The 144179-nt window shown below is 41.0% G+C and overlaps 3 protein-coding genes, 1 long non-coding RNA gene and 1 pseudogene across 6 annotated transcripts; 2 read left to right on the forward strand and 3 right to left on the reverse strand.

Moving 5' to 3' along the window:
- Nucleotides 1-9315: 9315 nt before the first annotated feature.
- LOC119497827 (choline transporter-like protein 5-A) lies at nucleotides 9316-49940 on the reverse strand. Its single transcript, XM_037786234.1, has 22 exons — nucleotides 49697-49940; nucleotides 32936-32984; nucleotides 30709-30782; nucleotides 23799-23883; nucleotides 22489-22573; nucleotides 21430-21558; nucleotides 20349-20409; nucleotides 20084-20207; nucleotides 18812-18895; nucleotides 16697-16809; nucleotides 16462-16593; nucleotides 15985-16084; nucleotides 15796-15888; nucleotides 15526-15613; nucleotides 14496-14764; nucleotides 14251-14345; nucleotides 14057-14160; nucleotides 13900-13973; nucleotides 12278-12348; nucleotides 12021-12109; nucleotides 11415-11499; nucleotides 9316-10426 (listed from the first exon to the last, which is right to left on the reverse strand). The coding sequence occupies exons 1-22, from the start codon at nucleotides 49785-49787 to the stop codon at nucleotides 10329-10331; spliced, it is 2193 nt and encodes a 730-aa protein (XP_037642162.1). The 5' UTR covers nucleotides 49788-49940; the 3' UTR covers nucleotides 9316-10328.
- On the forward strand, nucleotides 14739-30518 carry LOC119497828. The gene is made up of 3 exons (XR_005208998.1): nucleotides 14739-14750; nucleotides 28787-28794; nucleotides 30010-30518. It is a non-coding gene; the product is annotated as an uncharacterized LOC119497828 (long non-coding RNA).
- A 10372-nt stretch (nucleotides 49941-60312) lies between the features above and the next one.
- Nucleotides 60313-97772, reverse strand: LOC119498726 (epidermal retinol dehydrogenase 2-like). 3 transcript variants are annotated; one of them, XM_037787774.1, is made up of 7 exons: nucleotides 97402-97756; nucleotides 94757-95084; nucleotides 89082-89213; nucleotides 88764-88863; nucleotides 85197-85341; nucleotides 81898-82023; nucleotides 60313-62645 (listed from the first exon to the last, which is right to left on the reverse strand). In XM_037787774.1, exons 2-7 carry the CDS (start codon nucleotides 95075-95077, stop codon nucleotides 62549-62551), a joined length of 921 nt encoding a protein of 306 aa, XP_037643702.1. In that variant the 5' UTR covers nucleotides 95078-95084; nucleotides 97402-97756; the 3' UTR covers nucleotides 60313-62548. The 3 variants fall into 3 exon arrangements, with proteins under 3 accessions (XP_037643702.1, XP_037643701.1, XP_037643700.1); XM_037787773.1 differs by lacking the exon at nucleotides 60313-62645 and adding an exon at nucleotides 76348-76974 and having other exon boundaries at nucleotides 97627-97772; XM_037787772.1 differs by lacking the exon at nucleotides 60313-62645 and adding an exon at nucleotides 76348-76974 and having other exon boundaries at nucleotides 97402-97755.
- An 8723-nt stretch (nucleotides 97773-106495) lies between these two features.
- On the forward strand, nucleotides 106496-111436 carry LOC119498927 (annotated as a pseudogene).
- An 8752-nt stretch (nucleotides 111437-120188) lies between these two features.
- Nucleotides 120189-126648, reverse strand: LOC119497835 (proenkephalin-A-like). The gene is made up of 3 exons (XM_037786243.1): nucleotides 126216-126648; nucleotides 125526-125675; nucleotides 120189-121056 (listed from the first exon to the last, which is right to left on the reverse strand). Exons 2-3 carry the CDS (start codon nucleotides 125670-125672, stop codon nucleotides 120457-120459), a joined length of 747 nt encoding a protein of 248 aa, XP_037642171.1. The 5' UTR covers nucleotides 125673-125675; nucleotides 126216-126648; the 3' UTR covers nucleotides 120189-120456.
- Between the last annotated feature and the right edge of the window lie 17531 nt (nucleotides 126649-144179).

Here is a 144179-nt window from a genome sequence, read left to right on the forward strand (position 1 = left end):
CGGTCGCTTGCCGTAACACTCGGTCAACCATTCCTTCATTAGGCTTTCTACCATCCACCCTTTCGTGTTAACTTTCACGACAATGTCTTTCGGGAGGTTTTCTTTTGGCATAGTAATCCGCTTAAAAATTACCATTGGTGGAAGCTTTAGTCCGGATGCAGTGCAGCCCAAAACACAGGTGAAATGCGTCCTCTCATGGCCGGTTGTTTTCAGTGTGACAGATGCTTCACCTTTCTTGTTAACGGTCCTAGTGAGGGGCAGGTCAAACGTCAGAGGTACTTCATCCATATTTATGATGTCGTCTGGTCCAATGGAATTCTCTGCTATCTTTGTTTGAATGAATTTGTGAAAATTTGCGACTTGTTCCTCGTAGTCGGGAGGGAGTTTCTGACACAGAGTTGTCCGTGTCCTGATGGACAGACCTTTTCGTTTCATAAATCTGAAACACCACGACGGTCCTCCTTTGAAATCCTGAATTTTCTTTTCGGTGGCGATTGTTTTGGCTTTCAGTCGGATCTGCACAGTGGAAACACCTCGGCCATCTGCTCGCTGTGTGTTCACCCAGTCTTCAAGAATGTTTTCCAGTTCGGGCCACCTGCTTTTATTACCTCTGAAAGCTTTTGTCGTCTTTTTACATTGCTCCAGTTCTTCCCGCTGCCGTTTCCAACGTCTCACCATTGATTCATTGATGCCAAGTTTACGTGCAGCAGCTCTGTTTCCTTCTTTATCAGCCAGCTCGATTGCTTTTAACTTAAAAGCTGCGTCATATGCATTTCTTCTAGCATTTTCCATGATGAGGGTCTGTTCATGCTAATTTTATTCATGCACAAAGCACAAAGTTACATTAATAGTCCAAACTAGCGTCTTCCTCGACACATATATTCCACCTGTCTCACTCTTACCTTTTCTGCTCGAGCGCCCCTGGCGGCCGTTAGAAAAATGTATAAATTGGCCGCATCATTGCATAAGCCGCAGGGTTGAAAGCGTGTGACAAAAGTCGCGGCTTATAGTCCGGAAATTACGGTACTTTCCTTTCCATTTACATTCGTTGAGTTCTTGCTTATCCACAGGATATTTTGTTTGTACGCCTCCTGGTGCTTCGGAGAATATTGCTATCATTTAATCTAACTCCGAGACAGTCAACGACACTCCTTTATACGACAACGGCATACCGATACAATACCTCTCTTTATCCTGTTGAAACCCAGGTTTTATAAAATGCAGGGTGGGACACCTGGATTTTGTAGTGGACTTCATTCACTAATATATTCACAACTTGATTAATTTTTTATGAAAAAACATTTTCTTTTTTTTGATCAATGGACCCCTATGGACTGAAGGAATATAAATAATTGAGGAATGGACACATTCTGACTTCATGACCGCTTCAAAGGTAATGGCGTGTCCACACAGGGAACGTCAGGAGCGTGTGGCGGCTGAGGAACCTGTTGTTTTTATTTCGGCGTCCACGTTAAGAGGTTTGAGCAGCCACACAGTCCGCGTGAGACGGCTCGGCTGCGTGTCAACTGCGTCTCTTCTAGACATTCAAGATCTCCCCTATTTTTACCGCGAGCCGCGCGGTTCACAGCAACATCAGACAGTGAAGGTGATCTTCTGACTGTATAATGACATCATACAAGCAACATTACTACATTTTCAATGTCTATATCTGTAGAATATAAAAAAAAAAAGATTTAACAGCGAACCTTATAAATGTAAGTTATAACGTTACACGTCTACTCATTTACTTTTATTTTGCACTAATTGTTGTCGAGCACAAGTCATCAGTCTGTTTATTGGATTACTGTAGGAGTTTGTACAGTCAACGAACCATGAACGATATCGTGAATGCTAACAATGCTAACAAGCTTGCCAACAGTGGTAACGTAGATGTTAACGTTTAACTACATTCAGTCATACATCGACCTTGCAGCTGATTGATGTGTTGTTGTTTTCATGATCCTTTGCAATGTTATCGACCACCAGCCATAACAATATTTGTTGGGTTTTTCACGCGTTGTCGGTCGGATTGTGAACGCTAATGCAAGCAAGCTAACGTTAGCTAACATAACGTTACGCTAAACTATCAGTGACATGTTTGTGGTCATCGATAAGTTACCTTATCAATGTAGATGTGAAGCTACAACGCTACACTCTGCACTACATGTTTATTTTTCACTAACTAAACCGTCATCAGATAGAGACCATCAGGATGTTCATTGTGTTAGTGAAGCGGAGTCAATACCGTGATGCAATAAAGAATAACGATAATCAGAAGCAGCACATAATTGTAATCAGGCATCATATTTCAACATGTGTGTATTTTAATCTGAATTAAACACATATTTTGGTCTTCTAGGGACGGATGAGGACATGAGGTCCATGATAACCTGGCGTGCTGCCAACACCTCGTTTACTGGGAGGCGAAATGCAGCCGTCAGTGGATATGAGTAAGTGCACGTGTTTTATACTCTGTTGTGTTGAATCCCATATTATAGTTTTTCTGATATTTAATCTTTGAGTGTTACGCCTATACCCTTAGAGAAGTTTGAATTTATGACTGCTGTATGACACTGCATTAAGAAGTGTATCAAGTTATTGATACACACAAAGATATATAACGTTTTCTGCATTGTCTTGTTTTACTATTGTATTGTAATCATGACCTACATTGTGGAGAAAGGCCTGGAGGGGAGGTTGACCCGTTTTTTGGAGGGAAAAATATGGGAGAATTTAAAACAGAAATACAAGGTTGGTTGGTTAGTTTGTCTATTTCAATATTCCACATGTCACTATCCTTGTGAGGAAATCAGCTTTATGGATGTGAATTGTAAATTATTGTTTGAGCTGATGAAAAGGTAACTTCTAAATATATCAGTGACTCTTTGACATTACTTACTTACTTTTCAATTGTGCAAACATAACACCAGCAGAAGCATTCATCAGTGATGATTCAAGATTCAAGATGTTTATTGTCACGCCGGTTGTACAGGTACAAACGTGTGAAATACTTTTTGCTGGGAAGCTCCATTAAAATTATAAGTTATATTACATTTACATTACAATTACATTTACATTACAGTTATAAAAGGAAATACTTTGTACACGGGCATATTAAGAACATATACAGGCATGTTAAGAACATATATATTAAGAATATATACAGTAGGCCTATATAAAGTATAAGATATATTTTTGTGTAAGAATGTGTCGAATGAATTATCGATTTAAAAGTCTGATGGCCTGGGAAAAAAACTGTTCCTCAGTCTGCTGGTGTGAGTCCTGGGGGTCCTGTATCTTCTACCAGAGGGCAGGAGGGAGAACAGGCTGATGTGGGGGTGTGTTGTCCTTAATGACCGTCAGGGACTTCCTGAGGCACCGCTGGGTGTAAAGCTCCTGCAGGCTGGGCAGCTCGCACCCGGAGATGTGTTGGGCCGAGCGCACCACCCTTTCCAGCGCCTTACAGTCCACGTTGGTGCAGCTGCCGTACCAGGTGGTGAAGCAGCCTGTCAGGATGCTCTCTATGGTGCCCCGGTAGAAGTCCCTGAGGATTTGTGCTTTCAGTCTAAAAGTCTTGAGTCGCCTCAGAGCGTACAGTCTCTGCTGGGCCTTCCTGACTACAGCGGTGGTGTGGGTGGCCCATGTCAAGTCCTTATTGATGTTGACACCCAGGTATTTAAAGGTGTCCACCCTCTCCACCGCTGTGCCGTTGATGGTGACTGGGGGGTGAGTGCAACCCCCCCTCCTGTAATCCACGATGACCTCCTTGGTCTTTGAGATGTTCAGGGAGAGGTGGTTGTTCTGACACCACTGTTCCAGGGTGGTCACCTCCGCCCTGTAAGCCGTCTCGTCGCCATGGGAGATCAACCCCACAACTGCTGTGTCGTCCGCAAACTTCACCATGGTGTTTGAAGCTCTTGTTGACACACAGTCGTGGGTGTAGAGGGAGTACAGGAGGGGGCTGAGAACACAGCCCTGTGGCGCTCCTGTGCTGAGAGTCAGTGAAGTGGAGGTGAGGTGCTCCATTCTCACCACCTGTGGGCGTTCCGTCAGAAAGTCCAGGATCCAGTCGCACAGTGGTGTGTTCAGGCCCAGATCCTTGAGCTTAGTGACGAGCCTGGAGGGCACTATGGTGTTGAACGCTGAGCTGTAATCCACGAACAGCATCCTCACATAGGTGTCCCTTCCTTCCGGGTGGGAGAGGGCGGTGTGTAGGACGTGGGCGATGGCATCCTCTGTGCCTCTGTTTGGGCGGTATGCAAATTGTAGGGGGTCGAGTGTGGGGGGAAGCTCTCCACTATTAACATTTCAATATAATCTGGAAATTTTCTCCTTTGTTTTTCTATGTTTTTGGCTGTTTTTCCTCCACAGGACCTGAAGTGCCCCAGAACTGGGGTTAGTACAGAGGGGGGTGAGACCACTGCCGCATCATGGAAGTGGTACACTTTGATGGATGAGGCAATTGGGGGCAGGCCGTTGGTGACGCCGCCTTTCCTCATTGCCTTATCCTCCCAGGGTGCAGTGTTGGTCGCATCCCCCTCTGTTGTCAATCCAGAAGGGGACACAGAACAGGAAACAGACTCTACAACATTCACCCCAAAAAGGAAGCTGGTGGATGTTGTGGAGTTTGTGAAAGAGATGCAGGCGAGAGACACGCAGGAGTTCAGGAGGGCGCAGGCGGAGGACAGGGAGAGAGAGGAGACCCGTGAAAGAGAGGCAGCAGAGAAAGAGGAGAGGCGACACCATGAGGCTCTAGAGAGGGAGGAAAGACGGTGCCGTGACACAGCAGAGAGGGAACAGCGTCTCTTCGCAAAGATGAGAGAGAGGGATGAGAGGAGGGACAGGGAGGGTGCTGCTAGGGAGGAGCGTTTCCTAGCAATCCTTGGGAAGTTGCTAAATAAATAAGTTGTGTAAATAATTAAAGAAAATAAATATTATTCAATCTGTTTGTTATTGTTGTAACTCTGATTACTCTGAGGTTTTAAGTCATTCTCAAAGAAATGTTCAGACAATAATTTGTGTTCAAATTAGCCAAATTATTTAATCAACTATATGTAATCATGGTCAGGTGCATCAAATCAATCAATATTTATTTGTATAGCCCTTTACAATAACCACAAGGTACCCAAAGTGCTTTACATTAACATCAAGAAATAGCAGGAATAAAAACATGACATGTCATAAAATCATAAAAAGCATAGGGAAAATGTCACAGCGCTACTAGGTATTAAAAGCCAATCTAAATAAAAAAGTCTTGAGCTTAGATTTAAAAAGTACTAGGTCAGTGATAGTGCGTATATCAGGGGGCAACTTGTTCCATAGTTTAGGAGCAGCGACAGCAAAAGCACCATCACCCCACAGCTCATACCTCGACCTCGGGACTTCTAAAAAAAGTTGACCCGATGACTGCAAAGCTCCGTTATGCTTGCGGAGAGTTAAAATCTCGGACAAATAAGGTTGGGCGAGGCTGGTAATGGCTTTAAAAACAAATATCAAGAGCTTAATAGCGTGGACACACATACAACGTCAGGAGCGCGTGGCGGCTGCGTGCAGTGTTGTTTTTTATTTCGGCGTCCCTGTTAACAGGTTAGAACAGCCACACTGCCCGCGTGAGACGCGTCTCTTTTATAGAATAGAGGTCTCGTCTATTTTTGACGGGAGTCGCGCGCGTCTCAGCTGCGTCTCACAGCAACAACAGACTGAAAGTGATTTATTGACTGTATATTGACATCATACTAGCAAGATTATTACAGTTTCAATGTCTAGACATCTGTAGAATATGTCACAGACAGTGAAGATGATCTAGAGGTATTCTTACAAACCGTCCCTTTAAAGGGACTATATTGTTTATTAACAGCGACACCTGTGGCCGTTAAGTCCACGAAAGTCAGCGTCCTGTTGCTCGCAGCTAACGTGACATTTTAGTTACAAATTCAGTAACCAGTTTAACACTAACAGATTTAGAAAATGAGTGTCACACTTGTAAGATAGAACAACACCTATCAAACATGATGTGATATTCGTTGTTCTACCTTACAAGCTATGTAGGCCTGTGACATCATCAGCCTTCAATCAGCTGACACATCTGGTATTTATTAACTGTTGTACTGGAACGATGCCTCATCATTTGTTATATGTGTTATAAATGAGTGGATTGGATTACAAAATGCAATCCAACACTGCATATTTTTATTGTCACTTATCAGACTTTTTTTTTGTTTTTTTAGTTTGACAAAAGTGCTGAAGACAAAGACATGTTTCATATTTTTTTTAATTAAGATATTAACATTTTATCATATTTGAATCATCTTTACAAATAAAAAACAAACACATTACAAATACAAAATCAATCGTTTTATAAAAATGAACAAGTTGTATACATTGGTTAAACCGTGGCTTTACATAGCAAAAGAAATGCATTCTTAACTCATTGTGAACAGTGTTTTCATCATACTCCTGCTGTGCTAACATTTGGCCACATACAGTAATATTGCAGATCTGAATTGTCCCTGTGTAAATCCATTTCCAGACTTTCATGTAATCCATGTGACATGACAGGTTTGAATATTGGTTTCCACAGAAGTATAGATGAAAATAGAGTGGAAGTAAATAGAATTTAAACAATTGTTTAATGATTTGTGGCTGTGTGGACTTTGCATCTCCCATTCTGCTGTGATGTAGTGAGGAGTCACACTCATGTAGCTTGTGGAGCTCGCTTGCTTAGAGGATGCCTGGGATAATTCATCCACAGTTTTGAACTTTTCCTGTTTATAAAGATCTTCCTAATGAATCAGGAGTGCGTGGGGATTTGGTAGCTGGCTCAAGCACTTTCACCATATTTTGAAATCCTTTGTTTTCCACAACGGAGTATGGCTTCATGTCCGCAGCAATAAACATTCCAAAAGATTTTGTAATAGCTTTAACCCTGTCTGATTCTGCCGCAAAAGGCTGCTTAAATGCCGTGGTGAGTAGCTGTCATATCTCGGCTGAGCTGGCTCCCGTCATCATGTGGAGCCATGCTCGATCTATTGCCGTTGTCACGTGGCTTCCGCGTGGCACAATGCCTACATACCGTAACGGTTTTGTCTACCATCCTTCTTCCGTCGTCATTATATTTTACAGGGAAGCCAAAATGCTCCCATACATGCGACTTCAATGATGCGGGAGGCTTCTCAAGTTCCTCTGCTCGCCATGACTGCCTGTCACTGTCAACTGCTTTTAACATGCGCCGTTCAAGTGCAACTGTGAAGTAAACTGCAATTAATCCGCGGTCCACATGGGGACTGCCCACTGTTCCGACAACCCAATAGTCCGACAAATGCACCACTGGACATAAAGCCCATTAGACCGACAGCCTGTTTTTCCGAACACAAAAACCCATTGTTCCGAAATCCCGTTGTTCTGACAATACACACTCTCCATGCACCGCCGTCTTAAAGGCCGTGTAAAGGAAATTCTGAAAGGAAAGGAAGTTTTGTTTCTAAATACATTATAAATGTTGGAAAATATTAACTGGAAACGTGCAAAGACTGTGAACGTTGTAGTACTGGATTGTGGAGTTAGACCGTTAAACCATTTTTGGCCAGTTTTGTGTTCAGGATTTTTTAGGCGGGGCTGAAATCGTGGCTCGATGACGCAGTGGAGCCATCCTTAACATAACTCCACCCATCTTCACAAACGTGGTTTTTGAAAGGGTACTGTCATAGGTTATGTCGGTTAGCTCAGTTGGTAGGGCATGAGTCTCAAATATTGACATGATCGTGGGTTGATTCCCACTATTGGCATTTTCATCACTGATTTTGTATTGTATTGTATTTTCGTGATCCCACGTCCTATGTATATTTATTCTTTTTCTGAAAACTAACTAAACTAAAAATGAATAGTCAGGCTGTAAAGATAGCGGCCGCGAGCCACCCTCGCCCCGAGCCTTTCCAAACTGACCGACCGCCTCAGATGAAATGCGCCAGGCGGGAGCCAGCCAGCGCCGGGGAGAGGGAAGAGGAGATCCGCGAGGGCTTTCTCTCACACCAAGCGGCCGTCCCTAACCCGCCGAGTTGAATCTCCCGGGGGACTGCGTGACGGGGACTGCGTGACGGGGACTGCGTGACGGGGGCCGCTACCGACCTCACACCGTCCATGGGCTGAGCCTCGTTCAGAAGGACTTAGGCCCCATTTTCCCACTCTGCCCATCGGACGGCGATTCGGCGCTGGGCTCTTCCCTCTTCGCTCACCGCTACTGAGGGAATCCTGACAGGCTGCATCTTCCCCGCTTGTGGGCTTGGTTTCAGCCATGGATGTATTATGAGGGGTTTCAGGTTTCAGCGTCTCAGAGCAGAGAATACTGCTGATTTTTCCATGACTTTGAAAGCTAATTTTATATATTTGCCGATTTTTTTAATCATTCAAATTTGGCTGGGTGGTTAGTAACACATTTTTCTGTGGTGGGACAAACCCAGAATGAATATTTATTTTTGCTTTACACGGATTTTAAATACCTGCCAGCAGTTGCACAGAGAAGGTCCGATGACATCATTCTACATAATAAGTAGCCATGTGCTTCTGTTGATCATAGATCAACTGTGTATTTTGTGTGTATTGTAAGGTTGGAGATGACAGTACATTGGTCTTCAGTATGGTTGGCTGTGAGGATGTTTTGTGTCCTAGATTTTGGTCTCGGATGAACATATTAATGCATGCCACGCTCACTTCCATCTAAACTGATTTTCACACAAATTTTTGCAAAACTGTTTTGTGAAGATTCATCCAAAACATACAACACTAAAAGGTACAATTAAAAGTTGAAAGGAGGCTTTTTCAAACACATACACTGAGGGGCGAATTCACAAAGATTGCGGCCACTGACAGCACCATGAATTGTGCATCACTTGCAATCGCTATCTGTCCCGTCTCAAGGTTCGGTAAAAGATATAGCGCTTACGATATTACAGAGCAAATACAAACGAAGCCATCAAGTTTTATAGCTGAGTTTCATTTGCCCTTTTTTGCGTCTGATTGCAATTACCCATGTGGCAAAGTGCGCTTGAGGTCAGTGCGTCCGGGTCGTATATAAAGCACTCGGGTCGTATTCACGTCTCTGCAGAGCACACATATGCGGGTAGATGAAATAATGTATCATTAATGAGGAAATGTTCAAGGTCTTATTGATAACATTTTTATGTTGACAAATATATAGATTTTTTAAATATCACATCTACAGAGCCTTTAGAAAGGTGCCAAATAGAAGTATGGCTTTTCCTGAAAAAAAATATTATGATTGTGAATTACTTTTTGGTGGGTCCAAAATTCATATTTTGTTTATATATCTGATGTTTACAAATCTGACATTTGGTTCCCACATCTAACAAGGCTTGTGAGCCAATAGTATAATGACGTTGGTATCATGTGGTATCTCTGTGTTGTCAGTGTGGGGAAAAATTGAGAAATGGCTGAGATGACAGTAAGTGCCTGGCAACAACTTGTGAAGTAAATGCAACGGAACAGGGTGAGGGAAAATGTGACATCTCGCGGCTGAATGTTATCAATATTATAAATAGCACCTTTAATTACATTCTCTCGTTTTAAGCGCTTTTTGAGACATAAATGCGTTTGAAAGGATACCTCTTATAAATGTGCTTGTGTTACCACAAACTCTCTGAAGACGCTGTAACTGTGTGGCTATTAGCGCTGATGTTTGGACTGTTTTGGCAATGAGGCAAATTTTTATAGAAAAGGCCCATATTTGCACTCAATGTCTGCATATTACCTAATTTAAATACATGCAAATAGCAAAGGAGCACCAGGACATTGTTTGCTTGGCAGCTCAGTTACGGGTGCATTTCACCCTTTGGGGTGCTTTGAGAATCAATTGCTTTTGTCTTATTTGTGTAGATTTAGTAGCCACAAAAGTCCCGCAATCCTTTTGTGAATTTGCCCCTGAATCAGTGTTCTTCTCACTTACTCATTTGAGGGCTTAAATATTACTTGAGACATCAATGGCACAGCGTTAAAAAACCACAGGCAGTAAGTTACTGCAGTGGTGCAGCAGGGTGCCACTGCAGAGGGCAGTACTTGGTCCGGGTGCTGGCAGCTGCCTCATTTTAAGGTAACTTTCATCTATTTTTGAAGAAAAGTCTTCCGATTCTGATTTTACTATTGGTGTCATTGAGGGTCTCCACAGAGGATCAGACCCAAAATACCATTGTCCTTCTGAAGTCTCACATTTGTTCAGCGGGGACTTTGACACCTCTCGGATTTGGTGGATCAGGCGATACCTGTGCAGGACCGCTGACCAGACTGGCTGCTGATGCGGTGGGTAGGAGGATTGGATATCAACGCGACTGACTGGATTTTCCCAGAATTCTGTGCAGCTCTGGGGACATGAGGAAAGGTTTTTCTGAACTACCATCATGCCTCTCCAAGTCATCACCTGGTTGGACCGATAAATGGATGGATGGATCAACCAATGGGATCATGGGAGAAAAAGCAGGTACGGATGGATGATGGGTAGATGGATTATGATGAATGGGCGGATGAGTGGGTATGACGGAGGTGGAATATGTATGGATGGGAAGTAGAGACAAAAAGACAGAAAGAGGTTAGTTAGTGTTGTTAATTAGCCACATGCAAAAGAGATGAACATCATGTGGCCACAGGATTCACTCAAACCAGTGCAGCCATTAGAATTCTTTTCTAGAATTTGAGACTTGCTGAGACAGAGGAGACTTTCACTTCATGGACCCGGGCCTGGATCTGAGTACCCTTGACACCAACGTCCAGTTCATTTGATAACTTTGAACACTGCGTACCATACTCGGTATGGATCGACGAACCATGCCCAGTTCCACTTGAAAAGGTGGTCTTCAGTACGGTTCACGTGTACTTGGTTACTAACCCTAACCCTATAAGTAATGTTCTTGTAATCATGGCTGTGCAGATAACAATCAGTGGATTACTTTTATTCTAGATGGTGATACCACTGGCGCTGATTCTAGCAGGATGTGTATGACGGCTGTGTGTTCTGATCTGAAGCTATGGCTTTGAGAAGAAGGGCTGATATTTGGTAGACTGCATCAACTCAATTCAAAAGCTTAAATTATATTAATTATATTATAATTATAAATTATACATTCATGATATATGGTTGCTTGTGCACAGTGTAACTATGGACATCACTGCATATCTGAAGATGCTGCCAGATACCTTTTTGAAATCTGAAGTATTTTAACATAAACAAATTATTTCTATAACATATTAATGAACTACTGGTTTTATAAACTTGGTGCCATTGGAGCCTGCTAAACCAGTTTGTTTTCAGTGCATCCCATTCTAAAATCAATCTACTTGGAACTATTTTATTTATGTCTTGCTAAACACCAGCAGGCTACTAAAGAATGGTAATGATAGTGTTTACTTACAGAAGCAGAGAAAGAGCGTGTCAACACACATGGCATAGACGCTGAAGAAACCATGAGCAATCAGGTAGGCACCTATCACCACCGTCTGATGTGAACAACACAGAGGTCAGAAAACTACAGCGGGACTATGAAAGCAGATTTCATTACAGATGAAAAGAAAAACATGATCTGGCCTAAGAAATAATCATTTTGAATTCTTTTTAGTGTTGGGTCAACATGCTTCTAAAAACAGGAAATGGATTGTCAATGCACAGGTATACATTTTATACATGTCTTGTTTTGTATTTCCATGTCCAGTTCATCGTTTGTTAGTATATAATTTAATAGATTATATTATTATTGGCCAGATTGAGGGGGTCTCCCTGTCACAAATTGTACCTGGTATGTTGTTTCCAATTCAATCTTTAGATCCAGGTTTGTGCGATCAGATGCTGTAGCTGCAGCAACCGAACAATGGATGGACTATGTGGTTGAATTATGTTTGGGCAAACTGAACATTAAGGCCAAAAGATTTTCTTTAATCAGACATGTTCGTGTGTGTGTGTGTGTGCGTGTGCGTGTGCGTGTGCGTGTGCGTGTGCGTGTGCGTGTGCGTGTGTGTCTGACCAGCAGGGGGACCCAGTAGTAGTTGAGATTGGGCACTTCCTCCTGGATGACAGGGATCTTCCTCGTGAAGAAGAAGAACGCAACCACACCTGAAACACACACACACACGCAGTGACACACTATCTTGCTGTCTTCTCTGATCTCTATACTCTGCATTATATTTTTCTATAACGTATAATTATATCCAAACAGGAGTAAATTGCAATGTGAAACATTAACATGGCAGTGTAGGCCTTGAGCCATGCGTTGTCACTCACCAACTCCTCCTGCTATCAGCACTTTGCCCAGAAACAACAGAAAGTCTGTCACTCTGTCCAGAACTGCAACCCTGTAGAGACAGAGTCACCACTCATCTCACACATGGCTTCAAAACAGAGTACCGATGTGCTGCTCATACTGTACCTCTTTCAGACCAATGACCAGGTTCAGACAAAAAAATAGCAATATGACCCATGTTTGACCCTTCTTTTGTCATTTCAAACCAAGCCAAGTCAACCCGGGTTAATCCCTGGTCAGGACAGTTCAGATACGACCTGGGTCACAACCCGGGATCAATGCATACCAATTAGCTCAGGTGCTGGAAAATGGGCAGTGGGGGTTAACACCCCTGGAGGATTATAGAGAGAGGGGACGATAGTGACATCATCAGTGTGTGCAAAAATGTAAAATGTCAGCATTTTATCTTTGTAAAATGTTAAACTATGTCATACTGTGTTACGTGGAGCTGTAATGGATGCAAAAACATACAGACAACATTTACATTATCTATCAGTCAACTCTCATGAACCTTTTTTCTTCTGTCTATCTACAGTAACCATTTATCATATATTAGACCACATTATGCTATCTAATATGATAATATAGGCTACATTTACAAAAGGATGAGACACTTCTGAAGACTGAAATGCATATTTTATATATTTAACTCACTCCACCATCCCAGCAAAGATTTGCCTCATATAGTAGGGCTACTAAAGTTGTTCAGCTGGGCATGTGGCAACTGTTGGATAATGCAAGGCCCTGTTCAGACCTGGTATTAACATGCGTCCTCAGTGATCAAATCACAAGTGGACAGCTTTAAGAACGTCTGTTCACACCTGGCTTTAGAATGCGTCTCCACATGCGTCTTGAGTGACCACTTGTGATCCGATCTCACTTCCCCGCTCTATATGCAAATAAACACGCAGTAAACACACGGCTAATACGGCAGACGTCGTGACGTAATATTACATGAATGTCAGTAGTAATATCCTACACATTCGTGAATTCGGGTACATCTTATTAACATTTTTTATATCATAAGCTTCGCGCAAAGCAGCGGGACGTCAGTTGAGTAGGCGGTCCTTCAATGTGGCCCAGGACACATTCACGTACACACTGCTAGATGAATGTGGCCATATGTGGCCCAGACCACCTCTGAATGTCTGAAAGATCTGATCTGAATGCGTCCTTATTTGCTGCTTTAGTGTGTTCACACCTGTACTTAAAGTTGTCCACCTGTGATCCGAAACGCTTTAAAAACAGTTGGCGGTACCGTGAGGTGGTCGATTTACACGGTGTGTTTGTATGTAACGTTACTACGGATGCCTCTCTCATTCAGCAGCCTTGTTATGCTTGTTTTATGTTACACTATGTTGTCGCTCACATATCAGTGTTGTTGCTGGTTCAACCCTGGTTGAGCCCTCGGTGTGAGAGGGGTATCACTGTCACAACCAGAGAGAGTGTTCACAGGGTTTGATTGTCATAAACAGACTTTCTTATAAAGACTATAATAACATCACAAAAAATGTACCCACACAAGAAAAAAAGGCTTTTAAAAGGCCCACAGAGAGAATTAGTGGAGCACTAAATGAATCTAAAAAGCGTTGCTATTCCTCACCTGACCACATTCCTCATCAGCAGGAAGAAGGCTTCTCTGGCTGAGGTACAGAAGCTCTTACCGTAGATCGCCACCTGGTGGACAAGTGTCAAAACACAGCACAGTGAGCAGTGGATAGACACTCTGGTGCTAAAAAGCACAACTTTAATCAACTCACCATGATATAAGCATTACGGTTCATGTAGCGTATGAATTTCTCCAAACACCAGAAACAGCATTTCAGACAGTGCATTATGAACCTGGACAGGCTGTTGTCAACACCTACATGGACACACATATGTACAAGATCAGTATAGTGATGGTGGTCTGCAATTGTAGTAGTAGCGAGGAAGTAAGGAGAAACTGGGTAACCTTTTAGTTTCTGCTCCAGGTATTCCAGGATGATCCGGACCAGTTGGGCAACTGAAAGAATTAGAGATCCGAATGCCAAAGACCCTGTGTGATACCTGAAGATAGACGGAGGAAGAGCTCAATACATCGTTACACACAACGCTGTCTGTTTTGTTTTACTAACTTCAGATAAAAAGAGGACCAATTTTTCATGTTTGCATAGAATTTGACAAATCCCAGACTCGGTCTTCCGAGTGCGTCCTGACCTGATAGCCCTGCTGAATGATGAAAAGAGTGGACATGGTGGGATATCCTGAGGCTTCCTCCTGGCCCAGTAGTAGCTAGCGAACGTCCCAGCCAGGGTGCACTGCTCCAGGGCCAGGCTGAAGTTGACCAGCCAGAGGAAGACCAGTAGGTTGGACAGCTGCAGCAGGAAGAGGTAGCGGTGGTAGGATGTCTCCCCGCCGTAGAAGGCAAACAGACACTGAGAACCCAGACACAACGCTGATTTGGAGATGTTGGTTCTGTTGAAGGTCTGACAGAGAAGTGAGGGGGACAACAGAGGAGAGTTAATATCTCAGCCAGGAGATTATGTATTCAGTTGTGTGTCTGTCTGTCCATGGCTAATCTCTCATACTACTGGACACATCAGCCTAATATTTGTTGTGCTCATTTATGGCTCAAGGACCTCTCATGGTTGTGGTGATTCACACTTTTTGAAAACATATTTTATTGAAGTTTTATACCGTCATCGACTGCTGACTCGTCACTCCTCTTAACCGGCCGGTAGAGGCCGCAAGTGATCAACAACTGCTTCAGTTTGGACTCTTGTTTACTACGGATTACGAATTGTTCCTCTCTTTTTTTGCACGCCTAAGTAAGACAATTGCATGTATGTACGTATAACTAGCGGCTAGCAAATGACAAACTGAACTGAGTGCTGACTACAATGTAGAACGTCTTCTCCTGTCGGTAGGTAGTTGGCTGTTATCAGCCGGTGGGCAGCAGAGTCCTGCGGTGTGTTTGGCTAACCGAGCTAACAGCGAACCGAACTAAACACACAGCAGGACTGACGGTTTCTGTTTAGAGGAAGTTAAACAGTCAACATGAAGCGTTAACACAGTGAACTGCAGTTTTGCAGCACGTAGCGGTGCGGTGTCGTGGCTCAGAGGCAGAGCGTGTCGCCCACCAATCGGAAGGTCGGACTCAACCGTACTACAGTTATACTACTGTGTTACTGTAAGAAGTTCAAAAACAGACAGATAAAGCAATGACATTGAAGAAAACATATCGTACCTCAGGGTTGCAAGTACTGTTGGCATCGGGACAGCTCGCATCAGGAGACATCACTTTGTAGACGGCTTCACCTGAGGATGCTAGGTAACTGTGTTCACAGTGCTGGTTAAAGACACAACTGGTTAGAGAGCTAATGATATCCTCTGGGTACTGGAGAGATTCATAAAATACATATTTTTCACACGTGCACTACTTCTTCAAATTAATCTCGCAGCTCTGAACTACCGGAAGCGAACAACATTCTTCCTGTTGTTGTACTGTGAAGGATACACAGCAGTGACCGCCCAGTAGGAGATGCAAACAGTCAACAAGAGGAAGGTGATGACTGGAAAGAACAGCGTGGACATGATGTGACCGATGGCTCTGCAAACAACAGAGAGACAATAAAACCAGGAACACAACTATCATACCATATATTTATTTTAAATCATGTCCCTTTACTGTCTTTAGAGTTCATACTTGCTGGCCTCTCTGAGCATGGCGATAGCCACTCGCACTCTCCTCCGTAAGAAGATCAACATCAACAAGATGGAAGCTTCCGTCACTCCCAGAGACACCACTGACAAACACACACAACACACAGTTAATGCTTTTTATATTTTCAGGGCCAATGTTTGTTACATTTTTGCTTTTGCTCTAATTCCCCCCAAGATAACTGTTTAGAAAACTCAAAATGATTTGTGATTCCCCTCAAAATAAATCTATGACTTTATTCTCGTAATATTATGACTTTATACTGGAAATCTCCAAATGTTTTTCCCTCAATGTGGCCCTAATACTCCGTAGTACATTTGCACTTTGGCCCTAACTGCATTAGACTTACAGTAAATACTATATACAATACTTAGACGATAAACTGTGTGTAAGCTGTATAAGCTGTATAATGTTTTTATTCTAATGACTTCCGGTGAAATCTCATAAAGCAAACAGACTTACATAGTATGATCCATGTCTGTGTGAGCTGTAGGTAGACCTGCAGGTCAGTCTGCAGGCCCACTTCTACTATGGCAACATCTGAGCCTGGTCTGTGTCTCAGCTGGGACAACTCCATGGAGCAGTACCACATACCTGCACACACATACAGACAGACGGACACCTTCAGTGAGGAATCTGAAGAGGTTACAGAAACGTTTTCACTACTACAAGAGTTGTTCTTGCCCAAAGTACACACCGTATGCCAGCAGCAGGATGACTGTGATGATGGTAGTCCACAACAGCAAGCCAGCTGTGAACCTCAGCAGCAGGATGAAGATCAGACTAACACCCAGGGATATCAGCAGACCTCTGTCAACACATGCACAGATACAAGGGAGAGTTCACCACATAATGTTAACATATAGAAGCTTCTGTATGTCAGCGCAACTTCAACCTGACTCTTGAAAATCATCCTCATCTTGTCACATTGGTTCAGATTTGGAGACTTTCGACAGCCTCCACATGCTTCATCAGTTTTCTAAAACTAAATATTTTCAGGTTTGTCACAGTATTTAAGAGTACAGGGGAAAGAACCATAATGGCGCTTTCACACCAAGAGCAAAGCAAACTTTTTGTGCGGCAATAAATGCAAAGAGGCAAATAGACGCAAATTTGCAAAATATTTCAACTCAAGCGAGAAATTCACGTGACGCTGTCGCGAAAGCCTCTCAGCGTTAAGATTGTCCTCCTGTCGTCACTGACGTCCTGACGTTGTTCAATCAGAAATGGAAGAAATAAATCTTGTATCTGTCTGTGGTCACCCAGAGCTACGATAGTACATCATATCTGTACAGAGAACGGACCAAACTCTGTGTAGAAACCACAGACTGTCTATGGTAGAAACAACAACGTCGCTGCCGTATTTATGCCAAGAAGATGTTAAGTTGTGTGTTGATGGAGCAGCTGCATAGCCTGGCACTGATCAATCTAAACTCCATTCAGAAAACAAGCATTTTAAAAGTTGTCTTCTTGTCATCTTGCAGACAGACCTGACAAAGCATGAATTCAGATTTTTTACAATTATGTAGTTATTTCGGCTTCTTTTTGATCCGTTTATTGCAATTAAATCACAGCACAATCGGTTTATTTAGGTTTCATACCCCAGTGGCGATGTGTGGCGTTTGGTTTTCCAACATATCTGGGACTTCCACAACATGTACAAAGCAGCAACAGTGGTTATTTCTTCCATGGTTGATGGAGGAAATAAAAGTTGCTGGTATCTATGGAGACAAGCTCCTTCTCCTCTCCGGCGCTTCTAGCGCAAATAAACACAAATGATCCCGGCGGTCCAACTCGTAAAGCGAGGCGCTTCACTCTTGGTCTGAACACAACATAATATCATGCACTCAACAGCTATTGTGGCCACAACATAAATGTTAAAATGTAGTGTGATAGTAACATAAAGCAGAGAAGAGTCATAGTCAGTGAACAGACTCAGTAATATCTATCTAAAATATAAGACTATGTTATTATTACAAACAGACTGGATTAAACAAAAGGTAAGGAAAAGGTTTTATTTCTCTGTTGGGTCCTTTCCATAATAATGTCAGACACTTCAAGCCTGTCAGTGGCAAAAACAAGCACTTTAATGGACGTAAAACAAGCCAAAAATGAGCGTGGTTCACATACCCCCGCTCACTGCTTGACCCCTCCTAAAGCAGGGCCAAAGGTTTTGCCCTTTTGGAAAAATACCCAAAAGTTTGGGCACCCTGTCTTCTGACCCCCAAAAGGCACAACTAGACCACCCTGTCAGCTATCATACTAAATCTGAATTTCCTAAGTGAAATAGTTTCCGAGTTCTGCTCCGGAAACGAAAGTGTCACATGCTAACAGACGGACGGACACACGGAGCGCTATATACCCCCGACTACGTTGTTGCGAGGTTATAAAGACGATCAGGAATTGTCCCAATTATATAGGCCTACTTAGATACAAAAACATGGTAAAATAGGGTCCAGGTTGAAAAAAAACAAAGTTGCCTTTTAACTTGTGACAGACTTGTGAGGCACTGTGACAGATCTGTTTAATGGAATAAACTTTAAACATTAATGGACCATCAGATAATAATGAATCAAGTAAATTGACTGTGGATGTTATTCAGAGAGAAAGTGACGGAGAGAACTTAGAAACTACTGATTAGAAACTTTGGAAAGAAAGTGGACATAGGCAGAACAGCTCTGAGGAACAGTGCTGGCTAAATGGTGAGTAAATATCTTTGAGACAGGTTTGTTGTGGGGATGTTGTTGTGTGTGTGTGTGTGTGTGTGTGTGTGTGTGTGTGTGTGTGTGTGTGTGTGTGTGTATATAGTTACATGAGTATCCAGGTCCATGACTTGGCATAATCCTCTACTATCTTCATGCCCAGCTCCTTAGTGTCCACTAGTCCTGTTATGCCCCTGCATTGAGAGAGGGAGGAATTTGACTAGAAATGAAAAAGGGTCCTGAACAGAGACAGAAGACTGGTCCCATCAATGTTACATCAGAGACAAAGACATTACATAGATACAGCCATAATGCCATGTGTTTAGGATCCATGTATATCAGCTGGATGCTAACACTACTACTATACACGTTGCATTCCAGGTCTCGATGAGCTATTTTTCAGCAACATATCTGCACTGGGTTGCACCAGCTATGTGTAACTTCAAACGTATCTTTTCAAACTGAACTCTGAGTTTACAAGCTACTAACATATTTAGGGGTTGCACCAGCTGAAATAGTTCCAGTGTAGGCATTAGTTACAACTAAAGTCTTACACCTAGCCCTTAGTAGGTCCTCCGCAAAGTCTGTGATAGACCCTTTTTGTGTAAAAGCTGCTAACTTGACTGAACTTGACATCAGATTCTTACGTTATAGTGTTGGCAAACAAATACATCAGGTTAGATAACTTTCTAAAAACTACTAATTTATAACAGTTTGCCAGTGTAGGCTGTAAATATGTTTTAACGCCACTAATTTATTTAATGCATTATAGCAACTTGTGATTTTTAATTCATCTGGAGTGAAGATACTATCATATGAAACTAGAAAACTTGAGGAATCCATTGGTACCAACCATGTCATACTAGCTTGTCAAAAAGGAGGTTAAATAACACTCCAAACTTACTTACTTTCTTACTTACTTAAATAACTTGACAAAGACAGTTGGGCATGAGAGACTTGTTTTTGCACACACTTATTGAGCACAGTGAGTGAAAACATCCTTTTCTGCGACATTTTGGTTAGTGCGGACTTTACGCCTGAGTAACTAAGATGAGTCTTACGTCTCCATGGTGCAACCAAATATCGACGCAGCTTTAGTATCAAACTAACTAGTTTCAACCTGTCGTTTAGTGTGGACTTGTGGAATATTTTTTGCAAGATTTGCACAAGATAAAATATGAGCTTGTAGAAATATAATTATGCCAACGAGTCAAATTGTGACAAGAAAGTGAAAGTAAGTCACCCTGCAGGTTCTCATGTGTTTGGGGTAAAAAGTGTTGGTTGGATAAAGCGCAGTTAGTATTGTTAGTGCTGTCGATTAATCTTTGACAAATCGACACAGCAAAAGACACGTAAACAATATGTAATAGAGGTTACAGTACTTGGCAGCATGTTGGAGTTCAGTAACACTGCGTGCCATTTCCAGAGCGTCTTTAAAGCTGGTTCTGTTGGCTACAGTCACAGTCCCGTTCAGAGTGATGAAGTCTGGTAGACATCTCTGGAGAACTGACAGACACACACAGACACATTCTTATAATATTCAATATGAGTGCATTATAGTTCCAAATATCAAGGTGAGTGACCTGACATTAGTTTAATTTTTAATTTTTTTTTAGATTGTTGGGGAGAGAGGCGTCTCATCCTTACATGGTCTACTGGGTACAATCATGGAGGGACAGTCCTCATCTCGTAGAACCTGAGTTACTGGCTGGAAGAAACAGAGGAGAGACAGGAGGATTAGAATAATAGTATGTATGAGTGTTCTGGTTCTTTGTGAAGATATTTTGCCCACACAAACACAAGGAATACAAACAAAAACCAGGAGAACCAAAATGAGGTCGTTTTTGTTGGTTTGAACTTTGAAAAAGGGTGGATTCAGGTTTCCAGCAGGATTACATCAAGATGTATTTGTGAGGTCACAAATACTGGACACTCTCTAATCCTTGGCATGGACTGTATATAAGAAGCGGACGCAGTCACCGTGACGTCACCCATTGGTTTGTGGACTGCCGTTTTAGAGCCTCAAGTTCGGCATTTTGATCGTCGCCATCTTGTGTTTTTTGCAACCAGAGGTGACACGAGAGGTTGGAGCTACAATCGAACGTCCAAGAAGACATTTTTTTGGCGACCAAAATGTTACAATTAACTTTCAGAAACTGAAAACACACTGTGAAAGGGTTAAAGTTGGAAGACGAAAACACGGACAACTTCCAGACCACAATCACAAGGTAGCCACGCCCTTAAGCATCCCCTGCTTTACGGTCTATCTGACTCTAAATGGGACCATAATTTACTAAATGAACATCATGCTGTATTGAAGAATGCTTGAAACTAGTGATTGAAACAATAAACTCATGTTTACAATGTTTACTGAGGTAATAAATCAAGTGAGAAGTAGGCTAATTTTCTCATAGACTTCTATACAATCAGACTTCTTTTTGCAACCAGAGGAGTTGCCCCCTGCTGGCTATTAGAAAGAATGCAAGTTTAAGGCACTTCAGCATTGACTTCACTTTTCAGAGTCAGAGGTAGCCCACTGGCTATACCTTGAGAGTCTGTACATTTAAGTTTTGAACAGGATCAACTTTGATTATCAAAATATTGAATTCATGTACTCCATGCTGTACATTACTGTTTTCATCTAACCACAGCTCATCAAACCACATAAAAGACTCTCAGTAATATCTGCTCTAAAATATAAATGTGTATGATGTATCAGTGTTGGTACCTTGTCAGGGTTATTGAAGCCAGGCTTACAGAACTGTCTGTAATATTCCCAGTAACTCTTGCTGAGTTTGTGTTGCAGCTGCATCTCAGTGTAGGTGGCAAACTTGTCCGGGCACTTTGACACACACATCTGGAAGAAAAATTGACACAGACAGTACTTTTGTGATTTGATTTACTGCTGTTATAGACATATGGATCACACCTTTTTCAATGCCAACGGTATTTTTTTATTGACAACTGCAATCTGGTCTAAGTTAATGAGCACTAGAAAATATGTGCCACTTTTTGGTAGCGTGCGGTGTGACCAACCCGCTCTCCCTCCCAACTCATCAAATACCGACGCCTGGTCAGTGCCCCTGGTTGTCTGGTACCGATGCACTGAGGCACTCAACTAACTCCAATGTAAACCCAACCACGTCAGTCAGCAACTGTTCATGTTCCATGTGAAACCAAGTCAACATTGACTTATTACCTTACAAACTGGCAAACTTAACTAACGTCACATGCGTAAGTTATGTAACAAATGCAGTTATTTTACGTAACAAACATACTTATGTTAACCCAAGCCATGACTTTTCCCTAAACCTAACCAAGCAAATCTAAAAACGAAGTAAAACTATGCTTGAAGTTTATTTTGAAAAGACACTGTATGCATGTAACAAGCAGAAACTGTATGTTTCCTGTGAACACTATAAGTGTTTTTTTTAAAAACACTGTATGCATGTAACAAGCGGAAACTATACGTTTCCTGTGAACGCAGAAGTTTATTTTGAAAAGACACTGTATGCATGTAACAAGCAGAAACTGTACATTTCCTATGCACATGGAAGTTTATTTTGAAAAGACACTATGCATGTAACAGGTGGAAACTGACACACCGTCCCTGACGCATCCAAAACTGACGCAAGAGGGCTATAGTTTGAATTGCAGGGGCACTGACCAAGCTGTAACATCTGACGAGTTGGGAGTGAGAACATGTCGGTTTGACATTCAATATGTGTTTTGCTCTAAACTGACATGATCATCATCAGTAGTAGCAGATGTGAAGTTAATAAAGTACCTGAGTTGTGGGGCACTGTAGGTTGATGAGTATAGCCGGGTTGGCACATTTCAAGATGTTGAAATAGAAAAGGATGGGTTTCTTCCTGCAAAAAAGTGTTAATGTTAAATCAAACACATACAGTATATCATCAATCTGTGACGTCCCACAAGCCATTTCACATTTCTCTAGTCTGCAGTATCTGCTTAGTGGGTTCCAAGATTGCATTTCAGCCAATGCTTTGTGCCTCTTTTACCCTCCACACTGTTTACCTGCATTCAACCAAAGCCTGCTCGAACGTGACTCCTCAATACTACTCGGACTACAAACAGAAACCAGAATGCTTCCGGTACCAAAATATTGTGCCGTTGGCCTACAGATTCTACAGTTTATAGTGATTAGTTAAATTATACTGGCTGCTCACCAACACAGTCAGCAGCTCATGGAGATAGATATACTTTAAAACTCTTAATGCCCAATGAATTGTACTCCTTCTCAGAGTCACAACACACAGACATAATGTGCCTTACAACTCCTGAGAATATCATTTCCTCTGATGTCCATTAGAGGCAAATAAACACGCATAGATTTGCTTAGAAATCATAAAAAGGGGTTCCTTAAAACTCCAGAACTTGACTGAGAATTTTTCTTTATTATCAAAGTAATCCAGTGATAGTATAGTATTGTTGACATCCATGGGTGAGGGGGTGCCCAAAGTGTCAGATCTATAGGATCAAGACAAATCCAGGTTTTAAAAAATTGTCTTTTAATGGCAGTGGGTCACTTATTGTTTGTATGATGTGAATATTTACAGAACACTTCAGCATGTAGCAACAAGGACTCACCAGTAGATGGTAGCACAGACAAGAGAAACATCCTGTATGTTTATGTCTCTCAGTCACACATCTTACTTAATCCTCAGAAACTGACAAATACATCCCTATCAGCCTGCTTTCATTCATCACTATGGTTGCATCAGTTTATTTCGGGACCAGTCACACACATAATCAAATGGTATCAGGGATAATTCAACCAAAATTCAAGAGTATTAAAACTATAAATCGTCTGTGCGTCGGTATCAGACGCCGAGGGGCAAATCATTTTACAACTTTACACAGAATAATTAGGTTCAAACAATAATCCAAAACCAATACAATTCTGTCAACACATTAATAAAATATAATAAGCCAATAACATGGTCATGTTCCAATGTTTTCGGGCAAGTACAGTATACAACATAACTATAAACACAGAACTAAGATCATTAGAGTTACTACATATGAACATGTGGGAAATATTGGAAACTGTTGGGTGTAATATCAGTGACTTACGCATTGGAAGTCCCCTTCTGACCACAGAACTGACCATAGCTGTCTGTTGGATGGAGCACCTTCCTGGGGTCCCCATGTAACCAGGCTGGACACACAGACAGACACACAGACGGACAGATCATTTAGAGAAACAGGATGTAGATAGACTACATCCTATAAGGAGTTTGTGTGTGTGTGTGTGTGTGTGTGTGTGTGTGTGTGTGTGTGTGTGTGTGTGTGTGTGTGTGTGTGTGTGTGTGTGAATAAATGATGAATTTTGCATGTTTGCAACCATCCATCACCCCTCAGTTCCAAAACATTGCTGTGGCATAAAATTAGAAAAATGCACCTCATTACTGTGATTTATGTCATGGGATTTGTGTTCCTGCACTTGGGTTGTCTACATTAATATTACCATTATCTTTAAATATGCTAGTATGTACCTCCTTACTACAGTACATTACCACATGCATTGTGTGTTGTCCCTAAGCCTTACATAAAATCGCTCAAAAGACTAGTAGAGATGTTCAACAGGTCATATTTCTCTCTCTGTTATCTATTTTATATTGCTGTGAAAACATCTCCTTAAAACAACTGGATTTATTCAAGTTTCTCACCAAAAACTACGTTTTACAAGACTGCATTTGAACGCATCATGATAGCCTTATAATTTACCTTCGCCCAATACTCGTTTTCACTGAGTAGAGATTGAACGCATCATAATGTAACTGAATGGAACCTCTGTTAACGGTAGCTGTTAGGTCCGTGTTGTTGGCAGACGAGCCGGTCACTGTCATAGCTCTGAGCAGCATCATGGGGAATTAATTATTATAATAAGTGTCCGATTAAGTTAGTTGTTCCAAACGTTTTTCGGTTGTTCCTCCACGGTTTATTTTGGACTTTCAGTTGTGACAAATTGCAGCTTTATGTCTTCTGAAGAACTTCCACACCGACGACATGTTGTGTGTGTGTGTGTGTGTGTGTGACGTTACTGACTGTGCCGCTGTGTGCTGACATAAAAAAACATCATGTGGCGGCTGCACGCGTGTGTGTATGACCGTCAAAAACTCGGATATACCAGAGGTTAATCTCTAGCTGTTAGTTTAGGAAGCACTCGATTTATGCAGCGGAGTTTTCTATGAGCGGAGCGCGCACCTTACACGTCAATATCGCAGCCGATTATTATGATTTATCATTTAACTGTGGGAAGCCAAAATCGTGACCGTGAGTAATACTCGATGAATTGTACAGCCCTATTAGATACCTTTCTATTTCCTGCTGATACTGGTAGTCATTGCTCCTATATGCTTCACACAAACTGTTTCAAATCCTTTTTTTTTCATATTTCTGGAAAGGAAGATGTATTCTAAAAAATGGACAGATGAATATTGGTTGATGAGCAGGTTTTGTGCTTTTTCTATGCTACTATGGAAGATTGGAGAAATTGTCTATCCTCTCTACACAAAGGAATTAGTGGCTTTTTAATCACCTGCCTTTCCTGACTAGTAAACCTTCTCATCATTGTGACAATCATACATTACCAGTGCAGTAAAATGGTTGATGTAATTAACGACAATGGAAGGAGTGAAGAGAAAGACGGTGTTCATACTGTGTGTGTGTGTGGTGCTGATGAAAGGAAAAAGGGATGAGGAAAAAAAGAGATGGGGGCTAAGTACAAGTTTGCATGAGAGAGAGAGAGAGGGTGATGTCATCAGAAATGATGTCATCAGTGTTTGGTAGTAGCAGAGCTGGAGTGGAGTGATTCTTTGTGGAAGTGTGTGTGTGTGTGTGTGTGTGTGTGTGTGCACCTGTGAGCATGTGTATTTATGTCTTTATTTATTCACCCATACAGTCACTTACAGCACACAGGTGGAAGTGTGTGTGACAGTTGGTGTGGTGAGTGCATGCATGTCTGTGTGTAAAGCAGGATTAGTGAGTTAATGTCCTCTTTTATAGGGTGATGTCACCACAGTAGCCCCCAGTAACACACACACACACACACACTCATCCCTGGATGTGTGATTTAGGAATGAGCTCATACTAAGATATGGGGCAACACACACACACACACGGTAGAGGTACAGTTGTGGTATAGTAACAGCACCATCTATAGAAGCAGGAATAGGAGTAGTAGCTTCAGAAGTAGCATAAATGGATTGCATTAGCAGATAAGAATCACCAGGCGATTCTGGCTCTAGTAGCCATTTAAACATGGCTACTAAAAATCGCAAATTGCATTAATGCATTAAAGAAATTAGTGTCGTTAAAACAAATATGCGTTAATGCGTTATTATCGCGTTTAACTTTGACAGCCCTAATGAAAACATAAGCCATTAGTTCTGTCCGTGACAGTTTAAATCAGCTGTTTCAGATACTTTCCATATTGAGAGGAAGAAAAACTATACAGAAGTATTGAACAGTTTGGGATTTTTTCACATCTAAAATTAAAAAAAGAAAGAAAGAAAGAAAGAAACAAAGAAACAAAGAAAGAAAGAAAGAAAGAAAGAAAGGACGGAAGGAAGGAAGAAAAGAAGGATGTGAAACGAAGCCCCCAGTGCTCTAACCGTTGGGTGATATCATACTAGTAAATGGGATTTAAGGAGTGGCTGTTGGGACACAGATGATGTCATCCTCCTCCACTCTGCCTGCTTTTGTTAGACTGCAGCTCAAGCTTCAGGAGCCTCTTCCACTAAATCTGCCTTCAGGTCAGTGATGATGACAGACACCAAATTTAACACACAAATCAAGTGTTTTTAAAATAATTGAAAACTACGTCGTCAAAGTTGGTGTTGTGTTTTTATGTATAGTCAGATCAGGGCTGTCAAAGTTAATGTGATAATAACGCGTTAACACAAATTAGTATTAACGCCACTAATTTCTTTAATGCATTAACACAACTTGCAACATCGATCATTCGGAGGTCGTAGCGGGCTCAGAAGGAGGTTAAATAACGCTCCAGACTTGCACTTTAATTTTGGCGAGGAAAAGCTGTCATGGCCATTTTTAAAGGGGTCCCTTGACCTCTGACCTCCAGATATGTGAATGTAAATGGGTTCTATGGGTACCCACGAGTCTCCCCTTTACAGACATGCCCACTTTATGATAATCACATGCAGTTTGGGGGCAAGTCATAGTCAAGTCAGCACACTGACACACTGACAGCTGTTTATTCATTTGTGATTAATCGCAATTACCTATGGACAATCATGTGATTAATCACGATTAAATATTTTCATCAATTGACAGCCCTAGGTCAAATACATGCATGCCTCATTATTACCTCCTTGGCCCAAGGATTGTGGTTATGTTTTCACCGGCATTGGTTTGTCTGTCTATTTGTTAGCAGGATTACTCCAAAAGTCCACGATGGATTTGAATGACATTTTTGGGAGGGTGGGGTGTGGCACAATGAAGAATCCATCAGATTTTGGTGGCGATCCTTGTCATGATCCGGATTCAGAAATATTTTGAAGGATCCCGATCAGCCTGAGCATTAAGACCACAGGGTATAACACATGCGCAGTGTAACTGATGACGCGTTGATGACGCATGACCCCACCTTCTTCTGAGAGCAGAGAGATACGTGTGTGGATGTGTGTGCGGAAGCTGCTGGCTGTCCGCGGTGAGAAAGAAAAAAATGGTAGATGACGGGATGAGAGACAACGTAGTGTCACGTTATACAGACATAACAAGGCTGCTGAATGAGAGAGGCATCCGGCGATACGTTACACGGAAACACACCGTGTTAATAATAAGCCGACCACCTCACGGTACCGTCAGCTGCGAGCTGTGATCTGTGATCTGTTTTTAAAGTCACGCACCTTGGCGGAGGTCTGCGCTCTCCGAATGCCATTCTAGTATTATTAATATTTTACTAAAATCAAGCTCAAATGGAGTTAGGAGATAGGTGTTTTGTCCGTCATTGATTAGCACAGCCTCATCTGAGGCATTAAGTGCATCGCATTACGTTAGCTAGCTAGCTACGCTAGTCTCCTCAGCAAACACTTCCCTCTACTGTACAGTATAACCACGATGTTAGCATCAGAGCTAAATGTGATGAACAGGTACACTGCATAGTTTGAACTGAGGTCTCGGGGCGAGGGATGCTGTAAAGTTCACGGCCAAAGCGGGTTGAGGTGCGCCGCCACGGAGGAAATGTTCCCAGCGAGGGGATCCTCCCTCCACCCAGCAGCCGTCCCACAGAGTTGAATCCCCCGGCAGACTGTGCGAACCCCACCGGTTGAAAAGCGTATACATATTTTCGTCTCATTATGAAACGGCGGGAAAACACTGCCTCAGACGAAGTCAGAGGAAATTACCTTGTCACTGTTTACCTTCAGCCCAGACGTAAAGGGTGACAAATGGCATTGATTTATGAAAAAAATAGATACAAGGCAACAATTTCTGTCTATACCAAAGGCCTGGTTAAAAATACTAAATTTTTTCCATGTGGAGATGAAGGCTTTGACTTGTGGAAATGGTGATTTGATCAGCATCTAAGTGAAGCAATTCAGTACGTTGAGCTTTCAAGACCACCGTATTTTCAATATCAAAACCTTGGATAATGTGCCGCTGTAGCTCTTGAAGTGGCTGAACAGCATCAGAGTTTTAGTGTGTCAGCATTAAGCAAAGTCTGCAAAGTCTGTGCTGTGCATGGAGATTGGGCTCCACTGATGGTTTCACATGGAGTTGTAAACTCCAGAACATCAAATGCTTTAATTCAGCTTCCCTCCTCGACTTCCTGCTGTGACTCCAGGAGCCGCTGAACAAATCAATCAGCTTTGGCAACAAAGAGATTTCTGTTGCTCTCTTATTGTCTTCTCCACTGCCTCGCTTTCTCACACCTCTCTCTATCTCTCAGATAAGCCTCCCAGCAGTTGGCTGTCTCTCCCTTCCTTCATCTCTTTCTTTCTTTCTCTCCTCTCTTTTCCCAATCTCTCTCTCTTTTTCCCTCTCCTCACTTACACAATCAATGTGATCGCGGCACAGAAGGAGAGGAAATAAATCAGGGAAACTAGTGTGAACGGTTGAAAGATAGAAAGAGAGAGAAAGAGAGAAAGACAGAAGAAGCATGGCCAGTGGTTGTATTAGGATATTTGCTGTTTTTAATGAATGTTGAATTTGTATATTTTCTCTGTTCTGATACCCAAGAACTAGGGCTGTCAAAGTTAACGCAATAATGATGCGTTGACGAAAATTAGTTTTAGCAAATTTGTTGCCACTAATTTCTTTAACGCATAAGCTCAGTTTTAAACCTAATGAATCCACTGGTACCAACCATGTCTCGCTTGTAGGGAAGGAGGTTAAATAACGCTCCAATTAAAAACAAACGCAAAATTTTGGCAAAAGCAATTTTGGAAGAACTGTCATGGCTATATTCAAAGGGGTCCCTTGACCTCTGACCTCCAGATATGTGAATGTAAATGGGTTCTATGGGTACCCACGAGTCTCCCCTTTACAGACATGCCCACTTTATGATAATCACATGCAGTTTGGGGCAAGTCGCAGTCAAGTCAGCACACTGACACACTGACAGCTGTTGTTGCCTGTTGGGCTGCAGTTTGCCAGGTTGTGATTTGAACATATTTTTTTATGCTAAATGCAGTACCTGTGAGGGTTTCTGGTCAATATTTGTCATTGTTTTGTGTTGTTAATTGATTTACAATAATACATATATACATACATTTGCATAAAGCAGCAGATTTGTCCACTCCCATGTTGATAAGAGTATTAAATACTTGACAGATCTCCCTTTAAGGTACATTTTGAACAGATAAAAAATGTGTGAATAATTTGTGATTAATCACAATTAACTATGGACAATTATGCGAAAAATATGATTTAAAGGGGAGATAGAGCACAAGCCAATGCAAGTTGCATCAGAAAGCTCAGTCATAATTAGTTTGGATAGTTTTATGAGAGACATGAATAATGAGCAACAATCTTGCTTTCAGGTCTCAACATTTAAAGCTGCATCAGTTGATTTTTGACCAGCTGAGGGCAGCAGCACACAACATCTGACAAATTCACCCCCTTATTAAGTTGATGTGGGGAACGTGTTAGCAAACAGTTGTCTATTTACACATCCACAGGGATTTTTCATTAAAAAAAGCTCTTGCTCAGTGATAATTCTCCGTCATCACTACTTTTTCACACATTGTTGATAGAAACATATTACATATTAGTTATACAGGTTCATCCAACTATATGTAGTTATATGACTTTCTGACAGGCATACGGTGACCAGACGTCCCGGTTTGTCCGGGACTGTCCTGGTTTCAAGCTGGGTGTCCCGAGTCCCGACAAATATCTGTAAAACACTAAAATCTTCCCGGTTTTCAACAGTCACTAACAAATTTAGTTTTCTCTACAATTAAAATAATAACAATATTATACTTATTATAATATTATACTTACATGGGAGATTAGAATTCCCTGAGTTATAAGCATTCACTTCAATTACGGGACCCACAAACAATAAAACCTTATTGAGTTGGAGTTTCATGGATGTGGAGCTGATGCTTCTGCTTGAACCAATGAATCCTTGACAGCTGATATGTTAAACCAAGTGATTCTTGGTGTACATGTGTGTCCAGCTACCATGCAGGATTTGTGGTGTGTGTGAAAGTTAATTCCTGTGAGAACTTCCCACCTGTATAGTGGTCAGCACAGCACTACTTTCTTTCCTACAAGACTAAATAAGGAGTTGCACTTTCGGTGCACGCAAACACACACACACACACACACACACAGTATCATGGTGTGTGTGGCTCAGACATTGAGAGATCAAGAGGAAACAACAAAGATTGCATGTGTGTGTATATTCACTGGAGAACACACTGCAAGAAGAGTCTGATCAAAGAGGCTTTTTTCTCCACACTCAGGGCACTGTGTGTGCGTGTGTGTGTGTGTGTGTGTGTGTCTCACTCACCCACTATTCCCAGGGCCACATATGCGAGGATGACAATGATGAAGATCAAACAACATAAGATATCAGTGCAGCTTCTGAAAACACAGAGGAGAAACAAGATGTAAACCACAGCGGCAATATTCATACAACAGTCACTTTATACTTGTCTTGTCACCTTTGGATCCATGATTACTATCCTATATCCTATATGCAGCAGTGGTTCTCAAACGATTGACACCACGTACCACCTCAGAAAATATTTGACACTCCAAGTACCACCAATATGACCACGGGTGGGTAATTATTTTTCCTGGGGGGGGGGGGGCACATGAGAAACCCAGATTGTTGCCGGGGGCCAAACAAATTCTGTCAGACGTAATCTTTATTTTATCACTACATTAATTTATAGAAAACATACTGCACACTTATTTTTCAGCATTTATTATACTGAACATCACTCCAAACAGCATATTATTAAGAAAATTACATTATATGTAGGAGTTTTTGAACCGTACAGGCCTGACTGTTATGGGTAGTAATGTTTCCATTAAAAAAATTAACAAAACAGAGAATCCCCCAGCATGCCAAAATATAAAAACATGCACTGCAGGTCCAAAAAGCCCTATTTTTCGGGGCAGGGAGGGTAGCCTACGGTACACAGTACTGTACTGTACTTTGTTAGTGTCATCTATAGTAGTTGTTTGCATAAAAACACACAATTCAAATGATTATTATTATTTAAATATTTGCTTTGATTAAAAAAATCTTGGCAAGCTGTTTAGAACTAGTGTTAGGAAGTTAAACAGGTCATAATTCTCTGTCTATTATCTATTTTATATTGATATGAAAACATCTCCTTCAAACAACTGTATTTATTCAAGTTTATCACCAAAAACTACATTTTACGAGATTACATTTGAACACATCATGTAACGTTGTAATTTACCTTCTCCCAATAGTCATTTTTCCTGAGCCGACTTTGAACGCCTCATAACAATAATTCAATGGCACCTCCGTTAACGTTAACAGCTAACGTTACTAACTCTCCTCCTGCTGATTTCAACACAGGTTTGTTGTTCACAGTGTCCCTTTATCAGGGAAAAACAGGGTGCACCACTCAGGTTTAGTAGCGCCACGCTGTTGATGTGTAACGGTGGGAAAGCATCAATACAGAGGAAGCGTTAGTCAGAGATTCCTCCGCGTACCACCAGTGGTACGTGTACCATAGTTTGAGAACCACTGCTATATACTATTCTGATACAGATTTTGTATGTTTAGATACAACTTTGACTCTAGTTGGAAATCATCACGAGGCAAACATTGTAGTGTTTAGAGAAGTGATTGTGAAGAGAAAACGTGATACATAATATATACGCTGCTACTGCAAAGAAAGCATTTCTTTAATTTTTTATTAATTGTGCCTCTGGCGCTGGTGAGGGCAAGATAAAGGAATAAAGAGAAAAGAAATGAGAGGAAAGGTTTCCGGGCAGAGCAAGAGAGAGCTCAGAGTTTAATGAAGGAGGGGGAAAGAGGAGTTATTCCTCTTTAGCAATTATAAATGGAAAATGAGAGAATAACTGCAGATTTGCTCACAGTCACACAGCTGAAAAGATGCAATTATAGATCAAAATTATATGTGTTTGTGAAAATGTGTATGTGTGACCAGCTAGCACAGTCTCTGTGTTGTATGTGTGAAGGTTAATTACTGGGAGGACTGAAGTCAGATTTCCAGTTGATGAGTGGAAAACTACTTTCATTCCACTACAGATTCATTCATCAGAAATTAAGACTTCATATAAGACCTCCAAAAACGTTATGTTCCCTCCATAATAGACGTATCAAAAGATTCTGCTGATATCATCGGGGTTATCTCAGTGTGTATCTCAACAGTGTAGAGATTAAAACGTTATAACAGAGAGTCTTACAAACTAGGGGGAAAACAAGTTGCATTATGGGAAGTGTAGGATCCAGCACATTTGGAGCTTAACCAATGCTAGGGACTTAAAATCAGGGTATCACTGCCCCTGTTTTCACATTAATTATTAAAGGAGACATCATGCTCATTTTCAGCTTCATACATGTATTTTGGGTTTCTACTACAACATGTTTACATGCTTTAATGTCTAATAAACACTTTATTTTTCTCACACTGTCAGTCTGAATATCCCTGAATCCCTGAATATCCCTGAATATCCCTGAATAAGGTATCTCTGCTGCTTGGTGTACAAAGAAGGAATTATGGAGTTACCTTCTGCGGACTGGACCTCTGAAGGACGGATCGAACTTGTGTGGTTCTCCTGGAAGAAACAGAAATAAATAAAAAGCTTTAATGGATTTAGGCCAAACCGAATCAAATCAGCACCTGGTGAGAGGAGAGGAAAACAGTTAACGGAGGCTGAGGTGTGCAGCAGATGGCTGCTCAAAGTCTCTGTTGTTTCACATCTCAAGCCTGCATCCGCCGGACCACCTGCAGTAGAACCTGTTTGCTCCCGTTTCACTGAAAATGAAAGAGGCAACACCGCCTGCTGGCCGTCAGCCCACGTAGTGGACTAAGGAGTCGGTCCAAAATCCAGTCATTTGTCGAATGCTCAGACCCTGACAGGAAGCAGGACCAGCAGCGCGTCTAAGAGCACTATGATGACGCAATCATCACACACACTTCACCATGTACCATTCACCAACACATGGGTCATATGGGTCATTGTTCGGCCGATTAAGCTAAGACAGCTTATATGTGCTAACGTCAGTTGTCACTTGTTGCCACGGTAAATATTCACTTATCCTACAGCCTGATGGAGACACCAGTGTCAGTGGGTCCAGGCATGGCAGAGGAAGCCTCCTTTTGAGCACTTGGGATTGGTACCGGAATGTGCCGGGCGCTTACGTCAAACTATTGATCCGTTCTTTACACACTAACTGGCAGCTTGATCGCTGACGAAACAGAGATACATGTGATACCTGTTGGCTCGCAAGCCTTGTTAGAGGCGGGAACCAAACGTCAGATATCTTCCACAGAGATGAAAAAAACATTAATATTGGACCCGTCAAAATGTTTTAAATGATTAATTCACAATAATATTTTTTTTTTTATAAAAAGTGATTTAAAAAGTTTTATTCGGCACCTTTCTCAAAGTTTTTTTAATTATTCGCCAACATAAAAATATCATCAATAAGACCTTTAACATAATAATAATATTTGTAGAAACATTTACATTGGTTGAGGTGAGAAAGTTAGCTTATCGACAGAGAAAATGATCAAAGCTAGTTGAAAAAAGCAAGGCGATTGCCATTTAAAGGTGCCCTGTGGAGTTTAATGTTTATATTCAGTGTTACTTATATAAACAATTTATATTGATGTGCAACATATCCTCATACAACGGTTCGTATGATATGTTTTTTTTGCGTTTCCCTACGAGTGTACCTGCACTAGCCCCTGCAGTGTTTAGGAATCAGAACTACTTGGTTAAGTTTAGGAAAAGATTGGGTTTCGGTAAAAAAAAAACCTACAGCAGCGTTACTTAAGTGCAGAAGTAACGTAACAAATAAGTCAACGTTGACTTACACAGGAAATGTGTGAAAAGTCCGGTGCTTTTTGACCTTCCACCTCCTCCCTGTGCAACTTTGTTGCTCCTTATACTGCGTCACCTATCCTGGCTCATGATTACGTGGATTACATACATATTGATTATGTGAGATATATACGAACTATAGTGCATTACCTTTCATAGGTATAGCTACGCACAGTGTATGAGAACAGCTTGTGGTGTTCAATTCAATTCAATTCAAATCACTTTATTTGTCCCCGAGGGGCAATTGTAGAGGCTCGTAGAGTAGTACAATTAACAACACAAACAGGAAATTTGAAACATCTTTAAAGTTAAAAAAGTGATACTAATATAGTACTAATACTAGTGTGCGTGTATCCTCGAGGTCTAACACACAAGTTGAATGAATTTCCTTCATCATAAAGGATTTGCAAAGCCTATTTTCTTTTGGGGGTCGGGAAGATTTTCACCTTTATTGGATAGTTTTTCTGTTTCTTAAGTTGCTTGTCTTTTCCATGTCTAATTTTTGAATGTGTTCACTTCAAATGTGTGTGATGTTTTGAGTAAACCATTGCAACTATAAACTAACTAAAAAATAAATAAACTAAACTAAAAAAAAGTTGAATTTAAAATGAAAGTTATATACTGTAACTTTACGCATAATGCAGCATAATTGGTGACACTACCAGCTTTTTCGGAAGTGCAAACACCTCGCATAATGTGATGTGTAGTCTATGTGACATTCTTTGCTTTGAGACTTCATCTGGACAGCTGAGGTTTACAGCCGAACATGTAAATGAGACTGTAATTTATTCTTTCTCTTCTCTCTTTCTCTCTTCCTGAATATCTTTCTTTTTCCTCCCTCCTTCACAGAGACGCTGAGTGTTCCTGAAGATATGGAAATGAGACGATGCTTGTCAAGATTCAAACATCGGCTGCATCATACTTCATAGTCACACCCACCACACACAGACACACACAGGCACATACACACATAATGAAAAGAGAAGTGCGTGCGCACACACACTTTCTTTCAAATTTGCATCTCAGGGCTAACAGGAAATATTTAGAGGGAGGACAACACTTCATCCTCTTTCATCCTCCTGCTTCCTGTCAGCCATCAAAGTCATGGTTTGTTATGTAACGTCCAATAAGAGCCCATACAGTCTTCCTCAGCAAAACTGACTTCCTGTCTGGCAGAGCAGTAGTAAGCTATCTGGCAATACTAAGAGGCGGTAGAGAACTTTTTCTTTTTTGAAATTGAGACTCTCTGTAAACGCCCAAATCAAAAACAATCAACTGTCCAATCACAGCTTGGGGGAGGAGCCAATGTCACGGCAGCCAAGACAGACAGCCTTTCACATTTTAAAGGTAAACTATTTTACAATTGTAAATAACACAGCATTCAAAGTTGGCCCCTCCTCCTCAGCTCAAATAGCCGAGAGAGAGAGAGAGCAGCGAAGGTGCAGCGGGCTATAGAGTGAATGAAGAGAGGGAGCGGCTTTAGTGAGAACAAAGCAGAGAATCGGAGAAATAAAACGTTATTTTCTGATTGTTTCACAGCGGTTACATTCTAACTCCGCACAACCCTGCAGGAAGGTGCTGTGTTGAATGCAGCCAAAGGGCAGGCCACTCTGCTCGGCGTGTGCGCCTCGGTCAAACAGACACACCAATAGAGGAGAGAGAGAGAGGAACAGGGAAAAACTGAAGCGCATAAAAACACAGAGCGATGCAACAACCCGTTCTCATCTGTGAAATACGGCAATTTTATATCTGACGGAGCTAAAGGACTAGTGCCTCAGTATCAGACATCGAGGGGCGTGACAAAGCAACGGTGTTTGACGACCTGAACGGGCTGCACACCCAGCGTGCTGTTATTGGCTGAGGGTTACACCCCCTCGTGGGAGTCTAAAGGCTGTTTGCAGACGCCCAGAAGAGTCCCGAGTAAAGCAAAATAAGAAGAAAAAAGAAAATACAAACATCAGTCTGTATCAGTCTATACATTGCTTTTTAGGAAATTCCTGCATATTATACCTTATTATATACCATCTCATATTATGCTCATGACTAATGCTCATGCTGGTTGGAGGAGAAGTGTAACCACGGTAACCCGTGCCAACCTCATGTGACCAAAACGACGGTTTGTGAGAATCAAAATCTGAACTAATTTAAAATTATACCTAGCAAAGTGAAATCTTATTCTGACATTTAAATTGAAGCGTTACAGAACCGTCCATCATTGCTGTTATGAACGTGGACGTCACTATTGCATTCTGGGATATTTATGCCGACGTAGTGTGCAGTTCACATACTATTGGTTTCATACTAAGATTTTGGATATACTAAAAAATCTCACATACTGCTTTAGCGTATTAAATAGCATGCTAGTATGGAATTTCGGACGCAACCGTGGTCTATATATTGTACAGTTGTGACATCACAGTACGGAAATCCCACAGGCTGTGTGTATTTCTGCATGGATTGAGTGTTTGAGCATTTAAAGCTGCTTTATATTCAAAAAGACATGAAAACCTCACATTTTATTACAATATGGGACTTTCAAATATTCCATATATACTAGGGTTGGGTGTTTGGACGAATATATTGGCTATCGGCAATGAGTTCATTGGCGTTTGTTCTGCCTCCAAAGAACGAGAGCCACTCAGCTGCTGCCCAGCAGGCAGAAAGAGAGACAGGGGGGGCGGGGGGGGGGGGGGGGGGGCACAATGTGTAGAGTCGGCATATTTTCAGATGTAACTTGGTGAAATAAGGATTTATTTTGAAAGAATTGTTGGAAAGACTAACGCAGACAGTTTTGGTGAGTTTTATTTTGTTGAAGTGTGTTTTTATGATACTCCTTGTTGGGCTGAGAGTGGCCGGTTGGAAAATTTTAACATATCGCCCAACTAGAGTTGGGCGATATGGAGAAAATCAAACTGTGATATTTTTTAACAATACCTCAATATCGATATTCAACAATATTGTAGGGTAGACCATTCATGCTTGTACAAAATATTTAAACAATGACATTTTCTGATAAATAATCATCAGTAATGTTGATGTAATGACTAAGTGGGTAAATACAAATAATAAAACAGTTAGAATAGTCTGGTAAATTCATCACTTCCCTGTAGTGCTGCCTTTAAAACAAGGCGAAAGTGAGCATGGCTCACATACACCCGCTCACCGCTTGACCCCTTCTAAAGTAGGGCCAAAGGTTTTGCCCTTTTGGAACTAATGGAATTAGTCTATTGAGCACGATGTTGCTTGTTATTAGCTCACCTTCCTAAAACTAGACCACACTGTCAACCATCATACCAAATTTGAAGTTCCTAAGTTAAATAGTTTCCGAGTTCTGCTCCAGAAACAAAAGTGTGATACATGAACGGATGGAAGGACGGATGGACACGCGGAGCGCTACATACCCCCAACTACGTTGTCGCGTCGGTATAATCAGGAAAAGACATTATAGATAGATATAGATATTATATTATGTAAGACAATATGTAGTCTCATATCACAACATCAATATTGATATATTGCCCAGCCCTACACCAAACGCTAATACGTACTCTTGGATCTGTTACTCAAAGTGTGTAATCCTTCCCGGATTATACTTAATCTTTTCACAGGTACCTGAAACAACACGGCCACAGTAACACAGGCTGTTTTTTGGTATGAATGCCTGGTAATAGATACAGAAACTGAGATACAGAGAGAAATGAGTGAGTAAAAGAAGAGGTTTTGATGTACTCCTGTTGGACCTCACACACACTTACTCAGTAGAGTGAGTACTGGTCCACAAAGGAAGCACAAGAGACAGGAGCTGAAACAAAGAGAGCCCAGGAGGTTGCCTGTCAGACAGTCCTTCTGAGAATCACAGAGGACTTTCCAGTGTGTATCTGTGTGTGTGTGTGTGTGTGTGTGTGTGAAGGCCTTTTCCAAGAAGAGAAACAATTGATGAAAAGGCAGAAAGAAAAGAGAGGTGGGGAGTAGTGGAACAGATGAGATGGAGATATATTCAGATTATTCAGCAGTAAAAGAGAGAGGAAATCCGACAGGAATGGAGTTAAATTGGAATGGAAAAAAATTGCGGTTTGGGTTACAATGCCCACTTTATGATAATCACATGCAGTTTGGGGCAAGTTATAGTCAAGTCAGCACACTGACACACTGACAGCTGTTGTTGCCTGTTGGGCTGCAGTTTACCATGTTATGATATGAGCATATTTTTTTATACCAAATGCAGTACCTCTGAGGGTTTCTGGATAATATTTGTCATTGTTTTGTGTTGTTAATTGATTTCCAATAATAGATTTAAACATATATTTACATAAAGCAGCATATTTGTCCACTCCCATGTTGATCAGAGTATTAAATACTTGACAAATCTCCCTTTAAAGTACATTTTAAACAGATAAAAAATGTGTGATTCATTTGCGATTACCTATGGACAATCATATCATCAGCAAATAAATATTTTAATCCACTGACAGCCCCTAGTTATTTTTCAGTTTTAAAGTCACTATTTTCATCATTCAGTTGTGCTATTTATAGACCTCCTCCCACTGAGCTCTCACATTGTGAATTTACACTTTGCTTTGCACCTAAAACTGAAATAGATTTTTTTTATTCCTCTTGTACTTACAGTAAAACATTTGTTGTTCGGACTCAAATGTTGAATAACTGCAATGAATACATGTAATCTTCAGGTTTGTGCAAAGAGTGGTTGTAATGTAGCGTCCGTTCTATGAGACACAGTAGATCAAACTGGAAACTCTCGAGTTGAACTCATACGACTCCATGACTCATCAGCAGAATAATCAGAAAGCTGAACTGTGTGTAGCTGTCTGCTCTTTCCCTTTCTATCACCTTTTTCAATACACACACACACACACACACACACACTGTACAGACAGACACATAGTGCTTACAGCCTTCCGTCTCCAGTGGCAGATCAGTTATGTAACGTATACAGAGAGAAATCTCTGAAATCTGGAATTCAGATCTCTCTCACACACTGCGGAGACCCAGGGGCAGCGCATTACTACTGTGTGCATGTGTTTGTGCGTCAGTTCAGCTTCCTTCAGATCTGATTTCACAGTGAGACCCCACAGACACACGGAGGCCATCTGCTTATGCTTGAAGGAAGAGAGCAGACTGAAAATAATTCAATTATAAATATGACATCATTTCAAACTTTACACCATATTCAAATTATTTATTTATTTACAAAATTGATTTTTTTCATGTCCCAAACTTCTGAGTCCTTACACTGAATAAATGCCATAGTAAAAGTTTTATTCAGAGCCAAACAGCTCTAGTCAGCAGGTTGGGCCGCCCACATAGGTGACCCTCAAGATCCAGAAAAACAAGGTGAAGATCACCTTTTCTTCTCAAGTAAATTGTGTGTCCTTATACCATACAGCTTGAACTGCATTTAAAAAATAACTTAATATTACTGTTGAATTCATGTCTATTAGATGCTAAGAGTCAAAGCTAATGTAGCACACCTTACTAGCTGCCATTTATCTGCAATATTAGCAAAACATTTTGTTTCCTTGGTAAGGACATTAAAATTGCAATATCTATCATTAAAAAAAAAATATTTAATATTTTTTGTGTGTGACATCTGTGGTTACTGTCCACATTTCTCAGGGTGTAGAGAAAAAACCATGAAATCCCATATCTAAAAAAAAAAAAATGTTTTTATATCAATATTTACAACGATGCACAAAGCTTGATGGAAATTAATTTAAATGTCTTAGAAATATTATAGAATTAAAAAAAAGAAAATGTATGTAAAGACATTTAGTAAGAACAAGTGATGAAAAACAAACTTGTTACAGATTAAAATCCACTATAGCCTACATGTCATTTTGTGTTCCTGTTTATATGTATTACATGCTCTGATGGTTAAAATCAAAATGCATAGAGGTTGATTTTTTTTTTATTTGGGAGAGTCAAAAGTGACCATAGTCGCAGAAACACCCTTAAACATGATTTGTTTTTGTTATCATTCCCCCTGAGGCCTGTACTATGAAGCCAGTTCAACACACCCAGGGTATCTTCTCCTTATCTGGCTTCACTAACCCTCACATCCGAGATCCCACTAAGCGGTCCTACGACGCTGGTTATCAACTCGGTAAGTCAACTGAGGGTTTCTCAATCTGGCTACGAGCACGTTCAAATGAAAGGGACGGGGTTTGCAGCATCTGACCAATCACAGACATGGACAAGTCTACTGTCAGCAGAGCGGCACATTTTACAAACCAAGAGCAAACTACAATATCAGACAAATACCAAGTAAATGGTAAATGGATTTGCATTTATATAGCTCCTTTCTAGTCTTCCGACCACTCAAAGCACTTCACACTACATGTCAGCATTCACCCATTCACACAGTGATGGCAAAGGCTGCCATGCAAGGTGCCAACCTGCCCATCAGGATCTAATCTAAATACTCTTGTATGCTGGGGCATTACAGCCACAGATGCCGGCAGAATAGTCAAGCTGTTAAAGAAGGCGGGGTCCGTCCTTGGGAGATACCTGTGTGGATGTGTGGCGAGACTCCGAAGTGCGGTGGGAGCTGCTGGCCGTCCGCGGTGAGAAAGAACAAAGCGGTAGATGACGGATGAGAGACAACGTAGTGTAACGTCATACAGACACAACAAGACTGCTGAATGAGAGAGGCATCCGCCGATACGTTACACGGAAACACACCGTGTTAATAACAAGCCGACCACCTCACGGTACCGCCAGCTGTGATCTGTTTTTAAAGTCAGGCACCTTGGCGGAGGTCTGCGCTCTCCCAGTTTGTTGTGTGCTTGATCTATATCTTGCTGCTGTAACTTAGAAATGTCCCCTCGGGGATTAATGAAGTACCTACCTATCTACCTACTCATTCACACACCGATGTCTCAGCCTTCAGGAGATATTTGGAGTTAAGTGTCTTGCTCAAGGACACTTCGTCATGTGACCGGAGGATCGATCGTATGCACAATTAACCAAGACAATGCTCTACCCTGAACCTTAAATCGTCTCTAATCAATATTTTCTATAATAACAATGTATGAAATGTGAAAGCAATGTGACAGTGTGAAAGTAGGAATTGTAGTGGTGAACCAATTGATTATTATCAGCTGAATCTGCAGCTCTCCTCAGCTTTATTGAGCCTTATAGTGAGTTTCAGCTCATTGTATAGCTCTCCGGCCCACAGCTTGTTTACGTGTATTTAGCTGGCGCATTTATCTAAAACAACTTACAATAAGTACATTCAACCATGTGGATTAGGGCTGCAACCAAACAACTATTTTGATTATCTGTTGATTATTACTTTGATTAATCGATTATTAGTTTGTTGTATTCAAAAAACAAAACTTATTCTTCCTCTTTATATTATAATATTTTCCGACGGCGAACTGAACTGAAAGTGAAACGTATCTATACTGTTTTTTTTTCATCTGAGCCTGCCGGCTTTGGAGAGAGCACAGATAAGTTTCACTTTCACTTCAATTCCCTGTCGGAAAGAAGAAGGAAAGGGTTGTCTGACGGCGAGATAAAGCGGTGAAAATATTCTAAATATAACGGATTTTAGGTGAGCCTTTCTTTTAGGTGGCTAAGATGTGTTTTTCTGCCATCCCCGTCCACAACACTGTACTGCTTTACTCCGGTGTCGGTACTCCCGTCTGTTTCTCGATGCTGGGGTGCACGCCGACCATCATCTATATTGTAGGTAATACACCTACTTCGGATAAGTACCTCATACAACCCCTCATCAAAACACCCAAACTATCCCCTCAAGTTATGACGTTACTCTAGTGTCTCTCCGACTTAATTTCAGCAACATAAGCGTTTGCTAAATCATCCGTCTCCTGCTGATTTGCGTCCGTTTTGACGGCCAAATGCACAATTACAGGTTCATTTAAAAACGTAACAGACAGAATCTTCAAGCTGTTTTCACTCTTTTAAGCAGCGCAATCATTTCTCCGGTTAGTTTCCTCCATTTTACACTCACTTTACTTGTACATCAACTCTTACCTCTGCAATAACTTCTCCCAATTTCTCTCTTCTATATTTTATTTTTTACTCTGCGATAAATCATCTGAAGGGTTTTTACATTCAGGCATCAGGGGGAAGCAGAATACAAAGACACTGTGATGTTCTTATATTCTCAGAGCTGCTCCCGTTGGGAGTGTACTGTGTGTTGTTTATTTTCACTCCGACTCTGTTTGAGTAGAAGTGTTTAAATATTAAATATATAGATGTCTCCACTTGTCTCTGGCGGCAGGAGGGCTGTTGCATGACTCGGAGCGAGCAGCTAGTCCCCAATTTTTTAAACTCACTTCAAACTTTTTTTTTTTTTTTTAGGATCACATCGTTACGGAAACCCCGAGAGGCGAGTGGGGAAGAAAAAAGTCTGCTGATCCATTTTCTAAGTCTGATCTAAATAGTTTTTTCTCCTGTGTTCATGACTTAAGAACAGGTGGAGAAAAGTTTTGCCAGGTGAGTTTTTTTGTTCTTGTCAGGATTGTTTTGTCGTTGTGTTTGTTGTTGTTATACTCATTTTGGCCACAAGAGGCCACTACCCCGTGTTCTAAAAAGGACTAAAAGCATTCATGTTTTCTTCCAGGTGAGTTTTAATTTACATAACTTGCTAACACACAATATATGTACCTTGTGTTCAGTGTGCATGAAGAAATCAAAACTCACTCGGGGGAAAACATGAATGCCTTTATTCCCATTTAGAACATGGGGTAGTGGTAGCCTCTTTTTTTTTTTTTACGATGGCGTATTAGAGCCATTGTAGGTAGAACATTTTAATTAAAATTACGGAGCAGGGGATGGGGGTGATATCCCAAGAAAAAACTCAAACTTTGTGGTATTGTGAAGTCATAAATTTACAAAAAAAAAAAACTAGGAAAAATAGTGGAGTGCAAAACCATGTGAATTTTAATTTGGGTGTTCCTAATTAGTGTTACTATTGTAAGGATGGCCTCTGAGCAAAGGTCCTGAAACATACATATACACGTTTTCTTCTGTGAACATAAGTAATACTAATATTGTAGAAGCTAGGGATGCACCAATACCGACACCGGATCGGACATCGGGCCGATACTGACTCAAATAGCAGGATCAGGTATCGGTCACAATGGAGCTGATCTATTCAATTAAATGGTATGTTTATACACTATACGGTATACATTATGTACTAGAATTTGAATTCCTATTCCATTAAAAAGATTTACACTTGAATTGTAGTTCCTGTTAATTTTACATTTTGCAGCGGGTCCTGCAGTTGCACTTTTTATTATTTTCTAATAAAAGCTGTATGTATTTGCCATTAATCGTTGTTTATTTGTTTATATGCATAAATAATTTATCCCTGATTCCCTTACAAGAAAAGCTTTGAGGAATCCTGACCTGCTCTGTCCAGTATCAGCTATTTATTTCACAGTCACAATGACTGAATTTTTTGGCAATAAGAGTTACTGTATAGATTTCAAATCATTGTATCGTATCGTATCGTATCGTATCGTATCGTATCGTATCACTCTAGATGAGCCAAATATCGACCTTGAATCGTATCGGAACCATGGAAATCGTATCGTATCGTTGTGAAAACGTATCGTTACACCCCTACTCACTGATGTTAAATAATGTTCAGCTGTGATGAAGGTTGAAGACGATCAATAGATCAGCGGTCTTTACAGGTGGATCACTGGTGGCTCTGTCACTCATGTGCTGCTTTTAATTTGAGGTCAACTGACACATGGCATTATGACAAACACATTAATATTAACCTCTTAACATCCATCAGTAACTGCGCCCTACTTAACTTTAAGTCTCCAACAAGCCTTGCTATGCAATTCAGGCATCACGTAATTGGTTTATGACGGACATTGATGTCATACTGTATCACGCTACAATATCATCTCATCCAATTCATCCATTCATCCATCCATTATCTAACTCCTTCTCATTAGAGGATCGTGGGGGGCTGGGGGTACACCCTGGACAGGACGCCAGTCAATCACAGGGCTGATACACTGGAACAGACAACCGTTCACATCAGCGGGGTAGTTGAGAGTCACCAATTAACCTGGATGTCTTTGGTCTGTGGGAGGAAGCCGGTAAACTGACTCGCCAGATGGTTTGTTACACAGAACCATCTGAGAAGCCGTTATTGGAAACTGTTTGGTAAAGGGGGTAACACTTTATAATAACCATCATTTATAAATGGTAAATTGATAGTTAATTAAACTTAGTTAATATTTATTTCACTGTTAACAAACAATGAAATGATAATTAATAATGTTTACTTTTTATTAGTAATGCTATCAGTTACTGTATCATTAATTTGTGTAATATGAAATAATTAGTTTATAAATTATATATTGTATCATAGCTGAGATGATAACAATTACATTCTGATTACATTAGTACACTATTTATTAATGGTTTATTGTTATTATAACATTTTATATACGATATTAAGTATTTGTTAATAATTACCAAATTATTTATAAACCTTTAAAAGATTGTTTGTAAAACATATATAAACATTACATAGATAGATGGACCAGAAACCAATTATTAACTATTTAACAAACTATTAACTATCTATCTAAATAATGTTTATAGAGGCTTTACAAAGTATTTATTAACCATTTTACAAGGTATTATAATCATCAGTTGCACCTTTATAAATAATTTACAAACCAATTATTAACCATTAACAAAGTGTTACAAATATCTGGTCTATCTATCGATGTAATGATTAGAGATGTTTTACAAGGAATTTCTTAAATATTTACAAATAATTTCATAATCATTAACAAATACGTATGTATAGTATATAAAATGTTATAATGTGTGCAACAATAAACTGTTTAAATAACAGGAATTATAGCATTACTAATAAATAGTAAACATTAATTTAATTGTTTGTTAACAGTAAAATAACTATTAACGGTATAAGGTTTAATTAACTATCAATTTACCATTTATAAATGATAGTTATTATAAAGTGTTACCGAAAAGGGCAGTCACTTACAGGACTCTAATTGGTCCGTGCTCTGTGCTCTGGCTCGCCGGACACAAACGCATTACTTAAAGTCTGACAAGAAGGATTTTCCTGCGATATGTGATCCTGCAAATCACGCGTGATCTCGTGAGAATCCAGCTGCCGTGCAATGTAAGGAAGAGGGAGAACCCGGAGAACCCCCTACACTGACAGCGGGAGAACATGCAAGCTCAACACAGAAGAGCCCAAGCCGACCGGTGGTTTAGAACCGTCCTGCCCCGCCAATCTAATTCATCAAGTAGATGAAATGCGAGTGTTCTCCTCCTGCTAACAAGCACTCTATATGAAATATAGCTACAAAATGATTATGAGGATGAATGTATATCTAACAACTAAAACACAGCCAAAAATCTTTGATCCATGTTGTTCATGAACTTTTAACGGTATTAACTTTCTATAACACAATTAAACAAAAACAGAAACCATTTAACTACGTAGCCTACTTACTTAGCCTACTAATGGCAGAAACACAACTATCAAGGAAAAGTTACCAAATCAACAAAATCTACAAGTCAACAAAATTGGGCAGGCAAAACGCTGGGCCTCTGAAACGTAAATACTAGGGCTGTCAAAGTTAACGCGACAACGCGTTACACAAATACGTTTCAGCGCCACTAATTTCTTTAAAGCATTAACACACATTAATTTTAGGTTGTAGCGGGCTCAGTTTTAAAGCTAGAGTGAAGATACTGGTATCATATGAAACTAGAAAACCTAATAAATCCATTGGTACCATCCATGTCATACTAGCTTGCAGGAGGTTAAACAACGCTCCAAAGTTGCGCTAAATTTTGGCGAGGAAAAACTGGCATTGCCATTTTCAAAGGGGTCCCTTGACCTCTGACCTCCAGATATGTGAATGTAAATGGGTTCTGTGGGTATCCACGAGTCTCCCCTTTACAGACATGCCCACTTTATGATAATCACATGCAGTTTGGGGCAAGTCATAGTCAAGTCAGCACACTGACACACTGACACACTGACAGCTGTTGTTGCCTGTTGGGCTGCAGTTTGCCATGTAATGATTTGAGCATATTTTGTTATGCTAAATGCAGTACCTGTGAGGGTTTCTGGACAATACTTGTCATTGTTTTGTGTTGTTAATTGATTTCCAATAATAAATATATATGTACATTTGCATAAAGCAGCATATTTGCACACTCCCACGTTGATAAATACTTGACAAATCTCCCTTTAAGGTACATTTTGAACAGGTGAAAAATGTGTGATTAACTTGTGATTAATCACAATCAACTATTTTAATTAATTGACAGCCCTAGTAATACCAATCATTTTCTGTGTGAAATAAAACGGCTTTATAAATTTATTTATTTCACTGATAGTTATATTATGTATTAAAAATAAAATTATCCTTAACCCTTAAGTTATATTCACTATTTCCTTGCGAGTGTGTTTGTGAAAATGTGGAGTTTAGCCAGGTCTTATTAGAAATGACTTATCTGTTACACACACACACACACACACACACACACACACACACACAAGTGATAAGGCCAAATCTATTCTATTCTTTATCACTCAACATCTTTTGAAATTCTTTTGATAAACCAGTGTACAGTTAATGTACAACAAGACAGGAGGAGGAGTAAGAGGCATCCGTGTTGAAAGAAACAGACCTGAGGTCAGCTGATGGCATTAGTGAACAGTAATACTCAGCTAATCTTTATCCTGCTGCTGACCAAGATAGACAGTCTGCTCAGTACAAAGCACCAACACCTTTGTTTTTGTGGTTGCTTCTATTTTTAAACTTGTCATTAGCCGTCTAGAGTAGGCTTTTAATACATGTTCACACCCTGCGTATCTGAAGACCATCGCCTCCTCTGAGACGGTCATTACAACAGGAATAATAATGTCAGTCAAGGAATGATGTATTTTTGTAGGCCAACCAGGAAGTTAGCATCGCCCTGGATCCCTCGACAAAAGCCAATGGTATTGTTCCATTGGGTTTTGGATTATTGCAAAAAAAAAAGCTCTGTGGCAAACACACGTTTATGATACTTACACGTTTTGTTCAGCAAGATAATCTTCACAAATGAACACCACTTTAATAATTTTTGTATTGTAAATGCAATCAACAGAAGTAAAAAGCTAACGTTAGGCTATAAACGAACTACACCATGCATGCATGCATGAGCGTGAGTAAACACAACGAAGCTGTAAAGGAGGAGGAGTCGGCGTGATGACGTTTAGTAGTCTCATTTAGCCACTTGTTAGCAACAGCCTTTTTTAGGACACATAAATGCTTCGAAATTCACGAGTGGGGTATTTATTGATGTATTTTATGTCTTAAAACAAAACATTAAAATCTCTTCAGCTTGTGTTAACCACAGACCAGTTGCCTGCCATGACCGGCATCTTTAAATAAAAACCTATTGACTTCCAGACGGGGGAACAGGAAGTGCTCAAATGGTTTTACTCCTGTAGCACTCTATAGAGAGGCGAAATCCCTCACCTTCTGGTGGAAGACCATGGGACCTTATTTCGGAAGAGGAGAGAGAAGAGGAGAGAGAAGAGGAGAGGGAAGTGGAGAGGGAAGAGGAGAGAAAAGAGAAGAGGGAATAGGAGAGGGAAGAGGAGAGAGAAGAGGAGAAGGAAGAGGAGAGGGAGGAGGAGAGAGAAGAGGAGAAGGAAGAGGAGAGGGAGGAGGAGAGAGAAGAGGAGAAGGAAGAGGAGAGGGAGGAGGAGAGAGAAGAGGAGAAGGAAGAGGAGAGGGTGGAGGAGAGAGAAGAGGAGAGGGAAGTAGAGAGGGAAGAGGAGAGGGAAGAGGAGAGAGAATAGGCGAGGGAAGAAGAGAGGGAATAGGAGAGGGAAGAGGAGAGGGAGGAGGAGAGAGAAGAGGAGAGGGAAGTAGAGAGGGAATAGGAGAGGGAAGAGGAGAGAGAATAGGAGAGAGAAGAGGAGAGAGAATAGGTGGGGGAAGAGGAGAGAGAAGAGGAGAGAGAAGAGGAGAGGTAAAGAGCAGCCTCTGACGGGTCAGAGAGATTCCTGCTGAGACAACATGACCCTTTTTAACATTCCTCTAATATCTGGAGGGAGATCAGTCCACTGTTTAGTTTCTGTAACTGAAAAAGCAGTTTGAGTAAATGTTTCTCTTTTTATTTTTAAATGCTAGAAATTAAACTTTACACTGAAAGTATAATAAAGGAGAATGTACTGCATCCAGTGAGAGAAGAGTTACACACACTGACGCACACGTAGCTGTGCATAGCTTACATTTCAATAGGAACATAATAACACTTTGTACTAACCATCATTTATAAATGGTAAATTGATAGTTAATTAAACTTAGTTCATAGTTATTTTACTGTTAACAAACAATGAATTGATAATTAACTATGTTTACTTATTATTAGTAATGCTATCATTTCATTATTTTATCATTAGTTTGTGTAATATGATAGAATTAGTTTATAAATTATATATTGCATCATAGCTGATAAGAGACAATAACAAATACATTCTGATTACATTAGTAAAGTATTTATTAATGGTTTATTTTTGAGCACATTATAACATTTCATATACCATATTAAGTATTTATTAATGATTACCAATTGATTTGTAAACTTTTAAGAAATCATTTGTAAAACATATATAAACATAGATAGATGGACCAGAAACCAATTATTAACCATTGACAAAGTGTTAACTATCTATCTAAATAATGTTTATAGATGCTTTACAAAGTACTTATTAACCATTTAACAAAGTATTATAATCATCAGTTAAAACTTTATAATAATCATCCAAATTAGGGTTAGGCTATAGATGGCTTATAAACCATTTATTTAAGGTTTTTAAATATTTTACTCATTATCAAAATACTATTTATACTATATACTATTGTATACTTATATACAATTTTATAATATGTGCAACAATAAACTGTTAAAATAACATACAGTATAGCATTTCTATTAATTAGTCAACATTATCAATTATTGTTTCTTTGATTGTTAACATTAAAACAACTTAAGTTAACTATCAATTAACCATTACTAAATGATGTTTATTATAATGGGCTCACAGTGTGTCTGCAGGAGAACTATAAGGTAGTAGAGAGAGCAGCTTCCAGCCAGGACTCTTTCTAATGATAATAATCTCATTAGTCAGTCAGAGGTGATCTGGAGAATGTTCCAACCAGCCCGTCTCTCTACACAACTACAACTTTACTGCTTTCTCTTTTCATTATAATGAGCTAACATTCTCATTAAACTACTAATTATAATGCTCTACTATATGATGTTGCTATACTTTATGGTCATCGTGACACTGACAGAGCCTAAAATAGTTCTATCCTAGCGGTAGAAGTCCCTTATGATAAACCGTCCCCGGTGCAGCCTGGTCCGGTACTCACCGTAGTAGTAGGGACCGGCCGCTGCAGCTCGAGCGGCCGTCTCGCTCCGCACGGCGGCGGAGCCGTTGGGGGAGTACCGATGAGGCGACATGGAGGCGGTGCTGCCGCCAGACAAAGAGCGGAGGAATGAAGGAGCAGCTGGCTGCCTGGCTGGCTGGCTGGGGAAGTACTTTATAGAGCTCCTCTCCTCCTCTCCTCTCCTCTCCTCTCCTCTCCTCTCCTCTCCTCGAGACCTCCTCCGATACGCTCGCGCGCTCTTTGTAGAGACGTCACGCCTGCTGCTCCTGGACTGGACTGCACCTGCACACCCTGGAGACTCACAAAACATGTCCCACATTAGGCTAATTCACCATATATATATATATATATGTATATATATATATATATATATATATATATACATATATATAATTATTTTATCAGATATATATAATATTATTAATATATATTATATAATATACAAATATAATATTATAATATTATATTATATTAAATATATTTAAAAAAAATTGTTGTTTGACAAAAATTGTAACTTGCACACTTTGCTATTGAGTATGTTATTGTTATTCTATGTTCATATTTTCTAAGCTAGTTGTAGTGGTCTTATAGTGCATTCTAATATATTCTTTATACTGTGTATACTAGTGTTGATATGTATATTTACTGTGTATTTACCATTCCTGTACATTGCCTGGATAACCTGCTGCTGTAACACAAGAATTTCCCAATTTTGGAACAATAAAGAACATCTATCTATCTATCTGTATATCTATCTATCTATCTATCTATCTATCTATCTATCTGTATATCTATCTATCTATCTATCTATCTATCTATCTGTATATCTATCTATCTATCTATCTATCTATCTATCTATCTATCTATCTATTTATCTGTATATCTATCTATCTATCTAACTTGTGGAATATATTGCTATATGAAGCCAATACATTAAATACAAACCCAGTACCAATCTGAAACCTCCAGGATGTGTCCTAATCGAACCTAAAATTAAAATGCAGATATCATTCTCATAAAAGAAATGGTAGACATGTCATTACTTTTAGTGCCAAGTTGTCTCAGACAAATCTTTATTTCCTAATGTGGGACACTGAGACGTCTGTTAAAAGGCTTAAATCACCTTAATTAATGTAAGAAACACTCACAAGGATAAATGTGCAATCCCATGTTCAGTAATTTTACCACTTACAATGTTATTGCTGTTATAAAATCTAGGCTTGTAAGTGTGAAACTATACAAATTGACTGATTCATTCAGCACTATATGTTTGCAAACAGCTACTTTGGCATTTATAGCATGTAGCTGGATGGATGGATCATCATTATCATCATCATCATCACCATCATCATCATCATCATCATCATCATCATCATCATCATCATCCTGCCTTATCATGATGATACAGCTACAATAAAGTCACAGACACAGAGACACACAAACCGATCAGCCATAACATTAAGACCACTGACAGGTGAAGTGAATAACATTGATTATCTCGTTACCATGGCACCTGGCAGTGGGGGGGATATATTAGACAGCAAGTGAACATTTTGAACTTTGTGTTGGAAGCAGAAAAAATGGGCCAGCGTAAAGATGTGAGCGACTTTGACGAGGGACAAATAGTGCTGGCTAGTCGACTGGGTCAGAGCATCTCCAGAACTAGGGCTCTTGTGAAATGTTCCCAGTCTGCAGGGGTCAGGATCTACCAAAAGTGGTCCAAGGAAGGAAAACCGGTGAATCGGCGACAGGGTCAGACCCGAGGCTCATTGATGCACGTGGGAAGTGAAGGCTGGCCCGTGTTGTCTGATCCAATAGAAGAGCTACTGGAGCTCAAACTGCTGAAAAAGTTAATGCTGGTTCTGATAGAAAGGTGTCAGAACACACAGTGAGGAGCAGTTTGTTGCGTATGGGGCTGAGTAGCCGCAGACCGGTCAGGGTGCCCACGCTGACCCGTGTCCACCGCCAAAAGCGCCTACAATGGGCACATGAGCATCAGAACTGGACCACGGAGCAATGGAAGAAAGTGGCCCGGTCTGATGAATCACGTTTTCTTTTACATCATGTGGACGGCAACGAGTTGGAGGTGTTGACTCGGCCTCCAAATTCTCCAGATCTCAATCTAATGGAGCATCTGTGAGATGTGCTGGACGAACAAGTCTGATCCACGGAGGCCCCACCTCGCAATTTATACAGGACTTAAAGGATCTGCTACTGACGGCTTGGTGCCAGATACCACAGCAGACCTTCAGAGGCCTAGTGGAGTCCATGACTCGACGGGTCAGGGCTGTTTTGGCGGCAAAAGGGGGACCTACTCAATATATGTCATAATGTTATTGCTGATCGGTGTATGACCATCTCACCCGTCCGCTCAGCCTTGAAGCTCGACTATCACTGCGCCGCTGCCCTCTGCAGGCAGAACAGCAATAACACACTCAGTGATGTTCATCCTTCTGCATTCATTTCTCATCCATCCAGTGATGAGAGCAGGAGGGAGGCGGTGACATCTAGGAACAACAACGCTACTCTACGCCTGGCTCCGATGGGAAAGCAGGAAAGAATCGTTTTTGTTTACTCATCCCTCCTTTCCTTCATCTCCCTCCTTCACCTCCTTCACCCTTCCTCTCCTTCATCCTCCTGCTGTGACCTACCTATCCTCACTCTTTCATCTCCTTCCCTTACACATCTAACTGTCCTCTCTATCTTTTACCCATCCTTCCTCTCCTACATCCAACTCCCGTTTCCTATCTATCCTTACTCTTTCATCTCCTTTCCTTACACATCTTACTTTCCTCTCTATCCTTTAACAGTCTACTCTTTTCATCTTTTATCTCCCTGAATCATCCGTCTACCCTCACCTTGCTTCCTCTACCATCCATCCTCCTCCTGTTACCTATCTATCCTAAAACTGTCATCTCCTTCCCTTACACATCTAACTGTCCTCTCTTTCTTTAACCATCCTTCCTCTCCTACGTCCTACTCCTGTTTCCTCTCCATCCTTACTTTCATCTATCCTTACTCTTTCATCTCCTTCCCTTACACATCTCCTTCCACTTAACTTTCCTCTCTATCCTTTAACCATCTACTCTTTTCCTATTTTATCTCCCTAAATCATCCATCTACCCTCACTTCGCTTACTCGACCATCCATCCTTCCTCTCCTGCATCCTCCTCCTGTTACCTATCTATCCTAAAACTGTCATCTCCTTCCCTTATATGTCTAACTTTCTTCTCTTACCATCTACTCTTTTAGTCTTTTATCTCCCTAAACCATCCATTTTATTTTTATTCTACTAAACCCGAGTTTTTATACAGACAAATTACCAAATGCAGAGACGTTCACAGTCATTTCACTAGAACAGCAGGTGATAGCCAAATCATGTTACCTCACCCAAAATCTACTGCCTTAAAAAAGACAGTCATTTATGGTGCCATCAATCACTAGAATAGCTGCCCTCTTTACATCCGTCAATCCTCTAACAAATCCTCATTCAAACACCATCTATGAATACATTACTTAAGCAGCTGATCGATAGTCCAGTGTTGGTCATGTATGCTTTTTCTTGTTCCTTTTCCCTGATGATGGGCCTTGAAGCTAAATGGTTGTGGAAGATTGTGTATGAAGATGAAATTTATATATGTTTGGAAAATTTGAATGTTATTAGTGTAACACAAATATGATGTTGAATATAGCAAGTATGTGATAGATGTAATGTACTTGATTTCGGACCCCAGGAAGACTAGCTGGTGCCATTGGTATCAGCTAATGGCGATCCTTTTTAAATAAATAAATAAATCCATTTATGTTGTTTCCTATCCATCCTTACTCTTTCATCTCCTTTCCTTACATATCTTACTTTCCTCTCTATCCTTTAACCTTCTACTCTTTTCCTATTTTATGTCCCTTAATCATCCATCTACACTCACCTGGCTTTTCACAGCCATCTATTAGTGTTGCACGGTATACCGATACTAGAAACTGGACTTGAGATACTCTGCACATCAGACAGAGACACATCAGGAAAAGACTGATGAAAGTGGACTTGTTAGGTGACCACTGACTCTTCTGAACCCCTCTAAAGGTTTATTATTAGTGCTAGCAACTGTGGTATGGTGGATGCATTGTGACAAGACAGGGCAAGAATGATGAAAAGTACATGAGCCACAGAAGCGGATGAGAATAAATCTCTTCAGTGGACGTTAGAGCTAAAAAAAAAAAAAAGCACAAGCCGCTATAAGTGTTTTCATGATAAGTGGATCCAAAAGGTAAGTTTCAAGCTCGTAGCTGGGCCACGATAAATGAAAACACAATAAAGTGGACTTGTTAGGGTGACCACTGACTCTTCTGAACCCTCTAAAGGTAAAAAGCTGAATAATAATTGTGATTACTGAGTGATGGTGTGAAGTGTTTGTTTTCTGAAGCTTGCTTATAACTTATTACTTATTATAACTTATATTACTATATTTTATTTATTTTATTTATTTTATTTATTTTATTTATTTTATTACTATATACTATATTATAATTATATTATAACTTATACCCATTTGCACAGTTGTACGTCTGTTGTTTTGCTGACTGTATGTTTTAATGTTTTTTTGTCCTGGTGATATGCTGTCTCATGTTTGTATTTATCTTGTATGTACTAGAGAAGCCAAAAACAAATTTTCACTAAGGTGGAAAATAAAGTCAAAGTCAAAGTAAAGTAAAGTAAAGTGTGTGTGTGTGTGTGTGTGTGGGGGGGACAATTGCATCAAAAAACATTGTTGAACAGGAGTAAGAAACAGGTTATTACTGAGTTGTTTTGACATATTTGACATTACTTAGTGTTATAGTACCAGATAAGAAGAAGAAGAAGAAGAAGAAGAAGAAGAAGAAGAAGAAGAAGAAGAAGAAGAAGAAGAAGAAGAAGAAGAAAGTTGAAGTAAAATGAAAATAAATAACCGTTACTCTGGAATCAACTGTTGTCAGCGCTGTTTGAAAAGAGGGGGGGGGGGATATTTTGTCTGTTCCTTATCTTTTTGGTACTGGTCCAGGGCAGCAAGAGGGGGGAGAGAGGAGAAAGACAGGTTACATAAAAAAAATATTTATCTTAAAAGGGCACAAAAAAGGTTTTTTTTCAATAAATAGATAAATAATAATAAGTTTAAATAGTAAGGGGAGCAGGGTCGTTTAAAACAAAAAGTACAATTCCTGAGCCTCCGGCTGCATGACGACTTCACTCAGAGCAGGTGTCCCCCCCCCCTCCATGTTAGCCGATGTGACATGGGTCAAAATAAAAAGTCAAGGTACACCTCAAATACATTTTTATCATCTTTAAAACCCAAAGATGGTTTCTGTCATTTTAGGTAGTTTTTTATCACGCTGATGTTTCTTCAAGTGTTCATTTCTCTGATCAGTTTGGTTTTAATTAGTTATTTGATGCTATAAAAAGGGGCTGAGACGTCATGATTGACAGCTGTGATTGACAGCTGCTCTGAGTGAAGTAATCACGCAGCCCGGAGGCTCTGAATTGTACGTGAGAGAAGATGTAACTTAAAGCTGAAGTAGGTGAGTTTGGAGCAAATATGATTAAAAAAAGTTATTTTTATAAAACGGTCGCTATATCCTGATAGTAGTGCATGAAACATGAAAAAAATCATGTGTCTCTCTGTCCTCAGGTGTCCTCCGGTGCTCCTTACGGCATCTGCAAGATTTCAAAGACTGGAGGAAAACAAGCAGTTAGAGCTGATCTGAGGTCTGCTGTCTATCTGCTGTCTATGAGAGCCGGCTGTCAATCACTCGTGAACTCCGACCAAACGGTCAAACTAGGCAGCGCTGATCAAATATGAATCAATATTATGTTACGTTAATGCCTATTTCTTTCCTCAAATGTTTTCAGAATCATCTTGTAGTGCATGGTTTAGCTGTAAAATGACAAAGTTTGTGACGCTGTCGCCATTGTGAAATCTGGTGAAGGAACGCCAAGTTCCGGTCACATGACCGGAGCACAGCCAATAGGAACGCTCTCTCTCTCTGAAAAGACCTGGCACTGGTCAAAGATTTTTTAAAGCCTGAAAACAGAGCCATGAGGAGCTGCAGAAGTCTAGTTTTCTCTCAGAACACTTGAATTACAATATGCTGAAAGGTTATTATGGGATTTTTGTCCAATGATGCCAAAAATATACTGCCTACTGCCGCTTTAATGTAAGCCACTTAAACCAGCTGGATCAATTCCTCTTGACCAGCCATTCTCCTCATCTGCTCCAGATTCTCCTTCATCTTCACTTTACAGAATAAGTGCAGGGCTTCTTCTGTGCTGGATCCATGACTTGATGCCGGTTTTGAAAAGCAAAAATAAAATAAAAAAGTTGCATAATCAACAGCTGTTCCAGCGTCTCTCCGTGCGTCCCCTGCGCAGCAGCTGCTTTCCTCGTTTTTTCCTTCTCTCTCACTCTCAAGTGCGCCAATGATAATTTACACATCATTGATTAGACTCACTGTAATAACTACTCGTCATTTCGGTTCCTACCAAAACAGCACGGACCTACCAGCTACTACAATGAGGTGAATGCCCTGTTATAACATTAAACGCACGTCCTGCCTGGTTTGGCAACAGCTCCGCAGCCGTGCAGCCAAAACAGAGAGACTGAGACAGAGTATTCTTTCCCAAGGCCATCAGGACTGTGAACTCTGACCTCACCAGGACGGACCACCAAGCGCCACACGCTGCCCCTCTTACCCACACACGTTCATACACACACACACACACACACACACACACGCACACACACACACACACAAACACACACACATACACATACATAGGGCTACATACAGAGAATTTACATACACTTATTATTATTCTACTCACACTTATATTTATATTCCATATTGTATATAGCCTCCTCCTACTGTAAAATAATGCCATTGTCCCTTTAATTTTTGATTACATTTCAAATATACTTGTGTAGTTGTTGTTGTTGTTTTACACAATCTTGTGAGCACTGCAACTTTGAATTTCACTGCACATCCTGTATGAGTACGTGACAAAGAAAACTCTTGAATCTTGAATCTTGAAATCTTGAATCCTCTGAGCTCTCTACTCTTGGCACACATCCAGCACGGCCTCTGCTTCCAATGGAGAAAACATGGTAAAGGTCCCTCTAGGGTGCCCTTCCAGTGGAGAAAACATGATAAAGTGCCCGCAAGGATGCCCTTCCAGTGGAGAAAATGTAATAAAATCCCCTCTAGGATACTCTTGCAGTGGAGAAAACATGATAAAGGTCCGTCTAGGTTGCCCTCCCAGTGGAGAAAACATGATAAAGGTCCGTCTAGGTTGCCCTCCCAGTGGAGAAAACATGATAAAGGTCCGTCTAGGTTGCCCTCCCAGTGGAGAAAACATGATAAAGGTCCGTCTAGGTTGCCCTCCCAGTGGAGAAAACATGATAAAGTGCCCGCAAGGATGCCCTTCCAGTGGAGAAAATGTAATAAATCCCCTCTAGGATACTCTCCCAGTGGAGAAAACATGATAAAGTGCCCTCTAGGTTGCCCTCCCAGTGGAGAAAACATATAAAGTTCCCTGAAAAATGTGATGCAGTGCCATACAGGCTGCCCTGCACGCTGATGCCCCACTGCTTGCCGTTGGTGTTTTTTTTTAACTGTAATTCTGACAATACAAACCGTATTTCAGTCCAAACCACCAAACAAGAGTCCATGATGTATCCAAAAACTGAGTGAGGTAATGAGAGGATTCTTTAGCTGGAGACAAAATCTTCTTTTGTTGCATGTCCCAGATAGTATTCATTCAGTTTGAGTATTAAGTATTAGACAGGCCAGCTCTTCAAGAAGAGCTCGTTTAGAAAACACCGGGCACCAAAAGACCAAGGAGAAATGTTTTAGCAAAAGGTTGTTATTCAGAAAGGTTCCATAGGATGGCAGTAGCAGTCCAGCTGACGGACTATCCACACTAACTGCTCCATCTCCTCATCTGTTGTCAGTCACCAGGGATCACAGTATGTTTTACGTACCTCATGATGAGGAACACTTGAGCTCTGAAATAAAGCTCCGTTCTCCATTACACAGAAGCTACCTACTACAGAGCCGCATTACTAATGGTTTTAATAGTCTCTCATTATCCGTGCATGGTGCCACTCACGAGCCAATTTACCAAATAAACTCTCTTCTGCAGTACCAGGTGGAGTTCTAACACTCCTTTCTTTAACACCGGAACCATCACATATACAAGTTTATCGGCTGCTCCACTTTTGAGCAAATGTCTGTCGGCGTCCAAAACAGTTTGCCATTTTCCTCTCTGGTGTAGCAACAAACCTCCGTATGAAGCATTTGATCTGGAGGACATTGACATTTATTTTTTAAGTTCTTTTTTGAACAGATCAATTTGTGAAATGTCTGCATTGTCCCGCGATGTGATCTCATCCCTATACATGTCATATTTTGCCGCTTGGGAAAATAGTATTGTGATGAGATTAGCATCACGTATAAACAATAAAAACTGTTCATCCATGGAGAAAGAGGAGCCGAGTGGATCAATCTGTCACTTCCAGATTTCACTGAAACAACGGCAGAGTGTTTCTATACTCTTTCTTTTAGTAGTGTGATGGCGTGCAGGATGTCTAAACACAATGGCTGTCAAAAGGATGTTGTGTAACGTTTCAATCATAGAGAGCCTGTGGAGCCTGCAGTGGTGTGTGTGTGTGTCTGATGGAACAGCTCAGTAACTGACTAAGAGCATCTTTCAGTTGAGTGTTGAAGTGCTCACGATTTGCACTGTAAACTCGTGTACCATGAAACTTACCAGAGCGCAGGCCTTTCACTGCTATTAACCATTACCATGCTGTTTGATAGGTCCTTGTGTTAAACCTACAAATACACACACACCTTTATGAGTTAAAGTGGCAGAAGGCAGTATATTTTTGGTATCATTGGGCAAAAATGCCATAATAATCTTTTAGCATATTGTAATTCAAGTGTTGAAAGTGTGAAAACTAGACTTCTGCACCTCCTCATGGCTGTTTTCAGGCTCTAGAAAATCTAGTCTGTGACGGAGAGACTTTGACCCACTGCAGCTTTAATAAGAATGGGCCATTTGTTTTGATCGTTTGTGAGAAAAGGGGGCAGGAAGCTGCGAGGCAAATGTGGTGAACCTCTGCTAGAGCTTCACAGGCCATGTCCTTCTAAGGAAGAAACTCACAACATGAAGACGTGTAGTGCAGATTCACCTTCTAATCTCAACACTGTCCTAAAGGATAACTTTGGTATTTTTCAACCTGGACCCTATGTTCCCATGTTAATGTGTCTAAGTGACTAATGGGGACAACAGTTACTGAAGTTGGTTCAGTATTGAGGGAGAACGCTGTAATCAGCAGCCGCTTAACAAGCTGCGAGGGCAAGTGAGCAGCGTCAAAGTAACGTTACGTCCACTAAAAGTTCTTGTTTTTGCCACTGACAGTCTCAGATTGTTATTATAATCTGTTTGTTATTGTGTCCTAGTCCCGCTCAAGGAGAAGTCTTGTCGTGAAATGTGAATATCCGTATAATAAAGCTCATGAACCTAAAGATGGTAATACACATTTTTGCTTTGTTCAAAAATCACATTCACACTAACTCTGTTTTGACGCATGTTACTTATTCAGTCACTTCATGCTCATCTCCTGAGATTAAAACAAGCCTGTAAACTGCTGTTATGTGTTGCATGGCAGGGTTTGCCTAACCACTTAACGGTTTGTTCTGCAGAACAAACTGACTTTAACAGCCTTAAATATAGTCAGAACCTGTTCTTAATTCTTTATCCAAAAACATCCAGGCTAACTATCTCATTCTATCAGTATATGCTGTAATGTATCGTGTACGATATGATTCAGTTCAGTCATTTTGAGTTAATTTAGCGGAAGATAGAACCAACCTAGTTTCACATCAAAATGTGTATATGGTCCACAGCACGATAGTGGGTTGGATAGAACCCAGGGTCTGTGTAATGCTATATAGTCTTAATAGTTGTATAATAATAGTCTTAACTTTAGTGAAAAAGCTTAGAAAAAGGTCCTATTTATGAGTCATTGTTAGTATTAGCCTACTTGACTATAAAGGAAACTGACCATCAACAGTTATGTGTATGCATGTAGCCTATTCATTTATGTTTTAGCCTATTATTAGGAGAATATTAATGCATTAAAAAATGACCATCCCTTTGCCACCCAAGTTAAAAGTTCCTAGAACTGCCACTGTTCAAGCCCGCGGCTGGGGTTTGTGCCTTTTGTTGTGATCTCGCAGTATGGACTAATGATGATCAAAGGACAACTGAAATTGAATGAGAATCATTTATCATTGAAAACATTCATTAAATGCACCGCTAGGACTTCAAACTCATTTTTATAGAATTACTGTGTAAACGACATCATCAATGTTGACTGTGAAGAGGCAGACTGGAAACAGGAGAGAGAGAGAGAGAGGAGGGATGACGTACTCTGTAACCATTCAGCTACCAAGGCGCTCCGTAAACTCTTATAATTCATATCAGTTAATCAGTTAATTACATTTTGACCATACAAGACTTAGTAAGTATAATTAAGGTAATTCACTTCAGCCGAACACAGAAATAAAACATTTGAAATGTGAATTTATTGATCAGAGAGTTGAAACGGTTTCAGGTAGTTTCCACACTCAAACTGTGAGACAGCTCTGAAAACACAGTCCTGACATTCTTTTCTTTCTTTGGGACTCATTGAACTGTTTGCGTACAACAATTAAGGCAACAGGTGCATACTCTTTAATTACAATCCATTCGATATAGATATATCGGTAGTTAAGATGACTTTTACAGAAGTTGTGTTCAATATAAAAAACATCAACTACAAATGACATACATTCATATAATGGCAATCAGCTGCATATTACATATTAACAATAACACATTGTTCAATTAAAACAAAGTTAGATCTATGACAGATATGTACCCAGATATATGTATTATAATATTTATAATATCACCGTTACAGACTGAAGGTTGCGTGGTAGTAAATGTGCTTAATAAGTGTGACGATGGGACCGTTAATATGGAAATGAAGATATTTTGAGTGCAAAATAAAAGCGTATTACTTCAATGACTTCAAGTTAGGAATTTGCAAGCACAAGCACACGTGTCTGCCTGCTGAACATACCAGCAGCCGTGTTTCCATTCACATATTTCTATGCATATTTTGAAACATTGCGTTAGAAAAGCTGTATGGAAACGGCAAAATTCGATAAAACGTCAATTGTGAACTCGCTTGAGGAGCTTTTTTCCTAAACGGATTATGGAAACTCCTTTGCCGAATAAATTCTGACGTAGAGAAAATTTAACTCACATGACTGATCAGCTGTTTCTGCTGTCGCTGTATCTTCTCGGATATTCCCATAACACGCAAATACTTGTCTTGACCAATACTAGCTGACATGAAAGAACAATTCAAACTAATTCCTGAAGCTATCTCTCCATTTTTCTCTCGTAGATGGTTAGATGGTAAAGCCGACTTGTTTTGTTTCCGGTTCGCAACCAATACTTCTTCTTCTACTCTGTTTACTGGTAGATTACAGCCATGCGTAGCTTATAGCGCCAACTTCTGACCGACTATAGCTGAGCTCCAAACCAGTTGATGGAAACACAAAATTACTTCAAATTCGCTTGACAATTGGATGGAAACACGACTAGCGAGACCTATACTGTAATATAAGAGCTCCCTATGGCTTCTCTAACTACACTGAGACCATACTGTAACATTAAAGCACAGCTGGGGGTGTTGCGAGTAAACCATAGAGTAAATTACTTTGAAGCTTTTCAAATTAGCATTAGCTAGATGACCTGAAGTAACAAGAGGAATAAAAGAGTTAGCGGATGGAGCTGAAGTTCGCCTTACTGTAGATGAAAGGTGTGTTCATGTATTTGTGCTTATCTGGAGGCTTTCTTACTTCACTTCATGAATGTATGTATGGACACAAGGAGAAAAGCAGAGGGGTCCCCACTAGCTGTAGCACGCTAGCTACGCGGCTAGCTAACGTCTTAACAGTCAGTACATTTGTCGTTTGCGAATAAAGACAGACTTCAAAAACATTTCAATCTCAACACGAGGTGAAAAAAAGAGCTTTAAGTGGTCCAACCTTTACAAGGCGTGGGATATCTAAACCGTTTGAGCAGGGTTCACTGTTCCTGAGTAGAAAGACTTGGTTGTTAATGTGAAATGATTTAGACCGATAACACGCAGCAACAACAAAACTAAAAACCCCATCGAGATGATTATTATGGCTACATTCACAGAAGGGGAACGGTCATGTGCTCATTCAGTTCAATTCCTTTAAATCACCAGTTAAAATGTACAATGTACAGAAAGGACATTGACTTAGGGAGATTTGGAAAACATTACATTTGACTTTTGACCCACGCTTCCCAGTTTTTATGCAAGTTAATGTTTGACTTGGCTGTTTGTGGATGCTTAGGACTGATGATACATCATGACATCATCTGGATTGGTCCTCAACAAGTAGCAGTAGGCAAAAACACTGGCTAGCTTATTATTATTATATTCAATTACAAAATATAAGATTACATTTTAAACTTATTTCCATTTAAAAACGAGTACATTAAGGATAACAATGCTTAAAACATGGATTATACAGTGTGAGATATAGAGAGATTAACGGGCGTTCAATGTTTGTATTCAAGCACGAACCATTGAAATGAGTTAAAAGTGCTGCCCTAATCTGTATTATTAAGATTAAATTACGTGTTGATGGGTTAAATATCACCATGTCTTCTCACGTGTCAGTCATCCTTCACTTCTTATTCTCATCGCTCTTCACTCACTCCTGTTTTTTGGAGCGTCCCTTGAATGTGTCCATGAGGTTGAAGGCTCCCAGGTACTGGCCAAGCATAATTCCCTGCTTCATGGGGAGGATGCTGTGGAGAGAAACACAACAAGGAAATCAGATGGCCATTGAGACACTTTTGCCTGGTCCTTATGTCTGCAAAATATCACATTAGTTTAGGTGAGGAGTTGGGTTTAGATTCAAAAACAGCTTTAGATGTGAGAGAAGAAAAGAGAAGAAGCCTAGTCTGGTGTTGGGTTCAATTTATCTATAATATAATAATGCAGTACGGTCAGATCTGGCCTGTACTGTATCTCTCTTTTATCTTAAGGAGTCATTTTTTAAAATATATATTTAAAGTGGTTCCATTGTGCCTAATTATTCAAAACAATAAAATCACTTATAACTATTATGCAGATGACACCCACGTCTACATGTTCATTGAAAAGATCGGATGTGCCCAAACTTTCTGTGTGAAAGTGTGTTGAGACTGGATGCTAAAGAGCCGGTGGGATTGTAAAGTGTTAGCATGTTAGCGCTTACTTTTATACTTACTGTTATTAATTTCAAACTACCTCTTGAAGATGGGAGAAACTAAATATTTCACCTGTAAAAATCGGTTTTGAATTAAAAATTCCCAGTTCGGTAAGTCAGTTTGCTGACTTTGGAAAATGAAAGTGTCCTAACTGCCAGTTACGTTAGCTGGTCACTCAAGTGAGGCAGTGTACAGTACGTAAAAACGTAAACGCAACACTTTTGTTTTCGCTCCCATTTATCACAATAGAAACATCTGTCAGTGCAACACAATACAGTTCAACAGCAGCACGAACTGCAGGTACAGCCTCCAAAACTATCAGACGGTTGAATCAGCACGTCTCTAAAACTTTTTCAACACAAACTGAACAACAGAGGATCCATTACAGGCATGTCGTATTCGACTGTACTAATTTTAGCGAGGTGTACCTAATAAACTGGACACCGAGTGTATGTTCTCCATAGGTTTTAACTGTACCTTAGGCGCTTAGTACTTAGACGTTATCCTCACCATCATTTCGATTCTTTCATCACATATCTTTTTATCACTTCATCCTATGCTGCATTTCTTATTGATTTTATTTGATGTATTAAACTATAAAAAAAGAAATAACACAGCCTTTATGTGGTGGATATATTTCATTAGTAGTTCAATGATGCTCTTAGTCTAGACCATTAGCATCATTTGTTAGAAAGGTACAATTAGCTTCACCACAATAAACAGATATTGCTGTCATTATGCTAAGTTATGTTCCTGCAGAGTGACACATAATGACTGTTTACAGCGCGTAAATCAGCGGTGATAATGTGTCTACCTTTAACATCGTCATCAACGCTCTGACATAGTTTGACATCATTACACATTTGATTTAGTTCATCATACAAACACAGTATGATCATTTTGGTGTTGTCTGCAGGTCTGTGGATATAATGAATAAACCAACAAGTGAGAGAGAGAGAGAGAGAGAGAGAGAGAAAGAGAGAGAGAGAGAGAGAGAGAGAGAGAGAGAGAGAGAGAGAGAGAGAGAGAGAGAGAGAGAGAGAGGTAGATGGAAGGCAGAGGGTCCACATACCTGTCCCTTCCCTCCCTTCACAATTTGCCACAGCAACATTAATTCTAGGGCTGTACCGACTAGTTAGAAGCTTCGAAGCTTCATTCATAACGTTGACATTCAAATTCTAAATGGACATTTGAATGGTCTAATCATTCTGTTTAAAGCCAGTATTTCTGCACAATTGCAGATAAAGATCAGGCTACACTAATATTATTAGTATTTTACTATTTGTAATATTAGATTCTAGGGGTGTGAGGAAATATGGTGCCACGAAATACCGCAATATAAAAACGTGACGACATGCATCATCGAGACGAAAAACTGGATCGCGATATCAGGGAATCATAGTTACATCTAGTCATACAAGCACTGATCTGCTTTTCTCTCGTCTTTTTCAGTGCTTTGTTTGAACAGACGAGGGCGCTCTGAGGTCAGACGCCCCCACCGTCGTCTTGCTTTTTTTTTTACAGAAATAAAAAACCCATTTAGTTAATTTTTGCGGCATGTTATCAATAGATAGTCGGAGGACGGACGCCTCAATCTGAAAGTGAACGCATCTTAAGGAGTCAGCTCAGAGCGGCAGGCGTCATATTTCACACACACACACACACACACACACATGTTGACGAGAGAGAGTTAACAGACCCGAAAGATGGCAGAGGATTTGGTGTCGAAAGCAAACGCGCCTACAATATTACAATACAATACAGTATTTCAGATTTAAACCCAATGATATAAGGGAACCATAACGTTAATGAGGTAGCGTTAATCGCCACGAAGAGGACGGAAAGGTAAACATCAAAGTAAGAAAGCTACACATGTTGACCCGTCATCTTTTCTTGTAAAATGTCTGGTTTAACACTGGTGTTGTCACAAGTTTATTAACCGGTGGGAATATTTCCTCACCGTCACATTCCTAGTGCTGGTGTGGTTAGTGCATTTGCAGCTGATTTGCAGCCAGGCAATAAAGGAGGAGTCAGGTGAAATTACCATAGAAGTTGTGTAATGTTTTGCATTTTGTGACTTTTAAATAAAAGGCTACTTTTTTCAGTCATATATTTTCATTATTCAAGTTGTGTTAAAATGATTGTTATAATATCGCATCGTATCGTGAACCCAATATTGTGTACCGTATCGCATTGTGAGCTGAGTGAATCTTCACACCCCTGTTAGATTCCAGTGGTGGCTGCGTAGGATTCTTTCAGACCAATGTAATCCAAACATTTCCAATAACTCCAGAGTCCAAAAGTGAAGATGAATTGAAAAAAGATAGATGTAATCATTTAAAAAAACTCTCAACATGTTTTTATCTAACGAAATATTCCGCTTCAATCTGTATTTGTTGTCCCCCATTTAAACAGCAATGCACAAGTGCAGGCGCACCTGGCTTTTAAATGGAATGGGAGATGACACTCTTGCGCCCAAAACACACCTATGATTAATTAAGAGACTAAATACAACCCCTTTGCCCCCTTGTGCCTTACTTTGCGTCCAGATTATGCGCCGTTTAACTAGCAAAATTTCTGGAGTACCCCTTTAACAGCAGACAAACAGTCCAGGGGCCGATGGCTTTGTTAGTGTCAACAATCAGAATGAAGCTCCTCGTGGAGCAACGAATTTGTGCTAATGTTAAATCATTTGTTGGAGCTAGAATGATGCTTCCTGCATCTCTTCCTATATGAGCCCGTGCTAGCAGCTCTCAGATGACTAACAATGACTCTTTTGTCTTCGGAGAGGGAGCAGAGACAAGGCTGGATAATGCAACAACACATTATTAAAAGCTTCAACACAATGGCTTTTATGTAAAATGAACAGAGGTGACAGGCAAGGCACTATCTCCATTTGTGTGAGCTGTGTTCCACAGACGAAAAGCTTTCTAATAGAGAATAATGGCTCCGTCCTCAGACAAATGGACCAGAGAAAGAGAAAGAAAAAGATCAAGGACGGAAGACGTCTCCAGAATGCTCTCTGTTATCAAACGGAATGAAAGGGCAAAACAACTCGGCTGAAGCACCGAGGAGATGAAAGATATTACATGTTTTTAATCATTTGGGTCAAGTGATGGGAGCGGTTCACACTGCCATCCTTCTACTGGAGCCAATGCAGAGTCCGATGTGTTGCTTTATGGGAAATGTAGGCACCACGACTAAGCCTACCTGACTCATAAAAAGGCTGTGTTTATACTGACCTTCAGTCAATGGCGCATTTCTTATAAAATAAGGATGCTAATTTTGAAAAATGTTCTTAACTGATAACCGGTTTATCGCAAACCGATTATTGACCGTTAACCGACAAGATTTTTGTGTACCAGCTGCAGTGTATGAGTACAACAGACAACTGAGTCCCCAGTTCACCCGTCCGGGAGTGTTAACTTAGCAGCCACGGTGCTTCATGTAGTGTCGCGGACATGCAGCCACTTTCCCAGTAAAAGTCTCCACCGCACTTTTAGTTTAGTTTAGCAGGTTGTCAGCTGTGTGTCTGCCCGGCGTAACGACACTCTGTCTGCCCGGATTAACGATAGAGATTGTCCTACAAAACAGTGTGTGTGTTTGTGCTACGTTAGCATCTGTAGCTCTGCTGGTAGCTTTGTGCTCACCATTGTCACACACATACGGTCTGTCAGCGCGGCGTAACTTCAGCAAGTTTCCGACAGACCATGTGTGTGTGTGTGGCGTTCTAGCTGTGAACGTAGGTGTAGCAGACGGTGTGTGTACAGTTTATTTGTCGGTGAATAAATGCTACGAGGCTATGACTCCTCCGCTCAAGCGGGCTATAGATGGGAGCCAACTTCCTATATCTGTAATGCCGGCTAAGACTCTCTTAAAGTGGACCAGCTTTTCCCCTTTAAGTGACGGTTAAGATGCTTAATGTCGGTTAACGGTTAAATGGTTAATTATTACCATCCCTATTATAAAACCTACAATATGTTTACACAATCCCCAAACTGTGACTGATTGATCCGTGATCTGGCTTGCCGGACACAAACGCATTATTTGAAGCCTGAGAAGATGGATTGATCCAGCGATTCTCGCGTGATATTGCGACAGTGAAAGAATCCAGCCGCTATCTTATAATCTTCACGCGTGGCGTTGGCTTATAGTTTACGTTGTAAACTGTCTCAGTGACAAACAAAAATGAAAAGGCTCTGTCAATCAAAGCTTTGGGACAGAAAAAAGACGAGAGGAAGAGCAGGTACTGCCCACTGTGCCGGCAAGTCTGTAATCTTGGCATTGTACAATATCTGTGCTGCACCAAACATGAAGTTATTTTTAGGCAATTATTTCACAACTTTTATTATATACACCTCGGAAAAAAATGCGAAGGACCTCAGTGACTTCAGCGGTGGGTCCGGCCATGAGCACCGAGAGTAACTGACAATCGCTGATCAATCACTGGCATTGAGGTGCTCACGAAGTGGAACGGATGGGACCATTTGTCAGGCAATCAGAAGGCCTTTGTTCACGGTGGGTGTCAGAGGACTAGTAGGACCTGACGCACACATCTGCCGTGGAACTGTACAGGTCTAAAAGCTAAATGCATTCATGTCAGTCTAATGCCAGCACTTTGATGCAGGATGGAGGATGGCTGGACTTGATTGTGTAGTAAGAGTGGTGGGCTTCTTTACAACAAGGAGCCCTGATGTTGTAATAATAATACGCTTTTTTCTTGGAGCCAAATGACTGCAGAGGGGAACAGAAAGAATGAATCCGACCATGCAAATTAAAAACACTAAATCACATCAAACTAACTTGGACCTGGAACCTGGAAGCCACGCCAGCAACACCACAACACAGTAATTGTAGCATGGACATCTAATACCGGCACATCCCTCTAACAGACAGAATATTCAAGTTCAAGTTTCAAGTTTAGTTTATGTGTAGAACACATATAAGACCTTATCCACCATACATCTATTACTTAGCAACTGACCAATACTACAGGTATACAACCAAGTTAGTATATAACCAATACAATCCATTTCCTAAAGATATCAGTGATAGCTTCACATAGTTTCACACTGCACATGTGTTACTCTTCCCCCTCCCAGCTATCTGGCAAAGCTCCAACATCCAGGGAACACAACACCAACATACATGGGAAGATTAGTCCGTGCATTGCTTTCCATCTACAACCCTATTACTGTACATCCTTGCAAGAAGCTCTCTGACTAATCAATAATGCTCTAAAGCTGTCAGGTTCCTTCCACTTGAACTCCATTACTCTACTCTGTAAAACACAAGATAACCTCCTCTGGTCCTAAGTGGAAGAATTGAACCAGTTAAAATGCCTCCTCTTCCTCAGATAATTTTAGTCAAACCAAACCCCACTTGGTTTAAGTCTCTGGACTCAACTATTTCCAAATCTCACTGGAAAAACTACAAACTGAGAATTAAATCAACCACTCTATCAACCTTAAGGAGGACTCCAGGATCCACATTTCTATAACCTACTTTCTTGCACACAAATCTAGTATGTCTTCATATGCATGAACCTGACCCCTCTCTGAACTCCTAATCTAATGTTAATAGTTTTGTCACAATTTCAATTCAAAATAGAAAAATTTGGGACATGGAAAATGTCAGGGCATAAACCAATGATATGTTGATCTTAACAAGTCAAGACTGAATAGTCTAACAATGGCATAGCAGTTAGTGCTAAAAATGAGGAGCTGGGGATCAAACCGCCAACCTTCCGATTGGTGGACGACCCGCTCTACCTCTGAGCCACAGCAGCCCAACATAGTGAGGAGAAGACCGCAAGAGCTGGTACACCCATTGACGGGCTGATGAACACCACCATTCATAAGATTTGTATTATTAAGCTGACGTATACCTGCATAGTATCTTAATTACTCCAAAAATAAAGTGACTAAAAATGGCAACCACATTTTCAGTTTCTGGAACCAAGAGGTGACGCATGGTTCCAGCCTGGCAACCACATTTAAGAGGTAGTGTTGAGCCCTGTTGTGTATCAGACAGATTGATAAACAGACCTGAGACCTGCAGCAATACAACAGGTGCCTTCCACACCCGATTAGAGCGAGATCCAGTTTTGGTTGCCGTGAACTGAGTGGACCTGTGAAGACCTCCAGTCCCCAGTACAGGTAAAGCTCCAAAAACACTGGATCCTTGCATTCCAACACACAGGCTATTCAGGATCCACCAGTGTCATGGCTATGCTGTTGGTACATTTAAAACAAGGGAACCTAAAGCTGTTCTATTGACAGCCTATGTTCAAAAGGGCCATTTTACAGGGATGAACGGGGATAAACACCCCATTTATGCATACGCCTGCACATAAAACAGCAAGGTAGGTGGTGTGTACTTGTAAATGTTGTGTTCAACATCAGCTAGAAACCAGCTCCTGACAGGAACATTATCATGCTTCATAAGTTGTATCTAGCCGGATGCTTGTGCCCACTGCCATAAAGACACCCAGTGTCTCCATAAAACTGACATTCTGTGATGGCTGTATAAACGGCAGCTTGAGGCCTGTGTTTTGTTCGACTGAAGGTCATAAACACTCAGTAGATGTAGAGCAGTCGGCTGATTTACTTCTTATATTATGTTTCTGTTGTTTCTGCTCCCCGTTTGTCCAGTCTGAACCCAGTCGAGCTCTGCATTTGGAGACATTTGAAAATGTATCACCTTAGATGTGCTCTGGGTGTGCAGCAATTTTGCTCCCACATCTCTGAATCCATCCCTTGTTTTATTGAGCCATTTGTCAACTATTCTGGGGGAAACATGCAGGTAGAAAATGTAATGTTTGTCTTCCTGCAATGAGGTGAAACGCTTCAGAGAACTGGCTGTCAGACAACATTGCGATAAGCTGCTGTCAGAACTGCTGGCGTCTGACTGATACTGGCACGGTACCAGCCTGCCTGGACTGTGAAGCTCTTCAGATTTATTTCTTAAATAAATCTTTTAAGTGTTTCACAGGAATGCCACAACTAGGGCAACTAGGGGTGCTACTAACGTTATGACCCAAGCATTGGAGAATCCACACCGTTATTTACAACTCTGTACGGACACAGTTATTACCTCCGCCATGTCCAAAGGCCTAGGAAGGAGGTTATGTTTTCACCGGCGTTGGTTTGTTGGTTTGTTGGTTTGTTTGTCCGTTTGTCCGTTTGGACGATAACTCGATAAGTCTGTGATGGATTTGAATAACTTTTTTTAGAGTGGTGGGGTGTGGCAAAATGAACAATCCATTCAATTTTGGTGGCGATCCGGATCATGATCCGGCTTTGGGAATTTTTTTTAATAACTCCGCTCAGCCTGTGCATTAACACCACAGGCCACCACAGGGGGGCCGGCGACGTACAGGAAACCTGCCTTGGCGGAGGTCTGCGCTCTCCGAGTGCACTTCTAGTTTGAAATGGAATAAGCTCCAAGATATTTTCTTCACCTAATCAGAGTTGGCTGCAAGTTTTGTTAAGTGCTACAGTGTGCGCTGGTTGGCCGGCTCTTTTGCTAGTGTTGAAGTTCAGTGCTCCACTTCAATGTAAACCCTCATATGTTATAGTATTCCTAAAATACTTCACCTTAATCTTACAGCACTGGCCTATTGTATGAGTCCACATAAAGAAAAGACGCCTTAATGTTATTAAAGGGGATGTGCACCAATTTTACACATCAATCGTAAGGTCAGCGGTTCGATGGATAGAATTACCGCCTCGTGGTTGTCTGCCTCCGCCGACCAGTCAAGCTGCAGTTTACATCCATGTCTGTTAAAATTGTCATCACTTTATCCTGTTATAAATGTGTGAGAAATTGTCATAATTAGCATATGAATTCTTGAGTTATGGGCAAAAACGTGTTTGGTGAGGTCACAGTGACCTTTGACCACCAAAATGGAATCACTTCATCCTTGAGTCGAAGTGGACGTTTATCACGTTAATGAGAACGGATGTATTAAAGGACAATCCTGAAAACTTAATTATAATAAAATGTAGTATAAAGCCTTTTGTGTCTCCAAAGGGAGCTGCATGAAATCTGATAAATTGCTTTCAGTGATGTCACCTGAGTCAGCGTCAGTTGGGTCTGAAGACTAAAGTTTAGAAGATTAAAGAAATGTGGAGTTAGAAAGCAGTGATCTTCCAGACCTGTCGCCCGCTGCTCATGTCTGCTGCAGGCTAGAGGCTCCAGGATACATTAGCCACTAAGAGCATAGCACACCCACATCTTCAACCCAACTCTCAGCAGTGTCGAGTTGCATTGTGGGTAATGTAGGCAGCAGGTTTTGACATGGAAGAAAAAAATGCACCAAATGAAAAAGATGCTATCTACGGTACTGTCCATCATGAGTCAGGCAATCTTATAGGAGATCAATGCTAAAACTGTGGAAAACTTTTTTTAATGATGTCAAAGAACCAATTTTGTTAATCTGTGAATCAGTTCAGAGCAGTAGAAGATAAGCCACGGAAAGATCATGTTTGATGGAGAATGAAGGTGAGATCTTGGGGAGCACATTGGGGTCCCATAACAAAATCATATAATGTAGAGATTTTTGTGGACTAGTGTTTTTTTTAACTCTCAAAGCTGGTCTACCAGGGGGGCCAGAAGCCCCAAGTTCACTGTTCCGTCAACATAGCGGGGGCAAACCATAATGTAATTAATAACGCACAAAATCTGTGAATTCACACAAATGCAGAGCCTCTTATTCACAGCGGTTAAGGATGCTGCCGTTACCTTTACAGCCACTGGCACCAGCCCAAAGTTCCACATCCATTCGAGATAAAGTTTCCAGTCCCATATGCTTTCCTTGATTGATCCATTTAAACATATATCAACTGTATTGTTCTGCCCAGCACCCAATGCTTTCCCCTCATGTCTCCCCTCATATAGGGAGTTTTTCCACACATGCCAAGATTGTTCTGTTATTTATATTTTATCCTTAGTTTGGATCTAGGTAGGTTGCTTTTAATTTGTCTCCTTTCTCTGTTTTATGTCCCCTCTATAAAGCCCCTGCTTGTGATGAAATATCTTCAAAATAAATTACACCTAAATGTGTGAAAGGATAATGAGGTAAACAAATGGAGGACATTTAATGAAAAATAGACTAAAGGGAAATGCTTTTAAAGTGAAAATTGAAAAAAAGGGTCCTCCACACTGACCCAACACGCCCAGTGAATCACTACACACCAACAAAGTCAAATTAAAGGTCCTGATATGGCCTCAGGTCACATTTCCTCATTTACCCACACTGCCTACGCGCAGTCGTGCCATAACTGAGCTCGTGGTCGTTTTGAAAGCAGGATGTGGGATTTATCAGTTTTGTAGTGATGCTTGAGAATGTGAGTCAACGTCAGCAGGCAGACACAGTGTCAACAGGCGGATTCACCGCACTGTGAGGAGTGCAAAGCAAAGACTATAGAAACGGAATGGCGCTGGAGAAAGACTTTACTCAGATGATGACCTCAAAAGCCTGTTTTTCTGAACACAACATCCCCTTAATATGTAACTGCAGAGGAATGACTTTGATAACTGTAACCTGTCTATAATATGTTGACATGCTACGAGGCTATATGTGAAATGTGCTATTGATCACTAATGGAGGCAAGTATCTTTGCTCTACTCCTGATGTTTTGTTCACTTTAAAAACTTTAAAGGGAAGGCTGTGAGACCTTTAGTGTGGAAATTCTGCTCTATACTGATGGGAGTGGCGCCGTGGAAACGGACGTTATACTGAATTTATTGAGACAACACGTAAACATGGAGGAATATCCATCACCAAGACAGCGAGACAATGGCTCTTGTTCCTCTGCAGGCTGAGGAGGTTCAACATGGACTCCAGGATACTCTTCAACTTCTACAGGTGCGCCATCGAGAGTATCCGGACCGGCTGCAGGTACGGCAGTTGCACCGCCCTCAAAACTGCACAGCACATCACCAGGACGGAGCTGCCATCCATGGAGGACCTCTACACCCAGAGGTGTAGGAAGAAGGCCAACAGGATTATTAAAGACCCCAACCACCCCAGCCAATCTGGCTGGCTGGCGTTACTGTAGCATCTGGTCCCTCACCACCAGGCTCAGGGACAGCTTCATCCCACTGGCCGTAAGACCATTGTTGGAGGGAGACTGAGACCCAAGATTTGCATTGACAACAACTGCTTCTGTAATAGTTGTGCATACGATAACAAATAACTTGAGAGTGAGATCTCAGTTTGCTTTAACTGGGTCACTAGTATAAGTCTCTCCCAAATAAAGGCTTGCTGTAGTTCTCTCGGCCACTGAGGGAGCACCACTTGATCAACATTTAATTGCACCTTTATGGATATCAAATGATATTGATTTTACATACAGTCTATACATAATGGATAAACGCATGAAGTTTAATAGTTTAAGTGGGCTCCAACAGTCTGTGAAACTCAAGGAGGAGAATATAAAGACAGCTTCACTACTTTCCTCATCAGATCCTCTACTTTCAGGAGAGGAGATCTACAGATCAGGTTCCCAGCTGCTTGCACTTTATATGGACCTTATTTCCAACTCATGTTGGGCCCAAATGTTATGACATCTGACTGCAGCCCCATCTGTATGATTCAGGGACGCTGTCATTAGAGGAAGCTGCAAACAACATCCAAAAAGATTTCAATGTTTTGCTCCCAATGAGGCCAGTGCTCTTACAGGATCATGGGATGATCATCATGGTGGTGGTGGAAGAGGCCAACTTAATGTAATCTTTGTTTAATGTAAGTAATGTAGTGTCTGATATATGTGATGATGGATATGTTTATAATAGGGCTGTCAATCAACTAAAATATGGAATTGCGATTATTCGCATAATTGTCCATAATTAATCCATATTAATCACACATTTTTTTATCTGTTCAAAATGTACCTTAAAGGGAGATTTGTCAAGTATTTAATACTCTTATCAACATGGGAGTGGGCAAATATGCTTGGTTTATGCAAATGTATGTATATATTTATGACTGGAAATCAATGAAGAACACAAAACAATGACAAATATTGTCCAGAAACCCTCACAGGTATGGCATTTAGAATAAAAAAATGCTCAAATCATAACATGTCAAACTGCAGCCCAACAGGCAACAACAGCTGTCAGTGTGTCAGTGTGCTGACTTGACTATGACTTGCCCCAAACTGCATGTGATTATCATAAAGTGGGCATGTCTGTAAAGGGGAGACTCGTGGGTACCCATAGAACCCATTTACATTCACATATCTGGAGGTCAGAGGTCAAGGGACCCCTTTGAAAACGGCCATGCCAGTTTTTCCTCGCCAAAATTTAGCGCAAGTTTGGAGCATTATTTAACCTCCATCCTGAAAAGCTAGTATGACATGGTTGGTACCGATGGATTCATTATGTTTTTTCTACTTTCATATGATGCCAGTATCTACACTCTAGCTTTCAAACAGAGCCCGCTACAACCACCGAAAAATCAATTGCAGTAAAGAAATTTGTGGCGTTAAAACGAATTTGCGTTAACGCGTTATTGCGTTAACTTTGACAGCTGTAATTTATAAATAATATATGTTTGATATTTAGAAATATGTTTTATGTCCTTTTTTCTATGTACTTTATTGAATTGTTAATTGTTTGTGGATGTTTTATCACGCTGAGGTATTGTTTTTTTTTTTTGGATGAACCACACCTGCCATCAGCTTGTTTGCCTATTGGTGTGCATGATGTATAAATATGGGTGTTGTTTCCACTTTTCAAACATTCTGACCTGACAAAGATCCAAGTAGGATTGAAACATAGTCATTATTAAACCTTTGTGGCATGGAGCGAGTGTGCAGGCGTTACATTTCACCTTACTGATGCCGTTTCTCCCCTGCACCTATGTGACATGCGTATAATTAATCTTCAAATAGTGTACGTTATAGAATAATAGAATCATTACAAAGTGAAGTGCACACAATAGTCACTTCAAATTATTCAAATGCTGAACGCACCAACAGAAAGCCTAAGTAACAGAAGTGCTACACCCACTTTATTACAAACACCATTCAGATTCATGACAAAATAAACCATCTTTATTAAACACTTTCAATATCTGCATTTGCAGGGGGACAATTGACCAAGTTACTCAATTGATACTGGATATGAAAAATAACATCCCATTATTCAATTGACACTCAATCAATAAAAAAACAAAACTGTACATAACTGTGTCAAGAACTCGTCTGCCGAGTCCTGATGACACATGACCTGGAGCTACTCTACAGATACTCACAATATGTGTGCTTTTAAATCCCTGAACAACATCATCAGAAACCTGCTGAGCACAAGCAAACAATACAACACCCTCTACATTACAAACCGGTTCACTTTAGTCTCCGGGTAACGGTGAGAGTTGTTTATGTCTCAATGAACACTCAACTGTCTGAGGTCAAAGAAAAAAGCTTGCCGTCAGCTCTGTTCTATAGGGCATTGTCCCCGTAAATCAATAATCCTTCGGAAACACTGTCCTCGGGCTGTGAGAGTGCAGTGTGCTAAAGCCACAACAACCATAATAACAGCAGTGTTCTCCACAGTCAAAGCACAGTAGTGCAAGAGGAAGTGCCCGTACAGTATTTGTGCTTTACCTTTACTTGGTGTATTATGCTTATTTCTTGTTATTTAAAATCTTAAGTCTCTCCATCTGGCAAGGACTGTATTAAATAAAGAAAGGGGAACTGAAAGGTACACACACACACACACAATATGACAAGCCATTTTAACATTTACTCAGTAGTGGTAATAGTAATTGTAGACATCAACAATTGCTTTTTGACTAGTTAGAATTCCAAGCCGACATATCCGTAATGTAATTTTGACTAGTAGCGATTCTAATTAAAGATATCTACCAGTCAAAATGTTAATTAGTCAACTTTTACCATTGACATCTATTCAAATTCAATTACAGATTTCTATAATTAAACTTTGACAATTGCAATTCTAATTAAAGATATCTACAACTCAGTTCTCACTGGTCAAAATGTTAATTCTTGTTATTAAAAATGAATTTCTTAATAGAGGAAATGTTCATTGTAAATATCTGTAACTTAATAACAGCTAATCAACTTTTACCATTTTCTACCACCTTCTATTCAAATTCAATTACAGATATCTATAATTCAAGTTTGACGTGTTATAATTCCAAGCCAACGTATCAATGTAATTTTGACTAGCTGCAATTCTGATTAATGATATCTACAACTCAGTTCTCACTAGAACTGTTCTATTATCTAAAATTGCATTTCTGTAACTAGTGGAAATTATATTCATACTAGTAACAATTATGTATATTTGAGGTATCTATTCATTTTATAGCTAGTCAGAACTTAAGTTTAGACATCAAAAAACTAATTTCCACTTGTCAAAATGATGCAAGTACATATCTGAAATGAACATGGTAATTGGAGCTACATAACCAAAATGGGAAATTAAATTTCCAGTCACAATCCTTTTTTCAGCAATGTGCTAATTCAATTGTAGATATCTGGAATTATTATACTGCATGTGAAAATATATTTGTAGCATGTCAAAAATGTTTTACAGATATGCTATATTAACATTTTAACTCGTCACAATGACATTTTGACATGTGGAAATGGCATTACCACTAGTGAAAACTAAATCGCTACGAGTCGGCCCTACTGATTAAATGTTGAAAGGGCTTGCCATACACACAATCAACCTTTTCCCAATACCCCATTGTAGCCAATGAGGTGGCTGTAATAACCACTCTCAGAGAGGACTTGTGACTGTGTGCTAGTGCAATTTGTAGTGCCGACTGTTGTTAGCGTGGCAGTCTACTTGGACTGACATTCCCAGGTAAGAGCTGAGGCGGTAGGTCAGCTTCCACTGCAGAGCACTGAAGAGGATGATGGAGGGACAGGATGAGAAGATATTCAGCTCGGACTTTGCATTTTGTTCCACAGCTGCAGGCAGTGCATTTGAATTCATCAATACACAGGACCTCTGTCAGACCGACTGATAGCAGCAGACACACCTGGTACCTTCTATGTCCTGCTACTGATATAGCTGTTGATAGTTTTTCCTCAACATTAATTAAAAAAAAAAAAAATCATATTTCTCATACACCTCTAGAGGATTTCGGTTCCTGTTTGGCCTCTCTGTTTCATATCTTTTCACTTCATGATTAATGACCTGCTGATCTTTCCTTCTGGTATTGTTGGAAATTCAGAATATTTTATTTTATTTTGCTCTAAAACCAGAGCTCAGATCATTAATGGCATGCAAGGTGTGCAAACCAGCAGAGGCTGAAAGTGTTTCCAGAGACTACACCTGTAAAATCAGACAATTAGGAGTGTGCAGGGAACTAGAAAAACGCATCATCGACGACATTTATAATGTGTTTTAATTGTCTTATTCTTCAGTCTTGATGGAAACATTGAAACAACCACAGAGTGGATTGCCATGTAAGATACTACAGATATCCATGGTTCCCAGGGTAAGAAGCCTAATAACTAACTTTCCATCAATACCATATGTTTCTCTGAAGGCCCAGACACACTAACCCTGACATCAGAGAACTAGCGGCGATGAAGGCCGACCGTTGCGTCGCCTCACGTCACCTTTGTCTTGGCCGACAAGTTGCGCTTGAACAAAGACTACAGCCAACAGCCAGTTAGGACGTACTTTCTTTGCCTGTGTGAGAGGAAGTAACTCTCCACAACCAGCAGGCGGCGGTAGTCTGTATTCATCATTCAGACCGAGGACGGCGGATATACAAGCCGTCGTTATGATACGTACATGAAACAAAGCGGCGTTTGTCAACCATTTTAACACCACTCTCGCTCACCACTTAGCTTCATTCCAGATGTTCATGTCGCTGTCAAAATAGCCGTGTGTTGGAATGATCAGACGCGATGAAGATGAAAAATGAGAAGAGCCTTCTGTGTGTGTCCTCTTTACCCGTTGGCTTGCGTTCCTCACTTCAGTTTCTCGTGCACTGATTCGTTTAAGCTGAACAGCCAATCGGACCGATTGCTCTCACCGAAGAGCTCCGTCGCCGATTCAACATGCTGAATCTGCCGAAATAACTCTGACAAGGGCAGACTAGAGCCGAGGATGCGGGACACACCGCAAAAACTAGACCGACAGACGCTCACCGACGGCCCCAAACTGTCCGGCGGCCGACCGTCAGCTTGGTGTGTCAGGGCCCTTAACAGTTTAGGTTTCTTTACAGTGAACATTACAGTCTCACTGAGCTGCTAGTACAGCTCTAGACTAAACAAAGAAATTAATAAATCTACTTTTCTTTATGTACCCAGGACTCCTTTAAAAGCAACAGTGATACCGAATAGATTATCCTGGTGTACTAAAGTTGTTGTTCGTGTCTCGGCTGCTCCCGTTAGGGGTCGCCACAGCGGACTCATTGATCCGCACATTGATTTGGCGTAGGTTTTACGCCAGATGCCCTTCCTGACGCAACACCCCCTCAAGGGCATACATGTTTTGGTGGTGGTTGGAAACCGGAGGGACCTGGTGAACTAAAGTAACCCCATTTAAAAGTTGGTCAGAAATTACTGGTAACAAGTAACCAAACCACAATTAGAAATTTAGCTACAAATGTTGTCATACAACGGTGTTTACCAATTAGCAGTATAGTAAGCATCAGTTAGAAAAGAGGTCCAAATATCCACAAATACAATTATTTAATTTGCCAAGAGGACCAATCCCAAACATCATGACAGGATACACCAGATATGGTGGCGGTGTGGCGTATGGTGCATCTACAATAACAAACAGAAGCTTGTTGTTGTAGATAATTAATGCCACAGAGGTAACGGCTGAAATCAGCCCCTCTGTGACCCCTCTCAATAAAATCTGTACGCCGTGCACAGCGAAATGGAGTTCATGGGTAGGGCTGCCATTACAAGGCCAATTGTAACCAATGCCAATGCACAAAAACACATAACCTGGTGTAACCGACCCCTGGTCAATGGAAAAGGTCTGGATGAGTCATCCTCCAACAGGGAACATAGGCTATTGCCCGGTGTGATTTCACAATTTTCCCCTAAAAGAATTTCTCTATTAGCACCCGACAAGTGTTAATTTCATTATAACGAAAACTATGACAAAATATGTTCATCAACGACCTTTTTCCCCCCATGACTAAGACGAGACGATGACGTGGGACGGCAAAAGGTCATTGAACACCAACGGTGACGATATCAAACATGCAATATCCCTGATGAAAAAGATGAGACTAAAATGTAGTTTAAAAATAAAAACTTGACCAAAATCTCTCTTTATTTTCATCACCTTCCACCTTCTCCTCTCCTCTCTCTGTCACTCTTTCTCTCTCAAACACACACAGCGCTCTGTCCGTCTCTATGTCCTCAGTCCTGATAACAGCGCTACTATAATGCCTAAAGTTGCGGTTTGCGGGTTGGGTTTGGGTGGTTGATTAACGCATTATTCTACATGTTGGGCCGTGCGGATCTGGCTCTCCTAACGGGCTGGTGGGTGCGACTGAACCGTGCATCACTAATGAGCGCAGTCAGGAGGACTCAGAGTAGCTGCAGGGCTGCATTCTTCATCATTCAACCCGTGTTTTTCATCCGAAAATGAGAAGATGAAGACTAAAATGACAAAATCATTGTTTTGGCTAGACTAGATTGACGTGAAGTGAACAGCCTGCCTGATTGAGACTCATCCCAACAGTTACTAGTGAGAATGCTAGCGCACCATTTTGGCAGCACCATTTTGGCAGCACCATTTCTTCACCAAGTTTGTCACTAGAGAGGCGTTTTCACATTCTTCTACTGATGTCTGTGCCCTTCCCTAAAATCTGACAATCAAACGTACCCCTGGCGAGCTAGATTTGGTACGCCACAAGTTCGAAAGCCAATCACTGTCTAATACGCAATATCGACACACAGACAGGGAAACAGTCTTGAACACAACACCAGCAAAGAGACCTGAAACCTCCAGCCACAGACCGTATATAAGAAGTGGACGTAGTCACTATGAAGTCACCCATTGGTTTGTGGAGTGCCTCGAGTTCGTCATTTTGTAACCAGAAGTGACACGAGAGGGTGGAGCTAAGTACAACTGATCACTGAATAAGATGTTTTTAGGTGACCAAAAAAGTTCAAATTAACTTCCATGAAGTGAAAACACACGGTGAAAGGGTTAAAGTTCTAACACGAAAACACGGACAACTCCCAGACCGGATAACGCCGTGGTAGCGACCTGTCAATCACAAGGTAGCCCCGCCCTAAAGCATCCCCTGCTTTATGGTCTATCTGACTCTAAATGGGACCATCATTTACTAAATGAACATCATGCTGTATTGAAGAAGACTACAAACTAGCGCTTGAGACCATAAACTCATGTTTACAATGTTTACTGAGGTAATAAATCAAGTAGAGAAGTAGGCTCATTTTCTCATCGACCTCTATTCAATCAGACTTCTTTTTGCAACCAGAGGAGTCGCCCCCTGCTGGATATTAGAAAGAATGCACGTTTAAGACACTTCCATATTGGCTTCACTTTTCAGACCTGCCTGCATTCTACATTGAAGTTGGTAACCTTCACCATCACACCATGTGGTCAGATAGTGGCACTGAATGAGCCACAAGCACAACAGCAGCATTCTGAACACCCATGCAACCAGAGATTACGGTCAAGCCAGCCGTCTCTCCTATCTCCCTGGTCTAACTAGCTCACTTCATTTAAATCATTTTCCAGATGTTGCTTCGCGAGCTACGTTACTACGTCTGCTCTGCCTGTGTCTGTCTCCAACGTTAGCAGCGGCTGGTTTAACCACGGAGATGCGAGTGACAGCTAGCTTGAGCGCAGTAACCAACGATAATTTCTTGTCCTTCACCTCTCAAACAAAAGCATTAGTGACCCATCCAGATCAGATAACTGTAACTTTATACTTTCATATTGGCAACAGTATAAGGGATGGAGTCTCCTAAAGATATAACATCACATAGCTATCGTCGCCAAAGTACAGCTCCGGGGACGTAGCTGAGACAACTTTTCTACTAGCTAGCTATGCAAGCTAACGCTGTCTGGTTATGAACTCCTTGAACAGAATATAGTAAGTTTCAACACTGCTCATTTTAGAAAGGCCACCGCAAGAAAACGTGTTCTTTGTTTAGATTATCAAACGGACAATGGATCATAGACGTTTGTTTCTGGCTGCCAGCGTTATAGCTGATGAGCTAGTGAGCTAGCAAGCCGGTGACAGGCAGAATTGCATAGTGAAAGCGAAGCTTATGGGAAACCAATCTGAACGCACATTACATAAATAAAGAACACGTTTTCTTGCGGTGGCCTTTCTAAGATGAGCAGTGGTGAAAGTCATTATATTCTGTTATGATAAAGGAGCTGATAAGCTAGCGTGCTAGCTAGTTGAGAAATTGTCTACTTCCACCTTAATGATTGAAATACCACAGCAGGTACTGTATACGGGTCACACATGCCTAAGATTGTATGTATATATCTATATAGATAGATATCTATCTATCTATCTATCTATATGTATAGATAGATAGATATTTATATATCTATCTATCTATATATATGTTTTTCGTCATTTGAGAGGTCATCTAAACACTTGTGGGTTGTAAAAAAATAAAGATTTGACAGGCTTGTGCGGCAGCTTTGTGGAGTTCCCAGTGTTAGCCGCCATGATGGAACGTGTTTTCCCATCCAGGCTCTGCGCCAGTCACATGACTGATAATTATAAACAGAGAGGTCTGTGTGTAACTTCAGTGCAGTTATGTGGAAGAGAACAGAAAAGGTAGACACTAACTTCTTGAGAGCAGTGATGAGGTACATGCTCCTTGGCATCAGCAGGAAGACCTGGTCTGTGAGCACAGCATTGATAATCTTCCTGGCTACATAGTCTGGCTCCAGGATTGGCAGCAGCCTTGGCCACCTGATGAACACAAGAACAAGGATTAAGAGAAAAAAAAAAACAGCACTGAACAACTTACCAACAATTATTACGTCCCCGTTTGCCCTCTCTTTGCAATGTAATTTCTGTAAAAGTTCAAAATGACTGAGGATTGTACACTCCGTTGAAGATCCATTGTTATGTGTTTGGTAAGGTATCTAGCTATGGACACCTGTCATTACATGCTGAACACAGGTCAAAGAGTTTTAGGGTGTTTTGTGTTGTTCAAAAGGGTACATGTGTGAGAAGTAGAAAGTGACAGGTCAGGTGTTTGGTGCTGGCGTAAAGCATGTGTCCCGATGGCTTCAGGGGGCTGCTGGACGGGTGAAGGCAGGGAGACAGAAATAAAGATTGACACAAGTCTTCAAACACCTTTAAAACCTGACCCCAGGACATCCGGGAGTGTGTGTGTGTGTGTGTGTTTGTGTGTATGGGCAGGTCAAAAAAGGAAGAAACTGTCAGTCCAATATCTACCAGCCTGGGTGTCACCACAGAGACCTCAGGCAAGTAGCTCCTCTCTTGATAGAGCTAGGTAAAGTTTGTGTTTTGTATTACTGAAAAGTAGGAAGAAATTAGACGTTAGAAGACGCCTCACAAATATGTCACTTCATTTTTAAAAAGGCTCAATTATTTAATAAAACAATTGGTCGCTGTAGTTTTTAACACATGTCGGTTGGTTTGGGTTATTTATTGGATTTCTTGACAATAATAATATAAAAGAAAAATCACCAGACTTATCCTTTAATGTTTAAGACCTACATGTTAGAGGAGATCATTCTCTGAGGGCTCATCATACAAGTGACACATTATGCATAGTCATATGATCCATGTTGTTTATATAAAACATTGATTAATGCAGCTATAAATAGTATTACCAAAATATCCAAAAAACATAAAAGACAAGTCTTCAAAGTCAGTAGCTGTATATTTGCTGTGTATGACACATGCTCTCACGTTGTGCCACCAGTTAATCTTTAGAAACATATGAATGCAGAATCTGGAGGCAACAGGATACGATTTTTGGTACCGGAAGTGTTCTGGTTTACGTTTGTAGTCCGAGCAGTATTGACCAATCACGTTGAAGCAGGCTTTGGTTGAATGCAGGTAAACAGGCGGAAAGCATTGGCCGAAAAGCAATCTCTGAAGAGCATCGGCTATCATCTGACGATGACTTACGCTTGGGCCAGACTGCCCGTGTGAGCAGTGTGTGACTTAGTGCCTCGCTGAACTGCTAAGAATCCCTTGCTAGGGTTGTCCATAATGGCAGCGTTTCTGCTGACGGCCCTTTCTTTCTTTGTCTTTCATAATGGCCATTTCATTTCATTATAAATGTCATATTTATTTTATGACAGAAAAAGGTTAAGAAGCGTGTGGTAATTTGTAAATAATAGTAATAATCCACCATTACAACCCCGTACTATATTCATTCATGGAGCCTTGCAAGTCACTGCATGTTCTACAACACTATCCTGTAACTATTTCAGAATAAAAGCCTCGTGTTAACAAATGATGGAATTCTGTCCACAGAATAAAAAAGCTTTTTCATGTCCGTGACATATTTCACAGATACAGCCATTAAAACTGTAGTAATGTTGCTGTTATGATGTCTTTAGTTGCTGTGAACCGCGCAGGCAGTGTGGCTGCTCTAACCTGTTAACATGGACGCCGAAATAAAAAACAACAGGTTCCGGAGCCGCTAGGCGCTACTGAGGTTCCCTGTGTGGCCCGAGCGTTAGCTTTTTATCAGCTAAAAAATAAAACAGAGCAGCAAATAATGGTAATTTTGACCACAGCTGATGAAACGTTGTTGGTATCTACATGGAGGTAAGCCCCTCCTCCTCTACGGCGCATCTAGCACAAGTGACATGAATAAACACAAATGATCCCGCAGTCATATAATAGTCATAATTTGCTTCTGCCCTCTGGGGAAAGAAATTACAGCGTCAGGATAAACTATTAACAAAGTAAGAGAGGCCTGGTGGAGAATTGCAGAGAGGGAGGTCCCGTCACCTCAGATTCAGTGCTTGGTCCTGTGGATTTGTAACTGTGACCAGTGGAGGTCTCTGAACCCTGGTGAGATGTGGTCTTTGCAGTGGTGCAGTTGAGCAAGCCGCCAGCAGAACCAATGGATGCATTTTAATGTGAACTAGTGGAAGAACTGTTGCATTAATAGCAAACAGGCGGGGGTTCTTACCAATATGAATCACTTAAACAAGGAAAGGTGGAAATGGAGGCTTGTCTTTACTAATGAAGCAAATATTAAATAAAGGCATGGCACTCTCATCTGTCTGTGTATTGTAATCTTACAGCTCCACTTCATGCTCCATAAAAATCCTTCTCTCTGTCCCAATCCATTTATATAATATATTATATATTTCCCTTGGAGGTCCCTAGCTTTCATGGCTGTCATGTTCCTAATTGAAATAAAGGACGTCTTACACCTCCTCTTTATTCCTCTCCTCTACCACGACAAGTCAGTCGATCTCACCGGCTCTCCTTCTGAGTACTGGCCATCACAGCCTGGCTATAAAGGCCCACAGCTAGCACTGCTGAGTGGCTTTCTGTATGGGCTGTTACACCCACACAGAAACACCCACACACATCTCAATAAACTCAGGACAAGGAAATCTATAGGAAGCTATTAACACAGATCGTGTTAGACCAATCATTTGAAGCTATCAGAGCGATCCAAAGAGCACCATCACTACAGTTTATAGTGTGTGATTAGTGCTGGTGGCTGCAGCTCTCTCCACAAATAACACAAGATGTCATTTCCACTGGTGACTACATATTAACTTGCCATTTTGAGGGTGCCAAAACTAACAAAAAACTAAAGCAATAACACTTTAACAATACTCTACCCAAATTACAGTCCTATATTTGCTCCCTTCCTCCACTGGTATCTCTCCAGGCAGATAGCGCATGGTTTTATTTGTCCAGTTTTGGAGATATGCATACTACAAAATGCAAAAAGACTAAAACATGATACCATAGTTTTTTCAGGACTTCATGTGCATGTGTGCCTCTGATCAAGGACTTTTGTCAGGGAGCCATGTAGGCCTCCGGGCCTAACAACCTTTTTGGGGGAAACTGTAGACGTTAAAAAAACAAAACAATGACAGTCAAATCAGTGAAAATCATGTAAAGAGACCTACTTAGTTTGAGCTCCATCAAACATCCCAGTGTTGATGAAGTATGGGCACACAATGGTGGTCTTGACGCCATCTTTCCCAGTTGCCAGCAGCTCCAGACCCACCGACTCTGCGAAACCTACTGCTGCAAACTTACTGGCACAGTAGTCTGCAGGGAGGAGAGAAAAAAAACACATGAGCATTTTAAAAGGCATTCAGTCAGTAAGAAAAGGGCTATGTCCACACTCGGCCACTAAATGTGAAAAGCAGTGGCGGCTGGTGACTCATAATATTTGGGGAAACAGGAAGAAAACCAACCACTGGCTACTTATCTCTACTTTTTTTCTTCTTCTTCTTTTCATTGAACAAAAGAAATAGGAAAATGGCTGATCAAATCCCTATTTGTAACTCTGACAAAATAAACGTATGCAGGTTAATGACATCAGTGGTATTCTAGAGAGTGATTGCAGAGAAAGGTAAAGGTGACTTTAGAACTTTACTCCCTGACTGAGTCTCAGCAGCCTCCGTCATCGTTTTACAAAAGCTCTGTTTTTCACATCCACACTGACACACACAACATGAGGCCAGTCTGTTTGGATTATGGAGAATTATTCTCTCTGTTGTGAATAGCCCCGAGGGTCGGCATGACATCAAGTTCCTCATCTGTCCATCTCCGCGAGGGTCTGCACACTCACATGCAGCGCAACATTACTATACACACCAGTGACGGCTGGTGACTCAAAGAATTGGGGAGGACAGAAGGAAAACCAACCCACGGTGTCATGTTATTTTATTTAGTTATTTCTTGTATTTAGCACTTGCACCGAACGAAGCCATGAAGTCAGCCAACCTAAAGCAACATCTGATTACAAAGCATCCGGAATATCAGGACCAAAAAAATGGTATTAACATGATTCAAACTGAAATGTGTTTCTGTTTATCACTATCAACGGGTCTGAAGTATCGATTGGAAAGTTTTAGAACACAAAATGGTTCCAACGGCATCTAAGAGTACAAATGGTAGTCAGCATCATGCTTAATCTGTGCTACAATAATGAGGGGGTCCTTGGGAAATTTTCTCCCACTTAAGGGGTCCCTGGCCCCAAAAAGTTTGAGAGCCCCTGACCTAAATTATGTGCTGGTGCACCTAAATGAAAAAAGTTAAGTGCACCAGTGCAACCAATTGAAAAATGTCTGGAGCCCTGTCGGTCAGAAGCTGCCTCAATCAGTCACAAGGAAGGAATCATAGTTTGCACTCTGCTCTACTTTTGTCCTCATTGCTCATCATAAAATTTCTTTCCAAATCACTGACATTATTTCCCCTGTGATCAACTGATTGAGAGGTTAACGTCACGTTGCCGTACAGTCATACCAGAGTAGTTTTAAGGTTACGAGTATGAGTATATGAGCACAGTATCAGCTGACACCTGATACTACTATCGGTGCATCCCAGTTGGGACATACACTTATCTATCTGTAGTACAGTAAGATTGGAGCAGAGTTCAGGATGTGCAGTACTTTAATAAAGATAAGAGAAATGACTCAGATCCCTCCTTTTTGAGCTATTGTTATTTTTCAGGACCAATTTTGAGGTACTTCTACTGCATCTCAGAGGGAAATATTGAACTTTTTACTTCAATACATTTATTTGACAATATTAGTTATTAGCTACTTTGCAGATTCTTAATACAAAATATAAATCAACTAATAAACTATGGTGTATTACTAAGTAGTATATATTTATTAAGTACATAAGGTAGTTAAAATTAGCTCTACCTTTACCAGCTGCAACATTAAAGTGATGAACAAGCTGTGAGTACTTCCTCCACCACTGTGCTCTAGTTGTAAACAATTTAATCACAAACACGTTGGTCGGGGTGGATGTCGGGAGGCCCACGGTCTAAGACTTTGGAATGCTCTAAGGTATCCTATAGAAGACCTGTGGAGAAGAGAGGCAGCCTCTCTTCAAAGTTTTAACACAGTTTTGAACAGTAACAGCAGGACTTTAGAGACGTAGTTCATGTCACCAATTCAGAGACAAAAACAGGTTTGTTATTTTGGTGTTTTGCTTGAATCCGTCTCTGACATTCTTGTCAGTGGGAATATTTCATTGAGGATGCTGTCTGCTGTTTGTTTACTGCTGCCCAGAGGTTGAGTCACTCACAACACTGAGTCAGACAACACTTCTACTGATTTACAAGATCTCAAATGAGGACTTTTCTACGAATTGTGTACCCTGCAGCAAAATGAGTTACAATAAACATTCACTGACCAGGGGACAGTATTCGCTACTCTGACAGACCCTTGAAACAGTCACTGGACCCTGAATTCCTCCAGGGATGTTGAACTGGCCGTAATGCATTCTAAATATTCTGAAGAGATATGAATGATTTATATGTACAGTCATGATAACTGCAGAGGAAATGTCAATTCATATACATGATCAAAGAATGCTGCACATGGCCTTCACCCTTAATGATCCCAGGGCTGACACATAGAGGCAGACAGCCATTCACACTCAGATTAAGAAGTCAACAATTAACCCAACAACACCTGTGGGAGGAAGCTGCAGGACCTGGAGAAAACCCACGCTGTCATAAAGAGAACATGCAGACTCCACACAGAGGGGCCCATGGGTTTGAACTCAGAACCCGTGAGGCGACCACCGTGCCGCCAAGAATGGGGACATAGCTAGCCTAAGTCTAAAGCTTGATACCGGCCTTACGCCAAACGATTTCACTGTCGCAGACATATTTCCAATGTCGGAATAAAATCAGGAGAGTTTTGCTGGAGTTGTGGCGGGCTCCCGTGATCTCGATCATTTAGTGTAAGGTGGTCATAAAACTCAGTTTGAGCTGTCTTAAGTCAGTCTTTTTCTGGTCTTGACGTTCCGATAAAATCAAACAACTTTAATATTATCATAAGTTCAATGACGCGATCATTGTCAACAACCAATAGGTGCGCTCTCTCCAGCACCAAACAGGAAGCAGCAGACGGGGTAGAAAGTAAACATGGAGGAACTGGTGGAGTTGTTGAGTGAACAAGAGTGCCTCTTTGACGTGTCCTCCCATTTGTACCACGATAGAGTGGAGAAGGAAAAAAACTGCAGTGAGTATGCTATATGCTACAGCTAGCTAGCTAACCACTGTCCCAAACGGGGCTACTTGCAAGCTAACGTTAGCTGCTGGAATGTTTTCCATTAGCCTACGAGCTAATCGGACGTCTCAGCTGAAGATTGCTGGTTTCAATCATGTAAATCTGGCTACAGTACTCGCTCTCTCTCTTCCTCTCACATATACACGTGTGTGTGTGTGTGTGTGTGTGTGTGTGTGTGTGTGTGTGTGTGTGTCTATATAATTGGACAGATATATAACTTTTTACGGATGGGTCAGGACAAAACTAAACTAAATGACACCCAAACACAAACTGCCTAACATGAACATGATGTCACATTGAATGAAGGAGGTGACATTAAAAACGGTAGTTTGACCATAAGACTACAAATTTTCACCTGGATTTTTCTACGTACAAAAACTTGATGCTGCGACATAACTTACATGCATGACATGATTAGGAGGAGAAAACACACACCTGCCAATCCATTGACTCCTATGAGTCCAGCAGTACTAGCGATGCTGACAAGATGGCCGTGATTGTTGGCAATCATGGCAGGAAGGAAGGCTTTGTAGGTCTGAGCGGAGAGAGACACAGAAAACAACAAACTAAATATAGAAACCTAAACAAGGGTTTCATTGTACAGTTCAGAGGACAACCACTATCAAAGTACACCATTTTAAACACACTGCAAGATGTTTGCATTCATTATCTGGATTATTTTGTACCAAAAACAAACAAAAAAAGGTCAAAGGAAAATGAAGTTAAATGTTTCGAGAGCTTTGACTGACTGACCCAGAAGTGAGCCATGGTGTTGACCTCCATCGTCTTCTCAATCAGGGAATCAGGCGCTTCCGTGAACTTCTTTCCCGTCACGATCCCGGCATTGTTCACCAGAATGCTGACGTCACCCACCTCTCGCTTCACCTGCATGGAGCAAAGGAAAATGTCTGTCATGTATGATAAAACCCCATTTTGTGAAAAGTAGGGCTGTCAAAGTCAAATCCATAATAACACGTTAAAGCACTTTTAACGCCACTAATTTCTTTAACGCATTAGCACAACTTTGGGTTGTGGCGGGCTCAGCTTTAAAGCTAGAGTGAAAATACTGGTATCATATGAAATTAAAAAACCTAATGAATCCATTGGTACCAACCATGTCATACTAGCTTGTCAGGAAGGAGGCTAAATAACGCTCCAAACCTGCGTTCAATTTTGGCGAGGAGAAACTGACATGGCCATTATCAAAGGGGACCCTTGACCTCTGACCTCTAGATATGTGAATGAAAATGGGTTCTATGGGTATCCACGAGTCTCCCCTTTACAGACATGCCCACTTTATGATAATCACATGCAGTTTGGGGCAAGTCATAGACAAGTCAGCACACTGACACACTGACAGCTGTAGTTGCCTGTTGGGCTGCAGTTTGCCATGTTATGATTTGAGCATATTGTTTTATGCTAAATGCAGTACCTGTGAGGGTTTCTGGATAATATTTGTCATTTTTTTGTGTTGTTAATTGATTTCCAATAATACATATACACACACACACATTTGCAAAAAGCAGCATATTTCTCCACTCCCATGTTGATAAGAGTATTAAAAACTTGACAAATGTCCCTTGAAGGTACATTTTGAACAGATAAAAAATGCGTGATTAATTTGTGATTAACTATGGACAATCATGCGATTAATTGCAATTAAATATTTAATCGATTGACAGCCCTAGTAAAAAAGACAGAGCTCCTAAGTATGCACATTTTTACTTGAAACGTTACCAAGCAGAAGAATGTTGAGACCCTGCATCGAGTCACCATTCCAGGAATTAGGCTGTTTACATTGTACATGAAATGTCTCATCACCAGCTATGAATTCCTTCCGATATTGAGCAGACTACGATTGATCTGCTCAATCTTGTTTGGACCAATCAATAACATGTCTGCTGCTCTTTCACCAAGTGCAATCCCCTTTACAAGTTGAAAGGCAATATATATATATATATATATATATATATCATATCATATCATATCCTATCCTGAAAACCCTTTTGGTCTTCACCAACACAAAGAGAGATCAAAGTCCGTGACCTCTGCAGGCAGATAGATCAAAGCAGAGGAAACCCTAGGCATGCGGAAATCACTGTGACCTGAGTCAAAGGTGAACCATCTGTTTTGGTTCCCCATGCACGACAGTCCTCATTATGTCAGGCACAAGAGAGTGTAGATACGTAGGATTTGCTGGAGGGTGACCTGGCTGATGTTTTTTTTGTGCTGTTTTATGTTTTTGTTATTCTGTTGATTGTTTGGAGCATGTGATGCAAAACTAATTTCTGTGTGAACGGACAATAAAGTTTTATCTTATACAAATAAAATGTCAAAAGGTCATGCTATCCCCCCCAAGATGAAATACACTTCCTAAACACATGCGTCTTCGCTAAAACCTTACTATTTAGAACACTTCCGCATAAACAGTCTCATGCTTACGCAGGCACGCTACTCGTCTTTTAAATAGTCAGGTATTAGAGAAGGTGCATGTGTTTGTGAAGTAGTGAGCATACGGCTGGATAAATGAGACTTGGATTATACTGCATGAGTTGTGTGAGAGTTTGTAAACGGATGTTTTGACATAGTTTTGCTGTTGTTAAACGCGGCCCCCCATTTACTTCAATTCATCCAGGATTTACTGAGAGAAAAAGTTTTTTTCAAGGTAACACGGGGTGAGTAGTTGATATACAAATGGTCATTTTGTGGGTGAAGTATTCCTTTAACCCCTTGACACTCCAACAGCCTGCTAGCAGGCTGGCCGCTATTCTATCTTTCGGAGGTTGTTCGGGCTGAGTTTTCAAGCTAGAGTGAAGATGTCAGGAAGATCACTAAATAACGCTACGAAGTTACGCAAAATTTTGGCGAGGAAAAACTGGCATGGCAATATTCAAAGGGGTCCCTTGACCTCTGACCTCAAGATATGTGAATGAAAATGGGTTCTATGGGTACCCACGAGTCTCCCCTTTACAGACATGCACACTTTATGATAATCACATGCAGTTTTTTTGAATGCAGTATAAAAGTGTTATTTTCTCCTATTCTAAAATGTTGTGTTTGAATATTTCTGCATACTGGGGTCCCTAAACAGTCTTGAATTACATAAATTGTGTATCAATGTAAAGCCGAGAATCTTGTGGATCCAATGAGTCCAACTGTATTCCTGTGTGATGATGTTAGTCCCCATAGGAGCCATTTCATTGCAGTGAGACCATTTTTTGAAACTTGACCTCACTGTAAAAAATGACCTGTGGTGACCTCTAGGATCATCACAGCCTCATGAAACTTTACAGCCACAAACTAAAGACCTAGAGCATTCAGAGGATGGATGGTTTTCCTAGCTAGATTGACAATAAGAAGATTTCTGAGCAGTTGACACAACAGAAGTGCTCGCCATCCAATCGCCAAAAAATGCAATTCTAGCAGAAATCTCCAAATGTAAAGACGTTTTTGATCCCAAATCACAGCATGGCCTTTTCTATGGTGTTCCTCAAGGTCTTGGTGTCTTAATGTGGTATTTTGGAGTGATTGTTCATCATTTTTATCAATTCGAGTGGTAATTTTTTTTTTAAATTTAGCACCAAATCCGTGTAACAAATGATATCAACCCAAAAATTGCTGCAACAACTTATGGGCATAATAGAGGAGGGGAATTGCCATCAAAAACTCACATCATCATGTTCTATGCTCTTATACACTTTCACAATTTATTTTAATTGCTTAATCCATGTTTATTTCTTATTAATGACTAGAACAAGTTGAAACACAGTGCTGAGCTGCATCTCAAATTAATCTTCAGGTTCCCAGCTTTCAGATGATGTACACCACTTCTATGTGACATCTACTGCTGACTATTGATCTACCCCTCTAAAAAGAAAGAGGGGTGAATGGTAAGGATTTAACCAGAAAACAGAAGAGGTACAGTTTGGTCGGTCATCAAGTGATTCAATGAATGAACATGAATTAGTGGCAGCTGACATGAGCTGATGGGAGAAGCTGCTACCTGAATGATTTGTACACTGCTCTTCTAAAGACAAGAGAGATCTAGTGTTTGTGTATTCTGTTATGTAAAGTTTGCACTACAGGTTTTTACTGAGGACTCCTGATGGCTCTGTCACACACTTCCAGTCTGATTTAAAATTAGCATTTCTCTTGACCCTAGGGCAAAAAAAACTGCCAGTTGTCAGTTACTAATAAACATAGGTAGGAGACGAGGTGCCTTATTTGACACTGATGAGGTATTTTACACTGATCTCTAGTAGAGATAATGTTGGCTGGAAAGCATCTGTCTGCTGAGCACAGGATCCTATGTTGCCACGTAACAACCACAGTGGTGGTGGCAGTTCAGATCCTGCTCTCTGTATTCACCTGGCCCCACCCACATTTAGTCAATAAAGTGTCTATTTACACAACAGTTATCCCTCCCCTGCCTCAAGGACACACACACATGCACACACATGCACGCACATGCTGCTAGACTCCAATCCAGAAATGTATTTATGCATGTGTGGACTTTCAGCATGCAGCATAAAGCTGCAACATTTGTAGGACTTTAGCACTGAATGTTATCACATCCATGATCCTGAAAGCAGATCCATGGCACACCTTTTAATCTCCCATGGCTAGGTAGGGCTGATAATGCACGGCCTTTTCCTGGAAACTCCCTGATTTACATACTATTAAACATAAACTGGGTTATTTTTAGTCCCGGAACTTTTCATGGAACTAAAAGATTTCTTCAGCCCACTGTTTTCTTTGTTTCCACTGCGGTTAAAGACCTGTGAAGATTAGGCAAATTAGTCCGCTGACGTATGAACAAAGCAACATGACACGAGACGAGGGCTGCTGGTGGTTGCAGCAGTAAACACACTCTGCAGCCTGCAGTCCAGTGTGTCCGCATGTTTCATCTAAAAAACACGCTGGAAAAATATAAACTTTTAAACGTTATATCTCACTGCGACAACATTTACTGCTGCACATTGGCTGTAATGAATGAAATGGAGCAGAGGAAAATGAAACTAAGAGCGTCTGTCTCCACAGTAAATCATCTGTTGAGTGTTTGAGCGTTATTTATTTGAGCTTTAGAACGTCAAAGCCGTGAAACAATCAGACAATAACTTATCTTTTTTTCTCATCCACAGCACCACCGCAACATCTCCCTCTTCTAACGCTACCACTCGCCTTTGTGATCTCCCTCTGTTTTCTCTCTCTCTTTTTTTTCTCAATGAGTCGGGAGGCCGACAGCAAGCCTAACTTTACTTCCAATGTTATCAAACCAAACAAAGAAAAAGTCCCCCCTTCCCTCGTCCTAAAATGAACTCAAATCGATACTAGAGTACTTCCTTGTTTATGAATGATGCTGTACACAAGTTAAAGCAGCGGTGCTGTGTGTTTCACCAATTGCTACAGTCATCCCTGCAAACTCTACCCTGAAAGTTCCACTGCTTTCAGAAAGTATTACCCCCACCAACCCATAAAATGTCCCCAAAACTTAATTTAGACCCTGGTCGCTACGGTCGAGTTTCTTCAAAAGGTTCTTAGTTCCGGGGGGAAATTCTTGCGGTGCAAACGGGGCTATAAACACACAGTTTGCTGTTCATTAGGTCTGACTAGACCCGTTCAAAAAGAGAGTTGCGACACTTCCACAGACTTCTGTTGTAATCAGAAAAGGTGGAAGGAACGAGTGTTGAGGGGCAACCAATGGTTCCAAACACTGCATTTTTTGACATTTTAACACATTAGCTGACCTCTGTTTGCCCACTCCCATGTTGATAATATTATTAAATACCTGATAAATCTCCCTTTAAGGTATATTTTGAACAGGTAAAAAAAATGTGTGATTAATTTGCGATTAAATATTTTAATCGATTGACAGCCCTATATATAATAAAATCTTTTGAATGCAATTGGTTGCCTTGTATATTTTATATGTACGATAAGATTACGTTAGGATGTGAGTAATTATCTTGGTTATAACCCTTCAAAACAAATCTCTAAGGTGTCTGTATCACGATTGTTGATTTTTTAAAAGATTACCGTATCAATGATATCAATATCGCTCGGGCTATAATCAGAACTAGAATTACCACCTTGTGGTTGTATGCCTCCGCCAACCAGTCAAGTTGCAGTTTACAGTCATGTCTATCTAAAATGTTATCACTTCATAATTTTTATCCTGTTAGACATTTGTGTAAAACTGTCATAATTATCATATGACTTCTTGACTTGTTGCCAAAAACATGTTTTGTGAAGTCACAGTGACCTTGACCTTTGACCACCAAAGGCTGTCGCCGGCGCGGAGGTATAATATAAACTGTTGGTTTACAACCCATCTGATGGTCTGACCTCTCCAGCTAGGTAGCCCTGTACAGAAGCTAGTAGTACTTGGTCAGAAGATAGAGTTGTAAATAGTGTAGTGGGAACCTTACCTGGTCAGCCACTCTGTAAACCTCGTTCTTGTCGCTGCAGTCACACACATAGTAGTGGACTCTGCTGGCTCCGCTCTGTTTAGCCAATCTAGCCGTCTCCTTCATCCCGTCCTGGTTAATATCCCACAACACCAGCACGGTGTCAAGAGCTGCAAACTCCTGAGCCATGAGGCGACCGATCCCGCTACCTGCCCCCGAGATCAGCACCACCTCACCAGATATGTTCTTCCTCTTCCTGGGCACAAAGAGGTGGATGAAAGATTCCACATTGTACCAGATGGACAACAGGAGGACTTGCATGGTTTCCATAAAGAAGTTCATGGTGGATCTAGGAAGGAAGGATGGAAGGAAGGGAAAGACAGAGAACACATTAGAGTGAAACATGATGGGACATCAGGGTGAACTCAAGCAATATAATGAAGTTGATTCAAACAAGATGGCTGTGTCCTCCACAATGTGAACAGTAGCGTTACTTTTTGCAATTCTACTATGAACAGGAAGTAAGTACTTTATAACAGATCTTTTGACAGCAGCCCTGTGGGAAATCAGCTGTGGATTGATCTCAACATGGCTGCCGGGTCTCAAACTTTCTCATTTTACAGCTAAACAGTACACTACAAGATGTGTCTGAAAAAATTTGAGCAGAGAAATAGGCATTACATTAACAGAATATTGATTCATATTCTGATCAGCGCTGCCTAGTTTGACCGTTTGATCGGAGTTCGCGAGTGATTGACAGCTGCTCAGAGACGGCAGACCTCAGATCAGCTCTGACTGGTTGTTCTCCTCCGGTCTGTGAAATCTTGCAGATGCCGTTAGGAGCACCAGAGGACACAGAGGCACATGTTTTTTTTCAGACTACCTGTCTCTTGCACTACTGTCAGGATATAGTGACTTACTTTTATACAAATAACTTTTTAAAATCATGTTTGCTCCATTTCTACCCACTGCTGCTTTAATTGACTAATCTAATAATGAGCTTATCATTTCAGAACCAGATTTAACCATCTAGGTCAGTGTATCTTTTGGTCATTCGATTTTCCTTTCACAAACGGATTATTAAAAAACAGAAAATGAGTGTGTGAGAGTGTGTCTCTCCCTGAGAGACACACTCTCTTAATGTTTTAAAAAAAAAACTACGTACTGATCCAGGTCCACCACCTTCAGTTACACAGCAGCACCGTGCTTCTTTTCTCTTTTATATAGCACCGTCCTCATACGCGCTCTTACTTTGTAAATGGCAAATTCAGGTCGCAGAAGATTTTTTTGTTTTTAGAAATAGAAAATGAAAATCAACCTGTTTTTTTAAGTTTAGTTCATCCCTTTTTGACCCTGATGAATAAAAAACGCCTTGTATTTTGATATTATTTTTTTGTATTTTAAAACAAAAAATCAAATAACCACTCATTTTATTGTTTTTTAATATCCTTTTGTGAAAAGATAATCGAATGACCAAAAGATACACTGCCCCCCATCTGCATAGTTTTCTGAAAATATCTTGCATGTAATTTAAGACTAAGTGATATAATACATTCACTTTTAAGGAAAACTAACTGTAACTCGGTCCTCATCTCAGCCAGACTGACCATGTAGGATAATAGTCTACTAACTACATATCAAAAACCTAGAACTGTGTGGGAAGAAGGACAAACAGTTATCCACTACAACATGCTGTAAAGTGTCTGTGAATAGTGGTAATAATGGGCTACAACACGTGGAAACACACATTTAAGTAAACAAACATGTACCGTGTGCTTGTTCTACAGGATCAACCTGGTTAAATACCAGTTATCACTGAGTGATAAACAAGACAAACAACGACCCATGTCCATCACCTTCAGTTACACAGCAAGGCCTAACGTGCTTCTTTTCTCTCTCATAAACAGCACTGTCCTCATACGCACTCTTACTTTGTAAATGGCAACTTCCGGTCGCAGAAGATGAAATAAAACGGGGCGTTTTTTTTTATATCTGGCTTCTAGTGATTTTATTTTTTGGTTTTTAGAAATGGAAAATGAAAATCAACCCGTTTTTTACGTTTAGTTTAACCCCTTTTGATCCTGATGAATAAAAAAAGCTTTTTATTTTGATATATTTTTTTGTATTTTTAAAACTAAAATCAAATAACCACATTCATTTTTTTGTTTTTTAATATCCGTTTATGAACCAAAAGATATACTGACTCCCATCTGCATGGTTTTCTACAAATGTATTGCATGCAATTTAAGACTAAGTCATATAATACATTCACTTTTAAGGATAACTGAAAACTAACTGAAAACTAACTGTAACTCGGTCCTCATCTCAGCCACTAACTACATATAGATAACAGCCTACTACTACATATTAAAAACCAAGAACTGTGTGGGAAGAAGGACAAACAGTTATTCTCTACAACATGCTGTAAAGTGTCTGTGAATAGTGGTAATAATGGGCTACAACACGTGGAAACACAGTCATTTAAGTAAACAAACATGTAACGACTGTGTGTTTGTTCTCAGGATCAACCTGGTTAATACCTTAATCAGTTATCACTGAGCGATAAACAAGACAAACAAAGACTTCTTACAAGATAGCGGTAAATAAGCGACAGATAGGCAGGACTATAAGAGAGACTCTATATACTAATAGAGTTTGTAACTTACCCGGACAGCAGTGCTCCACTGAGCTACAGTAGGAGGATGTTTAGATGTAGAGGAGCCTTAGCCTGCTGGCAGCGAGCCTGACTAACGTTTATCAGCTGGCTTTAACCGAGACCTTTGCTCGCCACACATTCGCTAACGTTACGACACACTGGCTCTGCTCTAAGCAATACCTGCGTTATCGCGTCGAAGTTGATAAAAGAAGCGAGATAAAGGCGGTGACTGTACCGTGGTGTTAGTGTGATAGACCGGAGCTCAGTGCGGTTTCCCGGGAGAAGCTCGGCCGTTTGTTATAGCCGCGGGACAAACAAAGTCTCATCAAACACCAGCTGCAGGATGATGCTCAGCGAGAAGACCCGGATGTTAAACACGTGACTGCAATCAACCACTCACAGACCCGCGCGTCTCCTGGGACACACAAGGCATTGTGGGACTTGGAGTTTCACTTTTGGTAACACTTTTATAACGGGTACATTGATTGTTGGTTAAACTTAGTTGATAGTTATTTTACTGTCAACAAAGAATTAAATTAATTAATAATTATTACTAATGCTGTAATTTATGTTATTGTAACAGTTTATTGTTGCACACATACAATTTTATATACTATATTATATGTATTTGTTAATGATTACGAAATTATTTGTAAACATTTAAGAAATTGTTTGTAAAATATCTATAAACATTACATAGATAGATATTTGTAACACTTTGTTAATGGTTAATAATTGGTTTGTGAACTGTCTATAAACATTATTTGGATGGTTATTATAAAGTTACAACTGATGATTATAATACATTGTTAAATGGTTAATAAATACCTTGTAAAGCATCTATCTATGTTTGTATATGTTTTACAAATGAGGTCTTAAAGGTTTACAAATCATTTGGTAATCACTAACAAATACTTAATATAGTATATAAAATGTTAGAATGTCTGCAACAATAAACTGTTAATAAACACTTACAATATAAAAACTAATTGTTTCATATTACACAAACTAATGATAAAATAACAGAAATTATAGCATTGCTAATCATTAGTAAACATTATTAATGATCCATTCATTGTTTTCATTGTAACAGTGAAATAATTAATCTAATAACTAAAATATCAGATTGAATAACCTTTTAACATTTCATTGCTTTTTAGTAAAATGATCAATGAAATAAAATAAGAAATATAAATTTATTAACTGACTAATTATAGCCAACAAGACAACCAATAGGCGAAAAGTTCTCCCATGACACACTTTGAATGACAGCCCCCTCAAGTATATATCTATATATATATATATATATATTTAATAATATATATTTATTAATTAAAAAAAAAAGTAAATAAGTATGGGGAAATAAATAATGCAAAGGGAAATTAATACATACATAAATTAATACATACATTTAAATCCTTTAAATCCATTTAACCATCCATTTTTGTACATTTAAAAAATAAATAAATAAATAGATGGATAGATAAATAAATGTTAAAATAAATAAATGCATTTAAGAATTAATAAAAACAAATGAAAAGGGAAATGAATGCCTAAATTTAATTTTAATATTATTTTTGGTGCATTTAATGGCATATAAAAGTATTATCGAGTCATTTATTTCTTTATTTCGTCCTATATACAATCAAACGATGAAATCGGAATGTTTTAATACATCCCAAAGTCAAATCTTTAATAGGGAGACGTCTTCTGTTGATGAAGGGTACAAAAATAAACACATCACTGTTTTAATTTACACATCTTTTTTAATTTCTTGTTGCGTTTCATGTCAAATGTACTCAGCGATAATGTAAAGTTTGACACTCATGGTATGGACAAGTGGTAAACAAAAGGAGAAAAGGGAATACTGAATATGTTTATAAATAAATACATAAATACTATGATTCTGGATATACTTATATATTGTTATATAAATGCATAAATCTGCTAATTAGGGGAAACGTTTGTTGAGACATGTGTATAGCAGGGCTGCTGTGTAGTACCATTGAGACCATGTTTGCTAGCATGGGGCATTTTGTGACTTTGCTCATGATCAGGGGCAGGACAGGTCTACTGACAGAAGGGGGGCGAAGGTCTCTGTATCAGCCCCTTTTGTAATTAGCTTTATTGTATTATCAGTAATCTGAAAATAATAATGGGCATTACAAAAAATAAGTCTGCATGTGTCATGTTACACATGGGAAAGTTTTGCCATTCAAGCTACTAACCAAAAATGTACTTTTTTTATTACACGGCTGTGTTGAATACTCGATGCTGATTGGTCAATCGCGACATCTGTACTTTCTTTCTAGCAGACTGTTGCTATGGGCGCAGTTCTGATGTCGGACTCTGGCGGACCATTTTTGTGTCAAAATATTGATTTCTTCAGTAAGTAGCCGTGTAATAAGTAAGCCGGTCATTGTTGTGAAAGAATCCCCTACAGGGCGATGCTGCCTTTCATTGCCCTGTTGGGGTTTCTTTCACAACATGACCGGCTTGCTTAAAATTTCTATTTTTTTTTTTTTTTTTCTTGAGTTTCTCTGTTCTCACACATGCATGTCGTGCATGTGAGTGGGTGAGTGGACTGCACTGGGTATTCAGCCATGTTAAGTACAATCCAGAGGATTGTGGTTTTTGAGTCCGTCATCAAGTTCATTGTTAGGAAATGGGACACAGTAGGATTTGAAAGACACTACTTTGCATGCTGTGTCTCTCCTAGTACTGTCGATGTTGTCGATGTTGACTCCATCGATGGCTACAATCCTCTCCATGCTGTAATCTCACCCAAGGAAGGAGACAAGAATCACTATGTGTCCATGCGCCACCAGTTGTTTCAAATGTCCCCTTTTCAACTTGAATCTCCAGGATCCAGTTTATTTTTCTCAACCTATTAACACACCTGTACATAATGCAGGAGATGTGAGCTCTTCTCTTGAAATAGACTGATAGGAGTAGATGGTTTCATCAGAACTTTGATTGCCAAACTGAAGTAGTGAGAACAAAGGGCACTTTATGCAACACTTTTTGCTTTTGCACGCTCTTTGTAAGTGTATGTAGCAGATGTTATAATAATACACTATTCACAAATTAAGGTCACGTTTAGGCACTATCATACTTGCAGAATATTGAGAGAACTCATCACAGACAGCCGCCACATGATGCTGTGTCTGCACTACAGGCCTTGTTAGTTTTAAGAGAAAGTTTGGATCACAAGAAGAATGACTTTTTGCACTGTTACGTATCATTATTAAATCAATGTACCTTATCCTTAACTATGTTTTGATTGAACAGTTATTATAAAGTTATATTGGTGGTGGCGGCTGATATCATCTATCCTCATCCAGGCTTGATGGCAATATAGGAATTAATATTCATTTTTGATGATGATAATTAATCTCTAGCAGAACCTCCAGATGTTATGAAGAGAGAGTTGGCCGATTGATTTATAAGATACATTCAGATCTTATCAACAGTTGTCAGATGACAAGATGTGTGTGTGTGTGTGTGTGTGTGTGTGTGTGTGTGTGTGTATAGAACATAGAGAGGAAGAGTGTGAGTTATCTAGGTTTTTCACTTTATTATACGATATGAAGATATACTGTACACACCTTTGGTATTATTTCAATGTAGGATTTTCAGCCTGAATAAAATCACAAGGCCTTTAAAGCATAAAGACAAACACAATTTTTGTGTGTGTGTCCAATGGAAATCCAATTATGTGGCACTCAGCACCAAGACCACTAGACATAAATCATTAATAACGGCTCATTAATATATAGATTTATTTTCAAACAAGAATTACAGCTTCCTGGTTGTATACCTCCGCCAACACAGTTAAGTTACAGTTTACATCCATGTCTGTCCAAAATGTCATCATTTCATAATTTTATCCTAGTAGGCATGTCTGAAATTGTCATAATTAGAATATTAATTCTGAATCACATCTTGACTGGATGTCCCAAAGCACTGGGTGAAGGTCGTTACAGGTCGAGGCACGATAAGGTCCTTACAGAAATCGCCAAATGGACGGACCTACAGAGGGTTAAAGCCAACACACACCAGGCATCACCACCGGGAGTCACCTGTTTCCACAGGGAAGGAGATAAGTTACAAGGGGGCGAAACGCTTGTGACCCTGAGATACCTGCTGAAGATGCAGAAGGGTTCCCAACAATGTGAAAGCTTTGACCACCCTGCCACCAATAAATACTATCATGAGGAGGAACTTGCATCACCATGTCCTAAGTTGCTCCTGCAATTTCTGCTTGTAGAAAAACATCTCTGATGTTTATTTCACCTTGAATTATGGCCAAAAAAAAATCTTTTGTGAGGTCACAGTGACCATTTGACTACCAAATTCTTATCAGTTCATCCCAGTCCAAGTGGACGTTTGTGCCAAATTTGAAGATATTCCCTCCAGGCATTTCACTAAGTAATCTCAGTGTACAGAGAGGGAGACAGAAGGAGTGAATGAAGCTGGAGGAAGGGCAGGCACAGGAGACTTGGAGGAGGTGAGTGAATATAATAATAATAATAATAATAATAATAAATTACTGACACAGTTACACTGTGGGAGGAGTAAAGATGACATTTTTACACCTTTTCAACACATGGAATCCATATGTCCATATCATGGATAGAATGTGTCACAAACATCCTCCGTAGGTGGTTTGAGCAATTGGATATTAATCTGGCTTGGCTGCATTTACACTTTCCGATCTGCCCAAGACGCACAAAGAGACTAAATGTGAATGCTCTGTCTAAGCATTTTCTCTTGTGAAACAGGCCCCAGGCTAACGCAGAGACCAGAGCCCAGGTCAATCTAGATTAGGGAAAGTCAAAGCTGAAAGAGGGAAACCAAATTAACCAAATACTGCCATGACACACACACAGTGTGATCAGGGGCCTGTAGTGGTCTATCTGGAGAATTGATTGTGTTGTTGTACAATCTAATAGAAGGAAAATGCTTTTATGTTCCATCCCAACAGGACTGAATGGTCCACCATTTCACAGCTGAAAGCTAAATGAACAGCTGGAGAGATGAAATGGAGGAGAGAGAGAGAGAGAGAGAGAGAGAGAGAGAGAGAGAGAGAGAGCTGGAGAGAGGAGCGAGATGAGGAGCGTGAGACAGAGGAATAATTATGATCTATAATTGGCAGACCTCTGTCTCAACAGTATCAGATGTTCAGAGTGATAACAAAACAGAATCACAGCTTTGTTCTGTTTTTGCCAGCAAACATTGTCATCGGAGCAGCTACATGTACACATTACACCAACCACACCTTTCAAATCACATTGGTTTTGTTGCCAAGAACACCCTGTTGGCAAGATTTTCCATGACTGAATTCCCTGCAGGAAGTATAGACTATGAAGTACTTTGGTGAGGAGGATTTGTTATAGCAGTCAATCACAGCTAGTTTAACCCAGTCCAGTGCGATCTACCCTTTAAATCTTCTGGCAAACGATAATTAGTGTTTGACACCTAAAGTTTGTTTGGATTCATTGGTATTCTTAAGGAGAAGCGTTCAACCAAGTTAAGCTGGTTTACAAAATGGATCTCCGCTCTAATGAACAATTATATTACAGGCATGACAAATGTCCACATTTAAATAAAAAAAGAAGATCCGTTTCATCTTTCGTGACAAGAGCGCCGCCATGTGTCAGTACTCTGTAGCCTGTGACGTCACAAGGTTGGTCGGCTCGGCTGAGTTACACAGATACAACGGTGGAGAACGTGAAAGACGGAGACTGATGAGACATTGGACAGAAGAAAACATGCACCGGGGGCCCACACATGTTGGAGGAGTCCAGTCCACATATTCTGAGGTAAAAAAAAAAGGTTACAAATGTATTGTGAGTAATGAGGTCAGCAAGAAGTGAAACCAGGTTTGCACAAAAACTATTCAACCAGAAGTGTCAGATCTAGATCGATAAATTGCTAAAATACTTGTGGAGGAATTTTTAGAGCAATTAATTGGAGACTGAAAAGTTGACCGGAGACCAGGAATGACTTACACTGGAGGTTTATTTATGTCTTGAATTCAAGGAGAATCGAGTCAGCAAATACAAGTCAACAAATGTGCAGCCAACCCAATGCTGAGGAGCCTCTCCTCAGAGAAGACTTTTTGCTGCAGGCAAACAGGCAAGATAACCCAAACATGGTAATTATCTATAAAACAACACCTGATATCAGTGAATCAGGAATGTGTGCATGTCTGATGTCTGAGATTCTCCCCCCCCCCCCTTTGCACCAACCTTGGAAGGTAGACAAGAAAACAAACTGGCTGATTATCAGAGGCCTTCAACATGTACTGGGGGGGTAGTTAGACACAGCTAGAGACTGACCAGTGATCTGGGGTACCCAGCAAATGGTTTCAATATAGTGTGGCAGCCACCCATTCTCTGGTGCTTGCTGTCGTTTCCCTTTTGACGGGTGTTTTTTTTGGTTGAATTGCTGAGTGATTGGAGAGTTATTCAGTTCACCTGTTGGCTCTTGAATGATAGTTGAGAGCAGCTTGGGGCATTCCCCTTCTTGGCCAATCAGGGTGTGACGACGCACTTTCTTTGGGGCTTAAGAGAGGTGAGAAATTGCACACCCAGGGCCTTTCCCATTTCCAATTTTATACGGCTCGATTCCTCTCCTCGACTCCTCTCCATGTGTCTTAGTCCCGCCCACGGGAGATGCGAGCGGAGGAGGTGAGGAAAAGACACGAGGAGAGAGGAAGAGAGGAAATATGTTTTTAGAGGCATGAGACATCCTTTCCTCTGAAGCGTCACGTGAAGCGACGTCCGTTTCTGATGACAGCAGCAGCTGATCACAGCTGGATCAGCTGCCAGTCAGCTTTAACAGCTGTTTATGTCTGAACTGATCTTATAATACTAATAAAGACAGTTATTATCAGTGGCAGAGCAGCAGTGTTCTCTCTCTGTAGCCTGTTTAACAAACAGCTGCACATGAATAACAGCTGCAGTCTGTATTTCTGCTGTGGACTGAGTCCTGCTTAGAGGACCAGGAATCATCTCTACTGGCACAATAACTTTATATTATTTATTCATTATTAGCGTCCGTATTTATTGATATTCTGACAGTAGAAGTTATGTATTAGGCTAAATGTTTCACAGAAAATTTAAATGATGTAACTCATATCAAACCCCACGCTCAGGAATTATCAGCCTCACTGAATGGAAATGACAATAAATGATGTAAAAGGTGTAAAACACAAACCCTCCTTCTCTCTCTGACTTTAACTGGAACCTTAATAAAAGTTAACGGGGGAAATAACAGATCATGAAAAGGAAAATCTTTTCTAATAAATGAGGAAAGTTGATTGAGGTCCATTCGTTGTCAGGACTTATAAAGCTCCTTCAGTGTCAGACTCCTTCAGTGACGGTGTGTGAAGCAGAGATCCTGCAGGTCCTTCTGCTGCTTGAACACTTTACCATCAACATGGTCCGTCTGTTGTTCACACCTACAGTTAACACAGATTTGAACTAGACGGTGAATCAGAAGACAACTAAACAATAAAACTTTTAATCTGTGATCCGTCTTCACTACGGTATAAAACTGCGGTGATGTTGACGTGTCAGATCAGTCCGATCGGTGCAGCGTCCAATCAATAAAAGATATCCAATAAGGGGGCGTGTTGGTCGGTAAAAAACTTCCGTGAAGGATACACTGGAGGATACACTAGTGTATCCTCGATCCTCGCTCCTCGAGATGCATTTTAGAAATTGGGACGTCCTTCAAGATGGAGTGCTGAGATCGATTTCCGGGTCACAGCTGGAGGATCGAGGAGACGAGGAGGCAAGAAATCGGGAAATGAGATGCAGCTCCATTGTCATTCTGATCCCTCGTTGATGTTACGTGTTTTGATCTTAGATGACCTTTTTTTCCCAGCATTTAGTTTGTGACTTTGTTTTTGGGCTTGAGATCTTTTCGTGCTTTTGGTTTTCACTTTTGAGTTTAGAGGGATGAGCTGGGTGCAACGGCCCACTGCGTGGCTGGCCCAGCGACTTCCCCTTCTTTTGTTCATTTAACCGGGATCTCCAAACTTTGGTTTACTCAGTTACATTTTTGATGGCTGCTTTTGTCCTGATTTAAAATAAATTGATTGTATTATTTTCACAGAACTGTCTCTTGGCGTTCTTTCATATGCTTTGGTCTCTCCAGAGCCTTTGTTTGTTTGAGAAGAATTTAAAAACTGTTTACCAGAGAAGATTGCTATATACATCAATGAGCAGAAGGTATCCAATGTGTGTGACGCATCTGTCCTAGCTGATGAGTACGTCCTCACACACAGGGATACATTTGATAAGTAGTATACATCCTCAGAGCGGAGTGTTCCTGTAGCCAAGTCCTTTGTTTTTCCGGGGAAGCCAAGTTCTGATGAGGTGGAGCCGAGTGTTAAGGACGGTGCAGGGACAATAGACAAGCCAGTTTGTTTCTACTGCAAAAAGCAGGGTCACACCATTAACAACTGTTTTGCCTTGAATAAAAAGAACAAGCACCCCCAAAGCAATTAATCTGTTGAAGTCTGAAAGTATGCCCTGTCAATCCAGTACAGATAATCCTGATTTTGGTATATACTCTCCTTTTATCATGAACGGTTGTGTTTCACTGACAGATGGGGGCCCTAAGGTTCCTGTAGTCATTCTGAGGGAGAGTGCCGCCTCACAGTTGGTCATCTTGGAGGAGGTGTTGCCTTTATCTGAAAAAATTCGGTAAGCTCTGATGCTTTGGTCCGAGGGTTGGTATGCAGTTTGTGGGGGTACCTTTACATGTCATCCACCTTGACTCAGACCTAGTTAAGGACCGTGAGGTGGTAGGAAGAAGGTGTGTCTTTCATTTTGGGAAACGAGTTGGCCGGTGGTAAAGTTTTAATTAATCCTGAGGTGACGGCTGTTCCTTTTTCTGAGTGCCCGGATGAGTTGGAGCGAAAATATCCAGAGGTGTGTTCAATTTGTGCTGGCAAAAACAGGGTTTTCTGATGAAAAGGAGAGAGAGGTAGAATTGGCTGACCAGTTGCTTCTCCTCCACCGGTTGTTTTGCATCTGGGACTGGCCACTCCGGGCCGTAAGCGGCGAAGTGGGCTTTGGCACATCACCATGCTGAAACCGTACCTGGACAGAGAATCGGTCCCGTTGTCTCCTGTCAGAGACGGGGGCCAAACTGTCTTGGCGCTGTCCAGTGCTGAACTTATTGATGAGGCTCAGGCAGCTGTGGTGCTGTCCAGTGCTGATCCCTCTGAGACACCGGCTGCTTCAGCATTGACTGATGTTGAGCTGGTTGAAGATGTTGTTGGTCCGTCCAGAGCTGTCGTCCTGGGCCGACTAAAAAAAGTATGAGTTTGGACAGGCTACGGTGACGTACTTGGGCAAAGTTGTAGGTCGGGGGCAAGTCCCAATTCCTTAACAATACTTACAAAGACGTCTTTGTAATTATCTGCAGTCTTGCAGCAATACCAAAAGTGGCTACATTGCCGCTGTTCTCCAGGATGTTGCCAGGATGGGGGTCAACCAATGCCACAAGGGAAGCCCTTCGTGTGAGAGAGAGCTTCACCTCACAATTTTGCCAAGAGGGTGCTGTTCCATGGCAAGAAAACATGTAGAGCACTACACAACCAAAAGGCTCTTTTAAGAGCCACGTATATAATGCATAAAGAGCAAAGTTTCATAAGGACAACTAACTGTCGGCACAAGCACAATTTATAGGCCGAATCCCAAACCTATTTACTCCCCCTCCGTTTGTGCATTCATGTGGAGGGCTGTCTGCTAGCAGAAAGCAACATCTGCATCTGGAGAATGGAGCGAACACCATTAAGTGTTAATTTACATCTACAGCACCAGTAGCATTATGAAATGTTTTCAGCATCATGAAAACATAACCGAGACACTACATTACCCTCAAATATTAAAAACAATGAATTGGCTTCTGTTACAACAGAGCATTTCCTTTTGCCAATATCACAGCATTGCATAGTGTCCTGTAAGACATCTCAACCTCAAACTGTGGGTGCTGTAGTAAATACTCACAAACTTTCTTTATAAACACTCTGATACTGAAACACTGTAATGAAAGACCCGATGGGTCAGAAATGCTCGTAATGTGTTCATTAAAAAACTTGTGGTGTTGTAACAACAGTGTGCAGAGTTGTCTTTACCAAGTTTGAGAATGCATCTCAACCAGGAAACCAGGCACAGTTGTGGACTGTACTGTTTTACCTGGGGAGCACAAATCATTTCACACACATGTATAGTATACCCCATCTCATTTGCACCTCAAGCACTTCCTACGACAACTTAATTTCATTTTTTACTATAGTGGAGCTTTTATAATGAAAAACTGTAGCATTTTCGATCTACCATTGCACCTATCAGGTAGGTATTAGGAGTATATTTAGACACCGTGCAGAAGTGTTTCTGTGCAGTGTGTAGTTTCTTAGGGGGGGACTTAGTTGTGTTATAAGTGGCGGATTATATAATAACCAATATACAGTTCTAATATTTTGTAAAAGAGATTTATTAATGATCAAGAACTTGGGGTTGGGGGGGAGGGGACTGACTGTGCTGCAGGGAAGGGGGACGGACAGAGGATACAGGTTGTAGCACTGCTGGCTGTTCTGCAGGGAGGGCAGAGTGGCTAGAGGCCGCTGCTGGAGTGGCCGGGACCCTCCTGGCTACGTTGGAGGCAGTTGACCGGTTTTCGACAAATGGCGTGAGGAACTCCATCACAGCCATGAACCGCCATGGCCATTGTGAGGAGGCGCCATCCCCACTCCTGTGTCTCTCCTGTTCTTTATTTCTCTCTTTTTTAAATCGATCCCTGAGGCTCTTCCACCTTGTGCGGAAGAAGAAAGCACATCAATTTACTGTTTCTTTCATCAGTGTTTATGGATAAAATTGTATCATCTAACTTTGTCCTTTTGTTTGATAGTCAGTATTGGGGAGTAACTATAGTTTTTCAATAGATTTGATCAGTCACCTGCCCCTCCCCCAGCCCAGTCCCCACTGCTGCAAACCCCCTCGTCTTCAACCCCATTACACTGTCCCCCCTCCACTTCCACTTCAACAACACTCACCTCACAGCCACCCCCCATTGCTCTTCTGACCAGCCCAACCCCCCCATCCACACCACCACCCTCCAATACACAGCCCCCTTGCTCCAGCCTGTCCCTCACAACACTCCAGGTGAGGAATCAGCTCAGGAAGATGAAGGCGAGGAAGGCTGTTGGTCCTGACGGCATCAGCTCCAGGCTCTTGAAGTCCTGCGCAGACCATTTGAAAACTTTCTTCTCTTATTTCATGAAAATAGTTCATCGAGAAACTGTTGTAATGTTGCTGGTATGATGTCAATATACAGTCAATAGATCACTTTCACTGTTGTTGCTGTGAACCGCGCGCGGCTTGTGTTAAAATGTATTATCACTTATGAGGTTACCCTGCTCGCTCTTTTGTGAAAGTTTTAAAGCTGTGTTTAGCAGGGTGGTGATGTCATATAATAACCAACAGAAATGATGTCAGAAAAATAAATGAAAAATTCAAGTTGCAAGAAAAAAACAAACTCCTTCTTTATCATGAAGTTTGTGTTATCAGATAGATGGAAAGAGATGGAGTCGGATCTGTGTTTCCCAAACATGGCGATTAGACTGACATTTCATCTAATTTAGATTAGAGACAGATTCAGATAATCCTATAAGAGAGATAGAGTGGCTGTGTGGGATGATATGCATAGGGAAACTGAGACGGAAAGAGAATCTCTCATTTGATTAAAAAGTAAACTGACTGAAGGAATGAATATTTCTGATTTGGTATAATTTGTTATCAGGCAAGGATACGCGGGAAATAGACGAGTGCTGGAGACATTATCATCCTTTTCAGGCACCACAGAGGAGGAATTGTTATTTGCAATAGTGCTGCAACAAGGTAGAAGAATCTGATTAAACTTAGTTAATTAGTTAAGTCCTGTTGAAGATGAAGTATGAGAACAGCTTATAGATATACATACAGTCGGCGTCGTGTCAAAGTTGGGGCCGTGGTTTACGGCGGAGTCGCCGTGGGGGGAAACAATCCTTAACCCCAGCCCGGTTATGCTAGGAAAGCAAGTTTTTTAATATCATACATTTATATAAAAAAGTGCCATGTCTTATATAGAGTCCTTCATTAAAGAACATTACGTACAAAAATTAGACAGAATCGGAGTAAATTATTGTCCATATCTTATAAAAGACTGGATAAATGACCCAACTAAATGACCCAAAGTGTCATTCCCAGATATTTTCTGCTATCTGGTGGAATCACCTGGTAAGTGACACTATTACATTTACTCAGTATATGATGAATTAAAAGTACCTTTATAATATCAATACCCTACAGCCATATCATGTTATGATGTAATAGACTTGAATATCTGACAGTAGCAGTGTATTAGTAGTGTAGTATTTGCATATAGAGCGAGGAAGTGAGATCGGATCACAAGTGGTCACTGAAGACGCATTTTAATGCCAGGTGTGAACAGACGTACTTAAAGCTGTCCACTTGTGATCCGATCACTGAGGACGCATGTTAATAACAGGTCTGAACAGGGCCAGAGACAGGCAAGGTCGGCAACGGGAGATCAGTCCAAGAATGAGTGCTGGAGAGTCTTGCTTGAGGGCGAAGAACAATCTGGCAATGAGTGAGTGAAACGGGGACGCTTAAATACTGGCTTGATCACTGATGATTTGCTGCTGTGAGCTCAGGTGAGCTGATGAGGTGGGAGTGGCTGACTGGTGGGGTGAGGTGAGTGCAGGCATGGAAAGGAACAGATTGTGACAGACGTACCTGTTTGAGCACCTTGATCCTTACGTTGCCAGGTGTGACACGTCGCAGCCGTGACTTATCAGTGCCGCGGACAGTATGTATTGCATTGCGCTGTTTTGCTATGGGCACTTTCTTGTATGCTGTGGGTGACGCAAAAAGCCTCATCAAAAATACAGTATGCAGCACAATACGTGCTCTGACAGAGCTGCTAGATGGCTTCATTGTTTTCCCTGGCCACTTGCCCACGCAGACCATAAAAGAGGGCTTTTATAACATGGCAGGTAGGAATTAACCTATGTGACTACTTGATCTATAAATAATGCAGACCCTATGACGTATACTCTTGCAGGCCTATAGTAAATGCAGCCTACTCTTTTCATAGGGTTCCCCAGAGTGCTAGATGCAATAGACTGCACGCACATTCCCATCTCTGCATGTCTGGGTGACAATGAAGCAGATTATGTGAATCGCAAATCGTTCCACAGCCTCAACGTTCAGGTAAGTCTTGCAATTGTAATTTGGATATTAATATAAATATCTATAAAACTTATGGTAAGATAGGTGTCATGGTTTGACTATCGTTCTCTCCACCGTGAAGTCCTTTCCGATGCATATCGATGCTACATTGACTTTGATGCTGTTGTCTTGTGAAAGTATTGTAGACCCCAAATGCTTTTGCAGATGACATATGACCATCAGTGTCTGGTGACAAGCCTTGAGGCAAAGTGGCCTGGGTCAGTTCATGACTCCCGGATCTTCAGGAAGTCTGCACTGTGCCATTGATTTGAGCAGGGTATGGCAAATGTACATTGCATATTATGTTTGTTTTGTTAAATGCATTTTGTGATGGTGATCGTGGCAATATTCCTTTTCATCTTCAGGGCTTTTCAGTGGAGTGCTGCTAGGTGACAGGGGTCACGCCTGCCAGGCATTTCTCATGACCCCCTATCCTGATGCAGGGCCACAAAAAACAGATTCAACGTGGCCCTCACCAAAACCAGGGTCAGGATAGAAATGACATGCTTCAGTTGGCCTGTGTGGGCTCAGAGTGGCACCCGATCGAGCTTGTCGGATCATCACGGCCTGTGTTGTGCTCCACAATATCGCCATTATCAGGAAGGAGAGAGCCCCTCCTGTACACGAACAACCCCCTGATGTTGTGGACCACCGCACATCAACCTCGACTACCTTACCGGCAGAGCTGTGAGACAGGCCATCACACGGCAATTTTTTTTCAGAAACACATAAAACAGACCTTTTTTCTTTTAATTTTCAAGTCTTTATTTTTTATCTTCGGTTCCTGGTAAATAGGAAAATGCATTAGTTTAATTGTTGCCTACATTTGTTTAATTGTTGCCTGGTAAAAAGGAAAATACATTTGTTTAATTGTTTCCCCTGCCTGGAAATAAATTATGTTGAACTGAATTACCTTCTTTTCGTACTCTAATTTCTCTGCCTCCAGTTTTTATGAGGATATGTTTGTAATGTATTTCTAAGGAATTATAGAGAACAATTAATCCAAACGACACACTTCATGTGCACATAATCATGAGCAAAGTCTGATGCCGGTTATACAACATTTAACCAGGTGCACCTATTGAAGTTGCAGAGCATCCTGGAGTCTATGAGGAGAAAGAAGAGCCACTGCCTTGGTGATGTTGTCTGTTTGGAGTCCGTGTTTTAGGTTTTAGTATAAGAGGTGGACCCGGACCAGAGAGACCAGGCAGAAAGGTAAATTAGCTTTAATAGTAAAGCTGTTGGAAAAAACAAATCTAACAGGAATCAAAAACTGAGAACGCAGGCTGAGGAACAAACAAAGTAGAAAGGAAAAAAACATCAAAAACTAAGAACAAACTGGAAGACACGAGGAACACAGGCAGGATTGCAGGATGAACACGAGCACAAAGCAGACGACCTGACGCTGAATGAGGGGAGCACAGGGACTAAATACACCAGGAGAGCAGGGTGATTGAACACAGGTGGAACAAATCTGGGCGGGGCAGACAATCACAAAAGGCGGGAAACAAACAAAGGCCGGAAGTAAAACCAGACATGGCACAAGAGGTGAGTGACCCTCGAGGAACCTGAAGCTGTGGACTCTCTCCTGTAGTCCACTTGAGATTGAGGTTGTTGTCCTGGCAACAAGATGTCAGGGCTCTGACCTCCTCTCTGTAAGGCCGTCTTGTCGCCGTCTGTGATCCGGCCGGCGACGGTCGTGTCGTCAGCTGTGTGTGGCCACGCAGTCATGCGTGAACAGGGAGTAACAGGAGAGGGCTGAACACGCGGCCCTGAGGGGAGCCGGTGTTAAGGGTCAGGGTGGAGGAAGTGGTGGGGTTTTTATCTGCACAGCCTGGGGTCTGCTCATCAGGAAGCTCAGGATCCCATCACAGAGGGCGGTGTTTAATCCCAGGTCTCTGAGTTTTGATGACAAGCTTGGAGGGCGGAATGGTATAGAATGTGAGAGAAACACGTATGTGAGAATGCCGTTCGTAGCATGTCCTCCGTCCCAGCGGAGACACTGGATAGATTTACAGTGTTGGACAGGCTGTGTATTCAGATGGATGGAAGCTAGATTTATTGATTAACTAATTGATTTTCTGATGCCATAGCATTTGGTTGAATAAAGTTTTTTTTTTACAATCAGATGGAGTAGAAGTAGTTTTAGACCTCTCTCCCTTTCAAAATCCTGATATAAACGGTTGTATTGATTTGCCCGGCACTCCTCATTTTACTTTTAACTTGCCTCACATTTTCTACATGAATAGAGATCCACTTTTATTGCTCGCCATATGGATTTTATGTATCCAATTATTTCAGAGGTACATAAGTGGCTCCTTCTGGCTCAAAAAATGGACGGATAATTTAAGACTCAATAGAGGCTGTTGTGGATTGCTGCAATCACTGATTGCCGTAGTCATGGGCCTGTTAGCATTTGATGAGACAATCAACCTCTCGGTTTGATTCAGCTGCTTCAGACGATGATTCAAATAAAGTACATGATTCAAATAAAGTACACCCATCACTGCTTTACTTCAGTGATGGGTGGACAATACAGAGGCTCCAAAGCTGTGAAGCTGACTGATAATGTGCGGGACCCACAGTAATGTTAGGCATATTAATGAACACTGAAATAGTAGTGGACACTGGACACCCCCCATTCTCATGTATCTTTTGTATTATTTTTATTTTAATGTGATATATGTTTATGTGCACTAGCAGCTAATATTTTAGCGAAGCAACACCCTCCCTAATCTTATCTCCTTAGCAGCGGTCTCTCTCTCTCGAGCATCGTTTGATTGGTTAGGCTTATTGTAATATACTGCTCTAACTGGCAAGACATTCTTAATTTTTTACAGTTTGAGCATCGAGATCGGATCTTTCTGACCACATTCAGAGGTGGTCTGGGCCACATATGACCACATTCTTTTAGCAGTGTGACGTGAATGCATCCCGGCCACATTAAGGACCGCCTACTATCTGATGTCCAGCTGGGATCCGCGGGATCACCGCGCCCCTCATGTGAACAGACAGGCAGACACGGGCACTTGTCAGCATGGAAACGGCCTCTGTGCTCTACTGTATCCAGTCGGTACAACTGTATTTTATTAAAATATATCTTGTTTATAGGCTACATATCTACAGACTATCAGAGTAGACACAGGAAGTGCATTATTATCATACTGTCGGAGATGTGTCGGTGTTTTTGTTCCTCTCCTTTGCGCGGACCTGACACCCAACCACCCGTGTTGTTTACGGAACACAAAAGTAATTCAATACAACATGTGGAAATCAGTAATATCAGTGATGTGGAGCAGGTATGGGTGTGTGTGAATGTGTGTGGTGGAAAGAACAAAAGATAAATTGTTTCTGGGAGTATAGCATGTCTATGCTATGTTGCTGACGACCCTCCTTCCTGCAAGACAGAAAAGAGAGCAGCAGCAGCAACAAGCCAAAGGAGAGCTAGAGCCAGGGAGGAGGGGTCGTCACAACCAGAATTCACGAATATGTAGGATATTACTACTGACATTCATGTAATATTACGTCACAACAGCTGCTGTATTAGCCATGAGTTAACTACGTGTTTATTTGCATTTGGAGCGGGGGAGTGAGAACAGATCACAAGTGGCCACTCAAGACGCATGTGGAGACGCATTATAAAGCCAAGTGTGAACAGACGTACTTAAAGCTGTCCACTTGTGATCCGATAACTGAGGACGCATGTTAATACCAGGTCTGAACAGGGCCATAGAGAGTTAGTATACAGTATGTATACAGAGAAACAAAGCAAGCAACAGAATGACCGCTTAGGAGCTGGATGGAGGTGTGATAGGAAATAGTCAAATAAACACCGCATTGTCTTTTCTTTTGCATTTCTCATTTCGAGCTGTTGTTTTACTGTCTCCACTTCCCCTAGTCGTCCTCAGGGACGTAACAACACACACACACACACACACACACACACACACACACACACACACATTTGTGCATTTGACCTCCAGGGGTTCAGAAAGTCTTGATTGGTACTTGAAGATGACAGGGTACATACACATACATACACATACATACATACATACACATACATACATACATACATACATACAAACATACATATATACATACATACATACATACACATACATACATACATACATACATACAAACATACATATATACATACATACATACATACACATACTGTACATAACGTACAGAGAGAGGGGCCCACTGCTCATTGTTGCCCCAAGGCCTCATGCGGTGTCTATCTGGCCATGTTGAAATGATTAGACTTCAGAGGACACTCCGTTTATTTGAGTTGTTTACCCTCTAACCATGAATACATCAAATAAACCTGACTGTAATCATAATCTGAAAACCATGTTAATCATAATCCAGTTATCCGAACCACTGATCTGGAAGGGACAGTGAAGGTGAACTGGACTGTGTATTCAGTGAAGCGTGGTGACAAACACAGGTAGTACTGGTGAAATGATTTGTTTTTAGGTAGAAGTTTTTAGGTAAAGCAACAAATTTGGCACCGATGTAGGTTTGTATGTTATGAAAAGATATAGATATCGGGGCACTGCCAATTTGGCCCCTAAGGGGCCGTGGCAGCCGTTTTCCAAAATGGCTGCCAAATAGGCACTAAATATTCCTAAATGTTGCAGAAAACAGATTTCATGACTCTTGATGATTTCCAAGGTGTGTTCAAGCTGATAAGATCAGATGTCAGAAGATCACAAACATGTTTTTATTACCTCTTTATTTCTACGGTGTTTTTTTAAAAGCTTTTAAACTGCGAAAACAGATAAACATGTAGTGTAAAGCGCTTTGAGTGGTTGGAAGAACAGAAAGGCGCTATAGAAATGCCATTTACTACATGCGACCTCTTTCACATCGTCATAATCATTTACCATTTGATTCATTGTTGTTAAAATAAAAAGGTTTCAAGTTTATTATAAACATATTTATTATAGCAGCTTTAATGTTGGTGGAGTCTTGAAATATGAAAAGCTTTGTTGAGCTGCTATGACATATTGAGAGTAGCAATACAGATGTTGGAGGACTGAGCTCTTTAATTGGGACACTAACGTCTCACAGTGACGAGGAAAGTTTGATGAATTGAGAGGTTGGCTAATGCCTGACACATGAAGTGGTGAAATCAAACCTAAACCAGATGTTTTAGTTCAATTTATGTTTCTCATTTTGAAACTTACTTCCAAGCACATTGGAGTAGGTTTATGTTGTATGTATGATTAGAACCAGTGCTATTTTTTTTCTGTATTACATTCTCTTCATTTGTTCAGTCCCCAGCACCAGTTATTACAAGACCTCATTATGATACTAATTAGATTATAGTTCAAGTTGTGACAGTGTGAGACTGTTGTAAAATGGTAATGTCATCCAGCTCATTAACAGGGTGGCTAAAATTCTTTATGAGGCCAAATGCCATATACTATATAATATTATGTAAGTCCTTAGGTGGCCTTAGATGCAGTCAAATACAGTGTTTTGTCAGTAAGTTAGGAAGACTTCAAGGCTGTTTATGTGATCCATTGCTATTCTGAGTTCTGCTCCTGAAACTAAAGTGTGACACGGGAACGGACGGAAGGACGGACGGGCGGGCACACGGAGCGCTACATACCCCTGTCTTTCGTCGCGGCGGTATAATTAAGCTTACAAGCTGCAATAAGTGCTTTGAAGACACTGCCCTGGGTTTGCCTTTCAGGCTATATACATACTGCTCCAACCAGTGGTGTAAATATCAACGGTGCAACTGCACAGGGGGCCAGAAGCTGTCAGGGGCCCAGACATTGCTTTCCTACACCGTGTCCTATAACAGCAAGCCGACTAGGAGAGGAGATGATAGGATGAACTCTATTAATCCTAAATGGAGAAACTGGTTTGCCACCATAAACAAAGACATGCACAAAAAATCGACAAAGACACATGACAATACGTCAACTACACGATAGATGATACCACGCAGAGTCATTGAAGGGAAGTACATAGTTCCTTTGCAACAACGATAAGGGGTCATTAATAGCTAAGTATACAGTCATAAAGAGCAGAAAGTGCAGAGTGCATAATGAATAAATAGTGAAAGGTAGACTAGGAAGACTAGTTGGTGCCATTTGCATCAGCTAATGGGGATCCTTTTAAATAAAATAAGAAATACTACGCACTTCTGTTATTATGTAAACTAACCACGTAGGTTCCCTATCAGCTGTGTGCTCAAGATCAGACTGGAGACGTAAAGCACTTATCTACCTACGTTTGTTCTCTTTAAACACACGTTTTATATTGTGATATTTCCTGGAAATACATATACAATAAAGCCATCAGCAAGTAGGACACTTCCAGGTGATCTCCCTCCGGCCAGCTGCCACCTTATTTCAGTTTTTGTAGTGAAATGATGAGGTATCGTAAGGACAACTTTTCTCATTGTGACACTTACAAATATACAGCGCGTCTGACAAAAGTTCAGCAGGCCGCAGCGCTGCGTCGATAGAAAAAAGAATGCAATCAAACTGATTTTGTTGCGGACACGTTTCTTGAGCATTAAACCCCCCAAACATGATCAGCGGTATCAGCTCAGAAGCACTACCCTTGGTGTGGCGTGCCACTCAAGTGCTGCACCCAAAGGTCAAATTATTTCAACTTTGACTCTGGCTGCTGCCGACTGTTGTTGTTGTTGATGCCTAAAAACAGTGAACAGTGTTCCTTGCACACTTTTTGATGGCATATTATACCTGCGTTGTGCTGAAAACACCAATGAGTCTGTGCCCTACCTCGCAATGAGCAGAGGGCAAATTTCCAATCTTGTGAAGGCGGCTTTAGGCCACGGTTCTTGAGCAGTGGTTAATGACTTTCGTGAGACCCGTAGGGATGAACTTCTAAGGGGTGAGTACAGGTTTGTCTTTGTTATCACGGAGTGGGTTCAGGGATTAACATTTATAGCGATGTAACTTATTACCTCTCATATGTTGGTAAATATGCACCTACTGTAATCTGTGATAACATTTGGGCTCAAGGGCAGGCTGGTGGTGAATTTGGCGCTCCGGCTGCTGTCTGTGGTGCAACAGGCCCTTTTCACAGCAGCCATTATGACATGTCATAGCAGGTAAACACAGGTGTGTAATTAATAACTTTAAATATGGTGTTGTTCTATTCAGTGTGCTGCAGCCATTCAAGTCAGCCAACATGCACAATACCAGGGCCCCGGCTCACCTAAATGGAACATGGCCTTAATTAATGTTATTAATTACACCAGAGATTACCCTGCAATGATACATCAAAAAGGCTGCTGTGAAATGGGCCTGTTTTATGGAGTGGTTGTCAAAGAACATACTGTATATTGCTAAGAAGTGAAAGCCAATTGATCGCTCCATTGCAACGTCAGCGCCCAGCAGCAGAGCTACGTTTCCACCATTTTGGACTAAAAGCGACTACTGGACGTCAGTAAAACGTCCATCTACAAAGTGCTGTACAAAAGCTGAACAAAATTATTTCTGTTCTATTGTCATAATTTTAATGTCTGTAATGGCTACAATGGCCTGTGTTGAACGATACAAATATTATAAATATGCATACTATTATAACTATTTACTTACTCATTTATTTATTTGTTTAACTTTTTTGCCCGGCTGCTTCCCAGAGGAGCATAAAGTGAGCGATGGACATATAAATGGAAGTTAGAAAAATCCAGCACAGATTTTTGTCAAGGACCTTGAAAACCGCTGTCCAATAGACAACAGACCACGGATGTATGAGAGGTTGTGTCCTGTGTAGGGATGCTACTTTTGAATTATTTTTTATTAACTGATAACCGACCCACGTTAACAAAATATTAACCGTTAACTGACAAGATTAGTGTGTCGCATGCAGCGGTGCTCCAGCTGTTGTATGAGCACAACAGACAACTGAGACACCAATTCACCCGTCCGGGAGTGTTAGCAGCCACGTTGCTGCGTGTATTGTCGAGGACACATGCAGCCACTTTCCCAGTGAGTCTCCACCATTTAGTTTAGCTGCGAGGTTGTCAGCTGTGTGTCTGCACGGCGTAGTGATAGCAAGTGTCTGACAGACCATGTGTGTTTGTGCTACGTTAGCAGCTGTAGCGCTGCTGGTGGCTTCATGCTCGCCGTTGTCACACACATATACTCTGTCAGTGCGACATAACTTTAGCGAGTGTTCGACAGACCGTGTGTGTGTGGCGGCGGTGAGTGTGGGGTTGTCTGTGGCGTTATAACTGTGAACGTAGCTGTAGCAGTGTGTCAACAGTTTATTTGTCGGTGAATAAATGCTGCAACTCCTCAGCTCAAGACCCGAGTCAACTTTCTGTATCCTGCAACTCCGGCTCAGACTCTCTTAAGGTGGTCTGTTAAGGTGGACCAGCTTTTCTCCTTTAAGTGACGAGCCGCTCCTCTGAGTTTTGCTCAGCTTTTTAATTTATCTGTAATATTTATTTTAGCCATTAAACCGATAGTGTTAATCAGTTAAAATTCTTAATGTCGGTTAACGGTTAATTATGCTACTAGCGCTACTAGCTACTGTCCGATAGCCGGTTGTTTGGGAACAGAGACGTTAATACATCCACCACGGTACAGGCTTGCAGCATACAGCCCATGGGTGTATTATAAGATAATAAAAGTGATGAATTACAGCCAATATATCCATTATTACAGCCGCATACAGCTAGCAGGAAGCTGGCAGAACTGGGTGGGTCATATGAGGTCCTGTGGGTCTGATGTGCGTTCATTATGCCGAGGAAAATAACTCTGGATTCAGCTGTTGGTTCATTTTACTACTTTCAGGACATAAAGATTTAAATAAGGGATATTTAAGTGTTCCTACTGGGAAGTTGATTTACCTAAAAAAAAATGATCCTCTGATTTACAGACGTCTCTTTATACATTCATGGACACAGACTCATTGGTGTTTTCAGTCCAAAATGGCGGCAGCGCTGTTGTTAAAAAAAAGCCACCAAAGTTTTGTCTCTTTACTTTTATGCTCTTTGCTATTGTCTGGAGTGGTTTTGTGTGTCCATGAGTGTGTGCGTATGAATATGTTGAGGTGTAAAGTCTCTATTATAACATCAATCCATGATAAGGCAGTAAAGATATGTGTGCACCTCAGTAAAGATGGAAATACAACATGATCTGTCATTAAGGATCAGATCTACTATCAGTTCAGGTCAGGTGTTATGTCCAACTCTAACCCTAATAACTCAATCATTATAACACAAAAATAATGTAACAGGTCTTTGCATCTCTATGAAATTGTATGTATTTACATAACATTTCTATTGCTTTTGTTATAGTAGCAGTTTTATGGAAAGCAACCCCAGTTTCATAATGTTATATGTTGTTTTGATATACTTGCACAGCAAATATCTGCATATTTTATAAGAGCTCTTGACTATTGTTCTGAAATATAGACCCTTTCACACACACAGTTTGAACACGGTAAGTTTTTTTGAAATCACACTCGACCAACACGCCTCGATCAACAGATTGATTTAATAAATAATATCATCGGGAGAACCAAAAACAGAACAAAATATGATTTGTGTACATCTGAACAACATATGTTTATCTTTTTTTATCATTACAGGAGCAGTTGAACCAATGAAGTAGGCAGCAGCACGTTATACAAAGCGAGGGGGTGGGGGGGGGATTCAAACACCAGCAAGTCCAGATTACAAGGTGACTGGTTGAAGAGAGGGGTTTGGAGGGATGGGGGGAGTGAAGGGTCATAACTGTGACGTCCTAGTCCATGAACCCCCCGTACCTCTTCTGTAGCTCGCTGCCGTTCTCCCAGGCCCGTTTCAACACCCCCCCGCTCTTGCTGCTGTCCACCAGCCACTCGGGCCTGCCAACGCGCCTCATGAACCCTCCGTAGCGCTTCTTGAGCCCGCGGCCCAGCACCGCCTCCAGCAGATCGCCCTGCGCCACCCCTCCGTCAGCTCGACGCATGAAGCCCCCGTACCTCTTCACCGCCTCGCCTCCCTGACCGTCCCCTTCGCCACCGTGCTCAGCCGCTTCGTTGAGAATCTTTAGGATCTCCAGGCGTATGGTTTCCTCTTCGTCCTGGTTTCCGGGATCCTCCAGAACCCCCTCTGGTGAGGAGGAGCGGCGAGACATGAAGCCGCCGTAGCGCTTCATGAATCCGCCGTACTTCTTGGCCAGCACGTGTTCAGGTGATGTCGCGTCTTCGTCGTCAGCTGTCATGGCGCCCGCCGCTTCCTGTTCCTGCTGTTGACGGGGGTCGGCATTCAGAGGAATGTGGTTTTCCTCCTCCAACAAGAAGTCCCGGCACAGGCGGAGCTTCTGACTGTCCAACCCGCCCTCGCACTCAAGTGAGCATGTCTGGAAAAAATCAGAATGATCGTTATGACTTTTCATTATCGATCTTATCAATATAATGTTTTAACATGCTGCCATGCTTCCATTGAAATATCAACAGCTGTATCACTGTGATTGTATTAGGGAAAGAATCTGTTTATTTTCTACATTAAGGTAATTAAGGCACCATAGTTCTGTAAAGATGTTAGAAAATATCAGGGCCGTCAAAGTTAACGCGATAACAACGCGTTAACGCAAATTAGTTTTAACGCTACTACTTTCTTTAACGCATTAATGCAACTTTCAATTTTCGGTAGTATCGGGCTCTTACCCAATGAATCCATCGGTAACAACCATGTCATACTATCTTGTCGCCATGGAGGCTAAATAACGCTCCAAACTTACACTAAATTTTGGCGAGGAAAAACTGTCATGGCCATTTTCAAAAGGGTCCCTTGACCTCTGACCTCAAGATATGTGAATGAAAATGGGTTCTATAGGTACCCACGAGTCTCCCCTTTACAGACATGCCCACTTTATGATAATCACATGCAGTTTGGGGCAAGTCATAGTCAAGTCAGCACACTGACACACTGACAGCTGTTGTTGCCTGTTGGGCTGCAGTTTGCCATGTTATGATTTGAGCATATTTTTTATGCTAAATGCAGTACCTGTGAGGGTTTCTGGACAATATCTTTCATTGTTTTGTGTTGTTAATTGATTTACAATAATACATATTGTAAATCAAATATCATAAATTCACAAATTAATCACAAATTTTTTATCTGTTCAAGCATATTTGTCCACTCCCATGTTGATAATTACTTGACAAATCCCCCTTTAAGGTACATTTTGAATGGATAAAAAGTGGGATTATTTTGCGATTAAAAATTTTAATCGATGAGAAGAAGACTGTCTTTCTTATCCATGTGTGTGTTGAGAATGGAGCTGGAGTCAGGATATATTTAATATAAAGGTGGGCATTGCTATTCACTTTCAAATTATTTTATTCAGTTTAATTTGAAGATTCATTATCCCTGAAGATTTACTGTTGTGTTCTTTCTGTCGCTCGTTCAAATCGTTGAGTTCAGTACAAAAGTAGGTCTGAAAAGGGGACTGTGTATCAGGTTAATAGATCAGCAATCACTCATTTGCAAATTATTTATTGCGTGTTGCTAAGCTTTTAACCAGAAAGTAATATAATAAGTATACATCACGGCTGAGCTTTCAGTCATGAGTGAGGGGTGCTCAACGGATTCGGTCAGTGACTATAGTGACTCAGCATAGTCAGTTCAGTGTTAAATATGAATTAATTCATGTACTGAACATGCAGAGTTTTTGGTTTTAGGAGGCACTACATGTTGAGTATTTCCTATTTATGGAAAGAGTGTGGTAGAAACTGAGAGTGTGGAGTTTTAACGTGTGGGCATTTTTCAAGCAAAAAGAGTCTGATGGAGACACACTATTGAGTTAGCTTATGGGAAATGTAGGATGTCTTTTGAATCTCGACCCATATAGGGACTCAAAGTCAGGATGTGTTGGCCTCTGCTGCTTCATATACTATTCTCTTTAAGTTCCCCAGTTTTATGGAAGACTGACACTACGTATCCTAATATCCCTTTAACACACATGAGATTGACATCGATCTTCTCATGGAAAGAAATGAAAAAAGAAATGATTGAGTTATTTTATTCAGAGGGAAACAGATCCTCCGATAGCTAAATCTTATCAAATGGGGGTCCGTGACCTAATGTGTATCAATTTAGGGGTTCTTGACATGAAGAAGGTCAACAACCGCTGGATTAAACCAAGACAATAAAGCTTGATGAAGTGTTAGTGAAAGAATTGAAATGGAGGCAGAAGCACACAGAGAACGCTCTGCCGTCGCTGTACTCCAAGAACGTGTTCCGATAGAGAAGAACAAAGACGACACAAACGGGTGTTAAGTGTGAAAGAGTCAACGAGGAGAGATTCCAACAGTCAGCAGATGCTTCGGAGAACACAACAGCCTATTTAATCTGTGGTATCCCTCACTTAGTCCCTTAACAATTTAGAAAAACACAATTCAATCTCTCTTGAAACCATCTGTCGCAGCCTGTTCCTCACCCACTGACACAGTATCCTATTCATCTAATGGAGGCCTCCCCTATAAAAGCTGCCCCCCCCCCCACCCCCCACACCGCCACCCACTTATCCCAGTCATCCTGGAACTGTGTGAGTCCATATAACCCCGGTGGCAGAAGTGCAATCAGACTGAAGGCATCTGCTGGGCCCTGGGGGACGGGGGGTTCACACTGCCGGGATAACCTGCTCCCAACCTCACATGTGTCATTGGATTCTACTTATTTGATGGCATGGAGGAGGGATTCTTGCTGAGCTTTCAGTGCCGCCGGCTTATGAAGACAGAATTAATGAAGAGGAAAATTGAATTGAGGACTTATTGGCACCTGAGGGGCAGGGAGGGGGGGTGTGGGCAGCAGCCCCCTCTGGTGGCCGTAATGGGAAGTACACAAGTAGTGATTGAAGGAAAAAGGGGACAGCAATATGGACTGATTTAACGGCTAAATATCTATTTAGATTTCAATTAATATCTTTATCTGTCTTTCTTTCCTCCCCACAATCACAGCTTTCTAAGTGCTGTTGAAATATTTGTGTCAAGAAAACAGGGAACTAAATCCACGTTCTCCGTGTCAGAGAATCTCTATTAATTTTTCTAATGTCTTTTTGAGGACGGAAGCCGTCTTCATTGTTGAAGATAATGGAATTATGACCTATCTATAAATGTATAATTTAGTCCTCTGACACACTGCTGTAATTTGAGAGGATTATGTGCTATAAAGTACTACTAAAATCCATTAATAATGTTTATTTATCCCATTTCTCTTGTTTACAGGTCATATTAGAGTAAATGTAGAGGAGTTCTACCTGAATAGGAGATAAAATAAGAGATTATTGATTGAGATTGTTGGATTATTTGTCAGTATGTTATAATGTTTCAATCAATTTCTATTATTATTACTGCTATTATTACTGCTATTTCTATTATCACTCTATTACATCCACTGCTATTGATTATTATCAGTCCTATTTGTATTACTATTAGAGCTGCTGTGCTGTGATTGTGTTTGCTGTGCATCTCTCTGTCTCTCTCTCTCTCTCTCTCTCTCTCTCTCAGATGTCCGCCCACCCAGAGCCCGGTTCTGACCAAGGTTTCTACCCGTTAAAGTGTTTTTTTCTTGCCATTGTCGCACGAGTGCGTGCTCATGGGGGATCTCTTGTTGGGTCTCTAAATTATAGAGTACGGTCTAGACCTGTTCTTGAGATAACTTCTGTTATGATTTGACGCCATATCAAAATAAACTGAATTGAATGGAAGGACGATTATTTTTATCTGCTCATTATAAATGTCTTTGCATCAATTAAGCAAAAATGTTGATTGTCGCAGGAGGACAAAGGAGAACATTAACCCGGTCACACATCATACGGAGAATGTCACAGAAGAAGTCATGAAACTCGACACATTTGACATAACTTCATGTGAATTTGTTTCAAATTTGAGAAAACACTGAAATGGATTTTAGAGAAATGGATCAAATAGAGAACAGGGAAGTACATACAATGAGAAGGGAAGAATGGAGGAAAGGAAATGGGGGGAAAGCCCTACCGGTTATGAGTATTGGCTTGAAGCCTATAGAACAATATTACCGTGATTACAGCCAGAGACGGGCTGAAGGAGGACGGAGGGATCAAATGGGAAAAGATGATGGGTGAAGAAAGGAATTAAAATTAGAGAGGGAGAGGAGAAGGAGGAGGAGGAGGAAGGAATAAAATAGATAAAAATCATCCCTATAATGAAAGGAGAAGACTGACATATTTGTCGAGGCTGTATCGGTTTGAAATCAACAGGACAATATTATCATGATTAAAGTAAATCTAATAACTGAAGACACAAAATGTGAAAAGAGGAGCGGTGTGCGGAAATGAAAGAGGAAAGGAGAGGAGGAAAGAACAGAGGGATGGGAAGGGAAATAAAGGGAAACAGGTTAGGTGAGGGAACTATACATAGAGGAAAGAATGAAAGGAGTGGAGTGAAAAACAGAAATTGAGGGGTGCGTATGAAAAAAAAAAGATTAAATAAATACCTGGAACTAATTAAATGGCCGCTATGTATTTTCAGAATGACTCTATGTATTTTGCTTAATATATTATAATAGTAGACTTTAAAAGGGAGCTGCCAAGTGCTATTATTAGTTGGATATATCAGCTGATTAAATGATACTTTATGAGGAGGAGAAACCACACAGCTGTTACTCACACCGCTTCACTTTATTTCTTTAGTTTATTTCTGATCAGATTGACCACAGGTAACACAGTCTCTGTAACCTCACTGATTTACTCAGCATTCAATTTTTTTTACCTCTACCTTTGTAATATAGAGAATATGAATATGAATCAACTGTAAACAGTAATAGAGTAATAATAGATCCATTTACCAGGGAGGAGAAACCAGACTGCTGTCCCAGCAGACGGTACACGCACAGGGCGCACTCCTTCCCGCACTCCGTGCCGACCACCAGCGACACGCACGCGCCCAGGACCAGCATCCACAAGCAGCTGCTGTGTGCGCGCGGGGCAGCCATGGACTGGAGGACGGAAACAGAAACATTACAAAGTTAGAACATTATTATTCTCCAGAACCAAAGTAACAGACAGTCATTTAGCAACATCTACTACTAAGGCAAGGCAAGTTTATTTATATAGCACATTTCATACACAAAGGCAATTCAAAGTGCTTTACATATATAAAAGCAAGATAAAAGAGCGCAAAGTGCATACGATAAAAACGAATAAAATAATTTGAAAGTGTAAGTTAAAAAATAAAAAATATATAAAAATAAAAATAACAGGCTGCTGCTGCTGCTGTTGCTGTTACTTCAAAGGCTGCTTCTGCCACTACAGATACTCTGTAAAATAATAATCATTTTAACACATTTGTAAATACTTATGTAGAGAATTATAGGCTACCACGGAAGGTCCTTAAAGTTATTGTTATTAGTCTTAATGACAGCAGTAGTGCTCTAGTAGAAAATCTAACTTTAGTAATTATTAGTAGTAGCTGTAGTAGTAATTATAGTAGTAATAGTTGCATCAATAACAAGTACATGAAGAAGTGTATTTCTTACCTCTGTGGTATTTTAAACGAGATTAAAGCTGTTCAATGCTTTCCTAGTCCGCGCGTGCCCTCGGGGGTACCAGCGGAGTGGGGAACTGTTGAGTGGCGCGAGCCTGGTGCACCCGATATATCTGCGCTCGAGCTCCCTGTGCTGCACGCGGCGGGGGTGGGGGTGCAGAGCAGGTTCACGGTTCAGCCAATCAGCAGACACACCTGTCTCTCACTGACTCCGGGTCGGTTGTTCCGTGAAAAAGTGAAGTCCTACTGGACCGGACCGGACCGGGTGGCTCGCTCCGGGTGTTAGAAGAACCGGTTAGAAGGAGAAACACAAAGAGCCGTTAAAGTGTTGCGGGAGTCCGTTCAAAGTGCTCGGTGGAGTGCTGCTGCGGCTCCGTGGCTCTGCGGCGCGGTTAAAGTATAGTTGGTGCGCTTACGTCACCGGGGATAATGGGGAGGGGGTGGAGGTGGAGGGGTTAATGAGCGTGACGATGTGACGTCGTAGACCCCCTCCCCCCCCCCACCTTTACCACACACACCTCTTTTCTGTCACACATTTTATTGCTTCTCAGGAAGTCTGTGACATGTGATATAATAAATGTCAGTCCACCAGGCAGGTTCTGTGTGGGAATAATATTTCATGTAGGAATTTATGTCTGTAATACTTCTCCTTAACAGAGTTGAATGAACACAGCAGCTCTCTGGTGCGGTCGGGCCGGTAGTATAACAGCTCTGCAGGGTTTGGTTCTCATACGACATGTTGCTTCATGGATTGTTCTTTTATTAAAAATCCGATATGCTGCCCTGACCACATCTAGTCGTTAAGTTTTTATCGTTGTGGTTTTCAGGTTTAATGTCCGATTGGAGATTGTGAAATCATTCATGTGCTATATCGTTTCAGATCACAGTGTGTAAAACATGCAGTGAAACCGACCTACTGTGGGAGGTTTCACATGCCTGCATGGGACATGACTGGAACGAGAGGACATGTGCCCGAGAGGGTCGATAATAGAAAATATTTTCAAGTGTTACGTGGTCAGTAAAGGTCTCATTGTTACCTCCGCCAAGGCTGATGGCCTATAGGAAAGAGGTTATGTTTTCACTGGCGTTGGTCTGTTTGTTTGTTTGTCCGTTAGCAGGATAACTCCAAAAGTCTGTGATGGATTTGAATTAACTTTTTTGGAGGGGTGGTGTGTGGCACAATGAACAATCCATTCGATTTTGGTGGCGATTTCTTTCCTTCAGAGAGGGAGGGGGGGGGGGCTGTAGATTCTGCCTTTTTTCACATTAAATTCGGTGAAATTACAATTGAGTTCGACCACAGCACACTTGGTGATTGTTGGAAAGAGTAACGAAGACGGTTTAGGTGAGTTTTATTTTGTTTCTGTCCAGTTTGAATGAAGTGTTTTACGATGCTCCGCTACTTACAGATGATCTCAACATAAACAAAAATACACGTGGATGATGGCACAAGCTGAACAGAGAGGGGGGGGCAATCGTACTCGGGCACCTTGGCGGAGGTCTACGCTCTCCGAGTGCCATTCTAGTTTTTACTGCTATCTATTAGTATAAATTAGGGCTGTCAATCAATTAAAATATTTAATCGTGATTAATCACAAATGAATCGCACATTTGTTATTTGTTCAAAATGTACATAAAGCAGCAGTGGGTAGAAATGGAACAAATATGATTTTAAAAAGTTTTTTTTTTAAAACGGTCACTATTTCCTGACAGTAGTGCATGAGACATCAGGCAACAGGTAATCTGAAAAAAAAAATGTGTCTCTGTGTCCTCCGTTGTCCTCCAATGTCCTCCGGTGTCCTCCGGTGCTCCTAATTGCATCTGCAAGATTTCCCAGACTGGAGGAAAAACAAGCAGTCAAAGCTGATCTGGAGCCTTGCCGTCCCTGAGCAGCTGTCAGTCACCACGAACCTCGACCAAACGGTCAAACTAGGCAGCGCTGATCAAATATGAATCAATATTCTGTTACTGTAATGTCTATTTCTCTCCTCAAATGTTTTCAGAAACATCTTGTAGTGTACTGTTTAGCTGTAAAATAAGAAACGAAATGACCTGTGATTGGCCAAGGCTCCCTTCACCGGCTAGATTTTTTAAAGCCTGAAAACAGAGCCATGAGGAGGTGCAGAAGTCTAGTTTTCTCTCAGAACACTTGAATTACAATATGCTGAAAGGTTATTATGAAAATTTTGCCCAACGATGCCAAAAACATGCTGCCTACTGCAGGTTTACAGGGAGATTTGTCAAGTATTTAATACTCTTATCAACATGGGAGGGGGCAAATATGCTGCTTTATGCAAATATATGTATATATTTATTATTGTAAATCAATTAACAACACAAAACAATGACAAATATTGTCCAGAAACCCTCACAGGTACTCTATTTAGCGTAAAGCTGTCAGTGTGTCAGTGTGCTGACTTGACTATGACTAACCCCAAACTGCATGTGATTATCATAAAGTGTGCATGTCTGTAAAGGGGAGACTCGTGGGTACCCAGAGAACCCATTTACATTCACATATCTGGAGGTCAGAGGTCAAGGGACCCCTTTGAATATAGCCATGACAGTTTTTCCTCGCCAAAATTTGGAGCGTTATTTAGCCATCCTGTGTGTGAATGGATGAATGCTGACAGTGATAGTGTTAAGCGCTTTGAGTGATCAGAAGACTACAAGTCTATATAAATACAAGTCCATTTACCATTTAACCAGTAACTACAAAAAGTTTCCTCCATTGAGGGAGGCATAGCAGAAAAAAATCAAATGGAATAATAGAAATGTACATAAATCATAATAGTTCTTTAGGCTTTGAAAAAGGATTTGACTGCAGTCTCAGCAGTCAACAAAAATCTTAATCATGAAGCTGAGAGGATGACTAAAGTGTATTGGGGGATTACTGAGTGATCCAGACTTAAACCAGAGCTTTTCCTACATGTTCTCCAGATTAATCTCTAAAGTATTTCATATGCCTGCTCAGACAGAGGCTGTGTCGCAGCTTCCTGTATCCATGGTGATAGGTGTGTTCTGGTTATGGTGGGGAGGGAGTCCAAAAGTGTATCTGATTTCTGAACTGTGAGCAGATGTGAAAGCTGCTTTCCTGGGGAGGGGGGACAAAATATGCAGAAATTCTCCAGCAAAGGCAGGCCACAGGGCACTTTTCTCCCACTCCTACTAAAGGGGAACTGAGGTGTTTTTCAACCTCGACCCTATCTTCACATGTTTGTGTGTCTAGCTGACTAATGGGGACAACAATTTCTGAAATTGGTCCAGTATTGAGGGAGAGCGCTGTAGACGGCAGCTACTAATTGGCAGCTGCAAAACGGCAGCTGCAAAACGGCAGCTGCAATATAATCCTATTGGGGCAAGCTGGCACCGTCATTTACGTCCACTAAAAGTGCTTGTTTTTGCCGTGACAGGCTCTGATTGGTATTATAAGTGTCTGACATTATGGAAAGAGTCACGCTCAAGGAGAAGTCTCGTTGTGAAATCTGAATATCCGTATACTCTGGCTACAATAAATACGGGCGGCCATCGAATTCAAAGACCTCATCTACATTGTGGAAATCATCTGAATATTCAGCCATGACATTGAAAATCTTTTAGATAACACTGAGCTACGCTTTCTGTACTCCAACGCAACAAACTCTGCCCGGCTGCCACTCGCATTTCCACCATGGATGTATTCCACTATTCCACCGTTGTCTTCCGGCAACACGTCACCTCGCCATATTTCAGAGCACAATAACAAACAGACTGGATCAAGCAATACATTGACGCTGCTCACTTGCCCTCGCAGCTCGTTTCGCGGCTGCCGGTTACAGCGTTCTCCCTCAATACTGGACCATTTTGTTCAGAAATGATTGTCCCCATTGGTCACTTAGACACATAAACATGGGAGTGAGTACCCATGGGACCTATTTTCATTCACATATCTGGAGGTCAGAGGTCAAGGGACCCCTTTGAAAATTGCCATGACAATATTTCCCCGTCAAAATTTGGGGCGTTATTTAGCCATCCTGTGTGTGAATGGGTGAATGCTGACATGTAGTGTAGATCCCTTTGAGTGGTCAGAAGACTAGAGAGGTGCTATATGAATGCAATTCACCATTTAACTAGTAACTACAAAAAGTTTCCTCTATTGAGGCTGGCGTAGCAGAAAAAAAATCAAACAACACGTCACCTCGCCAGATTTCAGAGCACAATAGCAAACTGGAGCAAGCAATACATTGACGCTGCTCACTTGCCCTCGCAGCTCGTTTCGCGGCTGTCGGTTACAGCGTTCTCCCTCAATACTGGACCATTTTTCAGAAATTATTGTCCCCATTAGTCCCTTAGACACAAAAACCTGGGAAGATAGGGTCCAGATTGAAAAATACAATCGTTACCTATCAAGGGTATCCAATCTGAACAAGTACAACTCGGCCTGCCTGACTCGGTGGCCAACAACACAACTCTTAAACTGGGGTTATGGCTGCTCTAAGGCAAATCAAATCAGAAAGGTATGTACAAGAGGCTTTTCAATATAGGCTAGGCCAAGGAAGTGACTGTGGGGAAATGGCTGAATCATAATAAATCAGTATTCTACCGTTGTTCCTTCACATCTCAACAAAAATTCCATCCAGATATTCAGGAACTGTTAGATCTGCATTAGACATGATGGATGGGACATCTAAAATGTTGTAGCTGCTTCCTTATTTCTGTTTCCATTAAAATAAATTTACAACAAATATTTAATATCTGCATTTACGTACAAATAAAAAAAAAGTCTCGTAAGGCAAGAGCCTGAAGACATTCAAATAGACAGTAAAAACGTAAATAAAACCCCACAATTGGCGTCATCAAGATAACCTGATCCCCACAAAGTGCTGTCCCATTCATATTTATACCATTTCAAGCCCTCGCAGCCTCTCACACTGAACCATATACCAGGTGACATCAGTCAAGTCCCTGAGGGTTCAGGGCTGAAGGCCGTAGGGGGGGACACTGGGACTCGGTTGTTGTTTCCCTTGTGGTTTCCCTTGTGTCTGTCTGTGCAGTTGTATTGCAGGTGAACCAGGGGCGGAGTCTTGCCTACCAGCCCCAACTGTTGATGTTTGCCATGATGTGTGGATGAGTTTAAAAGCCCCTCCTCCACCCAGCAGCACTCTCTCTCTCTCTCTCAGCTCTGCCTCTGTTTGTTCCTTCTTTTCTTTTGTTAATGTAATAAATTCTAAGTTCGTTTGATTCACCTTTGTTTTCTTCCTACATGTTACTTCCCTTGAGCCAGCCGTAACAAGAGTAAGGAGAAGTTAAAAGGTCAAGTGTATCAGAAACTGCAATTGTGGACCTATGAATGAATTATATCTACATAAGGAGCAGGTCCTCTTCACGGAGCCGGCCGCCATGTTTCTACAGTAGCCCAGTACAGACAAACCAAACACTGGCTCTAGAGAGTTACAATCTGCAACCTCACCACTAGATGGTAACAAATCCTACACACTGGTCTTTTAAGCTGGAGTCTGGCCTGACATTTTGCAAACATCACCACTCTTCATATGTCCTAAAAGTACAGTAATTGCACATGATGACTTCACTAGTAGCTGGGACACCTGGTTGCCTCTGTAATATGTTTTTACAGTTACAAAAGGAGGACCCAAATGCAGGACACCAGGCAGGCAGGTTGAAGGAACAAATGGCAAGCTTTAAAGGGGACGTATCATGCTCATTACCAGCTTCATACTTGTATTTGGGGTTTCTACTAGAACATGTTTACATGCTTTAATGTAAAAAACACACTTTATTTTTCTCCTCCTGTCTGTCTGAATATCCCTGTATTCACCCTCTGTCTGACACACTCCGTTTTAGCGACTGTCTCTTTAAGAGCCTTCTCCTGAAAAAGCCCAGTCTACTCTGAATGGCTTGAGAGAAAAATACCGTGCATCTTTGCAAAGGTAGTTCTCAAGCTGTGGGCAGTACATTCTAATGAGCCTGCATGTGACATAGGAAGGGGAGCCAAATCTGATTGGTTGTTGAATCACATGTTTTCTGACGACAAACTGACTGGGTTGTCTTATTTCCCAGTTTGTGGGTTGGTAGGCACTCCAAATACCCAGATGTATGTGCACAAGGACTGAAGAGGTGAGTTTTATATACGTCCCCTTTAATAACAAAAAGCTGATTCCAAAAGACAAAAATAGGCAGGCTACAAAACTGAGGGAGCAGGATGAGGCAAATCCAAGTACAAGGAGAGAAACAAAAACTAAAGTGAGAACGAAGCTGTAGGCTATAGCATGAGGAACACAAGCAGCCAAAGCAGCCAATCTGACGACTCAAAGAGGGAAAACACAGACTAAATACACAAGGAGGGCAGGGTGATTAGACACATACAAAGGGCAGGAAGTAAACACATGACGCATGAGGAGAGTGAACTTTCAAAATAAAACAGAAAACTAGACGATGCAAAATCCCAGGACCATGACAATGCTTCAGTAGCCTGTCACTGTATGTATAATAACCAAACAGTTGTTGTGTTTCCATTCAATTATCAAGCAAATTTTAAGCAAACTTTTGAAACGTTGCAAAAAAAAAGCGAATTAGGACCATTTCCATCAATTGGTTTGGAGCGAATAAACTTGGCTACGGCGTAGTTTAGTCAGAAGTTGGCGCTATGGGCTACGCATGGCTGTAATCTGCCGGTAAATAGAGAAGAAGAAGTAGAGGTTGCAAACCGGAAACAAAAAAAGTCACCTTGCCCATCTAATCATCTACGAGAGAAGGGTCTTCAGGAATTAGTTTTAATAGTTCATTCACGTCAGCTAGTATTGATCACATTTCATGTTGTCTGGAGACGAAGACAAGCATTCACACGTTATAGGAATATCTGAGAAGACGCCGACAGCAGAAACAGCTGATCAGTCAAGTGAGTTAAATGTTCACTACGTCAGAATTGATTCGGCAAAGGCGTTTCCATAACCCGTTTAGGGCTTCAACTCTTTTTCAACAAAGGCAAAAACCACCTCAAGCGAGCGGAAACACTTTTTTTGCGCAACTGAAAGAGTTTTATTGAATTTTGCCATTTTCATAAAGCTTTTCTAATGTGATATACTTCAAAATAAGCGTAAAAAATATGTGAATAGAAACACGGATAATGGCTTCTCTTACGTGGTTGGGATGATTCTGGAAAATAACGATTTGCACTGCAGTTTTTCATTAAATAACATCTTAGTGTTGGGAGTTGATTATAAGCACTCAAGGATGCTAACACTGTATACCGTCTGAGGAAACCATCCAACTCCACTGCTACAGGAGATCCTTATCCCTCAAGATTCTCAAGAGGCACAAAAAAAGGAACCTGGAACTCAATATTATTGCCAATTTCAGATTTATTTAACCGATAGCATGGGGCAGTCCCTAAGGGCTTATTCTGCAGCTGTCGGCAGCCAGGGGTCTTGTTCGCTCAGTTGTTCAGTGCATTCATACCAAGAGCAAAGCAAATTTTCGCCTCGCTTTCGAGGAGAGGAGATACCAACAACTTTTCTTTCTGCCATTTCCACCATCAGCCATGGAATAAATAACCACTGTTGCTGCTTTGTACATGTTGGTGAAGTCCCAGATATGTCAGAAAACCTATCTAGCAAGCCACACTTTGCTACTACGGTATGAACCTAAAATAAACAGGTTGTGCTGTGATTTAATTGCAATAAACGCATCAAAATGATGCCGAAATGACTACATAATGATGCTGATTTGTAAAAAGTCTGAATTTATGCTTTGCCAGGTCTGTCCGCAAGACGACAAGCAGACAACTTTTAAAATGCTTGTTTTCTGAATATAGTTTGGATTGATCAGTGCCAGGCTATGCAGCTCCATCAACACTCAACATAAAGTCATCTAGGCATAAATACGGCAGCGACGTTGTTGTTTCTACCGTAGACAGTCTGTGGTTTCTACACAGAGTTTGGTCCGGTCTCTGTACAGATATGATGTATCGTAGCTCTGGGTGACCACAAACAGAAGATTTATTTCCTCCATTTCTGATTCAACAACGTCAGGAAGTCAGTGACGACAGGAGGAGAATCTCAACGGTGAGAGGCTTTCACCACACGCTTCGCTCTTGGTGTGAATGCGTCATTAGTGCGGGGTTTCTTTGCTGATTTCTGATGATGGTGGTGGTTTTCACCTTGAGGCATCTATCAGCATGGGTTCTTGTAAACTTTACGAAAGATGCATTCTGAACTCATAGTTGTATTTCCATGTGTCGTCTGGCTGGGATGCTTATGCGTTACGTTCTTCTTCTCCTGCGACGAGAACACTGTTCACTCTGAAAACCACTGCATGTCTTTGGCCCTCTCCCCGGGCTGTCGGTGCCTCCTTCCAGATGTTTGGATCTGAATCTTTGTCCTCCAGGAGATTCAACCTCACCTCTTGTCTCCCTTGTGTGCATGTTGTCCATACCCCACCTCCCCATCTGTGTGAATGGTGTGCCTGAGTGTGGGTCCCCATGATGGAGAGGAGTTTGTGTGGTTCAGGTCTGTTTGGAATCACTTGAAGTTGCTCAACATCCTCCCGGAGTCATTATGTTCACAATTTATCATTTTGTCATCCTTATTTTTCATACTATAGTTTTATCATGTTGTTCTATTCTGTATACACAACATCTATTGCATGTCTGGGGTTTTTTGGGGAGTTTTTCCTTATCTGAAGGGTGGGTCAAAGGACAGAGGGTGTTGTATGCTGTACACATTGTAAAGCCCTCGGAGGCAAATTAGTGATATTGGGCTATATAAATAAAAATTGACTTGACGTGATGTGTTTTCTTGATTGATGGCCACTTGCTGGTTTCATCAGCTCCATCCAGGCTTCCTCTGCTTCCACCAAAAGTCCTGAATGACATACGCCCATCACGACTCCTTAAATAACGTTTTCTATCCCTATGTTCTGTTTTATATGGACACGTCTCCCATGTCTCACTCACACACACACACACACACACACACACACACACACACACGCACGCACACACACACACACACACACACACACACACACACACACACACAGGCAGTGTCATTCATTGTGTTCCCTCGTATACAATCCCCACTCCACCCCACCTTATCTCCCCCACACAGATAGCTGCTATCATTGGTGCAGGTATAACAAAGACAAGCTTTTTAATTAAGAAAAGGCGTTCTGCTAACATCACCACGCCGCCTCACTGTTTGTTCCCAGCACTTATTTGTCAGGAACATGAGCCTCAATAAAGATTAACCTGCAATGCCAGTTATGAGCTGTTGGCGTGAGTGTGTGTGTGTATGCGTGTGTGTGTGCATTTGCATGTTTGTCTATCTTCTTGCACGTGGGAAATTGGAGAACAAAGACTAAATTTCGAATTTTATAGAGGCTGCTGGCATGCAGGGTTTATGCTAGACCTTTTTCTTGACGGCCAATATGCCCGTTAATATTCCAGAATTCCGGCCAAATTGAACAACTACCAGACGTATGTTTTAAATAGCCAGATATTAGCCTACATTTGACATTAATTGAAAATAAGTTAAATTCATTGAATTTGAACAATCGGTCTGACACGGGCAGAGCTGGACACACCGCAGAAGACGCTCACCAACGGCCCTAAACTGTCTGATGGCTGACCGTCGGCCTGGTGTGTCAGGGCCTTAATGATGGGTTAAATACAGAGGTCAAATTTCATTTATGTACCTGTATGTATATAAAACTAAATAACTAAATAAAATCTAATAAAGTTTAAAAAAACAAGTTTATGTAATATAGCCATATCAAAAATGTAGCAGTGCTATATTTTCACTGTAATGTGAAGGAAATCTCCAGGTAGTGCTATATGTTAGCGCTGTATGTTAGTGATGTTAGCTATGTTAGCGCCATATGTTAGTGATGTTAGTCATGTTAGCGCTGTATGTTAGCGTCGTATGTTAGTGATGTATGTTATTGCCGTATGTTAGTCATGTTAGTGATGTTAGCGTTGTAGGTTAGTGATGTTAGCGCCGTATGTTAGTCATGTTAGTGCCGTATGTTAGTGCCGTATATTAGTATGTTAGCGCTGTGTTGTGTGTGGTTAACTGAAAATGTTTTGTTCCACTCGAGGAAGCAGTTTGGCAGTCTTTTACCACCAATGCAAATGAACTGTAAATGAATGAATTGAATGAATGAATTCATAGACAGGGTGTGTTATAAGATAAGATAAGATAAGATAAGATAAGATATAACTTTATTAATCCCGAAGGAAATTCTTGTGCCAGAGATTGCTCAAAAATACAACAAAATTACAACAAGTTCAAGTGTATAAAATACAAGTGTATAAAATAAAAAGTACTATTTCTAGCACCAGTGCCTAATAGAATAACAATTAAGTAAGATACATTTAGTGAAATGAGTACATAAGATAAGTAAAATAAAAAAAGGTAAAGTAAGCTAAAAAAAAAAACAGAAAAATAAGTAATACTGCATGTGATGAGAAAAGAAGTAATATTGCACATGTTGGACATTAATATTGCACACAATGAACAGTGATATTGCACATGAGAATGGAAAAAGTAGTATTGCACATGATATTGATATTATAGTTGTTGTCAGTGTCCGGTGATTTCAGCTGTCCTTCCTGCAGAATGGGGAGGAGTTATATAGTCTGATGGCCGCTGGTAGGAAAGACCTCCTGTGGCGTTCTCTGGTGCACCTCGGAGGTCTCAGTCTACGGCTGAAGGTGCTCTGGTATGACTCCAGTGTGGCGTTCAGAGGATGAGAGGCGTTGTCCCTATAATGAGTAGTTTTCTCAGCATCCTCCTCTCCGAAACCTCCCTCAAAGACTCCAGTTCAACTCCCAGGACAGAACCTGCTTTCCTGATGAGCTTGTTGAGTCTATTAGCATCGGCTGCCTTCACCCTGCTGCCGCCGCACACTACAGCGTAGAAGATGACGTTGGCCACCACTGAGTCATAAAACATCTGCAGCATGGTTCTGCAGACGTTGAAGGATCTGAAAAAACAGGCGGCTCTGACCCTTCTTGTACACAGTCTGTGTGTTCTTAGACCAGTCCATTTTATTGTCTAAGTGGACGAATGTCCCAATGTCTAACACTGCAGCTGAGTGTTAAGCTCTGCTGGCAAATACATCTCCTCCCATTTAAATACCAACCTCTGGAATGGACAACAATGTTCCGCAATTTCAATTGCAAATTTCTAAAATTTCACAAAATCAATTGCATATCAGCACATGATGATCTATAATTATGAGCAGATGTGACAAGATTAGATGATAAATGGAGCACCAGCTGGTTTTGATAATTCATGGCATTTAATGTTGTTTCCCACCTAAAAGGCCGTTAGCAGCGAGTGGCAGCAGGACAGGAATGCTTTGTCTGCAGTAGGCTAAAGGAAGAACAAGCAAGACATCAAGATCTATTTGAGAAATTAGTTTCCTACACCCATATATCTATTCTTCATCATTTGTATGTTTGAATTCTTGTTATTTCAGCACTTTTTTCTCTCATTTTTGTTTTTTTTCTTGTTAGTCTTTGGCACAAAAAAGGTGGATGGACACCTACCTACAGAATGAGCTGCAAAAATAAACTGCAGCAAAATCCAGGAGGGTACATTTCTGTACCAGAGAGATCACGGTGCACACACACCTCTGTGGCGTCTCCTCTCATCATCCCTCTGTGTGTGTGAGTGTAGACGGAGGCTTCTTCAAAGTTTGCGGGCCCTCCCCCCCTAAACGGTGGTGTTTTGAGGCTGATGGATCCACGTTACGCACCGCCTCTCTGACAGCGCCCGGCTGCAAGCCCGTACATACTGCATCTCCGCTCAGGCGGTCTGATTCCCCCGTGGGTTGCATCAGAAAGCAATACAATTTTCTTTCGTTGGGAGACGGCAGAGGCAGAGAGTCCACTCGCAGAGCACCACATACATCTCCTCGCACACTTTCACTTTGCACACGAGCAGATCCGTTTCCTCAGCAGAAAACAGCTCACTTCTCCAATTTGCCGAATCCGCCTTTTAGATAGCAATGCTGGCTTTTAGAGGGAGATGAAACTCTGATTGGTTTAATTCCTGTTACGCCCAAAAAACACTTAATTAAGAGACTAAATACAACCCCCTTGCCCACACGGGGAACATCAGCAGCTTGTGGCGGCTGCCTTGCTGAACGGCTGCGTGTTTCACGGGTGTGCTGTCAGCCCTTTCTTTCTACATAGAGTTTGCCTTTCATAATGGCCATTTCATTTCATTATAAATATAATTTATATTTATTTTAGACAGAAAAAGGTTAAGAAACGTGTGATAATTTGTAAATAATGGTAAAAGTCCACAATTAAAACCCCGTTCTATATTGTTACGAGCCAAGCCCTGTCTCTTTAAGGTGTGGCCTTGTGGGTAACCTGTGTGTGACGTAGTCAAGTGGAGGAGCTGGTCTGTGTTGTTGTGATGGACAGAGACGGAGAAGAAGTGTGCGTTAGTTAGCCACAGCCTCAGTGAAGGATAGAAGTCAGTTACCGTTGCAGTGTTACAGAGAGGAGGCTAAAGTTAGTTAGCCAAGTCAAGGAAAACTCCCAACTACGGTTCGGAGCTGAGAAGCTGGAAAGGTAACAATATGTATTCATGGAGCTCTCCAAGTCACTGCATGTTCTACAACACTGTCCTGAACATATTTCAGAATAAAAGCCTTGTATTAACAAATGAAGGAACTCTGTCCACTGAAAAAAAACGCTTGAGGACTTTTATTTTTAAATGAAAGCAGGAAGTTTTGATTTAAAAATACATTTTTATTTTTTTTCATGTCCGTGACATATTCTACAGATATAGACATTGAAAGTGTAGTATTGTTGTAGGTATGATGTCAATATACAGTCAATAGATCACTTTCACTGTCTGTCGTTGCTGTGAACCGCGGGTGGCTGGCGGTAAAAGTAGGCAAGACCTTGAATCTCTAAAAGAGATGCAGCTGACACGCAGCCGAGGCGATGCACTTACACCATGCACTTTAGGCCATGCGCTATAGATCGTTAGAATAGGGCCCAATGTGTCTGGAGATTCATACCTGAATGCATCAAGACCCATAGATAATGATGACAGTCCAGTCACAGAGGCCTGACAGTGAGTGAGACTAAATTAGCTAAGTCATGCTAAACAGCATCGACATTGACCATTTTTCTAGATGGTAATATTTCAGCTGCAGTTGTAGAAACTTCATTGAAATACTCTGTCTTCTTTAGATGTTTTTAATAATGTATTATGGGTGATGTGCTGTTATCTGTTTTGGCAGGAGACACAGATAAAAGCCATTTAACAAACAACGCTGTGTTGTTTAGTGCTGTGTACAGCAGTAAAATGATAGTTGGAGCCACAGGCTGCTGGGTTGTTACCAGATAAAGACAACAAGCAAGAAATGATTCTGACAGCTGAATACTTAATGCTGTCTGCACATTTATACACACTTACTTTCTATTGCAGAGACAAACAAGACTTGACCGCTAGCCACTGCAGGAACATTAAAGGAGTTCAACACCATTGTAAAAATCTTTATTTGCTGCGTTTCCTAGAGTGAGAATAGAAGATCAATAGTGCATTAGTGGGTAACTTCGGCATTTTTCAACCATAATTGTCCCATGTTTTTGTGACTAACTGACTAATGGGGACAACAATTTCTGAAATTGGTCCAGTATTGAGGGAGAGTGCTGTAGACGGCAGCTGCTCACAGTGTGATATATGGTGCTATTGGGGCAAGCTGGCACCGTCATTTACGTCCACTAAAAGTGCTTGTTTTTGCCACATTATGGAAAGAGACTCGTTCAAGTAGGAGTCTAGTGAAATCTGGCGAGGTGACGTGATGCAGGAAGACAACGGTGGAATAGTGGAATTAGGGTTGTCAATCGATTCAAATATTTTAATTGCAAATAATCACATGATTGGTCATAGTTAATCGAATAATTGCAAATTAATCACAAATTTTGTATCTGTTCAAAATGGACCTTAAGGGAGATTTGTCAAGTATTTAATACTCTTGCTTTATGCAAATGTATGTACATATTTATTGTTGGAAATCAATTACCAACACAAAACAATGACAAATATTGTCCAGAAACCCTCACAAGTACTGCATTTAGCATAAAAAATATTATAAATAAATTAAATTGGGTACTTATAAATTAACATAAAGTAGACAAGTCTGTGGAGGATGAAATCCCTCTGGTGGAGTGCGCTCTGATGCTCTCTGGGGGATCCATGCCAGAGGAGAGAAATGCCTGCGAGACAGCCTCACACAGCCAGTGTGACGTGCGCTGTGCAGAGGAAACCCCTTAGATTGCTCTCTGTAATGCACAAACATGCCTGGCAGACGTGCGCATAACATGACAGGACAACAGGACAGGCACGCACTGGGCAGAGGAAATGAGACATGGCTTCCTCCTCAGATCTGTGAGGAGGAGGAAAGAACCCATCATTCTCGATCTGAAAGAGCTGATGATGTTTTTCGGCGTAAACGCCGGCGTAAAAATAGCCTAGCTGCCATCTCCTTGGATCCTGAGACATGAATGAGCCACAGAGAGAGCAGATAGATCACTAATGGTACATGTCCACAGCCTCCGTCCTCACTGGCGTCCGACGCGACTCGCCGCCTCTTGAAACTCCAGAGAAACTTTCCCACTAACCGTTGTTGATCCAAAATAAAGACAGATTCATTCTCGCATTTATTGTTTTCAGAAACACATTTCGGTGAACCATTTTCGTGATATAAGAGAAGTAAGTTTCCAAACGAGCCGCCATGTTACCAGGATAAGATACTCATGTTCATGTAAGCACACTCGCTGTGATGATGTGTATCATCCATTTCATCATGTGTCTGTGAGATTAGCTCTCACATATTCAACAATGAGGTGTTTGATCATTATTCACACAGTCCTTAAAGGTTCTGGATCTATTGAACACTGATAAAAAAAAAAATCAGTCCGATGTTAAAAGACAACGAGGGTTGAATGTCACACACTTTAATAACGTGAGAACAATACATTGACATATGGCTTCAAACACAACAGTGCAGTGAATTGTTTGAGCAAACCCAAATTCCCACACATATACAAGCCATCTGACAGGTGATAAAATTAGATAGGATAATCCATTATTAGTCCCACAGCGGGGACATTTGCAGGATTGCAGCCGAGGGGAACAGCTGCGCAGCACATTCAAAGTGGTTGACGTCACTTCAGAATACCGCTGAACTGTCTCGCCTGTTATCATCGTCAATAAACCCTTACGAAAAAGTAGTCAATGCATTAGTAGTATACTTGTAAGTGTACTAATTCAATACTTCTTGGGACTAAATTGGCCCACTTTTTAGTTTATAAAAGTATACTTTTAAGTGTACTTTAAGTGTAAGAACAGTAACTTTGAGTACACAAATAGTTTACATCTAAGTTGTATTTTGTACTGCAACAGTATTATGACCTTTACTACAAGTGAATTGGTATACTGTTTAATAGTTACATACTTGTAGCTCATTTCTTAGTTTATGAAAGTACACTTTAAAATACTCTCAGTTCAATAGTTTTTCACACTGCAAGTATACTTGTAGCCCACTTTTCAGTTCATGAAAGTTATATTTATAGCCAATGATTTATGCATTACATAAAGAGACTTTCTCCTTTTGCCATTTGACTTGATGTTCTGTGATGATAAAACATGTGGTGATTTTGTTCCAGATGACACAGGTTTAAAAATCATCTAAACCTTAAACTGCAGCTCATGACAGAGCAACAGTCTTCTTGTGATCAATGTGTTTTGTTTGTATTGTGAGATAGGTGACATTTCCTTTTCTCTCGTGACTTTTGTTGTTATTTTTGATGATCAGATTCCACGATCTATTATCTCCGTTAGAGGACAACGACTCGGACGAAACTGTGACCCAAATTCAGCAGCAGCATCCAGACTCTGGATACAAGATGATGGTTGGGCACCTGAATGCACAAGGCATACACATACAAAGTAGGCAGAAACAGGTTGTGATAACGGAAAGGAAAAAAAGTTGAAAAAATCTGGAGAAAAACAGGACAATTGTGACCTCAAGAGGAAACCGGGAGAAGGCAATGACAATCGGGATGGTTGCCTAGTATGCCCTATCTCTCCTCTCAACTCTCACACACGGCGAAAAACGTTCCCCAGACTCAGCCAGTGGACATTCGTGTGGTACTGTATCTTACACAGGAGGTTAATAAACCTTATTATGCCCATGTGTACTCTATAGAGTCTGATTCATTTATAAATCTGCAGGTCTTAATGGCACGGTGCTTCTCTGAAAACCGAACTATAGCCTAAAACACAAAGACATTATCACACACATCACTGCTGGATCAGGATCATAAAACGCAATTATCTTTAAATTATGATCATTCAGGGAATTATGTTGGACGTCTGTACCTCAGAGAAAATTATCCTTGACTCTGAGCAAAGTGTCATTTCCCTCCAGCCCTTATTACCCAGCATGATTATGTTGTTTCTGAGGATGATGGCTAGTCAATCATCAGCACTACTAGCAGGTATACCAGCCTCTACTGCACACACACACCCTTTACAGTATGTATACACATAGCCTGAACTGCGCTAATCAGTGCTCCTATAGCCAACGTCACTCTGATGACGGACAGAGGGGCTAAACGTAATGACTGCTGTTTACAATCAATCAGCAAGAGGGACATAGAGGGAGAGATGGCATTAATGATGATCGGGAGGATGAGCAGTTTCCCTCATACCTCCCATCCTGGTCTGAGGAAATATGGGGAATGACTTGTGCTTTTGCTCCTGAGGGGGGGGAAGATGAAGAGCAGTTGGAGAAGGAGGAATAAGAAAAAGGAATGAAATGAAATAAAGAAAGGAAGATAAGATGGTACAGTAGAACGAGGTGCATAGAGAGGACAGGAAAGAAGAGTTGAAGGGGAAATGAGATGAGAAAAAAATGGCAGACGATTGTGTGAAGAAAAGCCCAGAGGAGAAGAGAAAAGAACAGATGTAAACAAAAGATAATGCGTTAACACAAACTCATTTTAACATCACTAATTTCTTTAACACATTAACGCAATTTGCGATTTTTAGGTTGTAGCGGCTCAGTTTTAGAGCTAGATTGAAGATACTGGTATCATATGAAACTAGAAAACCTAAGGAATCCAACCATGTCGTACCAGCTTGATATGAAGGAGGCTAAAACTGTCATGGCCATTTTCAAAAGGGGTCCCTTGACCTCTGACCTCCAGATATGTGAATGAAAATGTGTTCTATGGGTACCCACGAGTCTCCCCTTTACAGACATGCCCACTTTATGATAATCACATGCCGTTTAGGGCAAGTCATAGTCAAGTCAGCACACTGACACACTGACAGCTGTTGTTGCCTGTTGGGCTGCAGTTTGCCATGTTATAATCTGAGCATATTTTTTTATGCTAAATGCAGTACCTGTGAGGGTTTCTGGACCATATCTGTCATTGTTTTGTGTCTTTAAGTGATTTCCAATAATAAATATATACATACATTTGCATAAAGCAGCATATTTGTCCACTCCCATGTTGATAAGATTATTAAATACTTGACAAATCTCCCTTTAAGGTACGTTTTGAACAGATAAAAATATGTATGATTAATTTGCGATTAATCATGACTAAATATGGACAATCATGATTAATCGTGATTAAATATTTTAGTCGATTGACAGCCCTAAAACAGATATAACAGATATGTAACAGATATAAAAATAGAGAGAGGATGTAGGAGCAGATTGGGTAGAGATAACAGAAAAGAAAAAAGAAGAGGAGAAAAGAGCAGAGAGCAGGAGTTGAGTGGTGAAGAAGGGTTTGAGTCAGTCGGAAGTCTTGACTGGCAACTGAGTTCCAATATGTCTTTTATCCCAGAAGCAGTGTTAGTCGTGATCTGCACTGGCAATATACACAACTCATTAATGAGTATTGCTGGGTTCA

Source organism: Sebastes umbrosus, chromosome 12 (genome assembly GCF_015220745.1).
Source record: "Sebastes umbrosus isolate fSebUmb1 chromosome 12, fSebUmb1.pri, whole genome shotgun sequence".
Lineage (NCBI taxonomy): Eukaryota > Metazoa > Chordata > Actinopteri > Perciformes > Sebastidae > Sebastes > Sebastes umbrosus.

Excerpts from the sequence above, each read along its gene's own strand:
- LOC119497827 (XM_037786234.1), bottom strand. The coding sequence starts at position 49,787 with ATGTCGCCTCATCGGTACTCCCCCAACGGCTCCGCCGCCGTGCGGAGC. Across the intron at positions 23,884-30,708 it reads TGTGGCCCTGGGAATAGTGG|CCTGGTTACATGGGGACCCC; the intron begins GTGAGTGAGACA and ends CTGTGTGTCCAG. Across the intron at positions 20,208-20,348 it reads GATTGTACCCAGTAGACCAT|TTCTCCAGAGATGTCTACCA; the intron begins GTAAGGATGAGA and ends TGTGTCTGTCAG.
- LOC119498726 (XM_037787773.1), bottom strand. The coding sequence starts at position 95,077 with ATGAACTTCTTTATGGAAACCATGCAAGTCCTCCTGTTGTCCATCTGG. Across the intron at positions 89,214-94,756 it reads TTTACAGAGTGGCTGACCAG|GTGAAGCGAGAGGTGGGTGA; the intron begins GTAAGGTTCCCA and ends TGCTCCATGCAG. Across the intron at positions 82,024-85,196 it reads TTTGATGGAGCTCAAACTAA|GTGGCCAAGGCTGCTGCCAA; the intron begins GTAGGTCTCTTT and ends TGTGTTCATCAG.
- LOC119497835 (XM_037786243.1), bottom strand. The coding sequence starts at position 125,672 with ATGGCTGCCCCGCGCGCACACAGCAGCTGCTTGTGGATGCTGGTCCTG. Across the intron at positions 121,057-125,525 it reads AGTCTGGTTTCTCCTCCCTG|ACATGCTCACTTGAGTGCGA; the intron begins GTAAATGGATCT and ends GATTTTTTCCAG.